General features: G+C 40.8%; 1 protein-coding gene across 4 annotated transcripts; it reads left to right on the top strand.

Annotated features, from left to right (window-relative positions):
* The first annotated feature begins 6,379 nt into the window (after positions 1 to 6,379).
* On the top strand, positions 6,380 to 111,444 carry HEATR5A (HEAT repeat containing 5A). 4 transcript variants are annotated; one of them, XM_089522077.1, is made up of 37 exons: positions 6,380 to 6,479; positions 20,696 to 20,923; positions 21,199 to 21,410; positions 23,316 to 23,424; positions 24,875 to 25,024; positions 28,169 to 28,340; positions 29,756 to 29,916; positions 32,809 to 33,064; positions 34,552 to 34,707; positions 38,348 to 38,598; positions 41,678 to 41,789; positions 44,904 to 45,056; positions 45,347 to 45,446; positions 47,642 to 47,751; positions 49,935 to 50,098; positions 50,190 to 50,365; positions 51,759 to 51,864; positions 57,482 to 57,672; positions 59,321 to 59,480; positions 60,790 to 60,979; positions 61,705 to 61,874; positions 63,665 to 63,691; positions 66,776 to 66,914; positions 70,250 to 70,429; positions 78,510 to 78,749; positions 79,841 to 80,022; positions 82,161 to 82,229; positions 82,863 to 83,042; positions 84,218 to 84,449; positions 85,350 to 85,598; positions 86,931 to 87,058; positions 87,809 to 87,956; positions 90,523 to 90,795; positions 100,552 to 100,776; positions 102,252 to 102,403; positions 106,361 to 106,574; positions 109,371 to 111,444. In XM_089522077.1, the coding sequence occupies exons 2-37, from the start codon at positions 20,798 to 20,800 to the stop codon at positions 109,673 to 109,675; spliced, it is 6,168 nt and encodes a 2,055-aa protein (XP_089378203.1). In that variant the 5' UTR covers positions 6,380 to 6,479; positions 20,696 to 20,797; the 3' UTR covers positions 109,676 to 111,444. The 4 variants fall into 4 exon arrangements, with proteins under 4 accessions (XP_089378203.1, XP_089378202.1, XP_089378204.1 ...); XM_089522076.1 differs by having other exon boundaries at positions 102,249 to 102,403; XM_089522078.1 differs by lacking the exon at positions 63,665 to 63,691 and having other exon boundaries at positions 102,249 to 102,403.
* The last annotated feature ends 347 nt before the right edge of the window (positions 111,445 to 111,791 follow it).

Below are 111,791 nucleotides of genomic sequence, written 5' to 3'. Positions count from 1 at the left end.
CGGCTTCTGAGAGGCCTCCATGGGGCTGCTGGGCTCAACCCGGCGTACTAGACGACCCCTGACTTTTGACCCAATTTTATTGGGTCAAAATGTCGTCTTGTACGCCAGAAAATACGGTACAAGAAACTATTTCATAGAGAGCCACTGTGGTGTACTGGTCTGAGTGTTGGATTAGGATTCTGGAAAACCAGTGTTCAAATCCCTGCTCTGGCATGGAAACCTACTGGGTGACCTCAGATAAGTTGCACACTCTCAGCCTCAAACAAAGCCAATGACAAATCCCCTATGAAGAAAGGAAACCCTGTGATAGCTTTACCTTAGGATCACCATAAGTTGGAAAGAATTTGAAGCCACACAACAACAACAAAATATTAAGTATGTCATAGTTCAGAGCATTACATTGTTAGCATGCTGTGATATGATTAAGAAATGGGAAGTATAGCATAATAAGGGTGAGGGGAAGTACAAACATTCCTGGCTTGAAAACTAAACACTGACTTCCACACAGACCTTGCTACTGATAAATGGGTTGTATTGAATCTTTGACATCTACTGGTTGAGACACTTACATTTTGTGCTGCAGCCTACATGAGGGTAGGCTACTATGGAAATGAATAATGAGATCAAGACACTCTGTCTTAGAAAATGATAAATAATTTCTGTTCTATCTTCTTGGGTTTTATGGCCTAAATCCAATGATGTGGTAGTATTGCAGGGCTTTTGTTCTGTGTGCTGTTTGCAAATGGTCTCTAAATAGAGTAGGTTTTGAGAGTGTACTGAAGGAGGGGGGGATACAGGGTCGCAGGAAAAGACACATCCCTTCCCATCCTTTTGTTGATGGAAATAGTTCCATAAGCAGAATGACACAGTTGGATCCTATCATTTTTTTTTCTTATCATTTCAAACATCTGGATGCACCTGAGTAGAAAGTCACACCTCCTGGATTCTAATATATATCTAGGTGACTCGAGGATGGACTTAGATAGCTGAAGAATTTGTCCATTCCTCTTACTAGGGATGTTCTCTTGGAAACAAAATATGAAAACAAATAAATTCACTATAATTAGTTTAACTGGTATATTTATTCAGCTCTGTGTGACTGCTCAGAACTTAACAGTCCTTTGAGCCAGCATGGAGTTGTGGTTTGAATGTTGGACTGTGACCCTGGAGGCCAGGGTTTGATTCCCAGCTTGGCCATGAAAGTATGAAACCCACGGGATGACTTTGGGGAAGTCACACTCTCTTGGCCTCAGAGGAAGGTAATGGCAAATCTCTGAAGAAACACAAGAACAACAAAATTCATATCCATTTTATCAGTACTTCAATATTGGTCACCCTCTTGAATGAGCACATACTAAAAATGAGCATGTAAGGAGCTTAGGGTGTTAATATATGTTGCTTTCAAAAGGAGATTGTAACACATTTTGGATTATGGATGAAGAGTGGGAGTGATACTGTGGAAACCATAATAATTAGAAAGTTGTCCTCATCTGCACTGTACTTAGCTTTTCTCTATTTCTGACTATTTATTTTAAAGCTGTCAGAGATTGAGAGGTTATATTTTAACTGGGATATAGTGGAGGTAAAATTATTTCAAATTGGTCACAACCGCTGTTAGAGCCAGGATGCAACTTGTTTTGTTACTTAATTTTAAATATTAAATGCAATTTCACACTTCACTTTCAAATTGCAGGCAAAGTCTTTTTAAGGAGCCCTGGTGGTGCAGTGGTTAAATGCCTGTACTGGGGCCACTCACTCATAAACCCTAAGGTTGCGAGTTCAGTACCAGAGAAAGGGCTCAAGCTCGACTCAGGCTTGCATTCTTCCGAGGTCTCTAAAATGAGTACCCAGATTGTTGGGGGCAATTAGCTTATCTTACACTTTGTAAACAGCTTAGGGAGTGCTTAAGTGCACTGATAAGCGGTATAGAAATGTACTTGCTATTGCTGTTTTTATGCCCAATCCCTTTTTATCTTTGTCCAGTTAGCTGGAAGTTTTTTATCCATATCAGGAGGATGGTGAACACAGACTTATTGCCCTGTGGCTACAGTAAGCAGTGCAATAAAATTTGAGCTGAGATGCTACTTCAGCTAATTCTATTGTTGCTCTCTGTACTTGCCTACAACAGGCAAGTGTTTATGGAATTTCTTACTAAGCATTTGTGAATAGCAAATCGGGAAGAAAAGAGGAAAGCCTTCTTCACCAGCTACCCCCGCATGTCAAAAAACATAGATCTGTAAGTCTGGCAACCAAAATGGAAATGATAAACCAGAGGCTGGTGAAAGAAATCATAATCCCAGGATGCATTTTGGAAGAAGCTTTCAAGAGGTCTCTAAAATGTTCCAAATTATTTTGCTTATCTTTGCCATCTTATCTGATCTGGTTGTTTGATTTCAGATCTGCATATTGTTAGCGCTGAATAAAAAGTTTCCCGAAACATGTCAAACAATTTTCTTTTGTTTTGTAGAAATGTATTTAGATTCTTTTCATGTTATTTCTATCACCGGTACCAAAGCTTCTGCTGATGAAGTAATGCCCATCTACTTGGTTAACTGAGATAACAGTAATTTAATTCACTTACGTATAGCTATAGATGCATCATCCAGATACTGTATTATGATTATTATGCCATAATAGCCCTCACTTCCAGCCTCTTGTGATAAGGTAGAATCTCTTATATGTATCACTTCTGATGAATTAGTTCATAGTCTATACTCTAATATAATATTGTCTTCACACTCAGAATTTCCTAATAGTGATCTCAAAACGATAAAATTATCAAGGTCAAAAACGTAATTAAATATGCAAAGGTATAACACTATTAGATATTGAAAACCATAAAACAATCAATAAAAATTAATTGAGCAGTAAAACATTTCCAAATCTGTCCTGCCTCTGTTTTTATGCTTAGTGACATATGCTGGGAAATAGTCATGGACAAAAGGAATTTGATCATTAGTGATGGTATCCTTTTGAATGAGTTCACCAGGACAGGCCTTGGGGCCACAGTGTTACAATGCCTTCAAACCTTTAGGAACGGTGCAACAATAATATGCTGCTGGGAGACTCCTGTTCTGCCATGTTAGTATTGAGCTTTGTATGTGCCTCAGGGTCTCAATTTGTTCTTATTGCCTGCCCACATTAGGTGTGGGCAGGCAATATTTCAAAGGAAGGAACTGGCAAAACCACCTCTGAGTATTCCTTGCCAAAGAAAACTGTATGAAATCATGGGGTTGCCATAATTCAACAGAAGACTTGAAGGCACTTACATAATTGAAGCAGAGCAGGGACAGTTCCAGCGAAAAACCACAGTCAGAAAGTCATTGCAATTTTGAGGTTTCAAAGGGATTTGGGAATGTTTAGATTTAGCCTCTCTCAGGAGATTTGCAGTTGGCCCTTTTCAAGCATGTTTTCACTTGATTTTAAGATGGCGGAAGTGGAATTTGGTGAAGTACGTAAAGAGAGGAACTGCATTCTGTCCCTTGACCTTACTGCCCCCCCACACACACACACACATCTGACCTACATGAAGCCACTGGAAGATGTCATCCAGAGATCTGGGCTCAAATGATATGAATCTGAAGGTACCATGTGGCTCTGGGCATACACTGAACACATGTCCAGAGGCACTTCTATGATGGATATAGACAAACAAGCTGTAGGCTTCTAAAGTGAACATACTGGGTGTGCTGAATCCTTCAGATCTAGATGGAGCATGAGGCTGGAGTTAGATGATGCTATGGTTTGTTTGTTATTCCTGGACTTGGCACTATCAGTGGAAGCATTGGGACTTTTGGATATGAGGGGGCTCTTTTATCAACTTTGGTTAATTCTGAAGCTGCATCCCTTTCTGAAGAAATTGCAATCATTCATAACTCATTACACAGACTATATTGCTGCAGGTGAGTTTGTGTGTCAAGTCACCTGTTGACTTAATGACAACACCATGAATACCATAGGATTGTCTTTGGCAAGGAAAACTCAAAAGGTGGTTTTACCAGTTTCTAGCTTTATCTATATGGGACTCCCTTTAAAGATGGTTCTGTTACTGCAGGATGCAGCAGTCTTTACTTGTAGGAGGCAAGTCATCAGAGCCTGTAACGCTAATTCTGTGCCATATACACTGATCCTATACACACTGAAGATTTTCACACAGTATCATTATATCGTTTCTTTATCATCCCAAAGTGTAGTGGAATCGTCTTAACAGATAGACGATTCCAAAAGATTTTCACATAGGCGGTTAGTGTTCTTAAATCGTTCCTAAATCATTCTTAAATCATTGCTGTGTCCAGTGTGTGAATGTAACTGTTTTGAAATTGTTTTGTAATCATTTATTGCTGAATTCTGATATATCAACAATTTAAGAACACTAACAGCTTCATGTGAAAATCTTTTGGAATCGTCTAGCTGTTAAGACGATTCCACTACACTTTGGGACGATAAAGAAACGATATAACGATGCCATGTGAAAATCTTAACTGTTTCTGAACCAAGTTTCAAGTTATTTGAAAGACAACTTGTTCCTGTATGAATATTTCTGGGCACCAAAATCAGCCATCAGTTCATCTGCTGGCAAGTAAGAATTATTCTGTTTGCAAGTGTGAAAGTCAGGGCCTTTTGTATGGCAATACTATCTTCTTTCTGCCACTTCTTTCTGCCCCTGTTTTTGCAGAACTGTAAAACTACAGGTTGGGTACAGGTCAAAGGATAACAATAAACTCTCCCATATATATATATGGGGAGAGTTTATTCTTTTCCTTTATATATGGTTTCTGATGTGCATGCTTTATCAGTTAATTTGGTACAACACCCAGATTTCAGTTCTTACTGTAGGAATAATTGCTGTACACTAAAAAGCATATTGCATTTCTTCACTGATGGGAGAAAACTGCTTCCCAATCATCTTTGATCATTCGTTGATCCTTCTGAGTAATATCTTAAAAGTGAAAGAAGTCCGTGATTCAGGTAGTTTTCTTTTGGAGGGCTATGGAGTTCAATTATTTATTTGTTTTGTTAAAAAAACCATAACACTTGGGAACCAACTCAGAACAATGAAATTACTGTCTACAACATTTGGAGGAACATATTAGCTCAGAATGGATGTATTTATGTTCTTCATGAAAGCTCTGGCCCTCATTTCTTGCGCTAATCTGCCCAAAATTTTAGTCTATTCCTATTGGACAGTTTTAGATTTGGATGTTTAATATCTTTTTATGGGTTGATCACTGTTTTTATGATTTGGGGGAGGGTTGGGGTTTTGGGGGTTTTAAATTGTAATTTTTAATTGTGTGATGTTTTAATTACACTGTTTCAATCATTTGTGAAAAAACATAATACAAGTAAATATTATTATTATTATTATTATTGTATTACTCTTCAGCTCTTACTGTCAGGAAGTTTATCCTAATATTGGGCTGGAATCTTTTTCCTGTAGTTTGCATCCATGTTCTACTCTCCGGAGCAGCAGAAAACAAGCTTGCTCCATCCAAAATGTGGCACCCCTTCAAATACTTAAACAGGGCTATCATATCACCTCTTAACCTTCTCTTCTCCAGACTGAAAATATCCAGCTCCCTAAGTCTTTCCTCATAAAGCTTGGTTTCCAGACCCTTCAGCATTTTGGTCACCCTCCTCTGGACATGCTCCAGTTTATCAACATCCTTTTTGAACTCTGGTGCCCAGAACTGGACACTGTATTCCAGTATATATACATATATGTGTGTGTGATCAAAGATATATCTCTATATGTGTGTGTGTCCCTGTGTGTGTATATATGAACAGATATGCACAACCTAAATGTATTTACATATGCATAGTGAAGATTTTGGTTAAAATGTGCTGTTTTTATAGAAAAAAATATAAAAGGAATATATATATATATTTTTAAAAATCAAAAACATTTATTAAAAATATTAAAATTTCAAAATATTGACATTTTAATTTTTTAAAAAAAATATGGGGAATTAAAAAAAATTCTCCTCCCATTGAGCTTCACCCCACTCCCACCAACTCTTTAACAATAATAAAAATAATAATAATAAAAGCATTTTTAAAAAGGGAAGCAGATATTGTAGCATAAGCCACAGCCCAAAAAAAGCAGATGTTTCAGGAGGAGGTTGGCCAATAAAGGGTGCAGCAGACATAGTGGGAAGTAAACAACAACAAACAACAAATATTTTATTGTTAAGGCGTCCTAGTAGCCTCCGGAGCCATTCCAACCCTGAGGAGGAGGCTTTCCATGATGGAAAGAAGAGAAAGGGAGGGAGAAGGAGGGAGGGAGGGAAGGGGCCTTCATCATAGTCCAAGGCTCCTCCTTCCCTCTCTCTCAGCCAGGGCGAAGGGAGGGCGGGCATGGGCTTCCCTCAGCCAGGGAAGGAGGAGGGAGCCGTGGGCGAATACGAGGCTGCAGCCTTGGCCAGGCCCCACCCTGGGCACCCAGAGAGAGCCCCAGGGTCCCTTGCATGGAGGACGGACAGGTAAGCCTCCCAAGCAGCACAAAATGGAGGGCAGGGGCCCAATATAATAACGCTAAGAGGCACTCCAGGGAATGCAGCCAGTCTTCATCCTCCTCAGGCTCAAGATGGAGGGCTGGGATGGAGGAGAGAGAGGCACAGCCCCCCTCTCTCTCTAGTTTTATGGGGGGGGGGTTGTTTTGTGGCGGTGGGGCTGCTGCGTCCACACTGCAGGGATAATCCGTTTTGAAACCGCTTTAAGTGCCCTGGCTCAATGCTAAAGGATTCTGGGAACTGTACTTTTGTGAGACATTTAGCTTCCTCTGTCAGAGAGCTCTGGTGCCACAACAAACTAATTCCCAGGATTCCCTAGCACTGAGCCAGGGCAGTTAAAGCAGTCTCAAACTGGATTATTTCTGCAGTGTGTTTTGGTCCATAATCCTGGTTGGGTTGGGTGTGGAATAAGTGTGTGGCCAGACGTCACAACCGCAAAGGAGGACAAAGGCACTGCAAAATTTAGGATGTTACAGAATAAAAGATACAAAAAAAACCCAAAAAAAAAACCCATAGTAACTTAAATGTAAATTGGTGCTTCTTAGTTGTGCTCAAAATGGAGGACATTTTGGAATACCTCCTGGACAGAAGGCTGAAATGTAGGACATGTCCTGGGAAAAGACACTCATCTGGGGACACAACCTGTCAGAAAGTCTCTCTGAAGGTAGGAAGGGAACAGAAAGAGAGATTCCCAAGGATTTTCTCCTCCGTTGGATCTGCACTGCAGAAGTAATCTGGTTTGACACCACTTTCATCTGCCACGGCTCAGTGCTATGGAATTCTGGAGTTTGTAGCTTGCTGTGGCACTAGAGCTCTCTGACGGAGAGGGCAAAATGTCTCGCAAAACTATAGATCCCAGCTTTCCATAGCATTGAGCCATGGCAGTTAAAGTGGACTCAAACCAGATTATTTCTGCAGTGCGGATGCGGCCCAGCTAGTCGAAGAAGGTGTCTTTAACGGTTTCCTGTGGAGAAGGTGGCACTGGAGGTCATAGTGTGCTTTGCCCTGGGGATGTGTGAAACAGAAGCCAGTTCCTGCTTGCAGAAGTAAGCACAATTCAAGATCCCTTGAGGCTGATGAATTACTCCCTGTCAGACTCTGCCAGGGCGGGTGGGGATGGGCAAAAGCCTGTGTTTTCCCTGCTTTGAGTATGCAAAGGAATTTTGCAGCACCTTTGAGACTGTTATTGTTACTACTTTCACTTGTATAGTGCCATCCATGTACATGGTTCTTTGTAAACAGAATAAAACATTTATAAATATTTCAGTATAAAAAACTAAGAGCCTGAACAGACGGGTGAAAAAAACTCACTTCTGGGCATCATTGGCACATGGCGTTTAGATGCTGCACATCCCGATGACAGCCAGAAGCAAGCTTGAAGACATGGGTGGCTTCATAATGCTCCAGTGGTGCAGCATTTATACACCGCACACTGCCAAAGCTTCTTAAAGCCAGCTTCAAGCCTCGGTGGGATGGGAAAAGCCAGTGGATCTTATCTGCTCTTTTTTTGGCTGGCTTCAGGGTGGATTGGGGCCGTGGTGTCTCTTCTCTACAGCCCCAATCCGTCTTTGAAAGGGGCGACTTCAAGCTGTCCCTTCCTGCTTGTCCGTTTCGCCCCTAAAATGTAGTACTAAAATACAATGCAAAAAAAAAGCCGCACACACAAACACAAAATGCAGAACAAAATAACATAGGCCCTATACAGACAGGCAGGAAGGGGCAGCGAGACGGCGCCCCATTCTGCCCTGGATTGGTACTAGGGCAAACACATGCCATGGCACTGATCTGGCCTCCGTAGAGTACAAAAAAGAGCCAGTTTTTCTGGCTCATTTTTGTGCCCACGAAGGGGCGTTATAGCCACTGCCGTGTGGCTTAATAATGCAGCGCTGTTTGGGTGCTGTACCGTAGAGACGTCATCGTGGTGTGCCCCATGTGTATGGGCGCACGCCAAGATAGCGCCCGGGCAGCACAGTGAGAGCTTTGAGCATGGGGGCGCTCAGCCCTCACCCCACCCACAGGACGGCGCTTTTCGGCAGTCTGTAAAATATAAACCATTAATCTGAAACACCAAAAGTTTTAGAAAATAAAAAAAGTTTTCAGCTGTGAAAAAGAATAAGTTTTGGTAGACTTGGTTCACTTCTTCTGATACATGGAGTGAAGTGTTGCCTGTGCACCTGAGGAAGTGGACATTGGTCTGAAACACACCGCAGAAATAATCCAGTTTGAGACCACTTTAACTGCTCTGGTTCAATGCAAGGGAATCCTGGGAACTGTAGTTTTATGAGATATTTAACCTTCTCTGTTAGTGAGCTCTGGTGCCACAATATACTACAATTCCCAGGATTCCCTAGCACTGAACCAGAGCAGTTAAAGTGGTCTCAAACTGGATTATTTCTGCAGTGTATTTTCACTCTAAGCCTACAAAGGTTATGCTACAACTTGTTTTGCTTAGCTTCCATGATCAGACAGATATAGTCCCTTTAGGATATTTATGCCCTTAGTTGAAAATTTCAGAAAATCCCACCTTTTAAACACCCAGCTAGTACAAATTAGGTGCTCAAAGCCAGTAATCTCACACTAATTTGAGGTTACATCTTAGATTTAGTTAGCTATATAGCTGATTGGCTTAGAACCCATTTCCATCACACATACTATCATATTAGAATAGAAAAAACAATACAGGAATCATATAAAATAATAAAATTCCAAAGCAAAGCTGTAAATAACAAATTTAAACCTACAGTCAGCCCTCGATTATCCATGGATTCAAGCATCCACAGTTTGAAAATATTTTTTTATATGAATTCCAAAAAGCAAACTTCGTTTTTGCTATTTTGTATAAGGGACACCATTTACTATGCCATTGAATTTGATGAGACTTGAGCAACCACGGATTTTGTTCCCCACAGGGTGGGGGTGGGGGTCCTAAAACCAAACCCTAGCAAATACCAAGGGCCCACTGTAGTAGATTAAATTCAAGGGAGGTGCCAGGTGAGTTTCCCTGCAAGGAATGTTCAAAAGATGAACCCCTCTAGACATTGTAGTAGCAGGTTATTATAAGTTACTGAACACAAACGAAAAGTGTGGCAAAATAAGGACTGGAAAAACTCACAGAAGTCTTTTAATCCTGCTGATGGTAATAGACAGTACTATTTTTCAGTAGAAATAAAAGGTGTTTCATAGTATGAGACCTTAATGTAGCAGTGGTAGAATAAAGAATTTAAGGAGGATTAGAGTGAGACATGGCTGAGTCACAATCCATTAAGAGGTTCCAGTATCAGGGATTCTTACCACATGGTGCTTGTCATCCTGTTAGTGATGTATGCAAGTATAGATTGCATTATGTATGCTGAGTGAATTTTTTTATGAAGATGCACTACATTTATATATAGCTGACAGTGCCATTAGCAGAACAGTGCATGTGGGACCATTGCACATGAAATAGTACATTAAAGAACATAGAATGACTTGTATATGTGCAATGCCTTTGCTCATTGTAGTTGCATAGTGGACTCCTGGCATGAGCACTGACCATTGATCCACATATATTGCACCATGTTGGTATTCACTATAGACATAATGTAATTGAACCAATAGATATTTACACTGTACCAAAATGATGTAGGATCTCTGCTTGCATGTGTTAATTAGCCACTGAGTGCTAGAATGTGTTTGTTATTAACAATTCTTTGAATAGTCAGTGTAACTGTCAGTACGTTCTGATTGTAATTACTCTCTAACCACACTGTCTATAACAACTCTCCCACCATGCATATTGTGTATATACAGGCTGAGTCTCCAAAATATTCAAAAAACCAAAACATTTTTCATGAGTGGCTCAGATAGTGACACCTTTGCTTTCTGATGGTTCACTATACACAAACACACACAAAATTATTTAAAACATGGTATAAAATTACCTCCAGGCTATGTGTATAACCTTTATATTAAACTTTAATGAATTTTATGTTTAGAATTGGGTCCCATCTCCAAGGTACCTCACTACAGGTGTGTACCTTCAAGTAGTTTCTGACTTATGGTGACCCTAAATGAACCTGTCATGGGGTTTTCTTGGCAAGATTTATTCAGAGGAGGTTTGCCATTGCATTCCCCTGAGGCTGAGAGCATGTGACTTGTCCAAGACCATGCAGTGGGTTTCATGGCTAAGCTGGGAAGCGAACACTGGTCTCCAGAATCACAGTCCAACACTCAAACAATTATGCCACTGATATGCATATGTGGGCATTCCAAAATCAAAAGTATTTTGGATGAGGGAGACTGAACCTATATTTGTTTTTAAAAGTGGAGGTAACCATGAGAAAAATTCCAAAGTCTGTGCTTGGGTAATGCCTTTATTAGGGCAGCAAAAAGACCACAAAAATGTGTGCAAGCTTTTCAGCTCTCCAGGCAGGATGTTGCAAAAAACAGATGGGGGAAGGAGAGTGAAGAAAACCTGACACTTTTTTGGAGTCATGCAGTCTGCATTTAAGGGAGTTAGGGTCTGCAGTCATTTGAACTGGGTGCTTTGAAATTCTGGCTAACAATCCATGTATCTCATGGAGTGAGCTAAAGTCAATGAAAGTTCCTATTAGAATAAAATAGTCTCTCCTTAAGGTTCCCATAAAGTTCTTGGTTTATGCTGTGAAAAATTAATGTGGCAACCCATTTGGAAAGTTTAAAGTGGCTTCATGTAGCTCATGAAGGCAGAGTGGAAGGAGAAAATTAAAAGGAAGATGTTGTGAGTTTGATCCTGCAGGGCTCCAGGGTACACTCAGCCTTCCATTCTTTTGTAGGTTTGGTAACATGAGTACCCAGCTTAGTGGGGGCAATTGGCGTACACATTGTAAATGGCTTAGGGCAGGGGTCGGCAACCCCCGGCCCGTGGGCTGGATGCAGCCCGCGGAGGCGGCAGGACCGGCCCCAGCCCGGTCCTGCCACTGCCGCATCCTTCTCCACCTCCTCCCGGGCCGCGCGACCATGCTGCCCTCCTCCTCCTCCACCGCACGGAGGAGGAAGAGGAGGGACCCGTGGCCTGGGGCAGAGGAGGCAAAGGGGGAAGCCCTGCACCGCCTCCCCGCGCGGCCCCGCGCTGCCCACCTCCTTCTCCTCTGCCTCTTCTGCCTCGCCCCCAGGCCGAGCAGCGCATGGAGGAGGGGGGAGAAGAAGAAGGAAGAGGAGGAGGGGGAGGAGAAGAAGGAAGAGGAGGGGAGAGGAGAAGGAAGAGGAGGGGGGGAGGAGAAGAGGGAAGAGGAGAAAGAAGAGGAGGAGGGGGAGGAGAAGAAGGAAGAGGAGGAGGGGGGAGGAGAAGAAGGAAGAGAAGGAAGAGGAGGAGGGGGAGGAGAAGAAGGAAGAGGAGGAGGAGAGGGAGGAGGAGGAGAAGAAGGAAGAGGAGTAGGGGGAGGAGAAGAAGGAGGAAGAGGAGGGGGAGCAGAAGGAGGAGGTGGTGAGTGGCCAGAGGCCTCAGGGTTTTTTTTAAATTTTATTTTGCATGCTTTAATTGCTAACAAGTCTCCCTTGCTTTGACAATGATAGTGTGGTGGTAGTGGTGGTGGTGATGATGATGATGATGATATGAGTCAACTTGAGAGGCATGCAGGCACTGTTTCTTAAGCCGAGAGAGTGTCACCTTCCAAAGTGTGTTTTGGGTGCTTTTAATGCTAACAAGTCTCTCTTGTTTTGACAGTGATAGTGTGATGATGATGAGAGTCAGCTTGAGAGGCATGCAAGCACTGTTTCTGAAGCCAAGAGAGTGTGACTTTCCAAAGTGCCTTTTCTGTGTGTTTTTGGTTCTTTAATGGTGATATTGATATCAGAAAGCCTCTGAGGCAAGGCCAGTGTAAATTGCTCTGATTTTTACAAACTCACACGCAGTGAAGAAAAACCAAAGTCCCTTGACCAAGTACACACTTCTGAGAAGTACACTTGGTGCAAGAACTGTGAAACCAGCTTGACATGTTCAATATGCATAGCCATGTGAACCCATGTTCAGTGTGAAACCCAAAGAGTTTGGTTATGCAATAAGCCTCTGAAATATGCAAGAGGGCATCTTAAGTAAAGCCATGTTCAATGCCCAAATGTGCTATTTGGAATGGGGGGATGGGGGGTTGGCCAGAAAGGGAAGTACATTTCTGCCATCTGTCTAAGAATAATGCCCAAATGTCTTCCATTTTGATAATGCCTAAGAAAGACGCATTTATATTAACATTTTTTAAAAATCATCCAATTTTTTGCATGTCCTCCATTTTTAAAAAATGTGTCCTACATTTGAAAATGTTGACCTATATTATTTAACTATTTAATTATTTATTGTTTGGCTTCCCCCCCCCCCCCCGTTGTCTGGGGGACACCAACTCGGCCCCCAGCTCAAAAAGGTTGCCTACCCCTGGCTTAGGGAGTGCTAATTCACTGATAAGTGGTATAGAAATGCACTTGCTATTGCGAATGGATGAGGATAAGGTTTTCATCAATAGGCTAAGACACACCCTCAAGTAATGATAATAACATAAGGAGAGGATCTGGGCTATGGTTAGGATATGCCATCCAGACTTATTCTGTTTGTAATGATGTCATGCACATGTAGAAATTCTCTATGCAGTGATTGTATACATTTTATACATTTTTACATTATACATTTTATGCAGCTTTCAGCTTAGGTGGAAGCCACTTGGGGAGAACAATGATGGTGTGCATGCGTGCTGTGCTGACACATGCACACACCCCATTATTTCCTATGGGGCTCGAGCATAGGCAGATTTTCCCTTATGCGGGGGGATCCGGAACAGATCCCTCACATAAGGAAACGGCCCACTGTATATTTATCTCAGATAATTACATTCTAAAGACAAATGTTCAATTTCGGATCCTTTCTTTAATGTGAACAGGAAAATGACACCATTATTATTTGTATAATTTAAATGGTAACTTGGACAATATCCAATCTTTTATTGGGACAGAGCAAGTAGTGATACCCATTTATCTACTTGCACTTTTACATGCTTTCAAACTGCTAGGTTGGCAGAAGCTGGAACTAGTGATGGGAGCTCACTCCGTCATGCGGCACTTGGGTCTTGACCTGCCAATCTTACAGTCATTAGAGTCAGCATCTTAACCACTGAGCCACCATGTCCCCTTAATATGGGGACCTTATCTTTTATTTATTTTTTTCAGTTCTTTTTGCAGCATAACTGGAGAGGTGGTTAAAAAAAAAGCTCTTATCATTTAGAACAGGAGAATCTGTTAGTTACATACACCTCTAGAATACCTCTTTCTGTCTTCCATTGCTTTAAGTATATGGGATTCCATAACTATTTTTATGTTCTTGCTTATGTCATTAAAGATTACATACAGGGGCTTCATGTTGATAAACTGATGTGAAAACATGTTGATGATGGTGTTACTCTCACCTTGTTTTGTAGCAGTTTTGGTTCAGGGTCAGTGCTCTTAAGGATGAAAATATCCAGCAATATGACTTCCCTCCCATAGATGAGCGGTTCTCAAACTGTGAGTTGCAACCCCTTTGGGGGGTCAAACGACCCCTTCACAGGGGTCGCCTAAAACTCAGGGTTGGTGCCATAACCTATGATATTCTAGTGCAGTGGTTCTCAACCTGTGGGTTGCGGCATTAGGAAGGTTGAGAACCACTGCCCATAGACTGAGGAGGAAGAAAATAGAGCTGGAAGAAACTCAGATCAAATGTAATAGTGGACCACTCCATTGCCCTTCAGTTTGCTAAGTAAAAACAGCCTCATTAAATCTTTATAAGAGCATGCTTCTAAACTGATTATAGTGCTAAAAAGTAGGATTGTCAGGATGAAAGAAATGTAATGGTACAATTTTGTAGAAAACTAGATTATTTGAATGAACTAGACTCAAATAGTATGGAAGTTAAACATCATTTGTGGTTGAGTTTCTCTTGTTTGACTCACTTAGGACTGTATATATTACTGTAGAAAAAATTTTTACTCCTCTGCCACTAGCTGTTTTCCTTTTAAGATTAAAAATTAACATTACTTTGTATGTATGATATGTTTATTGCAGCTGTATTGAAGGTGGAAAGTCCATTAGATCATTCATATGAGCAGAACAGGAAACTTCACCACACCCAACAATGATTTCTTTTCTGCACGGATATGAACTGTGTGGTCCTCCAGATGTTGTTGGATTGTAAATCCCAACAGCCCCCTAGCCAGTGTAGTCAATAATGAAGAATGCAGGGAATTATAGTCCAACAACATCTGGAGTCCTGCACAGTTCCTACCCCTTCTTTAGCATCTTTGTGTCCTGGCTAGAATATAACAAAATTAGCTGCTGACAAAGTCTGAGATATGTCTGCTCTGAAGTAAGCTCAAATTTAGTTCTGTAGGACTAAGAGGTGAATGTGTATGGGGTGGTAATTTAGGAATAAATGACATAGACAAGACACAATGAATTGTATGCATAAAAAATTGGGCGTGCGTATTGGGTGTTATGGAAACAAATTTTTGTTATGTATGCTTAAGTTATATAATGACATTTTCACAGAGGAAAGTTGTATATACACACGCGCGCACACACACACATACACTGCTAGGAGAAGATTAAGGACAACATATGTTCACAGTTATCTCTATGTATGAATCTGATCTGTTCTTGAGATTATCCAGGGAAGGCTTTCTCTTATTTCTGTCACTGCCACAGGCACATCTGGTGAAAATAAAAGTGTTGCCCCACACAGGAGAACTATTCCCAAAATGCCTTCAGGTTTACAATCTAAATAAGTCGCACAAGGGAAAGTCAGTGAGGAGGGGATTAAATTCAGCAGATACTGTCAGTTCTCTTCCTCCGAGACCAGGGCTGTTGCAGTTAGGATGGAGAGAGAGCCTTTCTTCTGCTTCTGAGCTTAGGTATGATGGAGCTGTGCCTGCCTCTTCTTCTCTGTACGTTTTCACTAAGATGGATTAATTTATCACTCAGCGTCTATTGTTGCTATGGTGTCATTTCAGACCTTCAGGTCATTTCTGACTTATGGCCACCCTAAGACAACTCTGTCATGGGATTTTCTTGGCACATTTCTTTGTGGGGGGATTGCCATTACCATCCTCTGAGGCTGAGAGAGTGATGTGCCCAAGGCCACCCAGCATGTTCAGTGATAATTCAAACTCTGGTCTCCAGAGTCATAGCCATAGTCCAATGCTAAAACCTCTACACCACGCTGGTTCTCTCTATATAGCTTGAAATATTTTTTGGGGGGAAGGGAAATACTATTTTAAATGTTATTTGTTTTAAGTATGTACCATATGTTCTGGGTACGTATCATAAAGACTTCTGGAATCCCCTTTTCAGCATGGCTGCTAGTCATGTTGGCTTTTTTAGTTCCTTTTGTTGTAGACTAAAATAGGAACTTTTCTAAGTTCTAATAGAGAGCACCTCCAAATGACATTATCAGCCATAGGACATGCCCATGACTATATAGCTCATTACACTAGTTTACTTTGCCACATCATCCCTGAACTATAGTTTTAGATGTGGAATAAAAGTATAAGATTAGTTCAGGTTTAGCCATTGATTTCCATGGGTCTACTGTAAACGTGGGCCCAACTTGTAATTTTTCATGCCATAAAGAGTTTGACAGTTTTTGTGATGCCTCAAGTTAATCTTTGAAAAATCTAATTGCATCTCCCTGCAAGTAAGCTTACTACCGTATATACTGGTGTATAGGTCAACCCTGTGTATAAGTCGAGGATTTTAATGGATTTTAATATGACCCATGGATAAGTTGACGGTAAAACTGAAGGGCATGTGACCAAGGATATAGATGATGTCCTGCTCGCTCTCCTTGCCTCTTCCCAGCCCAGCTGCCCCCTCCAGAAGCAACTGGGCTGGGAAGAGGCCTGAGGAGTGAACGCTCCCTCATCCCGCCGTCTTATTATTGTATTGACATGTATAAGTCAATCCAGGTTTTTGGGGTCAGTTTTGTAGTATACATTTTTCAACTTACAGACGAATATATGCAGTAATCATAATACAATTTACTTCTGGTAAATGGGTCTAGAGGAATATAAGTCTGAGTTTTAGAGAATCTTAATGGAGGAGTTTATTCCTCTGTCTAGAAATCCAGAAGCATAATGGTCTAAAATAATGAGAACTACTCTGTATCAGTCATATTTATTTTTTTACTTTAGCACCTTCTTTCCTACCAGTGATTCATACTATAAAATATAAAGAAGTAATCATTTGTGATCTGTGAGACAGTGTTTCCCCCCCTTTTTTTTCTTCTTGTTTTGCTCATACATGTATAACCAGAAGTAATCTTTATGAGGAAATAAACTTCCAGAAGAAAATAAACACAGTGGTTATCTCTATTAGTAGAAGAAAGTATATAGAAAAAAACACCTTTTGGCTTTTGTATTCTGTATTCTTCTTTTTAAGGTGGGCAAAGAATAATAGTGGTGCTGCACACAATTGACTCATCACATAAAGAAATGATTCATACTTACTGTAAAACGTATAGTCATTGTAAGGCATGGTTGTGTTGGCAGTTCTGGAGTGAAAGATAGTTCTGGAGTGAAAGATAGATTTAAGGATACAATGTGAAACACCATAGACAATAATATTTAATTTTAAGCAGCCATGTGAAGGTCTTCATTTTCACAGACAGTGTCTTGTAGCTGTGCTATAATTGTCTTACACTACCTGGCTTGATTCCATTATCTGATCTGTAGAGGTTAATACACTCCCTCAGCTTGAGCAGAGTGGCCTAGCTTTTGGTTTTGGGGCTTTGTAATCACTGTGGGTAGGTGTGAAAAGCTTTCTTTGACCACTTGTTTATTGATATTTATAATGAACGGAGTGGTCATGGAATAAAACATTCTGATACAATGTGTTCATAGTTAAAAGAGCAATAAATTGTTATTCTGTTGAAATACTGATGTGACCATTATTTAATGTCTTTTTGCAAAGCTAATATAAATTTAGTAGACATACAACCTGTATAGACTTTTCTTTATTGTTTTCTGTATGATGGTTGGTAGCCATTTCAGGATTCCTACCAAAAGAAAAGGCTGAATGGAAATGAAGATACTTTGTTATGAAAAGGTATTTTGCAGTCTTTGGGCCCATATGCCCCAAATTTGTAAGTTGATTTTCTGTGTTTAGAGACTGTGATCGAAGGTACAGTGGAGCAGGTCTAAGGCTGCATGAACAAAAGCCTGATTTGAAAGTTTTGGGTTTTTTTTTTAATCTCTTTTCCACTTCAGTCTGGAGCTCTTTGCATTTCTCAAAAAGTGTTTCTTAAGATCTGGATTGTCACGCCTTGGGCTTTAATGGGAACAGAGAATTACTGAAAATAGGGCAGAGCCAACCAATAATTGCAATTTTCAGGTGTGGTTTATTGACTTTTTCCATATTTGTAATAGTTTGGTATGTCTTCACAGTAGACTGTAAGAAAAATGTATTATGGGTGTTAAAAAGTAATAGCAATTTTCAGCAGATTATGGTTTGCTTTGTTATCTCTGTGCTGCCTGAAAATACACTCAACACGTTTTGTGTTCTGTTCAATAAATAGACATGCATATGCTACAATGAATACAAATCAAAATACCCAAAATAATTCCTGCTGCTCATAGTAGTGAAATATATTTCCACAGTTTTTCTGTGGGTTTTTGGGCTATGTGGACATGTTTTAGAAGAATGTATTCCCGATGTTTCATGTGCATTTGCGGCTGGCATCTTCAGACATGCCAGAGATTTCCACAGTTGTTCCTAGTTGTATATGAGAGTAACAATGGTGAAAAACCCACAACATTAGAGGTTTGCTCCATCTTCCAATGTAATATGTACCATCAGGTGTTAGTGCCCTCTGTACCTTCATAGCTGGGTTGTGGAGGTAACAAACTCCTACCTTGGCATTGGTGCACAACAGACCAGGAGAAATGTCTCTCTTCATTCCCTGGTTGCAGCATGGGAGGAGAAGGAGACAAAGGGAGTGGTGAGAAGGAGCAAACAGAAAGCAGGGAATTCCAAAACGAAGAAGAGATCAGCAGCAGAAGAGGAGGAGAGCTGGGCAGAGATGCAGTGGAAGGAATGTCCCAAATCCAGAGTGTTAGCTGCCAAAGCCTCATACCTGGAGTGACCAGGGAAGGAGCAGAGAGAGCAAGCATGTGACAGGAAGACTCAGAAAAGCTCATCTGGGCCTTGAAGGTGGGATCATCTGAACGGGCAGGCCGGGTTTTTCCAATGGTCACAGGCAGTCCAGAAGTGCAAGTCAGCCCTTATGGTGAGGGATGAGAGTAAGGGGCTAGAGGAGAGGACAAGTCTGTGAGAGAAACATGAATAGGAGAGTCAGGTGTACTATAGGCTTGACGAAGGACTACAGAACCTGAGTGGTAACAAGGACATACAGAAATCTTGTGATGTACAAGGTTAAAGAGCCACTTGGGAGGAATGGCAAGAGGTCGGGATGAGACTTTCTTGAATACTCACTTGGTTGAAGCAAATGGAGGAGAATCCTATACTGCTGCAGTTACTAGACTTGTCCAGTAATACTTACCTGGTAAAGCGAACTGTATCTGAATTAAAGTTAAGTGTCTGAAATATAGCCCTAGGCAGGGCTTCTAATACAGGGCCTCTGTGAGCATAGCAACTGTGTGTATCTTCAATTATGGACTTACAGTCAGCAAAGTGTTGCCTTGTAAACGGAAATGGGTGCAGGTGCAGCAGTCCCACCAGGGAAGGCACTGTCCTGTCACAATCCTACATTGTGTAAACAGAACATTATCTATGAAAGAGAATAAAGAAACACAGATCTGACATTAGAAATGGCAATGTCCAGAAGCCAATGGCAAAATGTTTCATTCTTTTGGACACACAGGAGATTACTACACTACACTCTTATAGTGCTGCTATTCCACTTTTACTGCTCTGGCTGCCTCCTGTGGCATTCTGGGGTTTGTAGTTCAATGAGACCTAAGAGCTCTCTGACTGAGCACTAAATGCCCCTCCCTAAACTACAAATCACAGAATGCCACAGGAAGCAGCCTGAGCAGTAAAAGTGGAATAGCAGCACTGTAAGAGTGTTGTGCAGTACTGTAATCCCCACAGCCACTGACTTCCAGGTAACTATCCTGGGGGAAAAGGGAAAGTTAAACAGCTGCATTAAGATGTATTCACATACTGTATTCCAGTCTATTAGCATATATGAAAAGAGGTAATCGTTTCTTGGCAAATAATATGAATGTGCTGATTCTCGTCACATTTATATAACAAAAGAGTCCTCAAAAACGTTAAACTTTTGGTTAAATGGAATATTGCTTTGGCAACTCAAGACTGACGGGCCAGATGATTGTCAGACTGTATTGTACAGTCTGTCAATTTGAGAAGGTTAAAGGCCTGTGCCACAGTTTCAAACTTTTTGCATCTAGCATGCTCTGCTTCCATCCCCACAACTATGTATCTGTCCTTAAATATCTATGGCTTGAATATTGGACACTCTCAGCACATCTGAAGAATTGAATTGAAATCCACACTCTGGTACAATAAAATAAATAAATGAGCTAGTCCTAAAGGTATCCCTCCCTCCCTCCCTATATTGAAAAGTAAAATTATTATCAGTAAGGAGTCTATCTGATAATATAACTGCAGAAATGCAGTATAGCTTATACCAATACAACTTACACAATAATTTTGTGTTTCACACAGTGAAAAAGTTTGTTCTGACAGTTTGCACAATACTTTTAGCATCATGCTTGATATCTTAAAACGTGTGCATGTACTTCTGATAGTTGTTGTGCTGTAGTCCAGTGTTACTCAACTTGGCAGGCTGTGGACTGGTGCTGGTTCACAAGCCATCAGCTACCATTCCCTGGAGAGTTCCCGAGAAAAAAACAGTTGTAAGCAATAGGCACAAATATGGTACTGGTCTCTGGCACATAGGTGGGATGAGGAGATGCCTCAGTCCTCCACATCAGATAGCTTAAGAAGCACTGCTTTAGGGTTCATTGTTTCACTGGTGCAGTTATCCTTTGTTCTGTTTTCTGGTACTGGTGCAGTGCCACATAGTGTGATGTTCTAGCATAGAAACATTGCTACATTGCATCATGACCCTTTCTTTATTTTTGAAATAGTTTGTAAAATCAAGCATTAATTTTTTTAATGTTTGGTTTCCCCCTCCCCCACCACTCCTTAAACATTTTAAAATTTTATTTATCTAGGTGTTGTATTTCATTCACCAAGTGAATATTGCCACTACTTAGCTACTGCCAGTGGACCTTCATGAGTGGCTTCCAGATAGCACGAGAGAGACACTTTAGAGAATGGAGTTGGCTCACAGTTTATTACTCAATGAAGAAGCCTATAACCAGTTGGGTGAATTTCAGAAAGCAGAGTTTGCTTTTGAGTGGCTGAGGTTTTTGGAAAAACTTTTACCAGCAACCAGTCGAGTAAGTATTATATAACTGCCATTTTAAGAAAACTGTCTTTGTTTAATATTTTTGTCTCTGAATTCAGCTACAGTCATAAATAGCTGGTGTGAGCTGGGCGCACAGAAATAGGAGAAGCTTTGGCTACCAGTAAGGGTGGGACATGAACCCTGCTGAACAAGACTCAAATTTGAAGGGCTTTAGATCCAGCTAAAACTGGGCCGCTTACTCAGACTTCACCAGTTTGAAGTTTCCCCATCACTAATTTTAAGCACTTTGTTCTTTCATATTTCCAGGCTGATATAAAGGAAAAACAAATCAAACTTGTTGAACAGCTGATATCTTTATTAACCAGTTCACCAGGGCCTCCTACCAGACAGCTCATTGCCAAGAATCTTGCTGTACTCTATAGTTCTGGAGACATCTTTTCTGTTCACCAGACGATTGACAAATGCAATGAACTTATTCGCAGTAAGGATGATTCACCAAGTTATCTGCCTACAAAACTGTAAGTCTAAAGGTATAATGATGTCATATTAGAAGTGTGTTTCTTCATTATAAACAAAGGAATGCATGGTAACTCTAAGTAAAAAGTTATGAATTGGTTGTAGCATGGTTTAGTGTGTTCAGGACTGATTCCAGGTCGTTGTTGATCAAAGCAAGAAAGCTAGACTGACCCCTCCCCTGTTTTGCTATGCATTCACAATTTGTTACACTAACTTCACAGAGATGCTAGATTCATCTTGTCTTTTTCTTGCAGTCTTGAATCAAAAACAGGTACAGTCAGCTCACCAGCAGCAATAGAAAGCAAGAACTGCATACATAGCTAAGATTTTGAGTTGAGTGGAGATGTAATCCTATGCTTCCAGAGTAAAAATTATAGTTACAAATCCAAGAGTGTGTGTAAGTGGTTGACTGCTAATCATAGTTTGCCAGAATTCCAAGGGGGTGAGCAAGGAGGCTAGAGAAGGGACAGTTGTTGTTCTTATCTTTCAGAGAGACTAAATAGACTCTTGAAGGAAGGAGCGCTTTTTTCCCTTCTTTGCTAGACCCAGCATACCATTTTTGCAGGATAATAGTTTTTCAGGGCTTCTTTACAACACTGACATGATCACATCCTTATTATCAATGCTATAGTGATGCACTCACAAGATATTAATGTCCCTTGAGAGTTTGGGAGGTGAGTACACCTGGTGGTTCAGTGGTACCCTGGTGGTGCAGTGGTTAAATGCCTGTATTGCAGCCACTCACTCAATACCATAAGGTTGCCAGTTCAATACCAGCAAAAGGGTTCAAGCTTGACTCAGGCTTGCATCCTTCCAAGGTTGCTAAAATGAGTACCCAGATTGTTGAGGGCAGTTAGCTTACAGTTGTAAACCACTTAGACACTGTTACTTCAGTATGAAGCGGTATATAAATGAAGCTATTTTTTGTTTTTGCACATGCATGGTCATGGAATTTTATTAAATCACAAGAAGAAGGCCAAATAATGAAGATTCCTTCAGATCTCAGCTGACCAGTGCAGAGTTCAAGTTCAGCAAGATAATTAAGGCATACTGAGATGACTAATAAAGATTTGGCCCTGTAAATGTGGGCCTTGGTGGACCACATATAGGCTCCATACAGACAGGCCAAAATAAAGCTGCTTCGGGTCACTTTGGAGGTATGCTGTTTAAATGATGCATGCCTCCTAAGAGTCTGGAAGCTGCGCCAAAGCTGCACTCTAGACCTTAGGATTGGATCATGGCTTTGGCGCAGCTTCCGGACTCTTAGGAGGCATGCATCATTTAAACAGCATACCTCCAAAGTGACCTGAAGCAGCTTTATTTTGGCCTGTCTGTATGGGGCCATAGATTCCTCCTTTTCTTCTCTGCTTTCTTCGGTGTAGTTGGGCTTGTTTAAAGTGAGGATGAGCACAGAATGTAGTGCAGTGAGCAGCAGTCTTGCAATTGCTATTTCCCCTCAATACATCTGGGTCACAGATGGTGATAGGCTTCCATTAGGGTATGGTCTTTAAAAGATTTCAGGTGTGTCTACCACTGATTCCAGGGCTTGTCTAGAGCCTATTCATCCACCATAATTGACAGGAAAAGTTCCTGCCAGTCGGTTCATTATCTTTTTGTGATGCAAAACTGTTCCAGAACAGACCACTAGGGCTGTCATACTAATGTGACTTTTTTCTTACATTTTGCAGAATGATAAGCCAGTCTTTTAAGTTTTTAATGTGTTGATCATGAAATTGTATGCTAGCTTACTTTCTAAATAATTTAATATGTAACTGCTATTTGTAATTTAAAATTTTAGCTTTATTTGGTAAATGGCTGGCATTAAAAATTCTGAAGAGCATTAATTAATTTTATTTTGACTTCATTTTTTTTCTCCTCATTCTTCCCCCCCCCCCCCCCCTTTTCAGTGCTGCAGTGGTTTGCTTGGGCTATTTGTACAAAAAGTTGGGAAGAATTTTGGGTAACAGCTTTCTGGATACTGTAGGGAATATTCTTAAAGCAATGAAGAATGCGGAGGTAAGGAAGTGTGAATAGAACGCAGAATTAGCAGAATGCTAGAATAACCCAAAACACCTATAAACCTTTTTTCCTCTTTCATTGAACTTAATTAATAAATGTATTTTATCATCCCTATTGAAAGACTTCATCAGCTACTACCCTCTAATCATCAGAAAGCAACCATTCCATCAAGCATCCACAAAGGGAAGTGAGAGCAGGGTCATTTCACCACTTCAGTTGAAAAACTGTCTCACATCAGGTCTCCTTTCTTCTAGAACTGCTTCCAGTTGGTTATTTTAAGAATTATACTTTAATTTTGAGAATTATAATTAATTTTTATTTCTTCTTACTTTTTTCGTTCTTCATTCCCTTTTTCTTTTTCCTTTTTTGTTGTGTCTTTTTAGGCTATAGGGCAGTTTTGTTTTTGTTTTTTTAAAAGTGATTGTACATAAGCCACTGTGGAAGCTTTTATTTACTGAAACGTGCAGCAAAAATGCTTTAAATGAACAACTTAAATTTTTGGTTTGCATTGCTCTTTTCAAAAGTCACAATCATTGCTTCTTAATCTATAACATAGGCCTGTCTGTGTTTTTTATTCTTTGTACTCTTTTAGCTGACAAAGTGAATTCAAATAACTTTTGATTTTTTGAATGGTGCAGGGCTAAAATGCCAATTTTTCTTCCACATCATGCTATCATTATTATTATGCTTTATTTATATAGCGCTGTAGATTTGCACAGCACTGTACATACAAACCATAAATTAGATAAGAGTAAACCTGCCCATGGCGTACAATCTAAGAAATAATAGCATAAAATAATACATAACAATACAGGAAAGGGTTTAATACAGGTGACAAATTAAAAACGTCAAATAGCAAATAATAGCCATGCAATACCTGGGAATGCTTCTCTGAACAGGATGGTCTTCAAGTCAGTTTTAAAACTATTATTATTAATATTATTATTATTAAACTTTATAAAGTGTTGTAAATTTGCACAATGCTGTACATAATGAATATGTAGAAATTTTTAAAAATTAAAAACCTGCCTAAGGCATACAGTCTAAGAAAACAAAATAATAACATTAAAACATATCTTAAAATACAACAAACAGAAACACCTAATAATAATCATTCAATCAAGTTGTGAGATAGAACGCTTCCCTAAACAAAAACATCTTAACTTCCACCTTAAAATTGGTTAAAGAGATGGTAGTCCAGAGATGTAAGGGAAGGAGATTCCAAGAATTGGGAGCAGCACAGGAAAAAGGATGAATCCAGGCAGGGTAAATTAAGTGAGAAACTTGGACAAGATTTTTAAACCTGGCTTATGCTACATGATTGTAGTGATGCTACAAATGTTCTCCCAGCTTGCTGGATAAGAAATGCACAAAAATGTTTTTTAAAAAAGAATAAACAAAAAAACCATTAAGCTGAAAAATAAAATGACTTTTTTCTTTTGTTCAGTCTCAAGGGCGATATGAAATCATGTTAAGTTTGCAAAATATATTGAAGGGGCTGGGAGCAGCTGCTATTCCATGTCACAGAGATGTCTACAAAGCTGCCCGTTCGTGCTTAATGGATAGGTCAATGGCAGTTCGCTGTGCTGCTGCAAAGGTAAATACTGTATTCATTGTTTTTAGTACGGTAATTGAGGGTCATAGAAATTATTTTTGTTACATTGAACAATATCTTTGCTAAATACTACTTTCATATAATTCTATATATTGTTGCTCAGAAGTTTTTACATAGGACCATAGAAAGCATACATTGGTCTATCTAGCCTATTATTATTATTATTATTATCATCATCATCATCATCATCATCTTTCTCTAGTAGTAGCTGACCAGCAGAATTATGAGAATTCTGAAAGAATTTTTGTAGAATTCTTTCCTATTCATATCTATGAGTTACCCAGGTCTAATCCACACACTGCAGTTTGACACTACTTTAACTGCCATGAGTCAATGTTATAGAATCCTGGGAACTGAGATATTTAGTCTTCCCTGTCAGAGAAGTCTGATGCCTCATCAAACTACAAATCCCAGGATTCTATAACTGATCCATGAAAGTTGTAGTGGTGTCAGACTGCTTTATTTCTGCAGTTTGTCAGCATACTTAGTTTCTGAACTCAAACAAAATTTGATTATTCAGTGTTGTATGTTGTGTTATATTTTCCACCATGGGTACAAATGCATGTTATCTTCTGACAGTTTGGTGTGCGACCAGTATTGTCATGTGCACACTCCACCCCCAATGCAGCTTGACAGCAGCCCTTTTAGGCCATCTGTTTGAGGCCATGGTTCTGGGAATTACTTCCTTAATAAAAAAAATTACTACTTGTTAGAAATAATATGGAAAGAAGAAGAATACACTACAAAAAAGAAGTGTGGTTGAGCATGTTTTAGTGAACCTTTTTTTTTCAAAACTAACAATATTTGTGTCCTGCAAATTTAATTTGCAGTCCTGATGTGGTAACAAAGGCTCGGTACAGATCGCCCTTTTGCGCCCTGCTGGCGCCGATTTTAGGGTTAGGGACCATGTGGCAACCGCACGGTCCCTAACCCTAGCATGGCGTGGCGACGCTGTAATGGCAGTGTCCCATCCATGTGTGGTGCCGCCATTGTGATGTCACACCCGCGCCATGTCCAAAGGGTGCGGCGCGGGTGTGACGTCTCCACCCCGCCCCAGGCTGCTTATGACGGCCTGGCGACGGCGCGAAAAACAACTCCAAAACAGAGCTCCTTTTCGGCACACGCATCGTTGGCACGGCAACCAAACAGTCACTTCAACGATGCAGAGGGGAAGGGGGCCGCCCCTTTCTCCTCTGTAGCACCGGCCCCGCAGGGGTACCCTGGGCATCTAAGGTGCGAGGGCACCCCTTTTCCAGGCCTGGAAAAATGCTGGATCGGGGCCGCAGGGGCTACCAGTGAGGTTGCCCTGGCCCCAATCTGACACGAACAGGGATGGCTACTGGCTGCCCCTTTGGGGCGGTCTGTACCACGCTAAAGTTCCATTGACTGTACTAAACTACCTGTGTTAATAATTGTATCAAATTTCTTTTCCATACTGAGTCAGCAAGTGATTTGAAAGTAAATATCTATTTACATATTCAGATTTTTCTTCTACTGCTGGAATTTGTGCCACTTGGAAGACTCCTTCCCATATGTTACAAATTACAAATAGGTATAACAGACTTTGAGAAGAATGTACATTACACAGGAGAATACAGGCTTATGCAAATATGTTCTTTATTTCCATACCATATTGAAGGAACTAGAGAAGAAATCTCATCATTTTATTTTTATTCAAGTTCTGGCATAGCTCAGTTAATAAAACCTTTGGCAACGAAACTCCTTTGTACAGATGCTTTTAATGCCCCATTCCCATTTTCATTCTCTATTTAGTTGGATATTTTTAACAGCATGTAGATTAGGAGGATAATGAAAGAGGCCTAAAAAACACAACTTTTTGATCTCAGGTCGCAGCAGCATGTCTGCAGGAAACAATGGAATAAACAATGCTTCATCTGTGAAAGAGTGTGAGTCTCTTCTAGCTGATTTTGCTGTAGCCATGTGTAATAGGCAAGGCAAACAGCTGCTTCCCAGACTCCCTTACTGAAATTTATGTACAGCAAAACAGGAGGAAAGGGGAGAGCAGATAAGCCTGCCTCACCAGCATAGATCTGTAAATTTAGCCATCAAAATAAAAATCATAAGAAAAGTGGAGGTTGGTGAAAGAAAAACGTATACCTCAATGCATTTGGGAAGAAGCCTTCAAGTGGTCTCAAGGTTACCTGAGCTGCTTTTTTCATTTCATATGTGCATATTGTTAGGTTTTTTTAAAAAGGTTCACCAGAACATGTTCAACCACACTTCTTTTTTGTAGTGTATTCTCCTTCTTCTTTCCATATTATTTCTACCAAGTAGCAATTTTTTTTGTTATTGAAGTATTTCCCAGAACCATGGCCTCAAACAGCTGGCCTAAAAGGACTGCTGTCAGGCTGCATTAGGGGTGGAGTGTGCACATGATGCACACCCCAAATACGGCCAGAAGCTGCCCCGGGTGAGGCTCTTTTCTAAAGAGCTGCCCAAAAGTGGCCCGAAAAGGAGGGGGGAAATCCGCTCATTCTCAGCAGACTGGTTCAGGACCATGGGGGCAGGCTGAATCAGGATCGGGTGCATGTGGCTGCTGCAGCCCTGATGCAGACGGGCCCCACATAGTCCCAGGGCGGCCCTTTTGGGCCCTCTGTTTTGCCCCATGTCTACTTCATTAACCTTGTAGACCTGTAATTACTTAAGGGTTGCTTTTTTGGTGCATAACAATACTTGCAGTATTTTTATATAATATGGTACACATATAGTAACACGTATAGTATAATCCTATACAATTCTACTCAGAAATAAGTCTTGTTCAGCACAGTGGGGAATATTGAAAGGTAAATGTTTATGTGATTGCAGTATGTGATATTATACTATATCCAGAGTTAACATTACCAGGCTTGTGCACAATAATTTTCCCTTCCTCTCTGCCCTTCTGCAGCCAGCTCTGTACTCCTCTCAGATCTTCTCATTTGTTTCCGAATCCTCCAGAGCAGCCTGGGGAGACCAGGCATACAGGCAATTGGATACCATTTAGTACACTCCATCAGTTTTAGGCACAGTATTTCAAGTGGCAGCATTTGCCTCTCAGGATTGAAATTCTTTCTTCTGTCTCCTTTTTCTGCCTTTCCCACGCATTTTTATTTTATCTTTTTATAGTGTCTTCTTGAACTTCAGAGTGAAGCAACTTTTATGTGGAGTACAGATCTGGATAGTGTTGTAACTCTGTGCTTCAAGTCTTTGGAGGGATCTAGTTATGATGTTCGAATGACTGTTTCTAAGCTTCTTGGTTGTGTGTTGGTTAGTGCTGTAACATCTAAACAGGGTACAGGTAAGCTTTATTAGTAATTTTGACCAACAAGTGTGTGTGTGTGGGGGGGGGGAGTAATAGGTAGCAATGGGTAATGAGTGTCCTTCAAAACAGATACATGTAAATGCATGTATGGTTTTAGTCAGAACTTGGAAAAGTTCCCTTTTTTGGACTACAGCTGCCAGAATCCTCAGCCCATATATGGGGGAGGTTTGGGGCAATGTAGTTTTTAAAAAAATTTCCAAGATCTGGTTATAACAAATGATGTAGATTTTTCCTACATTATTTCAGCCAGTTTGAAAGGAAACACCATATATTAACTAGATCTTTGTGTTCAGTGTACCTTTATTCTGGGGCACATTTTTAAAAATGTTTTCTATAATGTAGAGAGACATTGAGAGAAAAGATGAAGAAAAAGTTTGGTAGTATTGTCAACCAAACTGGAAAATAAGGCAAGGAGCAATGCAAAAAGGGAAGGGGAAATGGCAGAAGCAACAAGAGAGGAGGGTTTCTGGTGTGGTATTTCAGCTTTATAATCTCTGCTGCCCAGACAAAAGGACCCAGTCAATTTCCCATTGTCTCACCTATGATACCTAAATAGGAACTAACCATACTAAAGCATCTAGATGAAAATTATTCAGAATTATTAATGATGTTGATGTTCTGGGCAATTTGTGGCTCTCCAGCTATTTTTGGTTTGCAACTCCCATCAACCCATCTGGTATAGCCAAGTGGTGAGGGATGGTGTATCTTAGAATCCAACAATATCTGCATAGGTAAAAGTTGTCCTCTGCTGTTCTGCATCTCAGCTCTTCTTGAGTAGACCTGGATATTAATAGTGTTTGGAATTCACTTGGTCCAGTACCTAACTTCAATTATACACTGTAATAAAAATGTAATTTGACTGTTTTAAGAATTAGGCTATTTATAAATTAAGCTATGTAACCTAGCATGAAAAGTGCTAACTCAGACTTACTCATTCAGCGAGTTAAAACTAAACATTTCTGTGATTGTCTGCACTGGTAGTGTTGTTGCAATAATTGTATAAGGCTTGTATAATGCCATTTCTCATGTTAGCATATATATTACACCAACAGTCTCACCTTGTCAGAGCCTCTGCTTGGTAATATTTAAACAGTTGGGCCTGTTAGTGTATAAAGCAAACCTTTTCTCTTAAAAATCATCTTTGCTATAAACTGTATAAATTTGGTGTGGATTAAAAACAGTCTACATTGGTACTCATTTTAGTAATTCTGTAACTGATCTTATGTAAAATCTGAATTTATTTCTGGGAGATATACAAATCAACACAGGCTTCAGACCAATACTTGGATATGGACAGGCTTCTTAACATTTTATTGTGATAAAAAGAGAGGGGAGCAAGTCTTACTAATGTGTGTTTTAAAGTCTTATTTATATATTTATGGCCAAAATAGCATCTGCCAGACAAAATATTCGCAAAATCTCATTTGAAGAAGCTTTGGAACTACTGGGGACAGGTTTCCTTCGTGGAAGTTCAGGATTTCTACGAGCCAGTGGTGATATCCTGAAGGGAACAAGTTCAGTCAGCAAGGATGTTAGAGTTGGAGTCACTCAGGTTGGGCTTATATTTCAGAACTTAAACATACCTTTGCATGCTTTTATTTCATTTTTTTCCTAGAAATAATTTATTTCATAGCACTGTCTAGTAACTGAAATCTTATATTAGTTAATTGATTTTACAGCTTAATAATTTTAAATATATTGGAGTAGACTGATTATTACTTGTATCTAATATTTCTAAGTACTTTACTTGGAAATTAAAGATACCTTGTTTATTTCTTGTTCAAAATTCTAAATAGGAAAATATTTTTAAAACCTTTATTCACAGCCAGGGTAGACAAAGTGTGGTCCACAGCCTGCATATGGCCCGTGGGATAGCTCAGAAACCCTGAAATGTGTCACTGTGACTTCAAAGCTCCAAAATTTAACTAACAAACAAAAAATAAGGTTCATTCTCAGGTGATTTTTCACTCCAAAGCCAGCCCTGAACCCCTGCAACCTGCCTACAAATGTGGTCATTTGCTTTCCTAAGCCCCCAGCTCCCCCCACCAGTGCCCAAACAAAAATTGGCCAAAATGACTGCTTTAAGTGACATCACATCACTTCCAGTGCATGAAAACATGCCGGTGCTGCGTAGACAATATCCCCGCTGAGTCCCTCCACCCCGATTTATAGTTTTCTGTCATCATGTGGTAAGCAACCTTTTCTTTTACTATTTGAAGCTCATATAAATTTATTATAATCAATACATTCAAGCTGCTATGCTCTTCAGCAGCAGTGAATGTCCCTCCCAGTATCACAAAGGAAGCTCAAATGGCTAGTATTCCTCAAAACAATTAAAGTCAGAAAGAAATCACCCTGATTAACCATGAATTTAAGCACTTGTGAGACTCAAAGCAAAATGTTTGCATCTTCTCCCTGATCAGTAATTTGTCAGGGCAAGTGCATAACTGGTCATTCAGTTGCCACAATATTACAAAAAGAGTAAAATAACTAATTTCAGAGATGTTTTCATGTTCAGTAAAATAGCAGCACAGCCTGATTTGTTGTAGTGTCAATAGAGCTTTGCCACAATAAATGTAGCAATTTGCTTTGGGGACATAGTGTTGCTTCTTTAGCACTTGAATGCGGAAAAATATAAGACTTTACTACCTGCTACTGCAGGTATAGGGAACTTCTAGTTTTCCAAATATTGTTGGAAAGTGCCCACCAGCTCTTATTAACATAGCCAGTGGTGAGAGGTATTGGAAGTTGTAGTTCAACAACACCTGGAACTCGCACATTCCCCAGTTCTGTGCTGATGTTTCATATCATGCCCCTTGAAGATATTTTGCTACCTCAAGTAAAATCTAAACCATGTTATACCACACACGTTTCCATGTCTTGGTGCATGATTGTGACACCATTCTTGCTTGGAACAGTTTCCCCCTTATTAGTAGTGGATGATGGCTTCCCTAACAGTGGGGTGCCTCCAAGTTTCAGTCTGAATTTTAAAGAAGCAAGCAAAGGGGCAGAACCATATTTCCTAAATAGTTTCATTATTTTGTATACCTCCTGTAAAGTTTGGATTAGAATCAGAGCAGTTTCACCACCAATAAATGGAAGTTGCCATGGCTCCTGAAGCAGGTCACATTACTGTGTGGCAAAATCAGCCCTGCCATCAGAAGTACCACATTTAAAAAATTAGAAAGGTGTAATTTCTAGTTCTGGGCATCAAATAGATTTGTCTAAACAGCATCACACATAGTGGTTTAGAACTTATATTAAGGATACTGAGGAAAATGTATCAGGGCTGGTATTTTTTGGTAAAACAAACAAAACAAAAACCTAGCTGTTCCTGTTTAAAAGCAGGAGAAAGCTTCTCTTGTTTTTCCTCATAAAATGCATTCAACCAAATTACAAAAGGAAGACAAAAACTCATCTCAGACCATGCCTTTTCCCTGGAGAATGGATTCTTGTAATAGCCTTTCTATTCTAAGTTAGCAGTATTGTATTGTGCTTTCTGGAAAAAGAAAGCCACTGAAATAATTTGCTTTTATGCTCAGTCAGACACAATACTGTCTTATTAGGTTTATTCTTTCTTTTCTACCTTCAAGTAAAATCATGTTGAAACTTATTTTGTATTATTATTTTTATGAGAGATGGCTGCCAAATATCACTATCAATAACTAGGATAGTCCTTGCTTGACATACTTACTTCCCATTGTGTCTGCTTATCTATATGCATGCAGTATTTATGAAGTGAACCTATTCATTACTTTATGAGTAGGAATTGATGCACAGCAAGGTAAATGACCTTCAGAGTGTATTTTTGCAACAGCTCTGTATTCTGTCTTTCTGTTGTAATTCGTCTAATTATTTTTTTTAAATGTACTAAGGAGAACTATTTTAATTCTTACAAACATTGTGTAATTAAAACTTGTAGGGAGCGAATGAGAATCCCCAGCTTTTCACAGGGTTATAGATTGTTGTAGCTTAATAGTTTTAAACATTTATTCGTAATCCAGAAGTGTGCTTTGTGTACAGAATGTTAAATAGCTGGAAGCTTTTGTTCAGTAATGCCAAACTGAACATTATACATAATAAGTAATGGCTGTTTTATGAAATAAAACAGAAAGAAACCAAATGAACTTACAATTAAGCTAGCCTCGGTGCTATTTCTGTTTTAATTGAAAGCAGGGCTCCCTCCTCCCACCAGCATAACATCTAGATTTGGCTAATGAGGTATATTGTTTGAATGACTGAAAACTAAAATGTTTTGACCTCACTTCACATTGAGAGGCTGTAAACATACTGCTTTTTAAGATGTTAACACAATTGGTTGGGTGGTTTTGCAATATATTAAGAAATGAGTGCCTGCATGTTGAAACTGAGATGTTTATAAGAACATACAATATCTTTGAGATGATTTTGCTGTAAAATATTTCTTTAATCAAATGTCTTTCAGGCTTATGTGGTATTTATCTCCACATTAGGAGGGCAGTGGCTTGAAAGGAATTTCTCTGCCTTGCTCTCCCATGTTCTAGACCTTGTCTCTCAGTCTCAGCCTAAAGCTACTCAGACTCAGTTGGATGCTATCTGCTGTCGCCGTTGTATTTCATTTATCCTCCGAGCTACAGTGGGAGGCCTTCTTGGGGAAAAAGCTCAAATTGCAACTGCCAAGGAGATTTGTCAAGCCATCTGGAAGCTGAAGAAAGTTGTGGGTATGGGACTAACAAGATTATTTGCCATCCTTCCTCCCCCTCCTTTTCAGAAGTACTTTATATCATTTCCTAATCTTCCTAGGAAGGCTATGTAATGATTTTTCTAACCCTGATGGTAATATTATCCCTGCAAAAATTCAGATTCCTTTAGCAATCTTTTTTGTTGTTCTAAAGGAGGGCAACTAAAATGGTGAAGGGTCTGGAAACCATGCCCTGTGAGGAACGACTTAGGGAGTTGGGGATGTTTAGCCTGGAGAAGAGAAGGTTAAGAGGAGATATGATAGCCCTGTTTAAATATTTGAAGGGATGTCATATTGAGGAGGGAGCCAGCTTGTTTTCTGCTGTTCCAGAGAACAGGACCTGGAACAATGGATGCAAGCTACAGGAAAAGAGATTCCACTTCAACATTAGGAGGAACTTCCTGACTGTAAGGGCTGTTTGACAGTGGAACACACTTCCTCGGAGTGTAGCGGAGTCTCCTTCCTTAGAGGTCTTTAAAGAGAGGCTGGATGGCCATCTGTCAGGGATGCTTTGATTGAGAGTTCCTGTATGACAGGCGGTTGGACTGGATGGCCCTTGTGATCTCTTCCAACTCTACAATTCTGTGATTCTGTGCATTTTTTAAAAAAACAAGTCATAATTTCAGCACAAAAATGGTCCTTATGTTTTCCACCATTATGTAGGTTTTGATACCTGTAGGATCTAAATCTATTTGCTAGCCTCAGCTAGAGTATACCCCCGAATCAATTGCTAAATAGTAAGTCTGTATTTAAGTAAATTCCATTGATTTAGTAGATCTACTCTGACTGAGACTAGCAGCTGGATTCAGACCAAAGTTTAGAGACTGGCTGCTTTGGGCCATAGCTTACCTTCCTCTGCCTTAAAGGTCTACTAAATGAAGTTCAAGGTTATATATACATAGCAGCTCCATCTGCCTGCATCACCCAGGCATTGTAAGAGGGTCAAAAAGTTTGCTGGAAGTATTTTCGATAAAACTATATAGACTGACCCTATAAAGTTAGTCTTAACCGTCTTCTCAAGCACAACTGCTTCAGTATAGTTTCCTTTTTTGTTTTGTTTTGTTTGTTTGTTTGTTTGCTCTAGAATAGAAATGAGATACGGGAGGTTGATACAAAATAATGGAGTTTCAAAGACACAACAGTGTTTAAAATATTGCTGAATGTGTGTATAGGGATAAAGAGGAAGCTGTACACTCATAGACAGCTGAGAAAGAATTAATTTAGCCATAGCCTGGATCCAATTTGAGAACGAGGTATCTGAAAGCTATTAATTGTCTATAACAAATATGCAAAGAATATGTTTTTAAAAATCTATTATTTCTCCTTCAATTACTTTAAATTTTAAATGGTTACTGTTTTGATGAGAACTTATTTTAACTCTAAAACTGTACTGAATATGGTACATGCTAGTCACCCCATTCCCCTGTCCAGAATTATTTGACACAGAAATTTCTGTTATATTGTTAGATGCTGCAACAAGTGACTGTAATGTGGAAACTCGTATTGGTTCAACAGATGTAGTAGCAAGCCAGAATATGCTTATATGTGCCCTAGAAGAGCTTGGAAACCTCATATATGGCTTAGGCACTACTGCTGCACCAGTGTTGCAAGATTCTAGTACAGGTAATTGTTCTCTCTGGTTTAGTAAATGTGTCTTTCAGTTCTTGAGCCTTTGGATGTGGGGGGGACAAAATGGAAATAAATAAAAAGGCAGTTAAATACTTTGGCTTATTTCAGTATATTGCAGAATTACAACAAGAGACAAAATTCCAATATTTAGCCTAACCCTCTAGGCATCAGTTTGTGACCTGAATTTTTTTAAAAAAATTAATTAACATGTATAATGGTTAAATTTTCATTATTTATAATTATCCTATTATATAAGTTAGCATTTGGTAAAATATGTTTAGATTAAGTACTTTAGGAACATTTTGGGGGGGAAATAAGAGAACTGATTAAAAACCAAGAAATGTTAGCATTGGAAGTCAAGCTTAGAAGAACATAAAATAAAGCTTTAAACATACCAGATTGGTATCTGAAATTATACGATATGGTCTCAATAGATAAACTTACAATCTCGCTAAGAAACGGCAAAGAAGATAAATGGGAGAATGACTGGGTTTAGGTTCTGAAATATTTAGAAGGAAAGAATAAGAAAATTACTCATTGAACAAGGAGTAAGACACTGGAAAATGATTATTGAATGGATAGGAGGATATAAGAGGTATAAATAAGCTTGTGGTTATTTGCTATCAAATTTATGATATATGGTTCAGATGAAGTAATAGTCAACAATGTTCTATGGTATAAGAAAAATATACCGTATGTATAGAAATGTTTACACTGGAAATAATAATAGAATGCAATCTCAGAGTGTGATGTAAAAGGGAAAAATGAGAATTTCTTCCTTTTTTCTATTAAGGGAACTAAGTTTGATTTATTGGAAGGATAATGCGGTAATACAAGTAAAAGGATGATGGTAGAAATTATTATTAATGTTGACAATATTTTTTCTTTTTTTAAAAAAATAGAAAGTACAGTAAACACAGAGATATACAGTTTAAAGGATGGGAAGTGTTTTTTAGTATTAGGGATTTATGTTGTTTAGCCATCTGGGGTAACCTGATGCTGATTGTAGGTTGTGAAATTTTCTGTTTTGTTTGTTTTATGTATTTTAATCAATAAAATTATATATATATATGAAGAAGAAGAACATATAAGAATAGTACAAGAAAATGACATTTTTAACTGTAAAGATAATTAAGATCTGTATAACATTGTAATGAAACCATTGTTTGTGACTTCTGAATTTTGTGGTCCTAAACAATTTTTATGGCTCCCAAAATGGAAATTGATCTTAATGCCCTTCTGGGTTGTTTGGTTGAGATGGGACTTGGGGGCATTGCTTTTTAGTCGTTCCACTATTTCCAGACTTAACATTCCCAGAGCGGGGTAATGGGGTAATGAATAGCCTTTTGGCTATTAGCCGATGAGATTCCATATGATTCAGGACTGTCCCATGTGCTTTTTAATACCTACATGAAGCTGCTGGGAGAGATCATCAGGAGTTTTGGGGTTGTGTGACATCAGTATGCTGATGATACCCTGCTCTTTCTCTCTTTTACAACTGATGCAAAGGGGTCTATGGAAGTCTTGAATCATTGGCTGTAGAAAAGGACTGAATATTTATGAATAAACTAAGGTTCATTCCAGACAAGACTGAAATACTGTTGATTGGTAGAAAACCCAACTGGTGGTGCAATTACAGCCTGTTCTGGATGGTGTTGCATTCCCTCTAAAAGATCAAGTTCATAGATTGTGGGTGCGCTTGGACCCAATGCTGCATTTGGAAACCGAGGTTGCTGCAGTAGCTAGGAGTGTCTTTGCCCAGTTTCGGCTATCGAAGACAAATCTGGCCACAGTGATTCATGCCTTAGTTCTCGTCCAGTTAGACTAGTATAATGTGCTCTACATGGGCCTGTCCTAGAAAAGTGTTTGGAAGTTGCATCTAGTGCAAAATGCAGCAGCCAAACTGGGTCAGGGGTGCTCAATTCAGGGTACTGGTTTAAACAGCTTGGGGCCAGGATATCTGAAAGAATGCCTCCTCCTTTATTAGCTTGCCAGAATTTTGGGATCCTCAGAAGAGGCCTTGTTATATGTCCCTGCTAGGTCAGTATATTCACCTAATAAGGCTTTATCTGTAGCCACATCCTGACTGTGGAAATCTCTACCCAGAGAAGTTAGGCTGGCTCCATATCTTCTGAGCTTCCAGTGATCAGCCAAAACTATCCTGTTCTGCATGGCCTTTAAAAATGTTTGAAATCGTTCTGTTTTAACTGTCTTAACATTATATTTTAGGATTGTTTTAATACCATTTCAAAAAGTTTTTAGAGTATTGTAATGTGTTAAAAATGTTTTACTTTTGTATTGTTTGAATTGCTTTTATTTGTTCATTACCTCGAGAGCCTTTGTGGGTGGGAGGTAATATACAATTCCTTAAACAAAATAAAAATTAATAGTACACATTGGGTATCCCTTACCCAAAATGCTTGGAACCAGAAATGTTTCAAAGTTAGGATTTTTCCAAATTCTGAAATATTTGGGATTTTTGGAATATAATTAGCATAGTTTATACTGTATTTGCAATGATGGAGAGAGACATGAAGTTGGAGAGAGATGTGGCTGGAGAGAGGCGGTAGGATCTGTGAAATGGCTGAAGGCACAGATCCACAACAAGCACTACACTTGGATTTCTGCCATTCACAGGTCCTTGCATCTCTCTCCAGTCATGTCCCTCTCTAGCCTTGCATGTCTTGGGTCTCTCTTCAGTCTCACAAATACAGTATATATTACTCTACTTGTTTTCCCAGATCCAAATTCAAAATATTCCAAAATCAAAGCCTTGAAGTGTCATGTCAGTGCTTTAAAACTTTTGGATTTTCAGATAAGGGATACTCAACATGTACAAAAAAATTAAAAATTAAAAAAAAATTTTTTAAAGGCAGTTAAAATACAATAATAATTATTAAAAATACCAATGGGGAAAAACACACTTCAGTTAAAGACTACAGATTCATTTGAAAGTAAGCATAAGAAGTTTCAGGAAAAGATAAGGAAAAAATGACAGTGAAATAGTAGCAGAAAAAGGAAAGGAGAAGATTGTGAGATGGGCCATTGCTTTAATGACTGACTTAAGGGAGACTAATGATGGCCCCATACAGACTGCCAAAATAAAGCTGCTTTGGGTCACTTTGAAGGTATGCCATTTAAATGATGCAGGCATCCCAAGAGTCCGGAAGCTGCATCAAAGCTGTGCTCCAGTCCTTTGGACTGGATCGTGCCTTTGGCGTGGCTTCCGGACTCTTATGACACATGCAACATTTAAACAGCATACCTCCAAAGTGACTTGAAGCAGCTTTATTTTGACCTGTCTGTATGGGGCCGATGTTACAGTGGTCAATGCAGGAATTAGGACCGGTCTTTAATATGGTCTATAGAAAGAAAGTTACAAATTTTCTACTTGCAAATGCAGGAATTTGGCAGACTAAGCATGTACTAAAAAAAAGTAAATGAAAAGTTTTCAAAGATTTTGAGCTTCAGGGGGAAAAACTTAGATTAAAATGAACAGTATCAAGACAAAATATTGTTGGAACATATTATCTGGTATATCTGTTGTAGCTTCATTAATATTTCTATTCTTCAGTATGTTCAGAAGTCATTTCTGAAAGTATGCTAATTTTGCTAAAATTTTGTGACTTTCCAGGAGTTTTGGATGCAGTCATATCTGTTATCCTTCATCCTAGCATTTCTGTTCAGCTAGCTGCAGCATGGTGTCTACGCTGCATTGCTGTAGCATTACCTTGCTTTCTCTCTCCACTTCTGGATCGCTGTGTTGAGAGACTCACAGCACTCAAATCCTCCCCTGAAGCAGTGACTGGCTACAGCTTTGCTATTGCCGCTTTGTTGGGAGTTGTCAGACAGTGTCCTCTAGGAATTCCACATTGCAAAGGGAAGGTAATGATTAAAACTGCATTGTAGTGTCAAAACTGTATTTATCAGTTGCATCTTCAGTATTTTATCCTGAGAAGCATTTTGTCATGGGAAGTGTGTATTCATTTTATGTATACATTATTGTGTCACTCAGTTTTTTATGCCATATAAAATCTAGAGGGAACAGCTGACATTTGTGCCTTATGAAGATGGCAGACTGCAAAACTTTGTAATGCTATAAATTTCTAAGTGGTTCAGTTTAACAGATTAATTCATATGTTCTGTGAAATGCAACTACTATTTTTAAACTGAATATATTATATTTAAGTTACTTCATTTCTTCATTACATATATCCATCATAATTTGTGCTGATACATTCATTTTTATATAGCTCTGAGGTGTGCCCTTCATATATAATTGAAAGCACAATCATATGCATGTTTATGGAAAGTCTTAAAGTCTTTTGTCTTCAGTGGAGCTCACTCTTGGATAAATGTATAAAACACACCAATGTAATGTTGGAAAACTATAATTATCATTGTTTAACATGCACATAGTATCAGCAAAAGACTGAATGTACTGTTTCATAAATCAGTATACAGGTAGAAAAAAAGGATAAAGAAATCATTATGCTTTGATAGTGGAGACTGAATTAAGAGTTTAAGAAAACCCTTGTCTCAAACAGTGTTTTGATGTTTCCAAAACAGACAGTGTTTGACTGAACTTTTAAGAGCTGGGGAAACTATTTTTAGAGGTTCCAAGTTTCCCTACTCTCATCCTGGCTTGCTGTTGGTGTAAATTGGCAGTTTACCATAGCTCACTCCTTTCCCACAAGTATCACAGCTTTGTCAACAACAGAGAAAAATCTGGGTCTGTGTTCCTGGATAATGGAAGAGAGAACCATTTAGCTTTGCCAATAAAATTCTGGGTCTGTGTTCCTGGATAATGGAAGAGAGAACCATTTAGCTTTGCTACTCAAGTCAGCTGGCATTTTCTTTTAAAATGGCTAATTAGAAGAGCATACGCAGATCAATTTCATGTCTGTGTTTGAAACATGAAGCCTTCAGGCCAAGAATGTGTATGTTTGTACTACAGTTTTTCACTGATGCTTCCTTGAATCTGGAATGGGTAATTTGCATTCCAGCCACCTTTGTTGGATGGCATCTGCTTCTCATTCTCATTCTCTGTAATTGAACTCTGGCTAGATCTCCACTAGATCTGTGAAATGTTTACCTACCTAGTGCTTGCAGCATATGGTGGGATACCCTAAACAAAAAGGATTCGTAGAAGAAGGAGAGGAAAACATGATAGAAATGTATAAAATTATGAATAGGCAGTGGGTGAGAAGAAAAAGGTTTTCTCCTTCATAATACTGTAACTTAGGGTCATCTACTGAAGCTGATTCTGCATAGATAAAAATAAGTGCTTAAACTATTTTAAACTAAACTAAATCACTTAAAATTGACTACCACAAGATATATGAACAGCTTTAAAGGGGAATTGGATAAATTCATGGAACATAAATACGTCACAACAGAATTCAGAAGCATTATGCTGTGAAACATGAATATGAGGATTCTAGTTCATGATCTTTCCATAGGCCAACTGTTGCCCACTCCACTGTACTAATCCAGCATGTCTAATTCTTACGTTGCTGTGCTACTCAAGTCAGCTGGCATATCTTTTCAACATAAACCTCTCCCAAACAAAATACCAGGCATCCTGTTTAAGGATCTCCTTCAGCTACTGAGGTGCAAGCAACCATGTAAAAACAATCCTTTTGGCCATTAAAATGTTGTATATTATTATTATCTTGAGTTGTCGTGGATGTCAAAGATAGATCTTCTCAGTGGTTAACTATTAGTTCCCATCATACAACCATTCTGGATCTATCCGACGGAACTTTACTCATACATAAAAACACACATACATATATGCTGTTGTTAGATCATGCTATAATGTAATTTTTTTTGGTCAGCTCACACAATAAAAATAAAAACAAATCACAATAATAGGTTTCAATAAAAATAAAAGTGCACCAAATTAAACACAATCAACTAATGAACAGTGAGAAACAATAGGAGTATATGTCTACTAACTCCAGACAGGTACTGTATATACTCATGTATAAGTCTAAAAATTTAGGTTAAAAAATTGACCCCAAAAACCTGAGCTGACTTATCCAAGGGTCAATGTAAGTACTGTATTTTAATTCACACAATCTGGCCTGGAAGCATCACCCAGGCAGTGTAAGAGGGTCAAAAAGTTTGCTGGTCGATTTATAGTCGGGTATATATGGTACTTCACAATAACTGAGAAAGCGGAATATAGGCCTGTTACAGACAGCCAAAATAAAGCTGCTTCGAGTCACAGTGGAGGTATGGTGTTTCAATGATGCATGCGTCCTAAGAATACAGAAGCCACACCAAAGCCATGCTCCAGTCGTTAGGGCTGGAGCGTGGCTTTGGTGCGACTTCTGGACTCTTAGGACGCATGCATCATTGATACACCATACCTCCACTGTGACTCGAAGCAGCTTTATTTTGGCTGTCTGTAACAGGCCATAGTCTACAAAAACTTGAAGTTTATGCCATAGTATACTATTTTATTTTCTCAATTCTGTGATACAAGGCATTTTACAAAAGTTAGAAGCAATACAGATAAAAGTTTACATCACGAGAACGTACAAAATGTTGCAAAGGAGTCCCACAGATAGAGCCAGCCCAGCAGCTGGATGTGGTACTTGGAGGTTACAACTGCACAGAAGTTCCTGATGAGTGTCCTCTCGCTGTAGAATTTTCTGAAGTCTGTTTTATGGCCTCAAAACTTTCAAGAGACTTCCTTGATATTCTGGAATATCTACTCTTAAATGTTACTTAATGGATTCAGACACCCCTTTATGCCCTCCCTTTGAAAGGTAATGCAGCCTCCCAGACACCTGCCTTTTTAGGGTCAATTGAGAAATTTCTATTATGTTCATTGAAGCTAATACATATGTAGAAGCTCAATAGATATGTATAAACAATATATGTGTTTCCATCCAGAAAGCATTGAATTTTGTGTTTTCCATTTGAATACACTGATTGTTTTATTTTACTGTAGGTCATCATGATGGTAGCTGAGGATTTATTACGTTCTGCTTCTCAAAATAGTCGCATTTCAGTACAACGAATGCAGTCTGGATGGCTTTTGATAGCTGCCCTCATGACATTAGGTGAAATCATCTTGTCTTTATGTCTTTTCAAGTGAGATGTTAAGTCATTGTCTGTAGCTCTTTGTTTTTGTTACTGTGTCAGTATTTGAGTATGAAGTTCTGATTTGCATTTTACCAAAAGGAAATCCTATTTTTAATGTAACAGTCATCTTTGTAAGCACTCCCATACAGCTGGCCAAGAATACAGTTAAATTGGTTAAAGCTGATGCCACTGTCCTAGAGGCATTGTAAAAGTAAAAGGATGTCCATTCCAAAAGTGTTACAAGTATTCATATCTGCCTTCTGTGGTATTAAGCGTCTTATATGCCTCTAGTTTTTCTATAGTTCCATAGGCAAGCTTAGCAACCAGGCATTTCTAGAGCAGTAACTGAAGATGGAATCTTTAATAATTTTGGAAGGAAACTGAGATTTGGCCCTTATTTTTCTTCTTGTCAAAGAGCTGAATATTAGGATTTCAGGTTTCCCCTTTTCAGCATTTGGGCTCCATGCACAGTGGCAGCTTATGCTCCAGTTGCTACATGTGTGCTTTTCCCCCAAATGCCAGTTTTTAATTAAAATGTTTTCAGTTTTACCTAAAAACTATAGAATTTTCATTTATTCATTTATTACATAGAGAACTGTGTGGTAGCAAGAGGACACACATCAGGGCACAATGTATTGTTAATGGTTGTTTTTAAATTGTTTTAAGTTGATTTTAAATTTAAAACTCATAAGCAAACCCAAAAGTTTCCAAAAGTAAAAGAAATACAAGCATACCTCAATTAATAAAGCATCTTATAGTGAAGCTCCTTTTTTACAAAGGTCTTTCATACCCTTTCCAGACTCCCCTTTTTCTCCTTTTCCTCTGTCTAGCGTCTGTAGTATAGGGGGGATAATGAAGAAAGGTTGGAACAACACAGGCTTTCTGTCTCAGGTTGCAGCAGTATGTCTGCAGTAAGCAATACAATAAGCAATGCTTGAACTACAAAAGAGTGGGATTCTAGTCTAGCTTATTTTTCAGTAGTCATGCATTTAATAAACAACAAGACAGTAAAGCTTGAACTGGGAAAGTATGCAAGTATATTCTAGCGAATCCTCCTGTAGGCAAGGTAAACAGTAATTGCTTCCAGAATCCCTTATTGAGAATCTGTGAACAGCAAAACAAAGGCAAAAAAGGAGACCAGATAGGCCTGCCTCACTAGTCTTGTCCTCCCCACCAGCATGTGAAAAAGCATACATTTATAAGTTGGCCACTAAGTTGAAAATCATAAGAAAATGGAGGCTAGTGAAAGAAAAAGCCATTCCTGGTCTTTTGTTTCATTCATTCAGATAGTTTCTAGAAGATTCAAAATGTGTTTGTTTACATTCATGATGCTTACCTTACGTGATTGTTTTATTTCACATGTTTATATTGTTTAGTTTTTGTAAAAAAAGGTTTCCTGAAACATATTGAATGGTTCTTCTTTTTTGTGGTATAGAAACTTATGCTTATTATTTCTGCCTATGCTACCAAATTTTCTGTTAAAAAATTAATGCCCAGAACCACATACACTTTGTTAACTGAGGTATACCTCTAGTATAAATGGGTGGAAATGTGGAATGCAAATTATTTCGACTTACTTTCTAATCCTCTACAGACTGGTTTACATGCTAATCTGTTGTTTCAGTGTACAGTGGGCCTGCTGTATCTGTGGGCTCCGGATATGGAGATTCAACTAGCTGCAGACTCAAAATTTTCAGAGGGGAGGAATACAAAAATACAGAAGCTCTTATTAATTGAGTGCCCTTACAAATGGAGGGAGAGTAAAGGAACCCAAATTGCTGTTGACTAATGATTCTTGCACTCGCCTCCACCATCTGTTCAAGAATTTTCAGGACAGAAACAAAGGCTCCAGCAAGCCCTCTGGGTACACTTGTTGATTCCTTCACCTCTGGGGAGTCCACCAGCTCCCATTTTCTTCTTGTGAATGACCAAAGAGCACAGCCACTGCTTCAAAAGTGGAAACCAGCAGCTGGCAGGCTCCCTGGCAGTAATAGAGCCCCAAAAATGTGTGCCTGGTGGTTGGGAGTTGCCACCAGCTGTGCTGCTGCCTTGGATCTGTGGAGGTGAGCAGGAGAGTCACTGGGCAAGGGTAATTTGGGTTCCTTTTCCTCTATAATATGTGCCTGGCAGACAGGGCTTACTGCCTCCCTTCCTGCAGTTTTTGGTGTCCATACGAGGTCCTGGATCCAAACCCCGATAGATACAGTGGGCCCCCTATATACTTCATGCTTCTTCAGAGTTGCTCAGGGTGAGTGATGTGCAAGCACAGAGTTGAAACCGCAATTGCTTGCTAAAATATGAGAAATACAACACAGACAAGCAGCAATAGAAGACAGATATAGTGCACTCTAATGGAGTGGCTCATGTTATATCATCACAGTCATTTCTGAACAAATGAAGAGCTGTGTTGAACCAAGAGAAAAGACCTATTGAATGTAGCATTCTGTTTCCCACAGTGCTCAGTGATGGGAAGCCACTGAGGGGAATGTAGTAGAAACCTTCAATCCTAATTTTGCTATTATATTTTTCTTCCACCATTGAAAAATAACAACATAATTGCAAATTTGAAGACATTCCTTGGAGAGTTTTTTGTGGGTTTTTCGGGCTATGTGGCCATGTTCTAGAAGAGTTTCTTCCTGACGTTTCGCCAGCCCCTGTGACTGGCATCTTCATCTCTGAAGATGGTGGCAAAACGTCTGGAAGAAACTCTTCTAGAACATGGCCACATAGCCTGAAAAACTCACAAAAATCTATGGATGCCAGCCGTGAAAGCCTTCGATTTCACATTCCTTGGAGAGTTGTCCCTTTGGCATGTTTCAGGAAGATATTTGCATGGCATTTCCAGATTATTATTTTTTTACTACCCTTGGCTTTCTACTGCTCTACTAAAAAAATACAGGTAGTGCCTGCTAGATTTAAAGGAATTTGGAGGTCTATATGTAACCAAGCTGCTTATTATCAGTAGTTTCATGCACATTGGGGTATCGCAGCTGCTAATAAATGTCTTTGAGACTTGCCTAATTGTTACTTGATTTAAAAATATTGTTTGATAGAATTTATACAGGAAAATGTCCAAATCTTATAAATTATAGGTCCTGCAGTTGTCCAGCACCATCTTCCAAGGATGCTACTGTTATGGAAATGTGCATTTCCATTATCTCCTAAAGATTTAGAAACTGAGAAGAGCCGAGGTGATTCATTTACATGGCAAGTAACATTGGAAAGCCGTGCAGGTGCTCTCTGTGGTAGGTGGCATTTATTATAGCTATTCATGCTTCTTTTTAAATTGTCAAAATAAGTAGTGCCATCCTTTCAATGATTCCTGAGTTCAGTCCCATGCCAGCATTCTCTGAAGATGCCAGCCATAGATGCTGGTGTAACGTCAAGAGTAAACTCTTCCAGAACATGGCCACATAGCCCAAAAACCCCACAAAAAACTATGAATTCTGGCCATGAAAGCCTTTGATTTCGCAAGTCTATAACTGTTACAAAAAGAAAAATTCAGTTTGTAATAATCAATTTATCTTGTTCTCAGCTGTCAAAAGCTTTATTCTCCATTGTGGGGGACTCCTTACAGATGAAGTTATTGAAAGATTGCTTCTTCCCATCCCATGTGCTATTGATGTACTGACACAGTGAGTATTAAAAAATGTATGTGGTTTGCTGAAGTAGAACTCTGTTAATTCTACAGACTAACACGGCTGTATCTTTGAATTTTACTTTTGTTAATCCTGAACTTCTAAATTAAAAATTAAACCTCAAGCTGTGCTTTCAGCATGAATTCAAACATGGAACACTTCTCTGTGCTAGAAATCAGATCTGCTGTGTTTTTGGTAGTTCCAGGTAACATGTAAATATACATACAAATATAAATGATTACTTTGATATTCTTAAGGCTGTTATCCAAACAGTGAAAGCAGTATACAGTCCTCCCTTCCCTTGTGCAGGGGATCCGTTCCGAACCCCCCTCGTAAAGGAAAAAATGTGGATGCTCAAGCTCTATTCAAATGAATGGGGCTTGTGCCTGCAGAGGTGCGGCAGCGGCACACGGGGCACATGCCGCAGGAGCGCACACCATTGTTTTCTTCCGGTGTGCTCCTCCTTCACTTCCATTACAGCTTCCAGTGTATGCTGGAATCCACGTAAAACACGCCCGCATATAACGCAGGCGCACTGTATTTAATACAGAAATTATATAGCATAGTACTAATTTCTGAGAGTGGCAAGGCGGGCTTTGGGTGGCCAGGGCAGCAAAGTTCCATTGTCCGTAATGGTGGCGTGGCCCCCTGCAGATACTGAGGGCTTACTGCAGTTAAAAGATGATGTTGGATAGCATTGGTTTAGGACAAAGTGTGAAACTTCAATAGAATGTTATAATTACGCGTTACAGACCACCTGTTTGGGGCGGCCTGTAACCGGCACTTTCCCTGCCGGATCGGGGCCTCAGCTGCCAGAACGGCAGCCTCTGAGGCCCTGATCCGCCGCTTTCCAGGCCGTGGGGAAGTGGCAAACGGCTGCTTCCCCGCGGCCTGGAAAGAGGTGTCCTTGGGGCTTCAAGCCCCAAGGACACCCCAACGGCGGCGGGGACTCTCAGAAAGGGGCTGCTCGGCCCCTTTCTGATTTGCGTCGCTGGTGCAGCCTTCACACGGCTGCGTCAGCGACGCAAACCAGGAAGGAGCTCCATTTCAGAGCTCCTTCCTGCTCCATCGAAAGGGTGCACACTAAGCGCCCTGGCGCGGCGCAGCGACATCACGCCCGCGCCGCCCCATTTGGAGGCGGCGCGTTCGTGATGTCGTCATGGCAGCCCCCATGTGGAAGGGGCGCCGCCAATTTGTACGGACTCAGACCCTAGTACGGACTGAGTCCGTAGCTTAAGGCCCGTCTGTAACGGGCCAATGTAACCTCAACTTTATTTATTATTATTATTAACTTTTATTTATAAAGCGCTGTAAATTTACACAGCGCTGTACATACAATCTTTTTAATTAGACGGTTCCCTGCCCTCAGGCTTACAATCTAAAAAGACATGACATAAAAGGAGAAGGGAAAGGTAGTGGGGCTAGTAGGCTAATACATATAAAGTACATAGCAATACAGGAAATGGTTCGATAAAACAGGCACCAAAAGAACATCAAATAGCAAGCGACAATTATGCAGTGCCTGGGAACGCTTCTCTGAACAGGATGGTCTTCAACTCTGTTTTGAAGCTGGTTAAAGAAGTGATGGCCCTTGCTCGCGGGGGAAGAAGGTTCTAAGAAGAGTGGTTCTGTCCTTTGTTCTTTGCAGACAGCCATGCCCTACTCCAGGCTATTAGAAACCAAATTCAAGCTGGACATTTCATTCCCCCTATTGCCTTTTCATTTTTCCTTTTCCGACAGGTACTCAACATTATAGATTGTAAGCTTGAGGGAAGAGAACTAGGGTTTTTTGGTTGTTTTTTTTATTATTTCCAAAGCACCATGTGTAATGAATGAATGAGAAACCTGAAGAAAATGCATGATAGAATGCCGATTTGACACACGAAGCATACGTAAATGAATTTTTCCCAGTAGATAAGGCCCCCACATCCTGTAGTTTGGGTTATGCTCCTCCCACTCACTCCAGTAGGCAAGAAGTAACAAAGAGAGACCTTCTGGTGACCCCACGTGGGTGGAGCTAACCCTAGAAGGCCAGTTTTGTCCTGCCTATCACTCCAGTAGGATGTGTTTGCTGTTGTAGCTTTCCAGATAGCGAATTTCAGATAATGCCCAAAATAAGCTATGGGTGTTTTTTGTTGGATAGTTTTTCTTCTAACTTCAGGATTATTTTTTTGTTTTGTTTTGCTTTAAAGGCTTTCTTCTCTAAATAAAGTCTATGGAAATCCTTTAAAGCCATCATCGGTGACTTATAGGAAAAGACTTTATGAATTGCTTACTTTGTTGCCTCCCAATACATGTGAAGGTATGTATTTCCTCAAGCAAAATAGTTCTCAATATATTTTAAAAGGTGTTTCTCTTTCCCTTTCCATTTTATTGAGAAATGGCCAAATGGGTTTTATTTTGATACCAATGAATTCTTGATTATGGATCCACTCAAAGTTGGTGCATAGGCCAAAATTTAAATGCTAGCCCTGCAAAGATCTATTGAATCGATGGGAATTTGATAAAGTCACAGTTAGGTAAGTTCCATTGATTCCATGGATATATTATATTTGGGAATGACAACTGGATTTAAGATGTCCTATCCAAGGCAGAATATTATTGGAGAGAGCTACTTCTAAGGAGGTTACAAGAACAAATAAACCATTTATATCTGAGATGAGCAACTGGTGTAGTATGGGACTCATTTTTTCTGTTCTTTGGACTCTTAGGGGGCTACACGGGCTGCCAAAAATGCCAAGAAACAAAAACAAAGATGGACAGAAGTCTACTTCTGGTTTTGAAAAATATGTTGTTGTGTTTAAAGAAATGTTAAAACAGGGCTTCTAGAAGCAAGCTTCTAAGAAAAGCAATTCACCACCTCTCTTTTGGACTGAAGGATTGAGGGCCTCAGAAACCTATTTAGTGGCCCACATATGGTGCTTTTTGCCTACCATTTGTGTAATGATTTTAATAGATTGGAAAAGGTTGTTCACAGAAAGCACATGTTGCTGTTATTGTTACTTTCTTGTTACTTTTTTGTTATCATCACCATCATTATGATCCTTATTTATACCCTGCCTTTTCTCCAAAACTGAGACTCACTTAAAAATAACAGAAAGGAATTTAAAAACAGGACATTTTGAAATACTGCAGCATTTTTAATAGACTTTATGTGGGAGCCATTAAAGTTTTATAAACGCAAAATGCCTAGCATTGAAAAAGAGATGTTGCTTATCTGACCTGGGCCTGAAACAGACGGGTCAAAAGTGTCAGTTCCAGGCCATGTTGTGGGCATGGGGTTTACGTGCCACACACCCCAAATGCTGTCGGAAGCTGCGCTGTGCCAGCGTCTTTGCAGAAAAATTATTCCAAAAAAGGAGCAATAAAACACTACTTCTTTTGTTAGCTTGGTTCAGATCCACAGTGGCAGCCTGGATTGGGGCCGAGTGTGTGCAGTTGCTGCAGCCCTGGTGCAGTTGGCACCGGCGTGGCTATAGACCACACTTTCTGGACCATTTGTTTGGCCCCTTGATGACTTCTATGGCTTAATTCAGAGAAAAGTTTAGAGATGGTACTCTTTTAGACTACAGTTAACTAAATCCTATAGTGAACACAGTATAGGTTCTGATCATGCTAATAAAAAAAGTGGCTTTTCTAAGCTCTAATTCAGATGTGACACCCAACTATGATTTTCATTGGCCCCATACAGACAGGCCAAAATAAAGCTGCTTCAGGTCACTTTGGAGGTATGCTATTTAAATTATGCATGCATCCTAAGAGTCCAGAAGCCACACCAAAGCCACAATCCAGTCCTAAGGAATGGAGCGCAGCTTTGGCACAGCTTCCAGCCTCTTAGGACACATGCATAATTTAAACAGCATACCTCCAAAGTGACCCGAAGCAGCTTTATTTTGGCCTGTCCGTATGGGGCCATTGATTATAGTTAGTAACTTTCCATTAACCCATGATCTAAGCAGGAAGTTTCTGCAGTTGTAGGATGAGGTAGTCCCCCTACTTGAACTACAGGCCACCAGTGTTGGAGCCCAAACCATCTTTTGAGCTTCTGAATATGCAGTATAGCTAAGCTCACCTGCCTTAATTTCCCACATATTTATCACTCCTGGTCTCTTAAGTGCAGTGGTTGTAGAAGCAAAGCAATTGTTATGACAATAAGTGTTTGCATAGAAAAAGCTTGCCTAATAATAATATTTTGGAAAGGTGGTATATAAATAAAATTATTATTTTGGAAAGGCAGTATATAAATAAATTTTATTGTTATTGTTATTATTTATTAATAATGGGCTTTAAAAATTCCTATTTGGAGGCTTAGAATATTTAATAGAATTTTCCTGACATTCTTCATTTATTTAACTTATATCAGCTTATAATCTTGCCAACAAGCATAGAAATCCCATCCCTTATCCTTAAATGCCTTCCTAGTTATATTTTTTTGGAAACAAGCTGTATATAAAAGTAGTTTTCTTCTACCTCCATAATTTACAGGAAACTTTTCTGCAGTTCTCAAAGAACTAGTGCTTGATTTGACACAATCCGATAACCAGATGGCAGCCTCTGCTGCTTATCTTCCATCTCTCTCTCACCAGAATGAATTTGCCTTACTTGGTCCTGCATTTCAGGAGACAGATCACAGATTTATTGAAGAGCAGGTATTTTCTTATATTTTAACTGTTATGTATAGATTAAGAGAAAAAAGACCATTGTCCTTTGATAACAACTGCATTTCCTTTATCTTTACAGCTGCTTTTAGTTAACAGTATAGCTGGTGGAAGCTTAGAGTATGATCCATATTCCATTTATGAGAGAGCTGCAGACAGTGACTCAGTGCCTAAGCCTTTACCTTCAACGGTATCCATTATTACTGCAGCATCCCGTCTCTTTGGAGTAATATTTGCCCATGTCACAGAGTCCCAAAGGTAAAATAATAATAATAATAATTCTCCACAGTTATTTCAACTTTCAATGTCAGGTTAGTTAAACTGATGTGGGGAAATTATCTAAGAATCAATATGAATTGTCCAATACATAAGTTGCTGAAACATAATAAAAATTTTATGTAATCTAATTAGTATATGAAATGCTGTAGAAGGTGGCTGGAGTGATAGTTGCACTTTTGGATGATATTCTATGTATCTACGTTATTATTGTTCTTTTCATCAGATAAATATGTTAATATATTGATTTATTGTTAAATGGCAATAATTTCACTTGTTTGAAAAACATGATAGGCCTGCATGCATAGTATAAAAAGAATGCCTGAATTGTGTAAAATATAGAAGTGAACATCTGATGCATGTAAATTTGCATTTATGAATCAAGAAACATGTGCCATACACACACTTACCTGATAAAAATATATAGAGATCAATTCTACTTCCTTAAAACTGTGGGGACTTATTCCTTCTAAGCTTATTTTTCCTTGTTACAGTCTCATGTGCACCCTTATCTTGCACATATAGGAAAGTATCTGTAAAAAGTTTATGGTGGAGCTACACATTCAGTTTCATGTTGAGGCAGTCTGACCAGGATCTGAATCTCTGCCACAGCAAGCCACATGGCAACCCTGAGCAAATCACACACTCAGCTTTGGAGGAAGGCAAACCTCCTCTGAAGGACTCTCTCTAAGAAAACCCTTGCCAAGTTGGAAATGACTTGAAGGCACACAACAGCAATAGATATGGACGTCTTTTGTTTGGACCAGCTATATGATAACTACTTTGGGGTGTAACTGGTGACAAGCAGGCAGGAACAGAATACACTTGGGGTGTAACTGGTGACAAGCAAGCAGGAACAGAATATACTGGAAAGAGGAAAAGCAGTTGAAGGATGTTGTGTGATGACATCACATGAACATTCATTCCACCATTATGGGAGCAGCAACAACCTCCACAATGATTTTCCTACCTTTTTCTCAGGCCTCCATAACGTACCGTATATGCTGTAAAATATAGGATACAGAAATGAACACATATAACCAGCTGGTGTTTTAAGTTCAAAGTGTAATAAAATAAAATGGAGCACTGCAGTACTTACTTTTAAAAATAGAATTTAATAAAATATTAGCACAGAAAAAGGGAGAGAAAGAAATGAATACTAAAGTAGGTCAATTAGTGGTTGAAGATAGGAAGAATCCAGAGTGTTCCAAATGCTCTTCCAACTGGAGAAGAAAAGGAACATAGATAAACATTTGGAGGAGGGAGTGCCCTATGACTAATAGTTTCCTCCTAAATATTCTTATATCTGATGACTTTTGCAGAGTAAGAGACAGAATAACATTATCATATTCCTCTTCCCATTCTTGTACTTAAGGCTGCAGATATTGGAACAGTTATCAACATCCATAAAACAAACCAAAGGATCCCGGCAACAGATAGTGCAACACAATGTTATGTCAGCACTTTCTAATGTTCTGAAGGCAAGTATTTCTTCCTTTTTTGTTGCTTCTTTGCCCACCACACAACCAAGAGGAGGAGTTTAGCTTTTAGATACCAGGCATCCTGTGTCACCTGAATGGAAAAATGTGGTTAATGCTCTCACTGATTTCACCAAGCCAGCGGTAAAAATCACAGAAGTGCTACGAAATCAACTGTAGAGTTTTTAAATTAAGAACTTTTATGAAATTTGTACTATAAGCATAAACATTTAGAAAACACGCCAATCAGTTTCATGTGGAGCCAGTCTGACCAGGATCTGAATCTCTGCCACAGCAAGCCACATGGCAACCCTGAGCAACTGGGAACAGAACATCTGGCAACCATATGCAAGGATCTTGTAACACCTTTGAGACTGAGTAAAGGGAGTTATAGCTTGTAGAAAGAAATTGTAATATTTATTTCACTCAGTCTCAAAGGTGCTACAAGATCCTTTTGCATACTGAGAGTCCAGACTAACATGATTATGTCTCTGAGTGTACAAGAAATAAGTCATACAAAAGAGAAAGAAAAAAGAGGAGTAAGTAGGAAAGGAAATAAAACATAGTGAGCATTAATGCAGTTTATTGCATCATAATGCAATTTATGGTTAAATTAATAATAATAATAATAAATTTTATTTATATACCGCTTTTCCACAGATCAAAGCGGTGTACAGACTTGTACACAAGGGGCAACATAATTGTGTATGTGTGTGTGCATACACTCACAATCACACACTTGCATGCCTCCATAATACTGATGCAGTATTACTTTTCTCTTCACTGGTAGGAACAGGGGAGATGGGGTGTTCTAGCAATAGCAAATACATTTCTATACCACTTACCAATATACTAAGCAGTTTATAACTGTACAATAATTGCCCCCAACACGCTTGTGAGTCGCCTTGGAGAAAGGCAGCATAGAAATCAAATAAATAAATAAATCATAAAAGCTGGGTACTCATTTTCGTGACCTCAAAAGGATGCCAGGCTGAATCGACACGGAGCCCCTGGCCAGTATTGAACTCACAACCTTGTGGTTAGTGAGTGAGAGGCTGCAATACAGGCATTTAACCACTGCGCCACATGTAAATCTGTGTTCTGTCTGACCTGTATCACCTATTCAGGTATATTTGAAGAAGCAATTTTTCCCTACAGCCATAAGATCTTTATATAGGCATGTGGGTTATGTGGACATGTGATCTCTGTAACTACTCCAGTCAACAACCTGGCTGCAGCACTTTGGACCTGCTGAAGTTTCTGAACACTTTCCAATCACAGACCCATCTAGAATGTGTTATCTATAATCCAAATGAGGCATGCGTCACCATAGCCAAATCTGATGTCTCAATGAACAAGCACAGCTGGCTCATCTGTTTTATCTGTATAAATCCACCCTGGCCACTGCCACTGAAACCTAGGCATTCAGGCGTAGCTTGTAGTCCAGGAGGGCATCCAAGTTGCAAATCTGAGGTTTCGGAGCGGGGGGGTTGTAACCCTGTACAACACAGGCTAAATTCCTGTTCCCTAGTTTGTCTTTTGACTGATCAGGAACACTTCTGTCTTTGTTGTATTAATTTTCACTTTGTTTGCCCTTATCTATTATTGACAGCAAACACTGGTTTAACACAGAGACAGCTTCTTTGGAATTGGATGGAAAGCAGAGAGCTGGCGTCATCAGCATACTGGTGACATCCCAACTACAAAACTTGCAGATGACCTTTCCAAGAGGTTTCATGTAAATGTTAAATACAAGTATCATGGGAGGCAAAACTGAGTCCTCAAGGACTCTGCAGACCAGTGGCCATGGGACTGAACAGGACTCTCCCAGCAGCACCTTCTGAGTTTGCCCCTCCAAGAAGGGTTGTGATTACTGCAGAAGAGCCCCCAAATCCCATCCCAGAGAGGTGGCTTAAAAGGATGTCATGGTGAATAGTATTGAAAGCCACTGAAAGGTCTAGTAGAACCAACAAGGATAGATTTCCCAGCAGAGAGGGTCCTGTCCTCCTGTAATCTGGGTTTAGCTCCTCCTATTTGCTCCTGTAGGCAGGGACAATAAACAAAAGACCGGCCCCTATATAGGAAGGAGCTAGCCCCCCTGAGCCTCAGTCTTGTTCCTGCCTATGCTCCTAGCAGGATGTGTCTCTTCGAGCCAGCAAGGTTTTTCCTTCTCCGAAAGCAGTTTGTGAGTTTTCTTGGCCTTCCCTTCTCCTCTCTCCTGCCTTTCCCCCCTTCTTGGTGGTGGCTATGGCAGAGGACCCCAAGAGCACTGGCTAAGGGTCATCCTTAGCTCAGGCTTCCCTAGCTCAGGGTCTGCCAGCTCAACAGAGGGAGCTGGCTTCAGAGGGAGACTCATTGGGATGTGTTTGCTGTTGTTCTGCAGCTTTTTCACTACTGCCACTCCAGTCCTTTTATTCTCTTCATTTCTCTGGCTGCCTTGGGAGCATGAAGAAGGACTTAATATGGCAAGGGCTCCCAGGATTGGAGAAAGGTCTTGGCTTTGCCAATGACTCTCCCTCTCCTCCAAAGCTACCCCCTGTCATGGTGGGAGCACAGAAGATTTCTGCAAACAGCATTGCAGCGCATGGGAGCCGTGGGAACAGATGGTGAGGGGTTTCCCCTCCATGTCTCTGTTTCTCCACATCACCTCTGCCCAGCCTGTTTAAGGCCAGGGATCAGTGAGGAAACTGGCCAGAAGTCATGGAAACTTCCCTCCTCAGCATCTCTGCCCAGCCAGAGTTCAGAGGACAGGCCAGCCAAAGCCATGGCAAAGGATTTCTCTGCACCACCTCTGCCCAGCCTAGTTAAGGCCAGGGATCAGTGAGGAAACTGGCCGGAAGTTATGGAAATTTCCCTTCTCAACATCCCTGCTCAGCCCATTGGGGCCAGAGTTCAGAGGACAGGCCAACCAAAAGCCATGGCAAGGGATTTCTCTGCATCACCTCTGTGGCCTTGGCCACTAGCGCCTCCCTGTCAGATATTTGCAGGGTGGCCAAATGGAAGTTGCCTTCGACCTTCATAAGATATTACAAACTGGACGTGTCTCAGTCCGCTGAGGCGTCATTTGGAAGGAGGGTCCTCCAACAGATTGTGTCGGGGGCCACAGTCTCCTAGCAGCAACTCCCTCCCAGTTCGAGAGGGCTTTTGTAAATCCCAGATTACAGGAGGACAGGACCCTCTCTGCTGGGAAAAGGAACGCTGGGTACTTACCATGACACGTTCATTTCCTGCAGAGAAGGGTCCTGGCATCCTGCCCACCCGGGTGCTGCCTGCAGCCTCCGACCCTGCCTGCCTGTTGGTGGACCTGCCTTGTTCTTCTTCTTGTTGCTGGATTGGTTTTTCTGAGTTGTTTGTTCTTGGACTAGTTTTTTCTAAGGTGTTCTAGTTAACCCTTAGCTGCTGTTACAAAAGTTCAGTTCCTTGATTACCTTACTAGTCGCTTGGCTTGTTATTGACTGAGGCTCAGGGGGGCTAGCTCCTCCCTATATAGGGGCCGGTCTTTTGTTTATTGTCCCTACCTACAGGAGCAAATAGGAGGAGCTAAACCCAGATTACAGGATGCCAGGACCCTTCTCTGCAGTAAATGAACGTGTCACGGTAAGTACCCAACGTTCCTTTTTCAGTGTCCAGTTCCCTGTGTATGTCATGCACCAAGGCAACCAAACTTGTCTCCATTCCATAGCCTAAGGCAGAGTGAAATAATGTGTTTCATCCAGGAACCCTTGGACCTGGGAGGCCACCACCTGCTCCAGAATATTGGAGAGTGGCTGGTAGTTATCCAATTAATGGAGGGTTTGTGTGTGTGTGTGTGTGTGTGTTTGTTTGTTTGTTTTAGTCAAACCCTCACCACAGCTTTTTAAAGACAATCTGGAACACTATTCTCCTTACCCACTGAGCTGGATGGTTTTATGAGCCCAAAAGGGCAAGAGTCAAGTGCATATGTGCACATGTGGTGATCCTCACATGTCAAGGATCCTGTCCACATCTTCAGGCTGCATAAACTGAATTGTATCTACTAACATGAGGCAAATAGGAGTCAAAATCTAACTGGTGATCTTTGACTTCACCACAGCTATTGTATTGTTTTTAAGTATGTTTTATGTTTTAAATTTTACATTGTTTAATTGTATTTTAAGGGGAGTGGGTGGGTTGAGGGTTTGAACTGTATATTTTAATCTTATAAACCGCCTCGATTGCATTTTGTAGAGAGGCGGGATACAAATAAATTTTATTATTATTATTATTATTAAGATTATATTCATTGGATCTGCATCAACCACAGCATACAAGTTGGAGCAATCTGAGTGATTTTATCTTCAACGTATCATGAAATTCTTCACAGTGGACTGCTGAGTGGCCTACCTGCAGTTTCTGTGGGACAATGTGTAAAAAAACCCTGACCATTTGATACAACTTTGCTAGATGATGATGATGATGATGATGATGATGATGATGATGATGATGATGATGGATTTTATTTGTATTTCCTGCCTCTCCCTGAGGATCGAGGCGGGATGATAGCAAACAGGCACTATGATGACAGAGAAGAATTATTTCTTTGCTGCCACCTCCTCCCTACCCTCCGTCCAATGGAATAGGCTTTCCAATGAGCTCTAGCCTCTGCTTGTATCTCAATTTTACCATCTTAATTGGCCCTGCACCCCTGCAGAGATTCCGAGTCCCAATGAGTCTGAACTCCACCAGGTAGTAATCTGTCCATGCCAAGGGAACTACAGTGCGCCCGCGCCATACGCGGCCTTGAGCATACGCGCTCAAGCCGTGGGGCGGAAGGGGCGGCGTGTCCCATTCAATTGAATGGGCGCTTGCGCCCCGCGCGCGCCCGCGCCACCGCACACAAGCCCCATTGTTTCCAATGGGGCTCGAGCATAGGAGGAATTCGCCTTACGCGGAGGGATCTGGAACGGATCCCCCGCGTAAGGCGAGGACGGACTGTATAGAAAGTTTTACACCCAAATCACCACAATCTCACCCAGCACAGAAAACCAAGTTAACGTGTCCTGTTGCAGGGGTGGCACCAGATATTACTCCATAGTTGTCATGGAGGACATAAAGTCCTGAGTTACTCCCTAAAGAGTGGTTGTATCATAGATATTGAAGTTATTAGAAGTTGACACCACTGCTGAGACAAACTGAGTCAGTCAGCTTATCTTTGACTTAAAGACGTACAAAAAGAAGAACAAAAACCTAATATCTACATTTTCTTAGTGAATTATGACCCACGCATAACAAACAGCCCTTTCTATTGTTCTCTAAGTACCCATACAAATATCCACTTTGTCCCAGTGTCATGTGACCTAGTAACACCTAATGAATCTGTAAATGTTATATATGTATATGTGTGTGCTTGTGTGTGTATGTATAGTGTGTGTGTGTGTGTGTGTGTGTGTGTATAATTTTTATATTGTCAACACTATATTAGAATTGTAAGTATGTTTATCTTGAATATTTGTTTTTATAATGTAATTTCAAAATGGCCTATTGGCTAAAATAAAGGTATGGAGATTTTCTTAGTGAATAGCAAGATTTATAGTTACAGCTAAGTTGCAGGTGTGCCAAAAAAATATCATGGATATTTAAAAATTACTGTTTTTGGTTCTAGCACTTGGCCAGTTGCAAAGGAAACTTAGGTTCTGAAGAAATCCGAAGCTGTACCCTGACATTAGTGATGAGTGCCTTGGAGAGTAGTAACCCACTTCTGAGATGTTCTGCTGCAGAATCTCTAGCCAGACTTGCACAGGTAGTTGCTGACAGTACCTTCACTGCTGGATTGGCACAAATTAGCTTTGACAAGTAAGCTACTTCTCATAGTATGTTTTTTATCATGTGATAGTGTTCAAGTTCAGAATATTGCTTTTACTTCTTAGTAGTTTGTGTTTATTTTGGAAGGAATCCAGTATCTTAGTATCTTAGTATCTTTCTTACAGTTATATATTTGGGAAGTTTTATATTAGGGAAATTGAACTAACAAATGAAAATAGATAATCTAATCCAAGAATAGGAGACCTCAGGTCCTTGGGTTGAATCTAACCCTAGTGGGATCTAAATTGAATCCTCGGGTTCTGCTTTTAGCTATGATCTGCTCTTCATTAAAGAGTTATGTGGAGATTTCCCAGATTTTGCATGGGTATTTCCTCCATTATAAAATAAATATTTCTTCTAGAGTTTAGATACTGGCAGTTGCCTTAATCTAGTCTCAACTAGAGTAGATCAATTGAGTCAGTGAGATTAACATAAGTGTTGGTGTGCCATTCAGCAACTGATTCATTGGGTGCTTCTTCTATGTGTCACATTCCTCCAAATATTTACCTTCTGCGTTTGGGAGATGACCACCTCAGAGACATTCCCTGCTCTATGTTCTTCATCCAGGAAAGTCTGCTCCACTCTGTCCAAGAAAACTACATGCTCCCTAATATGTTGATGAATAGATATATGGACCTCAAGTTCTTGGATCTTCTCTTCCAACAGGACACAAACATATCACAGCTGTTGTAGGTGACTGCAGCAGCTTACTCACCATCCATATTCATTAGTCTTAAGTGGGCATGGAAACAGAACTCCAGGCCTTCTCCACTAAATGCCCATGCAAAATACCTGTTGGCTGTACCTGTTAGCCAAGCTCGAAGGACTGGGGTTGCAGCTAGGTAGAGAGCTAGTGGCTACTAGCTTCTCCCCCAACTAATTCTCTAATTCACGTCTTCTCAACAGATGCTTTGCTCCCTGAGACCCATGTGCTACATGCAAAAGAACAGTGGGACACTAATGAGCCCTCAAGGAAGCCTTTTCCCAGGTCACTCACACAAACACCCTTGTCCCAACAGGCACATGTTCACCACAACACAATAGAACTTTAACTTTAGCACCCAAGCAGGCTTCCTCCTAGCTCACACATACAAACAGACGACCCAACAGGCACAACAGCCTTGACCCAACAAACAGATTTGACCCAACATGCACAACAGCCTTAACCCAACAGATTATCCAGGGCATAAGCTCACTTTATGCTGTTTCTTCCAGCATGCACATGCAAAATACTGTTGGTGGGGCCTGTTAACCAAGGTCCAGTGAGAGAGCTAGTGGCTCCCTCTATAGAGAGAGCTAGTGGTTGCTACCTTCTCCTATTTTTTTTTTAAACAAACAAACCATGTGTCTGAGGATTCTACACAGAGTTCTGCATCAGTGGTATAAATAAATATAGTCTGGCTGCAAAACAAAAAGAAAAAGTATTGTTTGTTATCAAAGTTTATAAGGTGAGCATTGCCATGGTATATGCAAAAACTGCAGTCAAATTATTTCTGCTGCCATTCCTTGTTGAGAATGGTGCTAGAAATGTTATGTGACCACTGCAGATTGCTTCTTAAAGGTCTGAGTTGGAGTGTACCTCTTTGGATCTCCATAGTTGTCTTGTAAACTTTAGACTATATTTCCTTACAATTTTTAGGCTAAAATCTGCTAGAGATGTTATATCAAGGACAGGACATTCTTTGGCTCTTGGATCACTCTATAAATATCTGGGAGGAATCAGCTCTTCTCAGCACTTAAATGCATGTGTTGGAATACTTTATACATTGTCTCAGGACAGCACTTCACCTGAAGTACAGGTACGTATTGGATTTTATTTTATTTTATTCTGTGAGTGGCTTGGAGGGCCTTTGAGTAAAAAGGAGCTTATAAACATAAACCAATTGCATTTCTCCTAGTTATTGCACCCTCCACTCCCCTCTTCCCAAATAGGAAAAGATGGTAAAGCTATTTGTACAGAATTTCCAAACCTAGGCAAGTAAGGACAGTGTAGCTTAGATCCATGTGCCCTTATCCTCCTCCACTCCCCCTTTGCTCTTAAGATGCATCTGCACTGCATAAATAATGCAAGTTGACAACACTTTAATTGTCATGTTCTGTAGAATTCTGGGATTTTTAGTTTGTTGTAGCACCAGAACACTGATAGAGAATGGTAAATGGCTCGCAAAACTACAAATCCCAGAAATCCATAGCATTGAGCCATGGCAGTTAAGTGGTGTCAAACTGCATTATTTCTGCAGTGCAGATAGAGCTTTAGAGAAGTATAAACTATGTTCATTCTGAAATAATTGAGCTGGGTGGGTTCCCACATACTCCCTTCTGCTTTCTTGTCTACCTCCATTATTCTGGCCTCATTTCCAACCATGGGTAGAGTAGCTTCTTTTCTTATTATAGAAAGAAACAAGAAAGCTTAGGTAACTTGGGTCCTAACAGACCGCCCAAAAGGGGCGGTCTGCCGGCGCTGCTGTTTGCTCTGTGAGGGAGCCGCAGCAGCCAAACCGCGCGACTCCCTAACGGAGCAAAAAAGGAGCGTGCAAATCGTGCTCCTTCCAGGAACCCGGAAGAGACGCCGCATGTGCCAAAGCACACACTCGCGACGTCTCTTCTGGGTTTGGACGTGCGGATGCAGAGCGTCCACTACGTCAAGATGGCGGCGCCCATCTGTATAGGGCGCCGCTATCTTGACGTATCAGTTACGCGAGAGGGGCAAGGCACATCCGGAAGCGCCACCCCTCGCGCGTAATCGCGGCGCGAGGACGGCTCTCTGTTTATTTAAAACACTTTAATACTGCTTATACTGCTTTTGAGGGGGTTGTCCCCATATTTTATACTATGTGTGTGTCCATTTGTGTATATGTATGTGTGCTATTGCTTTCTCTGTTTTTCAGTTCTGCCAGGAAGAGTAGTAACATTGCTTCAAAGCATTAATCTTATAGTTACATAGTTTTCAAACATTTTATTTTTAAAAAAATTGTTGTTTTATTCACCGTCTCACAAAAGTACACCTCTGTTACATAGAAATTTTATTTTTGGTTACGGTTTGTAAATTATTTCATGTGTGTGTGTGTGTGTGTGTGTGACACAACACTACATTTTGGTATTTTACAGACCTGGGCACTGCATTCACTGTCACTGATCATTGATTCTGCTGGTCCTCTGTATCACGTGCATGTGGAACCTACCCTCTCTCTTGTTCTCATGTTGTTGTTGACTGTACCTCCTGCTTATGCTGAAGTCCATCAAAGCCTTGGTCGCTGCTTAAATGCACTTATTGCTACTTTGGGTCCTGAGTTGCAAGGTATGCATATATTTGCAACATGGTGAGAGATGGGTGTATACAGAATATTGTAAGAATTAACTGAGAAGTGCTCAAATTGCTCCATTTTATACCTAGAGTCTTATCCAGATGATGGTGGTGATTAATTGTTAACAATATTTACACTGTTCCCTGTCTTTTCCTAGAACTGGGACTTGTATTTGCAGCCTTCAAATTGAATTTGAAAGAGAGAAAGATAATAATGTGCATACTCCCTTTTCTCAGTAATTCAAAGATATTGCTTTCTCCTCCCCCCACCCCCCAAGTAAAAATGCCTAGTAGCCTAGAGCTCTCAGCCACTTATCCTCCAGGTAGATGCAGGTATCCCTTTCCCCAACCACATAGATAAACTATTTAACTGAAGTAATCATCCTCTGTGTTCAAGGCAAAGATGTGCCACTGAAGTCCAGCTTGTCTTCTGTGTGGCCAAGTACATTCCAACTATTCGGGGGAAAGAATATGTTGACGGCAGTTCAAATGAGAAGTGAACATAGGAGCTCTTCAACTAAGTGTAGAAAACCATTCCACATAATAGAAAAGGTGATGCAGGGTTTCCTGTGCATACTGTACTATTGAAAAAAGCAGTTTTTTGTTAAAGCAGAACCCTCATTGAATGGCATATGATAAACATTCGTTATTGTAATTTGATGTTAAAAGAAAATGACAGACGTAAATCTTTCTTTCTCCATTCCTTTTTGTTTGTTTAGACAGCAGTGCTATAGCTACAGCCTTACGGGCTTCTTGTCTCCTGAGCTGTACAGTGATGCAAGATAATCCTGACTGCCTTGTCCAAGCTCAAGCCATCTCTTGCCTTCAGCAGCTTCATATGTTTGCTCCACGTCATGTAAACCTGTCTAGCCTTGTCAGGTGCCTATGTGTAAGTATGTATTTCTATGCACTAGGGTTGTTTCCTAGTTCAGTAGACCAGGATGGTCTTTCAGATTGGATGGGAGGGATGAGTTCACAAATTGTCCCAGATGGGAAGGAAAGCTCTTTAATATACAACACATCAGAGTGATTTCTTCTGTTTCCCCACTCTCTTTCCTTGTCTGGCTTGGAAACTCAGTGTCTTTATAGCAAGATGACTGTATGTATGTAGAGTGGAGATACTCCGCTGACAACGGTAAAAGAGCAAGCTGTAAGGAAGTATTCAACCAGCAGCTGCTACTGTTGCCTATGGTCATGTATGGTTATATAACTAACTAGTAATACATTACTTTCGTCCTGCCCTGGAGAAGGAAAGAAGGGGAATAGGATACTTTGTCATGCTATGTCTTAAGGTTAAAAAAGCCTTCTTTGGCCCTTAAAATATTTTGGGTTTTTCTCTCTCCTTCCAAAACAAAACCAATAGTTAACAACTAGCCCTCCTCCAGTTCAGCTCCTGCAAATGAGGTTGTGTTAGGCAATATGTTTTGCAATAATCTGATGGGTACATAGAGAAATTGTAAACAAGTAAGCTGAAAGGCATGAAGTATGTCTAGGACATTTCTATGGAAAGCTCAAATATATGTAAAGTAAGAATAGTGAGCAATTTACAGTAGTAGAAATGGTCAATAATACAATCTTCCTAGCTTTTGAAATGTAACCGTTAATTAAAGTTTACTAGTTGCATGCTTGAGTCTCCCTTTGAAAGGTTTTTTTTCTTGGAGATATGATGCATTTTAAATCACTAAGAAAATATTTTGGGAGACTGAACTATTCTTTCGCTGTGAAGTCAAAGGCTTTCATGGCAGGCATCCATAGTTTTTTGTGGGTTTTTCGGGCTATGTAGCCATGTTCTATTCTTTCGCTGGTTTCTGAAAACTGCCATTTTGATGCCTGGTTTGTGTCACCTTGTTTGGTGAAGAGTCTGACCTGTTTGTCCTATATAGTTGGAGAAAGGCACAGCTGGCAAATGATGACATGTATTTATTAAGTTATAAATACAATACTGCCTGAGCAAATGACTGACTTCTTTGTAGGTCCAATAATATCACTTGACTGTGTTCAAACAGATGAAACATTATGTTTCTAAAACATTGGAATTTTAGAATATTAGTAATCTAAGAAAGAAATACTTTCTGGATATTCTTTTGGTGTTATCTTTGAGATCTGGCTCACAGAGTTTTATATCACACCCCGTAAGGATTAAGCTGTCTTCTTTGCTCTGACAATAAATGCTGGATAGTGAAAAGTTGTAGCAGCCTGAGGTAAATAATGTAGATCTGTATTCTAAATTTACAGGAATATTTTCTTTAAGTATTCCTAGTTGTTGTGGCCCGAGGGATATAATGTAGATCTGTATTCTAAACGTATAGGAATATTTTCTTTAATTATTCCTAATTATTGTGGTCAGGATCCAGTATCAGGCACTACCCATACAGCAAGACTTAAAAGAGCAAGGACTTCAGCATAAACTTAAGACACAGCTTTCACGTGCTCCTGTATTGTTGATTCATCAGCGGATTTGAGCAGCTAGTACTATAGGCATGTGTCTTAAAGGACCTGAAATATTAAGTGATGCAAAGTTATAAGCAAGTGTTTTTCTTGCAGCATGTTTTAAATACAACCACACAGTGATTTTTTGTTTTGTTTTGTTTTGTTTTTTGTATTCTTGTGGTCAGGATCACTGTAGGCTCTGATGCCTGGGCTTTTGTCATGACTGGATTATCATTTGTTTTTGTGCAGGAGATCTTGTTGGAAAATTCTGTGTTGGTAGGTTTCTGTACATTGTTCAGATTTCAACAATTTTTGGTATGTGTGTGTGGTTTGTTTTTATTTCTCTTTTTAATGTATTTAACCATTAATGTCAATTACATACTTTTAGCATGGTGAGTGAAGTTTTATTTCAGCCTAACCAAATTCTTTCTTAACATTCTTATTCAGACTTCTTGTACAAATTTTATTTTTGCATCAGTTTAACTTAAACAATTAAAGAACAAAAAGGAAACCACTTTTTAGGGTGTGTATAGTTTATATGTATTGCTTGCATTTCCTGTGTTTTTGTCATTTTAAAATATAAGAGAATGAAAGAGATCAGAAATGTGCCTTTTGCTTTGTCTTGCAGTTAAGTTTGCGTGTTTTGGCTTTTTCACATGAAAACATGAAACTGGCAGGTTTTTTTTTTAAAGCATGCCTAAATCTCAAGATATAGTGTAAGATTAGCTTGAATAAATTGTGCATAATGTATTTACTTGGGTATTTTAATTTTTAATTTCTAGCATCTTAAAATGCTTTGGTTTCTCAACATGTTCAGGGCATATTGTTTAGATGCATTCTGTAAGTAAGTGTGCATGCGGCAACAAATTATTTTATTTTATTTAACTGTGATTCCATAGTATTTTTTGTGACCATTTTACTATCTTTTGTAACTCTTTCTCTCTAATTACTTCTCACTGACAAATGGTACATTACTTACCAACATGGCTGCTTTGCACCATGAACTCAGTTTCCTTGCTTTTTTCAGATTTCTAACATGTGTCCCTTGATAGGTACAAAGAAAAAAGTAAGCAATGAAGGACTCAGTAGCTGTCTGAAGTATAACAGATAATTTTAGTTTGTTCCTCTATTGTAATGTTTAAAAATTAAGCTTGAATGTTGGTATTTTTGTTAAATACTAGCCGAATATACTGTAACATTAACAAGGAGAAACACTTTGTAGTTTTAGTGAATTTCAATATACCAAATTATTTATGTTGCTTTTCATTTGTAAATTAAGATGACAAGATTCTCAAAATTGTGTTAAAACAGCAATATTTTGGAAGCCAATGTAAAATGCAGGCAGAGTTTTTTTCTTTGCTGTACTGATGTTTGTCATGTACTGTTTTCTTTCCTAGAGAGCCCTGAAGCATCCAAATTGCTAGTACATTAATTTAGTGTACTTTTATATCTTCATATCAGGATGGGAAAGACCTCTGTCTGAAACGCAGAAAACTATTATAAGTCAATGTAGATTGTACTGACATAGATGAATTAATGTTATAACTTAGTATCTAGCAACTTCTTATATAGATTATTTATTTATTTATTTATTTATTTATATTCCGCTTAAACTCAGGGAATCCAAGTGATTACAGCAGTAAAAATCATACAGTTAAAAAGAGATGCATTAAAATTCCAAGATCCCCAATCCTCCCCCTAAACATAAAAACATGATCAAACTCTAAAAAAGGATTAAACCAAAGAAAGTTAAAAGCATTAATATACATACACTAAAATGAGATCAAAAATTCCAAGTGGAGTCTGGGGTAGGGTATAAATGAGGATGGAGGATAAGGGAGAGGCAGGGAGGCAGGGTCAGTAGGGGTATTCTAGTCTGGAAAGGCTTACTGGAAGAGATCCGTCTTAATGGCCTTCTTAAAGGTTTCCAAGGTGGTAATATGTCAGATCTCATCCGGCATGTCATTCCAGAGTCTAGGAGTGGCTGATGAAAAAGATATCTGGGTTACTGCTGAAAGTCTAGTCCTCTAAGGTTGCAGCAGATTCTTCCCAGATGAACGAAGAGTAAGGAGTGGATTATATGGGAGAAGGCACTCCAGCAAGAAGTCAGGACCCAAGCCATATAGGGCTTTAAAGGTTAAAACTAACACCTTGTATCTTGCCCAGAAACTGATAGGCAGCCAGTGAAGAGATTTTAAAACTGGTGTAATATGAGCAATTCTGGATGTACCAGTAACCAACCTGGCTGCCATATTCTGTACCAGTTGAAGTTTCCAAATTTGACATAAGGGTTGCCCCATGTAGAGCACATTACAAAAGTTGAGCCGAGAGGTTACCAGCACATGTACTACTGTTTCAAGGTCTCCCTGCTCCAGAAAGGGGCGCAGCTGGCGTAGCAGATGAAGCTGATAACAAGTGCTCCTGACTGTTGCATCCACCTGAGCTGTCAGATGAAGAGACAAGTCCAGGAGCACCCCCAGACTGCAGATACAGTTTCCTTTCTCCCGATTTCTGTACTTTGATCTTCTTAATGTTCTGTTTAAGATTTTCATGGGTTTGTGACAGGAATGGCATGTCTTTAGAACTGCACTAATACATACATAATCTAGGGTTGAATCCAGTTCCTTTCCCCCCACAACCCACTTTGACCCTGAAAATCTGGTCTGTGGGATTCTCTTACACAGTGTGAACTGTGATAGTAAGTGCAACAGAGAAGATAAATCACCAAATATTGCTGCTTTACCTGCTTTCTCTGGCAGGGAGCCTGCCAACAAGACCTCTTCCACCTAATAGTCCTTAAAAGTCCTTAGCCACTTACAAGGATTTAAATTACTTAAAATGAACTTAATTGAAATCTTTCTATATATGCATTGTCTTAAATTACTTGTATACTTGCTTTCCTCTATATGTGGTCAAGGTAGATTATAATAGAAAAATTAAACAGTGACTGGAATCTTTGTTTTAGGCAGTGGTTGCGGGGGGGGGGGGGGAGTTAATACAGTAGGCACAGTGGCTGTGAAGAAGAAAGATGCTGGAGAAATAGACTGAAAGATTATATCTGCCTTTCTTTGCCGCCAATATGTAATCCTGGAAAAAGTGAAGCCACTAATTTGGTTTACCTACCAACAGGAATCTGGACAATAAATAAACATCTAGTCAACCAAACAGCATTTCATTCTTGTGCAATATATACAGTATATTACACTTTTTAAAATATATCTTTTTCTTCTACCCTTCATATCTGACTTCTAAGTTTTGCCTCAGAATTGTGAATGCTTGGGGAGTTTCAGGCTTCTGCCTTTCAGTTACTCTCTTACAGAAAGTTTCTTCCAGTTCAAGTCCTTTGTCTGTACATTTCAGGTGAATCTCTCTAGTTCGTATTTGTTATTGAGGCGAGCAGTACTAGCTTGTTTGCATCAGCTTGTTCAACGGGAGGCAGCTGAAGTATCTGAGCATGCTGTGGCCCTTGCTAAAGATAGCAGAGAGGACTTTACTCCAGGTAATATTGAGCATATCTTTACTGGTTTTGAAAGTCTGTTATGTTTTGGGGCTTTGTATAAACTTTATATTTCACAATGATACAGGATTCTATGATCCTTTATTGTGCAATTGCTCTTAGAAGGCTGTCCTAGAAGGTATTGTGTATTGCAAAATCTGGTATAGGAATGATTGAGGCCTTGCCTGAACTAACATATATGGAACTGTTCTAAAACTGTAGCGTTTTAGGATGCTCCTGGATAGAGGGCTTTTAACACTACCAGGCAAAATAGATTGTACAGCCATTTTCTTCCTTGACAGATTTTATTTTTGTGAAAAAACTTTTTCACAAAAAAATGGGGGAAGCTGTTCAAAAACACAGGTCTGAATATGGTGTTATCTGGACCACCTGTAAATTCCAGAAGCATGGCATGATGGTTCTGCAATGAAAGTCTCATCCGGAATCATCCTGAATGGTCGCCTCTTGCTACAGTACATGTTAAAAACGGGGGTTACTGTTTTGGATTACAATCTCCATAATATCCCAGTCAGCATGGGCAGTGTAAAAAACCTGCTGATTCAATAGTTAGCATGCAGGAAAAAAGTATATCAATTCCTCCTGTAACATCTAGTGCCACTACACACACTGTATTAATCCAGTCTTCTTCTTCATTTGCTTATTTTTAATATGCAGGTTTTACAATTTTTCAGTGTGCTTGTTTTCACTCTTGTTTTCATGTAACATGTTAATAATTGATGCATCATATTTTGGTACGCAGATATATATTTTTGGCTTCAGATTGTAACCCAAGATACAGCTGTGATGAAGTTGAAAGAGCATTTGCCTATAGCTCCTTTTTTTCTGAACAAATGAACCCCAGGAATGGTTCAGTAACACTCACGTGGGTGTGGGGAAAGAGGGAGTAATAGATACTTAAAGAAAATGTGATTAAGTTGGTTCACAGAGTTGGTAATATCAGAGAAAAAGACAATCATATTCACAAGATGGCCGGAGGAGCAATCCACTACAGCTAGGATTTGCTTGTGCCAACTCGGTCAGCAGGAGTTCTAAAAAAATTTCAGTTATTTTTCAGTTGACCTCCTGCCTCCTCAGCCAGTTTCTTTTAATCCTGCCTACTGATCAGTCACGTTTTTGCCTCCTCAAAAAAACACCTTTAAATTAGATTAGTAAGGTAAACAAATGGAAGTTAGTAAGGAAAAAAAGAAAGACAAAATATCTGGAAAAAAGGACAAATCTTTAACTAAAAAGCCGGACAAGATGAACAAAGACCAAGGAAACATTTTGAAAGGCTCCCAGATGGCCACCATACAGCGTGTCTCTGAGGACACTGGAAAGGATGAATTAATGAAGGACTTCATGACTACCAGTTAGAGTGAGTCTGAGGACGTAACTCTACTGGTCCACCAGAAAACGACTGCGGAAAAACAATTAAAAAAAACAAGCGGATGCTAATTATAAAGAGAGAGACTACAAATACTTCCAAGGTAAATGGGAAAATTGCCGCTTTGAGGGAGAAACACAGAGCAGTGGCTACGAAGTTTCAAACAGTCACTTGAGGCTACCATCTTGAAGAGCAGAGTTGCAACAGTAAGGAATGCCGCTCCCCGCACATGCATAATGGTGATGAGCTCTGAAATAGCTCTTCTGAAACAAACAGCCGCAAGAGAGAAGACGGTTGAAGTGCAGGCAACCGTGCAAACACCTGGAAGGGAGGCACGCGTCAGTTCTACAAATGCCAGCTCTGGAAATGCGTCCTCTAATGGCCAAACAGAAAATAATGTTGGATCTGAGACAGCCACGCAACACTCCAGAAGGGAGGCACACACAAGATCTGATAATAATGGATCTAGCTCTACATCAGAACACGGTGACAGTTCTGAGGAGGAGACTTGTGACAAACTATCAAGATTATTAAAAGACTTCAGTGTAACAAATAAATACCAATTCATGACACTAATGGAAAAAAATGTATGACAACATGCCCACTTTATCCAGACAAGATGTAGAAATAGAAAAGGATGGGGAATCTCAGGAGTTCTCTTTAACTACTACAGTTAGGCAATTAATTAATCAGGAACTACAATCCATGCTACAGGGACAGCAAGGGCAAAGACAGGTGTCCAAACAAGTTCATGTTGAACATAAGAAACAAAAAGATAAAAGTGATCTAAAGAATGAATTATGGTATGCTTTCCAAAACATCAGGCGAACAAAAGAAAAAGAGGACAACGCTGAAACCAAATTGAATAGGAAAAGGAGGCTAGATGATGAGGAATCAATTCCACATAAGTGTATAGAATCATAGAATCGTAGAGTTGGAAGAGACCACAAGGGCCATCCAGTCCAACCCCCTGCCATGCAGGAAATCTAAATCAAAGCATCTCTGACAGATGGCCATCCAGCCTGTTTAAAGACCTCTATGGAAGGAGACTCCACTACACTCCAAGGGAGTGTGTTCCACTGTCGAACAGCCCTTACTGTCAGGAAGTTCCTCCTAATGTTGAGGTGGAATCTTTTCTTGGAGCTTGCACCCATTGCTCCGGGTCCTGTTCTCTGTAGCAGCAGAAAACAAGCTTGCTCCCTCCTTAATATGACATCTCTTCAAATATTTAAACATGGCTGTCACATCACCTCTTAACCTTATAAAGAAGACCAAATATGAGCATCGTGAGGAGATAGATTTAGACCGAATGTTACAACAGGATGAAATGATAGATAACTTAGAGGACAAAATAACAGATTCGTCTGATCAGGATGATGATGATGATGATGATGATGACGACGACTTAGATTCAGGAAAATTAACTGATCCTACAACTTTTAAACATCTTCTAAAATGGGTTATAAGAACTTTAGGATTAGATTTGGAGTCACATGAAAAGAATAATGATAGTAAACAAAAATTTACATATGTCATAAAAAGAAAAAAAACCCACAGAGTAATGATATGACACTTCCAAAATTATTTATAATGAAACTAGCTGAGGAGGCAGGTGTTCAACTGAAAGTAACTGAAAAAGAATTTAAAACTCCTGCTGACTGAGTTGGCACAAGCAAATTCCAGCTGTAGTGGATTGGTCCTCTGTCTCTGAATGAACATTCACTGTAATTTTCTTACAGAGGTCTGAAATCAGTCAGTAATGCAGTAACTCTAAATGCTAAGTTTTTAAAGGATATAAAGTTATATTTGTTTTCTTCAACCATTTCCGTGCTTTCTAAAATATTAGGGGGGGATCGAAGTTACAGCTAGGGCATTAATACAGTTTTTGGGGGGCAATATTATGTATGAGTAAAAATATTAAGATCATACCCTATGGATGTATTATTTTTCATAGGTATTAACATCAGAGAAGTAGGACTTGAAGGGGCATTGTTAAGCCTGTTGGACAAAGAACTGGATCCAAAACTGTGCCGAGACATCAGAGAGACTCTGACCCATATGCTTACGTCGATGGCTGTTGAAAAACTTTCTTTCTGGTTGAAGCTCTGCAAAGATGTTTTAGCTGCCTCTGCTGGTATGTGCTCTTATCTTCTTCCTAGAAACAAGACTTGATGAAAACATATTCTCACCAGAGAGAAGCCTCCTCTGATCAAAATATCAGGTGGTCTATTAACCTGGTTTGCAAATAATAAATTATTTCAGAGTTAGATGATTAAAGAAAGAGAGATGAAAGCCCTATACAGTTTGAGACCAAAGTACAGTACAGTGGACCCTTGTTATACGCTGGGGTTTGGTTCTAAGATCTGTGTATGCTGAAGTCCCATTAAATATAATGACACAGCTAAATGGTGTCCCTTATAAAAAATGAAAAATCAAGGTTTGATATTTGAAATTTATACTTTTTTTGAACATTTTCAAACCATGGATGCTTAAATCCATATATAGAAAATCAGTGTATAAGAAGGGCTGACTGTGCTTGAAGGGGAATACCACTCTCTACAACAGCTTGGCTGTCTAAAACAAGGGAACTGGGCCTTCTTGATGGTGATACCCAACTTGTAGAATTCCTTTCCTAGGATGGCTGTTATAAGTGCCTAACTGCATTATTTTTGAACAAGAGAAGACATAATTTTAACTGTTCCCTGAAGGGTAGCAATAAACATTTAAAATGTAAATACAGTTTTTTGTCTCGGTCTCTGTGAATCACACAGATGGGTTTTCCTGTTTATAGACATTTGGAACCTTCTAGAATCACTAGTGAAGACTTTTTGGCGGTAACCTCCATCAGCAAATATGGCTTCCCAAGCTGCCTTTCAAATGATGTGAGAAATGTGGAGCTAAAAGCAACTCCTCTTGCTAGCTCTGCCTTGGCGAGGGGCACAGTATATAGGCCTGCACCCCATAGGCTCGGAAGAATAGTCTCTCTTGTCTTCAGTCTATTCTGTACGAAAAGACCTTAAAGCTGCATGTACCACCAACGGCTACTGTCTTGGAGCCCCCATCATCTCCGCCTTCAAAGAGGCAATCGGCAACAAAGTCGAATCATTGTGAGGAAGCGGCTTGTCTGGCTCCTCGAGATCAAACCATGAGCCTATTTTAGCTAAGTGGCAACACTTGAGGCTGTTGAATCCGAGGATGCCCCCACAAAAAAGCAGAAATCCTTGATGACTGGAGCCAGTGCTGCTCCCAGGTCAACCAAAAAGGCCAGTGATAAGGTGGAGACAAAGAAGAAACACAAGCATTCTTCTTCCCACTCTTCCACTAAGAGGGTCACCACGTCAGAGATGCGAACATCTAAGAAGCCTGCCTCACCTGCACCATCTCTCCAAGTGCTTGAGACTCAATTTGGTTTGGGTTTTTTGTGGGGTTTTTGGGCTATGTGGCCATGTTCTAGAAGTATTTCTTCCTGATGTTTCGCCAGCTTCTGTGGCTGGCATCTTCAGAGAATGTTTGCCTGGGAAAAGTGGGTATATATATACTGTGTGAGCCTGGGAATGCAGGAGTGATTTGCATGTGTCTTGTTCTGTGCTGATGGCAAGCCTCAAACTGGGAGGCTAATGCAAAAGGATTAGTGTCTGCTAATTGGTGATCATTATCTGCTGGGAAAGCCCCTGACTCTGAGTGGTTTCCCATTCTGGTTCAGTTTCAGAAGGTGAGTTGATAGACTCCCCTGTGAGACAGCTCCACTAGTCTCCCTCTCCACAATTTCACTCTCCACTCCTGTCTACCGGAGCGCCTGTGTTTGAGGGAGTAATCAACTCTCTGTCTTTCCAGTCTATCATCCAGACTATCAATACGAGTCTGACTCCCAACTCAGAACTGACCATTGTTACAGATTCGATCCTCAATCCCATGTTGACACCGACCAGAACCAGCATTGCCTTCAGCAGGCTGAAGACTAAGCTCGCTACTCTCTGGTCCCTCTTGCCCAGGCAGGTGATCTTGTTTTTGACAGAGAGACAGGCTATTACTATGTATCTGTAGAGCCTGATTTCCACCTCTGGTGTTGTGTTTCTGAAGTCCCTAAAGGCCCTCAGGGTTCTCCCACAAGTTGATTATTTTGCAGTTGGCTCCATCTTCCAAGCCACGTCCATCTGCACCTCGGACTTCCTATGCGAAGCAGGAGGCTCCACCTATTCCATTGTCCCATGTATCCCTGGATGACAGACCTGTACCTGCTCTTTCTCACTCACCATGCTCAGCCTCTCTGGAATACAACTCTTCTTCAAACTGAATCCATGTGCGGTCTCCTTCTAATGCTCTCGCGAGCCACAAGTCAGCTAATGACATTCGCTCCTTCTCAGAGCAAGTCATCAGAATGGCCAATGTAACTTGACATGGTGTATCATGAATTGGAACCACCGGATTCTATATATGAACACATCCAGTTGAAGGTCCTTACTCCAGCATCCATTGAACTTCTTGCAACCATGTCCCACATCGCCAAGTGTTCTTGGGCCACTCCAGCCACCATGCTGTCCACCTTGAGGAAGATTGATAAACTTTACTGGATTACACCCTCTGACTCTACTTGGCTTTTTGAGCACCTGAGACCAAGCTCGGTCATGGTGGAAGCCTCCCAGCTTAAAACAACCCCCAGGATGTCAGACACCAGCCGAGAAGGAAGGTCGGAAGGTTGACTGCATGGGCAGGCAGCTGTATTATGCAGCAGCTCTGGGTCTTCATGTGCCTAACTACTCGGAATGCATGGAGGCTTATCAGCAACACCTCTGGGAAAGAGTTCTTCTCTTTTCAATAAGTTTCCGGACGAGGACCTACATTTAGCTCAGGCTCTGCAAGCCAAAGCCCACCCTCTTGGGACCCAAGAGATTAACTCACCTGTCATTCTGTGGACAGTGCTGCAAAGTTGTTGTCAGGCTTGGTGGCCCTTCGACGCCACGCCTGTCTTCGAGCCTCTGGCCTTTCCCATCATCTTCACCACGTTTCACCCCACATCGACGTTGCTGTTGGCAGCGTCTGTCCTATGGCCAAGCATGGTCTTACAGTCTGTCGGGACCGAGGAAGCAAAGGTTTCCTTCCTAATCTTCTTCCTCCTCTGGCAGATGCAACACCACTCAACCTCAGTACCGCTAATCCTTCAAAAGAAAGGATGAGAAAAGTAAAAAGCACCTGTGACTTTCCCCTTGTGTGCACGTCCTTCCTCTACCCCTCTTTGGTCATAGACTTGCCCACTATGTCAACAATTGGGCTTCCATAACATCAGATTTGTGGGTGCTTAACATCATTGCCAACAGCTATGCTCTAAAGTTTGAAACACTACCTCCACGGGGATTTTACGAGTTACACCCCCTTGAAATACCCTATTCGATGAAGTGCACATGCTTCTTTCCCAGGGGTGCTACCGAACCTGTACCCATCTCTCGGATTCGACACTGTTTCTTTTCAAGATACTTTATTGTCTCCAAATGGGACACCTACCTATTGCCTCCACCTTTTGCCTACACCTACACCATCTAAATTCCCACATCTCTTACGGACAGTTCCATATGGTAACTCTTTCTTTGATCCTTCTCCTCTTGCAGAAAAGAGACTGGTTTGCCATCCTCGACCTCTAGGATGCCTACTTCCATAATGCCTACTGTATATTCCGGAGTATTAGACGACTGGGTGTATAAGACAACCCCCAACTTTACAACTTAAAATAGAGTGTTTGGGATATACTCGCCGTATAAGACTACCCCTCTCTTCCACGATAAGTCAGAAAGGAGCTGAAGGCACACAACAACAACAGCAGCAGCAGCGACAGAGGAGAAAGAGGGGGGAGGAGAAAAAAGGAGAAGGAGAAAGAAGAAAAGAAGGGGAAGAAGAGGCAGACTCCACTACACTCTGCGGAAGGAGTGTGTTCCACATTTGAAATAACAGCATACACAACATTATTTCACCCGCCTCGACAACTCCTCCCGCCCTTCCTCTTGGTGCATCTACACTTTAGAATTAATGCAGTTTGACACCACTTTAAGAGCTGCTGCTCCATCCTATTGGAATCCTAGGATTTGTAGTTTTATAAGGTCTTTTGCCTTCTCTGCCCAAAGAATGCGGGGGGGGGGGGGGGGCGCTGCGCTGCTCCAAACTACAAATCCCAGGGATTCTCTATGGATGGAGCCGTGGCAGTTCAAGTAGCTCCTATTGGAATCAAAGCCCAGGAAGCTTTGTGCCAAATCAAAACGTGTTAGGCTGCAACTGCACTGCAGAAATAATCCAGTTTGACACCCCTTTAACTGCCCTGGCTCAGTGCTATGGAATCCTGGGAATTCTAGTTTTCTGAGACATTTAACCTTCTCTCTCAGCAAACTTTGGTGTGACAACAAACTACAATTCCCATGATTTCATAGCACTGGGCCATGGCAGTTAAAACGGTATGAAACTGGATTGTCTCTGGAGTGAAGATGCAGCCTGAGTTGGATCCAAGACACACTGCAGAAATAATCCAGTTTGAGACTGCTTTAACTGCCCTGGCTCAGTGCTAGGGAACCCTGGGAAGTGTAGTTTTGTGAGACATTGAGCCATCTCTATCAGAAAGAGCTCTGGTGCCACAACAAACTACAATTCCCAGGATTCCCTAGCAATGAGCCAGGAGAGTTAAAGTGATCACAAACTGGATTATTTCTGCAGTGTGTTTTGGACCTTGGTTATTAAAAATGCTCAAGGTCCAATCCATACTGCAGAAATAATCCAGTTTGAGACCGCTTTAGCTGCCCTGGCTCAGTGCTAGGGAACCCTGGGAATTGTAGTTTTGTGAGAAAGAGCTCTGGTGCCACAATGAACTACAATTCCCATGCATCTGAAGAAGTACGCTTAAGTCTAGGAAAGCTGCCAACTTTTCTTTCAGTGAGTCTCAAAGGTGCTACAAGATCTATCTCTCTATCATCATCACCATTATTGTTATCATTATTAAATCCAAATGCACCTGCAGAATTGGCAACACTGATATACTGTAGACTCATTCTCTGGGGCTGGGATCTGGAAGTGTGGAGGCAATTATTATTATTATTCCCTTGAAATTCCCTTGAAAAACCAGGGAATCCTGGGAATTGTAGTTTGTGAGGGTGGGGGGCGACCACTGTCCTCAATCTGATTGGCTGTTAGTGTGACTCCATCCAAACAGGATTGGTTGCTCTGTAGCCAGCCTCGCTCTCAGAGTCAGGGCCCCTGGGAAAAGGAGGACAGGAGAGGGAGGGGAGGGAGGGAGCAAGGAAGGAAGAGAAGAAAAGGAAGAAAAAAGGAAGGAAGGAGGGGAAAGAAAGGGAGGGAAGGAAGGAAGGAAGGAAAGCAAAGGAGGGAAGGAACGGAGGAGGACACTTCTTTGCCTTTGGGAGAAGGCTTTCCTGCCAAGGGCTCTGTTCTCTTTAGGACCCAGCGGCTATCCGGCGTACAAGATGGCCCCCGAGTTTGGGGAAGATTTTCCTGGGCTAAAAAGTCATCTTGTATGCTGGAAAATACGGTACTTCCATATAGCAATCATGGAGTGCCAATGGAGATTCCTGGCATTTGCAGTGGGACAGCACTTCTATCAATTTTTGAGTCTTGCCTTTCCACTTGTCCACAACTCCCAGGGTCTTCACAAAGTGTATGGCCGTGGTGGCCACCTATCTTCACCAGCAAGGTATATCCTTCTTCCCATACCTGGACAATTGGCTTTTTACAGCATCTTCCAGGCAAGAATTCTGGTTCAGGACATCGAATTCATGCTGTCTCTACTCGAATCCCTCGGCATCATAGTCAACAAATCCAAGTCCAGCTCAAGAGATCAGGTTAATCTGAGCAATGCTGGATTCAAGATAGGCCTTGGTGTACCTTTCCCAGGACAGGTTCAAGTCTCTAGTTCAAGCAGTACAGGGTTGCGCTCGACACAGAAGAATCCTCACCCACGTGGTGCAAATCACTCTAGGTCATGTAGCCTCAACCACTTCCATCACTCCTTGGTCCCAGCTTCGGTTCCAATGGTTCCAATCATAGTTCCTGTCTGTCTTTGACCCTCTCCTTTCAAAAGACTCATGACTCCAGGGCCTGTGATGAGGACTTTGGACTGGTGGCTGGACCCCTCCAATGTGTGCACAGGGATACCTTTCCTTCCTCCACACCCACAACTCACCCTCACAACCAATACCTCGATGGAGGATTGGAGAGCTCACTTAGAGGGTCTCACAGTAAAGGAAAAATGGTCCTCCAAGAAAAAACTTCTTCACATCAACACCCTTGAGATGCTGGCAGTGGAAAAGGCTTAGAAGTCCTTTGAATCTCTTCTCTGAAGCCAGTGACAATACCACCGTCATGTACTTCCTCAACAAACAAGGCGGCACAAGATCTCAGGCGTTATTAAGCCTCACCCTTCAGATCTCGGAATGGTGCATGACAAGAGACAGAAGGAGACTCCAGTGTGTTCCGCTGTTGAGCAGCTCTCACTGTCAGGAAGTTGCTCCTAAGGTTGAGTTGAAATCTCTTTTCCTGTAGCTTCCATCCATGTTTCGGGTCCTATTCTCTGGAGCAGCAGAAAACAAGCTTGCTCCCTCCTCAGCATGACACCCCTTCAATTACTTAAACAGGGCTAAATTTCTAGACTTTTTAACCAACAGATATCTTTCCCTCTTGGATTCAAACTACACAAAATTTGGACTTTTTAATGTCTTTGGCAGAAACTGGCCTTTCCATCCCTTCTCTAAAGTGTTATTTGGCAGCCCTCTGCGGTCACTATCATTTGATGGTCACCTATCTTTCTTTCAGGACCCTCTGATTAAAAAAATCCTCAAAGATTTTTGAGCTGCATCCTCCTGCTTTCAGTATCAATGACAGCTTGGAATCTTGAACTGATCCTTGCACAGCTTTCCAAATAGCCTTTTGAACTATTGGCTACAGCTGATCTCAGGCTTGTCACCTGGAAGACTGCATGCCTTGTTGCCATCATGTCCGCTTGCCATGCTGGTGAACTTTGTGCGGTCTGTGTGGACCAACCTTATCTTCGTTTCCATAAAGACAAAGTTGTTCTATGTTCAATCATTACCTTCCTACCCAAGGTGGTGTCTTCATTCTGTTTGAGCCAGGACATTGCTTTACCATTGATACTGAGTCTTTTTCCATTCTCTCGATGTCTGGAGAGTACTTACATTCTGTGTCAACCAGACATCGGATTCAAGATGATCTAAGAGACTGTCTGTTACTTGGATTTGAAATTTGGACATCCAATCACCCCTCAGCGCTTCTCGAAATAGATGACTGCTATTATCCATTTAGCCTATGAACTCTCAGGGAAGACTCTGGCTCAAATTTGAGCACACTCTGCCAGGGCAGTAGCAACATTTGCCTTTCTCTAAGGAATGCCCCTAGAGTACTTCTGCAAAGCTACAATCTGGTCCCAGGCCCAGCCCTTGACTTTCATATTTCACTACAGGCTAAATACCAGAACTAGAAATGATGCAGCTTTTTGGAGGGCAGTGTTGCTTTCTGGGTTGCACTAAGGTTTGTTTATTGCATGCTTTTCTGTTTGTTGTTTAATAAAACACATTTTGGTTTGCTACACTGGGTGCTTTATGTCACAACACTCCTCCTATGACTGCAGCTTGCTCGTCTAACCCATTTGTGTGATTCACAGAGACAGTGACAAAGAAGGATAGGTTGCTTACCTGTAACTCTAGTTCTTCAAGTGGTCATCTGTGCATTCACACAAACCCGTCCATCCTCCCCTCAGGTTGTGTCCTGCACATGTTTCCTCAGAATGCTGCTATGTTGCATCCAAATTTGAACTAAGGGAAAGAGCAAGAACACTAGGGGTATATATAGGGTGGGCAGAGCTACTGCCACAAAGTCTTCCTTAGCAGTTCTAGAAGGTTCCAAATGTCTCTGCACAGACACAGGAAAACTCTTTTGTGTGAATTCACAGATGACCACTCAAATAACTAGTTACAGGTAAGCAACCTATCCTTCTCTGTTTCTCCCTCTAAAGTTTTCTAATTCACCATTCCTCTTTTCCATTTCCTTTGCTCATTCCTCCTTGCTACCTTCCTGTTATTTGCTTACCCAACTTCTGTTCTGTTATGTGCCCTGAGTCTTTGATGGTTAAGGCTCCAGTACCCTAGGCCCCTTCTGTTAACTAAGTTCCATTGTTAAACAGTTTCCCTGCCTATTGTATCTTAATGCAGACTTCACAATAGTGGCTCCTGTAGACACCACCCAAGAGGAAGAGGATGCTCAAACAGATGATGAATTGGCCTTGGCTTTGGAAAATGATGAAAGATTGCACCCTTTCCTCCATCCTCGATGGGCTACTAGAGTTTTCGCTGCAGAATGCGTTTGTAAAATTATCAGTCAGTGTGAGAATGCTGACAGTGCTCACTTTGACATAGCTCTGGCTCAGGAAATGAAGCAAAGGGATTCAAGAGGTATGTGTTCATGTCAGCACACAAACATCAGTGTGACAATTTTCAGGAGTCCAAAATACAACTAAGTTTAATGTTGATAAGTAGTAGCTTAGTGGAATACAGCAGTATCTCCTCACAATGCTGTAGCAGATGTTTATTGAGAGAAAGACTATATGTTGAAGAATAGATTATTGCTAACTTGATGTCTGTGTATATACAGATGTAATACAAACAAGGCAATATTTATTATGGCATACATGTTTCTGAACTAGAGTGTGGTATCAGACGTATTAAGAGTTTTCCTCTTGGGGAGCTGTATTGCTCTGTGTACATATACACAAGGAGGGAGGGAAGAAAGAAAAAAGGCAAGCACTTTCAGAAAGAGTAAAAATAAAAATACAGTCTGACTTTTAGTCCCATTATAAATTTGCAGTTAACACACCACATTTGGGATGGTTAAATGATCACCTCCTGTGAATCACTGTAGATTTCTTGTATACATTAAATTGTCACAGATTATTCTCTTTGCATTTCATGATTATTTTAATCTATTTTTCCTTTCTTTACACACACACACACACACACACACGCATTCTAGACATATAGAGCAATAATTGTATATAGCTTGAGTGTACTGCCCTGAATCACTTGCCAGAATAAAGGTGGGATAAAAATGCAATAAAATAAATACATGCATACATATAACTGCCAACTGAGAATGATGATTCATGCTTCTGTTGAAGTGAACTATAACCCTTAGAGTTAAATCTGTTAATCTTTGAAGTGCTTCAAATTCTTGTTTTAGATGCTACAGAATAACATAACTACCTCTTTAGAAGTTAAAAAAATTTAAATACATTTTTCCAATTGTTGCAAGCCTAGACACAAGCTTGACACAAAATTTTAACAATGTGCAGTTGTAATTGGTGACTTCCTCTACAGCTGATTTATTATCTAAAGTGATGCTGGTGTATTTAAATTACAATTTTGATGTAATTAAAGACAAGGGATGAAGGAAAAGGCACAAGTGGTTTAGGGATCCACACTGAAAAAAAATCAAATATATTTTTCTTATTAGTAAAGTGCTGTTTTTCTTTTTTAATCATACTCAGATGATTTCTTAGTACTGCATTTAGCTGACTTGATCCGCATGGCTTTTATGGCTGCCACTGATCACAGTGACTATCTTCGTCTTTCTGGCCTTCAGATGTTATTAATTCTCATTCGAAAGTTTGCTGCTGTACCAGAGCCAGAGTTCCCAGGCCATGTAATTCTGGAGCAATATCAAGCAAATGTAAGTAGGCTTATGTTCAAGAAATTTTTGAAAAAATAAAATTAATAATCTTGATGATAATAATTAGATAACAACACATGAGTGATATCTTATCCACAGATACTGAATAGCATTTGTAAATGTGACTAGGGTCTGAGCTGGAGTTGTGGTAAATAAGGGGTTTCTTTTATGAATATGTGGTCAAGTTGCCCTAAAATAAAGGCTATATTGGAGAGGAGGATACTGTTGTTCCAAATAACTTTATAAGTACAGTATATTACGAAGTCAGGTGAATAGAGTAAAAATCAAGGGGAAGAGCCAGAGTGAAGGTTGAAAATTTCTGGTAACAACAAAAAATTGAACTGAAAATAAATGATATTTGTTGTTATTAACTGACCTCAAGCCGACTTCGACATATGGCAACCTGTGAGATATTACATATTAAATACCAGCTTAAACATAAAAGGTCTTTGTGTTCCAGATGAAGGAGAGCAGGGAGGAGATCACTGTTGCCTCCCTCAGAAGGGAATTCCAGAGGGTTGGAGTACCCACTGATTGGTGTTTGCGCTCTCTCTCTCTCGCCTGGAAAACAAAGGGGCAAAAGAAGTGGCTTCCGGCCGCTTTGGGGCTGTGGTCACTCTGATGCTATACTCCGGTCCGAAGTATTGGAACAAAAAGAAGCCATTTTAATCCGGCTCCTGTGGCACTCAGCTTGGGACCACAAGCAGTGGCCCATTTGGGAGTTGGCTGTGTGGTTGCTGTGGTCCCAGCCCAATTGCGGCTAGAGTGGCTAGAAGCTACTTATTCCTGGCTGTCTGCTTCACGCCAGTCTCTCTCTCTCTCTCTCTCTCTCTCTCAAAATCAGAAATGTTAGCACTCACTTTGTTTAAATGTCATCTGATTTTTGCGAGTTCTCATTTCCAAAATGGGGGGGGGGGGGAGGCGAGAGCAAAACTGCTGCTTTTTATAGCACACTAGCCATTGTGTGCAGAGAGAATTGCATTTTTTTAAATGGTTTTATTGGGGTCAGGGTAACAGGATGAAAATTGGCCTGCACCATTTCTGCAAATGTCCAGCCCTGCTTTATTGTATTCAACATGGATCCAATACAAGTATAAACAAACACCACGGTAATTTAGCTTGTAAAATGCTTTATTCTGAAATAATTATTCTGAAATAAAATTATTTCTTTAAATAGCTTATAAATTGCTTTAAGTTTTGACCCCAGCTTTTTTGTTATATTGACTTGGATTTTTAGTGTTAATTTTGAATACTTAAATTTCATTATTATTTTTATTTGGTCTGAGACTTTCTTGAGAATATTTTTATGGAAATGTGGGGGACAAGGTCTGAAAATAAATTAACATAATTTTTGCATCTGATTTGTTTTATTGTGAAATGTTTAATATGAATTATCCAATACTTTACATACTTTGTTATAAAAAAGTAAGCTATCTTTTGTGTATAGTAAGTTATTGTATACCTGCAGCTCACCATGTGATCACAGTCAGCATATGGAGTGATGTTAAACTGCTATCTGTGTTAGGGATAATCTTGCAAGTTTTCAGTTCCTACAATGAAATCAATTTGCATGCACATCACCATTTATTGCTCAAGTGCATTATACTCAAATACTGTACACGTTATACTCAAATACAGTACACATTAGTAAAAATATTAGATGCGTCAGTTTCCTTAAATGAAGTATTCTGTCCTAAATGTAATTTAGTCCAAAAAAGAGTCGGAGTAGAAGCAGAAGCAGATGGAGTAGGGTAGAGTAGATTAGAGAGAGACAGCATTGTGGTTCGAGCCTTGCACTCTGGAAACCAGGGTTCAAATCCCAGCTCAGCCATGTAAACCTGCTGACCTTGGGCAAGTCACAGTTTCTCAGCCTCACAGGATGGCAATGGCAAACCTCCTCTGAACAAAACTTGTCAAGAAAAGCTCATGATAGGTTCACTTTAGGGTTACCATAATTTGGAAACTACTGGACGGTGCACAACAACAAAGAGTAGAATTACTGAATCAGTGGCTCTTGCATAAATGTTGATTTACCAGATTCCCCCTGATTCAGCCATATTCCCACTGATTCTAAGGACTAACAATTGGATTTAGGTCTCTGATAAAATTATTTTAACCTTTTTTCATTTTTTAATCAGGTTGGTGCAGCACTTAGGCCAGCCTTTACCCCAGACACACCACCTGATGTAACAGCAAAAGCATGCCAGGTAAGTTTAAAACAAAACAGAACAAACCCCCCTCAACCCATTAATTTAAATTCCATAAAATATTGGCAAGTAATAGAGTGAATCCCTGAGGCGTTTGTCTAGGGATTTTGTGACTGGTATAACTAGTGCTCCTGTGGAATCCCTGGTCACTGTATAAGAATGCAAAAATGACCTGGTTGTTTTTAATCTCATCACTTCCAAGTGTCTTCTTGAGCTGGCCATATGTTTCCGGGCTCCTTAGTAGGGACCTGATTGTACGTGCATTGAAGCAGACTGCGAGATGTCTAGAATGTGAATTGAAAAAATTTCACAATGCATCCAACTGAAAAATTCATTATTGAGGAAAAGCTCATTATTGAGCCTACTTTCTGACAGTAATCGTGCTGATTTGTCCTCAGCAAATACAGACATGTGCATAACTAATGCGGATTTTCTGGATCAGTTTCAATCATAATTTACCCCTAGTTTTGGCATTGAAACTGTCTTGGATATCTGTGCCAGTAAGGAGGGATAGTGGGATAGTGTGCCTTGGATTGCACAGGGTTAGATTTAATCTCTCCCCTGTCTTCCTCTCTCTTGGGAAAGTCCTCTATAGCATTTTAAAAATAACCATACAATTCACTATCATGCTAGGTTTGCAGTGCTTGGATGGCAAGTGGTGTAGTAAATGACCTTAATGACCTTCAAAGAGTTCATCAGTTGCTCGTGACATCCTTGACTAAAGTACAAGCTGGAAAAGAAGCACAGAGTCAACTGTACAATGAAGCCACAACAACTATGGAGATACTGGCTGTTCTAAAAGCTTGGGCAGAGGTACTTCAAAAACAATTGCACATATATTTTGGAACTGTAATTGTGGGTTAAAATCCAAAAGTACTAGTGTCTAAAAAGTGGAACTACACTTGTCCCTCCACATTCACTGGGGTTAGGGGCACAGGATCCCCATGAATGTGGAAAAACTGAAAATAACAAAAACATATTTTTACCTAAGATAACACCTCTAGGAATCTCTAGGTCCTCCAGTGCAACTCTGTGGTCAACATCTGCCATACATTGACCATTGAATTACACTGGAGGAGCTACAAATGCCTAGTGGAGTGTTCTCTCTAGCAATCTCTAGGTCCTTCAGTGCAACTTTTGGTTAAAGTTGACCATAGAGTTGTGCTGGAGGACCTAGATATTCCTAGAGAGAACATATTAATAAAATCAGTGAATAATCAAATCTGCAAAAGTCAAAGCATGGAGATGTTGAGGGATGAGTGTATATCCTTTGAGTTGTGGGCTTTGGAAAAAAATGTGCACATATGTTCTGTTCAACCTGCTTAATAATAATAATAATAAAAACAACAACAACCTGTGGTTCAGAATGATAACAGAAAAAAATCCTTTTTATCTTAAAGCTAGAGAGGTTTTTCAAGACTAAGAATCATGACAGGGTGGCTTTTAAATGGGGTATGTGTTTTAGATTATGATTTTTAACATTTGTATGTATATAATCTTAATTTTATACTGTTTTAACGAGGTGGTTCTAATTGTTTTTAAAGTAGTTTTTAAAGTGTTTTTATCTTGTGACCCACTTTGGATCTCTTTTAGAGAGAAAGGTGGCATAAAAATGAAATAAATGATTTCTCAAATAGTAGTATACTATTTGTTTAGTCAATACATCAGTCCAGAAATACAGTTATCCAGCATTTAATGCAATTGTTCAGTGAAACTTTGCTGTTTAAAACCATTAATCTGATTTATTATTTGTATTGCAATAGTGTATATTAGGTTGAATACTCCATGTCATAAACTGTGGATATCCTATGAGCATGAGAGATGAGATCATTCTGATAAATGAAACTCGGGAGAATGTGGGTGGTGATGTAATGCTGTTAATGGTTTCAGAGTGATGTCATTTATTACTGGTACTTTCTTAGTTTCATCCAAACTTGTTGGATAAACTATGATCAGGACTCTCCATTCAATTTTATTCTTGTAAACAGGTTTATATAGTTGCAGTAGAAAAACATAAAAAACAAAGCAACATCAGTAGGCCACCTTTTGCCACAAACGCCAGAGAGGAGAGTTACAGGGATCAAATATCTTCAGTGGATGAACTTCTGCAGCTAGTTCAAGCAGACCTGGGGAGTCTGAGCAAACTCTGGCTTGCTGCACTTCAGGATTTTGCTCTCTTAACGTTACCTTCAGAATACTCGTGTCAACTTCCTGCTGAAGGTAGGAGGCAAGTGGAGTAATAAAGTTTCTCTTGAAAGTGTTTAGCAAGTGCATGGTTATTCAGATGCCACATATCTGGGGTCTGATTTCCCAAACTAAAATGTGCTAGCTATATGATTCCAATAACAACATTTAATCTAATGATAAGTCAACACTTATGCAGATATCATTGCTTAGTACATCTACTCTAGTCACATCTATTTGAAAATGATAAACTGCCAATGAATACCAGGTACTGTAGGCTATATTTCAGAGGAAGGAACTGGCAAAAACCATCTTGTGCCCTAAGAAAGCCTATAAAATGCATGGGGTCACCATATATCGACAGACAACCTGAAGGCAGATACACACAACATGCTTTACACAGAGCTGTCTTTGCAGACTGTTTGAAAATGTCAGCTGATCCAAAAAGCTGCAGCAGATTTTTAACTTGTGTTGGTTGCACACAACTCCCTTGTTATAACTGCTCCAATGGGTAAATATCTGTACTATTTTCAAACATGCTGTATTGTTTTCAAACTGTTTTTAATGTATGTTTTACATTTTTAATGTTATTCATAGTATAACTATTATTAAATTATCATTGTTTATATATGTTCATCCATATTATAACTGGTTTAATTTGTAAGGATTCATCATGAGTCCAATTCTGGGGGGAAAGCAGACTATAAATAAAGTAAATAATTACTATCAAGTAGATTTAAGGTCTATGAGATTGCAGTGTGAAGTTGAAGAAATTTATGGAAATTGTTTCTTAGATTATATGAGTAGTAACACTTGCAAAGAATAGCTTGCCAGGTCCTCCCTGTATGTTTGTTTATAGTAATGAACTGCAATTAAAACAATAACTATATTTAGAATTATTTGGATAATGCTGAATTTTTATTGCTTTTTTGTAAGGTGGTGCTTTCTATACTGTGGAAACAATTGAAAATTCAAGACCACATTATCAAAACTCCTGGGCTCTGATTCTTCATGCTACAGCATTGTGGCTTACCAACACAGGTTTCCTTATAGGTGATTCAGATGAAGGTCTAACTAATCTCTCTCGACCTGTCACTCCAACTACTATGTGTCAAGACTCAACTTCTAGGGGTGCCATAAAATCACCTGAAGATGTGAATACGGACAGATTTCATCTTATCTTGGGTTAGTGAGTGTGAAGGGTTTTTTTAATGTTGTTTTGCAACACAATTTTTGCCTGGTGTCATTGCATATATTCATATGGACTGTTAATATATAAGTTAGCGGGGTTAATACACTACCTTTGATAAAAATTTATCAGTTCGGATAAAAGAAAATTATTATAAGTTGATTTGGAAATGGTACCTGACTCCAGTGAGATTACATAATATTAATAAGAATAATTCAAAAAATTGTTGGAGAGGCTGTCAAGAAGTAGGGTCATATATGCATATGTGATGGCAATGTAAACATGTACAAAATTTCTGGGAAAAAGTGCTACTAGAAATAGAAAATGTTATGAATATAAAAATAGATAGAAGACGGAATATAGTTTTGTTATCGTTATATGATTCAGAGAAATGGAAAAAAGAAAAAAAAGATTTGGTAACAAGTTTGCTTACAGCAGCGAGATTAATAATAGCAAGGTGTTGGAAAACGAAAATGGATGTAGAAGTGGAGGATTGGTACAAAGAGGTATGGAAATTAGCTATTAACGATAAATTGACGTGTAAACTGAAAGTAAAAAAAGGACTATGGAAAAGAAATGACTTTGAGGGGATTTGGAAAGAATTTGTTGAGAAAGTATTGAGAAAAGAAGATGGAAGATGACCTCCAGAAGATGAACTGAAATTTTGGATGGAATATAAGGATGGAAATGGCTCCGGGAAAGGGTGGGGCACTGAGGGGTATATAAAATAATTTGTTAAAATGTAATAGAATGTAGGGATATATTTGTTTATGGAAATATTATAAAAAATTAAATAAAAAAGATAAAATTGCATAGAATTACTGCAGAATATCATTATGCTGTACTGAATTATCACAGCCAACAACACTTAAACCACATTGGAATCAGGTCTGAAACCTAATCTTGAGGACCTTTCACACCATCCATTCTGTGAGATACAGATTGGGTTTGTTATTAGGTGATGTCTTAGAATTCTCTGGGTGAGAATTCTGAACACTCTCTCCCCCCTAAATTGCAGGTCCCAGGATCCCATTGGATGTTGCCATGGTAGCTGAAGTCGAATCATACTGCTGTAATTGTGTATTGTGGAAGGGACTCTACACTCTGGAGCATTGATTTGGATTTCCTGCATAGCAGGGGGTTGGACTGAATGGCCCTTGTGGTCTCTTCCAACTATGATTCTGTGTGGGCTTCTACTGTCACTTGAATGGCATATGAAATTATAGTTGGATTTTGCCAGCTGTATAGTATTGCTTAGGTATACTTCTAGTTCTGTAAAAATTAATTATAATTAATTATTTTAATGGTAATTCTTCCCTCTTCTTTAGGAATTAGTGTTGAATTCCTCTGTTCTCCTCGGTCAGATGCAGCAATGGAAAACATTACTGCTTGTCTACATGCCCTACAGGCAATACTTGATGTTCCTTGGCCAAGGTCTAAAATTGGTAGTGATCAGGTAACAATCTAATCTGGAAAACCTGAGTTCAAAAAATTTAGTTTTATGATGGTTATTTGTGACTGACATTTCTAAGAAACAACTTCTTCTGTTATGTTCCATCATGGTAGCCTTATGTTATGCTCGCAATGTAATGTTTAAGTTTCCTTTATTCTTCGGGTTAATAAAAAAGATAAAAACAGTTTAAATTGAAGCAAAACCAATTTATGCAGGAACAGGCAGTGCCAATAAAATGTGACATTACTTTCTAGGCCATGCACTGGTTGCCATGCAATATTTTTATCAAACTAGTAAGGCTGCATAAGTAGTAAGGGGTGAGGAGTGGGTACATGGTGTGCTAGATTATTTTTAATATATTCATGTTTTCCTGTACCTGTTTTTCTCTCTCTCTCAGATAGATTATACATGTGTTTGTTGTTATTGGTGTTTTCCCTTCTTTTCTTCTTCTTCTCTTATTCTGGTTTATGAACCATCAATAAAATTTATTCCACAAGAAATATATAAAATTGTAAGACTGTTTTGTAAATAGTACATATATTTTACTATTTTACTACTATGTAGCCCATATGTGTGTATAATGCAGTTGGTCTTGGACCATAGAAAACTGGGCTAACCACTAGTCACAAAGCAAAATAAGTAACATTGGGAAAGTTTCACACCCTTACCCTGTTACCTAAAGTGTTATCCTAAGGATGAAATTTGAAATGTTAAAATTAATGAAAAAGTCGTGTCCTATTTTCCTTCATATAGGAGCTGAGTGTCGAACTGCTGAATGTTTTGCATCGCCTTATACTGACCAGAGAGTCCCCTGACATTCAGCTTGCTGCTCTAGGGGTTGTTCATCAGATTCTTTTTGCAGCACAAGAACATGTCAAGGAAAAACGGAGAAGTGCAGAAGGTAATAATGACATAGATTTGGCCAAATTTCTAATGGCTATGGTTTTACTGTCTTAATTTTTTTTGAAATTTTTTTTGAAAGATTTGTAAAACATAATGTAAGTATTTAAACAATGTAAACCAAGAAATACAAATATATAACAGTAGAAGAATCAGGATATTATTTTTCCATAGGTCTAAGTTATAAATGAGTTTCAAGTATATCATATATAATCTCATCCAATTATCATTTGGGTTTAAAATAGTCCTCCACCAAAACTTTTATGAACTTACATTAAAACATCCAACCATAAATTTAAATCTGAAGATGGTTGTTGTATTTGATGTTTCTTTGTATTGATAAATGGAAACCATTTGTCTAGAAACGTGTCTTGATAGTTATGTCCTTCGTAAATTTCCATATTATCTGATAGCTTCTCAAGGAGCCATAAATCCTAACTCCTTTTCCACCAGTTTTCAAGAGAAAGTGTGTCCATTTTCCAATGGAGGAAACAGCAGTGGGAGTCAGTACAAGAACGTTCCTTGGTAGTGCTTCAAACTATTCCCCATTTTTTTTCTTAGTGAACCTAACATACATAGACTTAAATTGCTAGTTCCGCCTACAGTGACTCAATGGGATTTACACAAGTGTTGAGTTAACCATTTAGCAGTTGATTCAGTGTGTCTACTCTAGTTGAAATAGCGGTTTGATTTAAGCCAGCATGTATTTGCTACAATTAACACAGAAGCTAGAATCTATAGCATTAAATGGTATGTACAAGAAACTGTAATGCAAAATCACCTTGTGCAAGTAGAAGAATAGTGACAACACTGATAGGAGAAGGTGGTGGCTGCTCCAAGCTGATTATATCGCTGTAAACCTGAGGGCTTCTTGGAGTCAAAACACTATTGGAAAGGTAGCATGGAAAATTACCTTTGCCACAGCACCTATGATATGGCAGTTATCACTCCCATAGGGCTGGGGTACAAGAAATAACTACTTGGGAGTCAGCCTCTGAAGGGTGACAGCCATCTCTTTTTGCTGTTGACACTGATGTAGTTCTGTCATAACTTTTGCCATCATCATTGTCTCATCCTCCTTTGTCACTGCAACCAGATGCCATTCTTCCATTGCCTCATGATTGCAATTAACTGTGCTGATAAGGTTTTCTGCCCCACTGAAATTGAAAAAGAACTTGGCCAGATCATTTTTTTTTTCAAAATACATTCTTCCTCTACAAACTAAAACAAGATGCATCTTTCCATTTAACAAAGTTGGGGATTATAATTTTGTAAAGGATCTCAGAATGCCTCAAGAAAGGATTCTCAGCATCTTCACAAAATTAGAATTTTTAGCATGCAGGATAGATGAGAGGAAGTACTTTTTCCACACGTTGCATAATTAAACTGTAGAATTCATTACCATAGGAAGTGGTGATGTCCATCAATGTAAATACTTTAACATGGAATTGGACACATCCATGGAGGATAAAGCTATCATGATGGATATATATTACTCCTGGGATCAGAGTCAAAATGCCTCCTAATTCTTGTTGTTAGGATATAGCAGTGGAGGAGGACTGTTATCTTCGTGTCTTGCTTGTGGTCTTGCTGGGGGCTTCTGTTCAGCCACTGTAGGAAACAGAATGCTAGACTAGGTAGGCATTATGTCTGATGGAAAAAAGGCTATTCTTCTTTCTCAGGTAGTAGCACAATAGTAACACTGTGTCTGAGACTACCCTGTGCTTGTAAGGTTTAGCTGCTGAAATGGAGCTAAATTGTGAATTATGGCATAGATTAATGTGGGATTCAGTGTTTAAAATGTCTGTTGAGATGGCTGGAGAAAAACAAGCATGTACAATTGAAATGAGCCTTTTCCCCCCAGTTTACCCCCTGCCTCCATTTCTTTTCCCTCCCTCCCTCTTATTTTTTTTTAATTATAAACCCTTTGGGCATGGGATCTGTCAAACTTGCCCTTTGGAACACATCATTGAAATAAATGACGCTACATAAATGAGCAAGATTTCCTTAATGCATACCTCTTCCACAAGCCTGTTGTTGTCCAGGCTGTTAACAAGCCTTTGCATTTTTATCCATGTGGCTTGCTCATAGAATCTCCCACAGCAGATTTTGTTCTTCATGGGTACAAATGAATATGTGCGAAATACATATATGAACATATTTTGTGAGTGCATAGAAGATCAAAGTGTATAAATAAGTTCAATTGCCTATGAATGTGCCTCTGATCATGTTATCGCTGCTTTTAGGACAGATAGTGCAGATTTCTAGTTTTGCTCTAGTAGAACAAGCACAATGTATACAATTCCAGGTTCTGGATAAAAGACTTTTCACTCCCCAGTAGCATTCTTCTTCTGTCCATCTGCCCTCATGAAGAAAGGGCATCTTCAGACAAAAGCCTATTTCTGTACCTAGACCGCTCTTTCTGGATTAGTGTAATCGTTTTATCATTCTTCCATACACAAACTAAAATAAAACAGTGCAACCAGTTACTGCTTAGAAATTTTCCATGAGTACATTTTTCAAACCAAAGGCACTTGCTGTATATCTTTGTCCTTTTTTCATTTTAGTTGATGATGGTGCTGAAGAAAAGGAAACATTACCAGAGTTTGGAGAAGGAAAAGACACAGGAGGGCTGATACCTGGAAAGTCCTTAGTTTTTGCAACACTAGAGATGTGTATGTGCATTCTTGTAAGACAGCTACCTCAACTTAACCCAAAGATAACAGGTAGTTCTGGAATTACAGCCGGAAAACCTCAAATATTATCAGAAAATGGAAGCAGGCTGGTGTCAGCAGCATTAGGAATCCTCTCTGGCGTGCCAGCAGTCTGCTCACCAGAAGGTAAGATGAAATATCAAAATATGTTTTAACTGAAAGGGAATTAAGGAAATGCTCTAGGGAGGGGAGTGTCTTATGCCATTATGTATACACTGAGACAATATATTCACAATTTCTGTTATCAGTATTGTTTTTAGAAGATTAAAAATAGATTGTTGAACCATCACATTTGCAAATAATACCAAATTAGGAGGAGTAGCTAATACCCAGAAGACAGAATCAAAATTCAAAATGGCCTTTAGATTATAAACAGTATAATAAATCAGAGCACAAACATGGTTCTAATGTCACACTACTGATGTAAATAGGCCACCAACATGGGCCATACAAGTCAGATAAAAGCATGTTGTCAGAACTGTCTATTGCTTTAAATAGGGATTTCACTTTTTTCTTTCCTTTCTCTGTCCTATATCTGCTTTCTTTCCTATGTGCTTACTATATTGTAAGCATTTGGCCCAAACAATGTTACCCAAATATTTCTGTTTAGCATCAAGACACCATGGGTGCTTAATAAGCATTTTTATTAAATATATTTGCATCTGAGAAATACAGTGCTACCTCGGGTTACGAATTTAATTCGTTCCGCGGCGCCGTTCGTAACCCGATACATTTCGCAACCTGAAAAAGCCGCTGGAAAGCCGCTAGCTGCGGTTTGAATTTCGCGCCGAAACGCGCCGAAAAGATTTTCGTAACCCGAAAAATCATTCGTAACCCGGAACAGTTTTTTTAAATCTAACTTTTTCGTACCCCGGAAATTTCGTAACGCGGTGAATTCGTATCCCGGGGTACCACTGTAGCTACTTCTTCTTCGTGGTCTCTGCGAATCACACAAATGGGTTTATTCTGCGCCTGCGCAGCAATCCTCGGAAACTTCTAGAATCTCCAGGCAGAAAGTAATGTATCTTTCTGCAACTTTTTGGCGGTAGCCCCGCCCACCCATATATAAGGCCCCTGGTGGCCCGCTCCTCTTCAGTTCCTTCATTCCGCCGCGCTAAGCAGCTCGAGGAACTTCGCTTGCATCTTGTTGCTCTTTCACAATTGAATCTCTGGCATTTGACCTTCGGACTTTCACTTGACCATTCTTCGGACTTTCCCTATCGGCTTGTCTTCTACGTGATCTTTCGGCTTGACCTCGGACCGGTAACGGACTTGATTACCATGGCCTCTTTCAAGCAGTGCACTAAGTGCGGGGTGAAAATCCCTAAGGCCGATGGCCATGAAAAATGTGTCCTTTGTTTGGGGGAGTCCCATATTCCTGGCAACTGCCCCCACTGTAAAGCTATGTCGGCCCAGGCCCTAAAGAACAGGGACCGGACACTTAAGGCTGCGCTCTACGAGAAGGTTTTGAGCCAGCCCAGTGGTTCTCGGGACGCGGACGCTCCCAGGGCCTCCAAGAAGAGAGGAGACAAACGCTCCGACCACGAGAGGAAACGGGCCCGCTCTTCATCTCCGCCAGCCAAGAGCCGTCGCAAGGGCCCTCCAAGTACGGTCTCAGTGCCTCCGCCTGAGTCGAGGCCAGCACCGTCTACATCCCCAGTGGCCGAACCGGCGAAGACCCCGACTCCTGTACCGGCGTCTTCCCGGATTATACCCCTGGAACCCAGGGTCCTCCTTGTGAGCCATCTCTCCGCACCGGCGGATGCCCTGCAGATCGTGGACTTGGGTTCGGAGTCTGAAGGGGAGCTCCACGACTCCGATGCTCCCCTATCCCCACAGAGGGCTAGACCCCGTTCTCCCTCTCCTGTGGTGAGACCATGTCCCGCCAGACGGGACACAGAGCGCCCCCGCTCCCCCCCGAGGAAGGATCGGGCCACACTAGGGGCGGAGGCGGATGCCGCCTTAGATCCGGACCGTCCAGACTCAATGGAACGGGACCAGGACCTGTTTGATGCCTTCCCAGATCTCGTCTTCGATCACCGTACCAGACAGTATCTTATCCCGGTAGATCCGTCCCGCCTACGGCGCAACATCCGGGACTGCTCACGGGACCGTCGCCACACTGATGCCTCCCACGGGCTGGATGACTTGACCACCACCGACTTGTCGCCCAGGAAGCGTAGCAGATCTCCATCAAGATCCAGATCGAGATCCCCACGCTCTGCGTCACCTTCCGACGATGATGAGGCTCCATTCGTCCCGGAGGGACCTGCTGTTCCGTCCCCCACAGACGACGTCAGGTCCTTTGCCGACAGGGTAATCCGGATGGCGGATGCCCTGAAGTTAGAAGTCGCCCACCCCGAGGACGATGCCCTCGACCTGGTGGAGAGAAGGATCCACGGTTCCGCCCCAGCTCCACCAGCCTTGGCATATCTCCCATCGCTAGAGAAAATTGCCAAACGCTCCTGGGACGCACCGGCTTCCATCCCGTCGACATCCCGTAGGATTGAAAACCTCTATCGGGTCACTCCTTCGGCACCTTCTTGGCTCTCCAACCACCCTAAGCTTAATTCAGCTATCGTGGAAGGAGCCCAGTCCGCCTTCGTCCCTAAGTCCTCGTCTTCTCCAGTCGACAAGGACAGCAAGAAACTGGATGGCCTAGCTAAGAAGTTTTATGCTTCAGCGGCCCTGGATTTGAAGGTGGCTAACTACGCGGCCTGCATGGGGGCCTACGTGCAATACCTCGTAGAGAAGATGGACCCCACCATCGCTGACCTGCCGGATGACAGGAGGCGGATGATGTCTGCACTCAGGAATGAAATCCACCTGATAGGCGGACAGCAGATCATCTCCGCGAGGCACTCGACGGACTGTGCATCAAAGGTCCTCTCTGGTTCCATAGCCCTCAGGCGATACGCGTGGCTCCGGTCTTCGGACCTCACTCCACAAGCAAAGGCGGCCATAGAAGACATGCCCTTTGACAACTCGGGCTTGTTTCACCGGGACACGGATGAGAAACTCAGCTTCCGTTATAGGATGAAGACTGCCGCCAGAAAACACGGTATGTCATCCTCCGCTTCCAAGTCCCCCAGACAGAGGTACACTAGTCAGCGCCCCTGGCATCCAGGCGGCCACTACCGCTTCCAACCACAGGACCGTCCCTACCATCAGGACACTCGGCCTCAAGGCCAATCCTCCCGGTCACCTGCTCCTCCAACCGACGGGCGTCCATCTTCCCAGCCCAGATACCAACAGGGCTATAGAAAGAAGGACGGCAGGGGCAAGAAGAGATTCTGATGGGTTCCGGCGCACCTCGTCATCTCCAACAGGCTGAGCCCCTTTTTTGACACCTGGGCCGCCATTACCAGTGACTCTTGGGCACTTAACATCGTCCGTAGGGGCTATGCCCTAGAGTTTTCCCAGCTCCCACCAACTGGAGCTTTTGTTTCCACTGCCCCCTCGGACACCCTTCTTGACGAAGTGCGCATTCTTTTGGACAAAGGCGCTATTGAACCCGTCTCTCCCTCTGACTTCAAGCGCTGTTTTTTCTCTAGATACTTCACTGTACCGAAGAGAGACTCTGGCCTCAGACCCATAATGGATCTACGGGCCCTTAACAAATTTATTATTTACAAAAGGTTCAGGATGGTAACCCTTGCTTCTATTTTACCACTCCTGCAGGAAGGCTACTGGTTCGTGACTTTGGACTTGAAGGATGCCTATTTCCACATTGCGATCCTGGAGGACCACCGGAGGTTCCTCACCTTCGCCGTCGGCCAGAACGCCTACCGGTACCGGGTCCTTCCCTTCGGTCTTTCCACAGCTCCCAGGGTCTTCACCAAGTGCATGGCACCCGTGGTGGCGTACCTGCGTCAAAGAGGGATCACAGTCTTCCCATATTTGGACGACTGGCTCTTCACAGCGCCCTCCAAGGACATCTTACTCGGGCAACTCGAATTCACCCTATCCCTGCTGCAAGCACTGGGATTACAGGTCAACTTCGACAAGTCCAACTTGATTCCTTCCAATCGAATAGACTTTATAGGAACAACATTGGACTCTGTACAGAGGAAGGCATTCCTTCCAGAGACAAGGTTTCAGACCCTCTGTACATCTCTGCGGCCCTGCCTCCGCCAAAGACGCCTCCAGGCCCGTGCCGTACAAGTCGCCATGGGACACCTAGCCTCTACCACTTTCGTCACACCGTGGGCCAGACTGCGCCTCAGACCCATTCAATCTTGGTTTCTCTCCGTCTTCGATCCCGTCCGAGACACGGCTACCAAGTTGCTCACCATCCCGAGGACTGTACAGAGGTCTCTACGATGGTGGCTCCAATCCGACAACGTCTGTGTGGGGATGCCATTTCTACCTCCTCAGCCAGATCTCTCCCTGACTACGGACGCCTCCCTGCAGGGATGGGGCGCCCACACACTGGACCTTACAATAAAGGACAAATGGTCACCGGCGGAAGCTACTCTCCACATCAACGTCCTGGAAATGCTTGCCGTGGAGAAAGCACTCAGAGCCTTTCAGTCGGTCCTCGCGGACAAGGTGGTACTTCTTCTCACCGACAACACCACCGTCATGTACTACCTCAACAAACAAGGTGGTACAAAGTCGAGGACTCTGCTGTCAGTCACCATCCGCATTTGGGAATGGTGTATAGAACACAAGATTCTGCTGCAATGCATCCATCTGCCCGGCGACCAGAACGACCTTGCAGATCATCTCAGCAGGTCACCTTCCACTTGCCACGAGTGGAGACTGCATCCAGAGGTGGTGTCCCGACTCTTCAATCGCTGGGGAACCCCCCTCCTCGACCTGTTTGCCTCCCGGCTGAACGCCCACACTGCGAGATTTTGCTCACGGTACAGAGAGCTGAGATCGGAAGGGGACGCCTTCCAGCTCAAGTGGACTCAGGGCCTCCTGTATGCCTTCCCTCCGTTTCCTCTGATCACACGGGTCCTCTCGAAGATGTTGGCAGACCACACGGACGCAATCCTGATAACCCCGTGGTGGCCCAGACAGCCTTGGTTTGCCCCGCTCCTTCAACGGGCGCAAGATCATCTCCACTTGGAGCACCGGCCCGACCTGCTATCTCTCCACGGCGGACAAGTCCACCATCCCGAGATGCAATCTCTCCCATTGGTAGCATGGAGGATACGATCCTGACGACACTTCCATCCGGTGTACAGGATATCATTAAGGCAGCACAGAGACCATCCACACAGAGGTCCTATGCCTACAAATGGGATAGGTTCCTAACCTTTCTACAAGCAAAGGACATTCCACCATCCCGTGTCTCCATCCCGATAGTCCTGGAATTCCTTATGGCTTTAACAGGCGCAGGTCTCTCCTTGAGCTCTATCAAGTGCTACCTGTCAGCCATTTCATCTCACTACCTATTTCAGGACAAACCTTCTCTGTTTGGGGATCCTCTCATAAAGAGGTTCCTTAAGGGATTCAACAATTTGCATCCACCGATTCTAGACCCTACACCGCAGTGGTGTCTAGACACCGTCCTGGCACATTTGGTATCCAAGCCCTTTGAGCCCTTAGCTACCACAGACCTGAGACTCCTGACTTGGAAGACGGCCTTTCTGGTAACCATCACGTCAGCCCGCCGAGCTGGTGAACTGTGTGCCCTAAGGATGGACCAACCCTTCCTTCGTTTCCATAAGGACAAGGTGGTGCTACGTACAGACATCACTTTCTTGCCTAAGGTGGTGTCTGCCTTTCACATCAACCAGGACATTGTTTTGCCGACTCTGGCTCCCAATCCGACCACAGACTCTGAGCGCCAACTCCATGCCCTGGATGTCCGCAGGGCGCTGGCATTCTATTTGAACAGGACTGCCGCTTCCAGGCGTTCAGAGAGACTTTTTGTGTGTTACTCCGAAGCTAAGAAGGGGCTGCCGGTGTCACCGCAGCGGTTTTCCAAGTGGGTGGCCAACACCATCCACCTGTGCTACGAACTGGCAGGGAAGCCTCTACCAGGTCGGATTAGAGCCCATGCAACTAGGGCGGTAGCCGCATCCTCAGCTTTTTTGACCGGGATCCCCCTTGAGGATGTGTGTAAGGCAGCTGTCTGGTCCCAGCCATTGACATTCATTAGACATTATAGGCTGGACGCAAGGGCCAGGCATGATGCAGCCTTTGGGAGGGCAGTGTTACTTTCTGCCATGCATTAGACCTGTTGCACTGTTAATAAATAACACAGTTGTTTGGTTTACATACTTTATTGGTTATGCGATTTATTGGTTATTGACACTCCCTCCTCCACTGACTACAGCTCGCTAGTCTAAACCCATTTGTGTGATTCGCAGAGACCACGAAGAAGAAGAACAGGTTGCTCACCTGTAACTGTGTTTCTTCGAGTGGTCATCTGCGAATTCACACAAACCCGCCCATCCATCCCCTCAGTGTCTGCTCATTTGACAACGCTTGTTGCCGCGCTGATTAGCGGCTCATTCGGAACTGAAGAGGAGCGGGCCACCAGGGGCCTTATATATGGGTGGGCGGGGCTACCGCCAAAAAGTTGCAGAAAGATACATTACTTTCTGCCTGGAGATTCTAGAAGTTTCCGAGGATTGCTGCGCAGGCACAGAATAAACCCATTTGTGTGAATTCGCAGATGACCACTCGAAGAAACACAGTTACAGGTGAGCAACCTGTTCTTCCCTTACTTACCATCTAGTAAATAACCCATTCTTCCGCTCAACTCTGAAGAAACAATTATAAAGCAGTCTTATAGAAATGCGTGTTCCTTTCATATCCACTTCAACAGATTTTTTTAATGGAGCTCAAGTATTATTTCACCATTATTTTCCATGTCTTGCCTTCAAGACATCTGTTAACTTGAGGCAACCACTTGAATTTCCTAGGATTATTTTCATATGTGTTTAATGAAAACTACAGTTTTAACCCATGATGGACTATGTTTCTTTCTAAGAGTCACATCCAGATAGATGCAGTGCCATAGAATTGCCCTTTTCTTCTTCCTAGGATATCAGGGCTGAATCAAAGACACAGAAGCTGACTAGCACACACTTATCTCTTATTAAATCTTTGGTAGTTTGGCAAGTAACACCCTGTGTTAAAACCTACCTATTTCTCCATCTATCTATTTGATTTACTTCTTGCCTTTCTCCCCAAATGGCAGGAATTAAATTTCATACTGTCTTTTAGTAGTATATTATTTAATGTGTATTACATAGGAAATCTCTTGAATTCCTGATGGGGACCACTATGCATACCTAAGCCCTAGCCTTTTTGTGTAGCAGGTACCACTGTGAGGTAACCCCTTGCCAAAGACATGCGTAGAATGGAGACAGAAATGTAATAGTGCTCCTTCTAAGACTCTTAAGAGTTGAGCCTTAAACAAGACTAGCTGATAATAGTGCAATGACTAGGGATGGCTTCTCCCTTCTGGATGCCTGCCTTGGGCCGGTAATGGGCTGGATGAGGTAAAACAAACTCAAATTGAATCCAGGGAAAACAGAGGTACTAGCGATAGTTTCCCAAAATCCAGAGATGGAGATTTGTCAACCTGTCCTGGACGGGATCACACTTCCCCTAAAGGATGAAGTACGCAGTTTGGGGGTACTTCTGGATCCATTTCTACAGTTATCATCTGAAGTAGATGCGATGGCCAGAAGTGCCTGGTATCAACTTTGGCTGATATGCCAACTGCGTCCCTACCTGGACCGAAAGGATCTTGAAGCAGTAGTACTTGCACTGGTAATCTCTCATCTTGGTTTCTGTAACGTGCTGTACATAGGGCTACCTCTGTACCAAGTTTGGAAGCTTCAATTGGTGCAAAATGCAGCAGCCAGTTCCCCACACTCTCAGAACATCTGGGAAGAATCTATTGGATTATCCAAATACCAGACTGATATCAATTCCCACAAAGCATTTACTGTCATGGCCCCTAAACTGTGGAATAGCCTACTGGAAGAGATCCAGCTTATCACTACCTTAGAAGCCTAAGCGATTAAGATGGATCTCTTCTGGTGGGCTTATCTCCCAGATCTCCTGTAAATAAACATAAAGGGACATCCCACTCAGAGTATGTTAAATGGATTAAATGATGATATGCTGATTTTAATGTGATGTCATGATTTTATGCTGTATTTTATTTGAAATTGTATTTTTTATTATATAAAAGAAGATTTATTATAAACATATTCATATATACCAGGGGTTGGCAACCCCCGGCCCGCGGACCAGATCCGGCCCAGCAAGGCCTTTGGACCGGTCCTGCCGCCGATTGCCGCCCCCACTTCCGCGCCACTCTGGGCGCCATTTTTCTTCAAAAATGGCGGCCGAAATCTTGCTTGACCTTTCCCATCACGGGGCAAGTCGTGCGAGACTTCGCTGCCATTTTTGAAGAAAAAAATGGCGGCGGGCCTGTAGGAGGCCTGCTGCGGTCGCTGGAGCCCTCCAGCGGGGCTCCAGGGGCAGCACTGGGCCTGTAGGAGATCGGCGGTGGCCTCCTCTCTCCTTCTCGGCCTCTGTGGAGGCCGAAGCTTCTGCAGAGGCCAAGAAGGAGCCTGCTGAGGCGGCCTGTTGCTCCAGGGCTCTGTTGCAGCCCATGCAGCCCCAGGCCTCCTTCCGGAGAGAGAGGCTTGGGGCTGCAAGGGCTGTGGAGGAGCCCAGGAGGCAGCCTGCCCGAGCCCTTCCCTTCAGCCAAAAGAGCCCATTGGAGCCCTTTCGGCCGAAAGGGCCCCTTGGAGCCCGTTCGGCCAAAGGAAGGGACTGAGGAGGAGAGGGCGGGCACACGCCTCCTCCTCCATGCGGGGCTTCGGCAGACCTGAGGTGTCCTTCGGAGGACACCTCAGGCCTGGCAAAGCTCCGAGGAAAGAAGCAGGGGCTGCTGGCCTCGTCCTCCTCCTCCTCCCCACAGGGCTTCGGCAGACCTGAGGTGTCCTTTGGAGGACACCTCAGGCCTGGCAAAGCCCCAAGGAAAGGAGCAGGGGCCGCCAGCCTCGTCCTCCTCCTCCCCACGGGGCTTCGGCAGACCTGAGGTGTTCTTCGGAGGACACCTCAGGCCTGGCAAAGCCACAAGGAAAGGAGCAGGGGCCGCACGCCTGTTGCTCCTGCCCCTCACGGGCCCTTACTGGTCCCCAGCTGTCTCTGAGAGGCAGCTGGGGGCCAAGGAAGGGCAGGAGGAGCAGGCGTGCGCCTGTCACCCCCTCTCCCAATCCCCCCCTACTTCTAGCTGTCTCTCAGACAGCTAGAGGTCGGGAAAGGGAGCAGAGAAAGCCCCGCCCCCCGGAGAGTAGAAGCTCTGCCCCTGGAGGGTGGAAGCTCCACCCCCGACATGCGCCCCCCCAGTTTTTTGGCTTCGGCCCCCCAGTTGTCTGAGGGACAGCAAACCGGCCCCTGAGTCAAAAAGGTTGCCTACCCCTGATGTACACTTATTTACATGATTAGAATTCAAAGAGGGAAAGATTACAAAAAATATAACGACTCTATATTCTAATAGCTCAAACTTCCCCCATACAATTCTAAGTGCAGTCCTTTACCCCCAATCCCCCCCCCCCCCCCCCACTGTATCAGCTTTCAGGTTTCTTTCACAGCCATCTATTTTTTTACTCTGATTTCTCTTCAGATCGTATAAATCTTTTGCCCTCATGAAATTGTATTTTTATTGTTATAATTGTAAGCCCGCCTCGATCCGTAGGGAGACAAATAAACTCTATTATTATTATTATTATTATTATTATTATTACCCTTGCTGAACAAACAATAACAGAATAGAGCTGGCCTCTCCCTAGTTTTATGGTTGCAATATTATTGTTTTCCTGTTTCTCTGAGATATTGTTACTTAACATTTAATGAACATAAAACATAGCTTCACACATTTGTCATCTTTTTCAGGAAGCATTGCTGTTCTTCCTACTATCTTATATCTGATTATTGGAGTCCTGAGAGAAACTGCTGTAAAATTACCAACTGGCCAGTTACCTTTAACTGTTGCTGCATCATTACAAGCTCTTAAAGGAGTGCTATCTTCTCCCATGGCCCGGGCAGAGAAGAGCCGAAATGCTTGGAATGAATTGCTCCGTAGTGCTTTGGTCACTATCCTTAATTTTTGGAATCAAGGTATGTCAGACTGAAGGTGGTGTTTGCATATAGATCAGTATAATTGTGGAAAGGATTTACCAGCAATTGAATATGATCTATACAATATGAAGTGAGTGCTGCCTTATATGTAATACTCAGGCTAATAATACAGTACTTTTCAGTGTTTGGTCCTCTAGATGTTTTGGATTTCAACTCCCAGAATACCTGATTGAATCCTATGCTGGCTGGTGCTTTGTAAATATTAAGTCCAAAATATCTGGAGGATGAAACATTGAAGACCATGGAACACTAAAACACTGAACAATGAAACATTGCAGTAATACACTGTCTCAGTAGAAAAAAACAAATAGTCACTGGCACCTAGATAACAGGCATCCAAGAGGTGAATTGATAAAAGAGGGCAAGGGTGCAGGTTGCTTCTGTATTCATTTGTGCTGAAATTTATAAGATTTAATCTCATCTTAGTGTCATGGACTCTATTTTGCTCCTTTCCTAGCTCAGCTGGCTTTCTTCACCCTTCAATACTCTCAGTGAAATTCAGCTTACACAAAATATTTATTCCTTGTTTACTACTCCTTCTTGTCTTTACTTTCTCAACATCTGTCCAAACTCTTTTTCTTGTTAAAAACTTTTTTATTGTCACGGATAAAACCTGTAACTTTCACCACACTTGGCTGTATCCACTGCCATGGAGCTGTGATCTCACTATGTTCATGGCTGGGAAAAAGTACCTCGCGACAGGGTACAGTAAATAAAGGCAGTCTTCAAAGTCGGGTTTTATGTAACCATTCCAGTGTTTCTGCCCACCCTCAATACACTAATGCTTAGAAGAACAGTGAATCCAGGTACTGTATATACTCATTTGTAAGTCTAGAAATTTTAGTCAAAAACTTTACCCCAAAAACCTGAGTCGATTTATCCACAGGTCAATATAAGTACTTTAATTCTTATTTTAAAAAGGAGCTATCCTCTAGTGAAAGGCAAAAACGTAATCTGTATTGGAAGCACTGACACCCCCCCCCCCCCCCCCAATCCATCCAGCTTTTAGAGTGAGCATAAACAGTTATGACTGCTGGAATTTTGTAAGGTCTTTGGCATCATTTTCCTTTGCTTCTTTATTACATGCTCCTAGGTTTTACCCTTGACTTACCCATGGGTCATATCAAAATCCATATGTTTGACTCCAAACCTGCCCTTGACTTATACAGGGGCTCAGCCTATAGTCAAGTATATACAGTAAGCAACCTGTCTCTGTCACTGAGGAAAAAATACTGTTCTTTAGCAGAAAAAAATAGAAGCAAATACGTAGACCTGTAGTTTAAAATTTACTATGTTGTTATTTTTTAACATTAATGACCCAAACTTACAGAATTTACTATGTCCCCTCACCACCTATCTTTTGATAGTTTATTTGATGCTATACAAATAAGTAAAGAAACCTACATTATCTTACATCTGCCATATCTGCATTAGATTATTTTTATCATTAGTAGATGGTGCTCACCAAGAATTAGATGAAAGTAGCCTGTTGGCTGCCATCACAGTATTTATTTTGTCTACAAGTCCAGAAGTTACTGCCATGGAGTGCCTTCAGATGAGTTGCACTGAAAAGTTTAAATCAGCATTGGAATCTAAAGACCCTGTTGTAAGTACTGTAGACTGCTTAACTTTATTTAGAAATTTACTATTGCTTGCTGTATGCTTTTCCACTCAGGAAAAGTAGCAATGAGAAGAAAGAGCTGTTCCATTAGGATAAACGTGTCTCCGCTAGGAAACATGCCTTTTGTTTTCCTACTCTTTTAAACTATATGTACTTTTCTGATGTTGTGATCATTTTCTACCTGGAAATTTTCAATTAAAGGACAGTATAGAAGTATGTAAAATAAATACTGAATTCAGAATTGTTAGGCTCGCTTAAAACTCTTAAACAGGTGGTAGCAATGAAAATACATTTGTGTGATTTTATTTATAGTATCATTATGAACATTCTGCACAGATACCAATTTTATGCAGTTCATTGTTTTGTCACATTTGTTTATAACTTGTAAACATGGTACACATTCTTGCACTTGATAAGTAGACAAGATTGTCACTTTGGATTTCTTTGTGCATTACAAATTGCCTTTTCTGCATTTTTTGCCACAAGAAAACATTTAGAATACATTGATCTGTTGAGAAACTGTCCTACATCATTCTCTCTCCCAATGGCATCACTAGCGAGGGTATCATCTGGTGCCAAGGATATCACCTGGGAAGGGTGCACGTTCACCCCACCTGCTGCTCCACTGCTGGGCTTCCTTCCAAGGGAGGCAGCCTGGCAGGTCATGCATTTGCCCCTCCTGCACTAAAGTGGGAGGAGGGCCCAACTGGGGTCACCCCCCCCCCCGGTGGTGCCACTGGTTTTTCCCTGTTGCTTTTTTTAGTGAAAGTTACAACTTGAAACAGTCACTTTATAATTAATTAAGTCTGTATAATGATACGACACAAACTTGTTAGTCTTAGTAATTTAATCAAGAAATCTAAAATCATCTGGCCAAGACAACTTTGGAGCTTGTGATGTCCATAAACATATTCTCAATAGCAAAACAAACCTCAGTATATCTACTGAGATATTGTATAATATCCTTTTGGTTACAGCCAGAGCAAATAATAAAAGAGCACAGGGCAAACATTCTTCAAAGAGAGGAGGAAAAAACCCTTCCATTTACAGCAATATGATATACGTGGCTTTCAGCATATGCTGAAAGATGCTTGGGAAGAAACAGCACCACGCGCCGGAAAGACTAATGGCATGTGCGCCACCATAAGCAAGAGCCCCATTACTTTTAATGAGGCTTGAGCATACGTGGAATTTCCCTTACGTGGGGGGGGGGGGGGAACGAATCCCCTGTGTAAGGGAAAGGACCGCTGTAATTATAGTTAGAACTATACCTCAAAATACCTCTTCGTTCGCGAAGTAAAGCCAGAGAGAGAGATACCTCAAAAGAAAGGAATTTCAGACTACAGAGTAACCTTTCCTTGCTGGTTGATTAACACAGGCACATTGATGTACACAACCTGTACCTTAACCTCCAATTCAGATAAACACTACTGCATAATTCCATCATCCATCCCAATCTCTTCATAGCGCATCACTAGTGTTGTAGTTGAACATAGTCAACATTTTCAAAGAACAAATTTCTAGCACAATCCTGTCATAGTTAATACATATTTATTAGTCCAATCCATTTCCTTTTGGGGGGGAAAGTATCACTGTGTTTAATGGGCATTGTTCTAGACATACCTTCGCTGTGTTCCACTGTTCTCATCAGCATTTTTTATGGGAATGCAAGCCCTAGGTTTATGGATAGGCATTCCCATACTCTGGAACTCCCTTCCTTAGGGATGCTAGACAAGCTCCCTCCTTCCTGTCTTTTCCTTGGCATTTGAAGACCTTTTTTATTCGGAAAAAAATTAGTAGGAAAGTTTTTTTTTCTTAGTACAGTCCGCCCTTTTCATAAGCGGGGGATCTGTTCTGGACCCCCCCCCCCCCTGTGTAAGAGAAAAAACACGGATGCTCAAGCCCCATTCAAATGAATGGGGCTCGTGCCTATGGTGGTGGCGTACAGGGTGCACACCACGGGTGCGTGCCCCATTCATGCAAATGGGACATGCCGCCCCTTGCATCTTATATGCTCAAAGCCGCATATAGCGTACCCATGTATAACGCGGGCGCACTGTATAAGATAGGAAAGGTCTTTTCTTCGTATCCCATACTATTTTTCTCTCTTTGCTTTTTAATGACTATGATTTAAATGACTTTAATTCTATAAAAAGTTTAATTGCATACTTAAAATAATATATGTTTCATCTATAAGTGTTTTGATTTGTACTCATACTTCTTATTTTGTAACTTATCTTGCATCCTAGCTTTAGAGAAAAATAGGCAGGGTACAAATGAATCAGTATAATACAATACATATGTAGAGGACTCCACTTGTAAAACTAATGCAAATTGCAGATAAAATTGTATGTTTAGATGTAAAGTTTCCCTTCTCTTATCCTTTCTCATTCATACTTTCTCTCAAAAAGAAGTTGCAGTGACACATTTAATGAGTCCGATTAAATCTGTGCTGAATGCTTTGCTTCCCCACTCATAAACACTGTACTCTGTAAATAGTAATACTTCTTCTAGTTCTGAAACAATGAGGGGGGTTTTTGGCACTGACAGCTCTTGCACACAAGGCTTTTATAGTGGGATAGAGGTAAGTTAGCAGTAGTAAACTTGGGTGACCTTGCTGCTTTTCTGTTTTCTTTCTGGTGTAATCCTATTACCTATTTTTGTCAGGCCAAGTCATAGTATTGTTTGGGGGGGGGGGGGGATTCTTGGTGAAAAAAAATCCCTTTCACAACTATCTCAATTTGGATCAGGTTGGTGTGTTTGGAGCATGTTCTCATTTTAATTCCACCATGAGAGGTCAAAAAAGAGCAGAGAACTTAGGTCCAAAACACACTGCAGAAATAATCCAGTTTGAGACTGCTTTTACTGCCCTGGATTAGTGCTAGGGAATCCTGGCAATTGTAATTTATTGTGGAACCAGAGCTCTCTGACAGAAACAGTTAAATGTCTCTCAAAACTGCAGTTCCCAGAACTCCCTTGCATTGAGCCAGGGCAACTAAAGCAGTCTCAAACTGGATTATTTCTGCAGTGTGTTTTGCACCTTAATGAACAAACCCTTCCTAAGATTTACCACAGTGTCTACCAATACTTCAGGTAATTAAAAAAAGTCCCATTGCACTCTACCATAATTACAGCACAAGGAGCTCATTCTGAACCAGTTAACCCCTACACTTTACTTCCTCCGTTTTTTCTGCCTTGCTCTTCTTTTTTATATTTCCTTATTGATTGATTGTTTTTTTCTCGCTTTGCGTGTTTGTCACCTCCATTGAAACAAGCACAGCTCCCCCTCCCACTACAGGAGCATGGGAAAACTTGTTAGGTGTTTACTCATGAGCATTATATAGTACTGGTGGGCTGCTCAGTACTTATATAGTATTGCTAGGCTGCTCAGATGTTTCCGAGGGAAACATTTTCCAGACTCTGAATGGTTCCACTAAAGTTAGCCCCCTTGGATCCTATTCCAGGAAGAAGGCAGGTTATAAATCCAGTAAATAAATACATAAATACATACAGGGGGTAGGCTTGAAAAGCCATAGTTGCTACTTTGTATTGCCATTTGGATAAGAATGCACAAATAGAGGTTTCAATTTAAAAAAGTAGCAGAAACAAGAGGTAATGCTTCACTGAAAAATAAAAGGTACTCAAAAAGAACACAGCACCCACATTCTTTTTCATAAAGGATGTAGCATGGAAACCTATAACCAATGGTAACTGTGTGGCTAAAGCCATCGTGTAAACACTATTATCTGACAGCAGTGCCTGCTTTCATTTCTTCATTTCACTTCTCTTTTTCCCTACTCTTGGATCCAAGAGTAGATCCTTGTTAGAGATGCTGTTCGCTTCTGATAATTGTAGTAGGATATAGGATAGTCATGCAAATGCAAGTCAGAATCTCAATTGAACTTTTTTGTTTTTCTAACCTAGAACTTTCCTCCTTTTTAGGTACAACTTAAATGTTATCAGCTGCTACTGACTGTTTTTCAGTATCCAAACCGAGCTATCTCATATCCTTACATTCATTCATTAGTATCATCAATTGTGAGCAAACTTCAGGAAACAGAGAAAGCTAAACCTGAGAATTCTGCTGAGCTTCAAGTTATACAAGAAGGAATAAAGGTGGTGGCTGCTGTTATAGCCCTTGCTGAGGAGAAACATCGTAAGTGCCCGTTGTAGAGCTAAACACATTTAACAATTTGAATTCACTGTGGATTAAAATATGAGTGTTAGTGCAACATCCTTCATTTAATGCTTGTAATTTTATTTTAAATTAATTATTAAGTAATGGGGGACAATTTTTGCTTCTCAGTGGAATGCAGTGTAAGCAGGGACGTAGCCAGGATTTTGGGAAGGGGGGGTCCAGACTAAGTGCCACCATTTTGAGAGACTAAGAGCCCCCCCCCCCGGACACAGAAAGAGGGTCGAGCGTTTACCTGAGGAAAGGGAAAGGAGGGGAGGGGGCTGCTCCATTTCAGCCCCATTGCCAAGGGCCCCTCAAGTTCATTCGGGGAAAGGAGAAGCAGGAGAGTTGTCTTTTGCGGGGAAGGAAAATAAAGCAAGCCGGGGCTGCAGGGCAGTTTTTGAGTTAGTGGAGAAGTTTGCCCTTGGAGTGAAGGGAAGGGGGTGAAAAGAGAAAAAAGGACTTCCTCCCTGGCTTCCTCCTCTCAGGGACTCCTGCTGCCCTCACACCTTCCCCAATCTGGCTGAGTGTTGCCAACAAGCCTTGGAGATATTCCCCAGAATGTGCATACAGGCACTTTATTAGTTTTATAAGGTTAAAACTTGTTCAATATTAACAGCATATTTTTATAAGTTAGGCCTAAAACTTGACAAAATAATAACAATATAAAGGCACATAACATGATAAATTGAAAGCAATATGAAAATTTATTTAAATATTAGTCATATTTACAAGGAAGAAACCTAAAAACAGGGTATCTTTACAAACTTGTCTCGGTGCCTCCGTGGTTTGTTATGGTTTATATTGATTTGAGGTGTATAAGTCTAAACGCACACACAACAAGGTCAAAAAGTCTTAGGGCTTGCAAAATAACAGCAAGTCATATGCTCTCAGCCTCTAAGGATGGCAAAGGCTAAACCCCATTTGTTTTACAAAAATGACCCTGTCATTACATGGCAGGTTCGGGCTGGATTAGATTACCTTTGAGGGTCCCTTCCAGCTCTAAATGAATGGAGGCAGATTAGATTTAACCTCCTCTGCAACCATGGAGTCCCTTGGGCAAGAAGTCACACTCTCTCAGCCTCCTCAGGGGAAGGCAGTGGCAAACCTCCCTCTGAAGTAATCTTGCCAAGAAAACCCCATGATAGGGTCGCCATAATTTAAAAAATGACTTGAAGGCACAGAACACACACCCACACAGCAGCAGCAATAATAATAATAACCACACAGTTAACATGACTGATAGTATCAAGAGCCATAATAATAATAAATAACCCAAAGCTGCTTTGGGTCCCAATTTGAGGAGAAAGGTGGGATACAAAAATCACCACCACCAATTATTGTTGTTGTTGTTGTATTTCTCCCTGGGTTGGAGCCCTCTTACTAGGAAAACCTGCCCCCTCCCAGCCTTCAAGTGACTCTCTTTCCCCCAGTCCTGCCTTGCAAAAGGGGTGTGTGTGCTCTTTTCCCACCCCCACCCCCACCCCAAAAACCTGCAAAATGTTGGCAACCTGTTTGGTCTTCTCTGGGCCTTCACCCTGCATCCATCCTTCCCCCATCATGATCCCTGGCTTTGGAGGCACCAGGAGCCCAGGGAGGAACGAGAAAGACTCCCTCCTGACCCTCCCTCCCTCAAAAAAGGCACCAATTCTGGGGAGGGAGGGCCCCCTTTATCTCCTCCAGAGGGAGGGAAAGTGTGGACTGCACAGGAAGGGTGGGTGGGTATGGGGTAGAAGGAAAGAGTCCCTTCCTCCCTCCCCTACCTTCCTCCCTCCCTCCCTTCCTTCCTGTCTATCATTGTTCCTTCCTTTTTTCCTTCCTTCCTTCTTTCCTTCCCTTCTTCTTCTTCTTCCTCCTTTTCCTCCTCCTCCTCCTCTCCTTCTGCAGGAACGGAGATTTTTGTCTGCCAAAAGTGCAGAGGAAGAGGAGGAGCAGAAAGAGGGGGAAAAGAAAGGGAAAGAAGTCGCAGGGAGGGAGGCCCCGCTCCGGGAGGAGGAGGAGGGAGGAGTGTGAAGGGGGGAAGGACCCCCTGGACCCCCCCCCCCCTTGGCTACGTCCTTGGTGTAAGATGGGGGAAATCATATCCAGTACTGGAACATACAAGATCGGTAAAAGGACATATCATCTGCAAGTCCTCTTATACACTTACAGTATACTCTTGTGTACATTTTACCCTGTTCCCACATGGATAATCAGAAATAATTTCATTCTTACCATCTTCTGAGGATACTCCTCAGGTGCAGTTCCTCCCTGATCCATTTAAAATTTCTCTATCAGCTGATTGATACAAACATCAGCAGTATGGTACCAATTCTGCTGAAGTGGAATGTGTCCCTTCCATACTGCCATAACTTGTCTCAACATATTCCTCAGTACCTAATAAATTCAAATTCTTCTTTTCTGACTATACCAACTCACACACACATTGAGGTCCCTCCGCTCTGGTGCCACAATCAACCACAATTTCCTGAATTCCATAGAATTGCCCCATGGCAGTTAAAGTGGTATCAGACTGGATTATTTCTGCAGTGCAGAGGCAGCCCTACATTCTGACCATTTGTTAGCCCCTTCATAATGCTGAAATATAAGGCTTTTGTATTAATCCATACCAAGACTGGCCCTGGAAAGTACAACTGTAAAATAATGCCCTGAAAGAGCCTAATCCTCTGCATAATCATCCTATTCCGTATTTAGGATTGCAGTCTTAAGTGCAGCTGTTTGTGAAGTTAATATTGAGGAACTTTTATTTATTTATTTTTAAAAAATCTTTCACAGGAGCTCATCTAGTGGCTTGCTTTCTACCAATCCTAATTTCTTTTCTCCTGGATGAAAATGCCCTGGGATCAGCTACAAGTTCAGCAAGGAGTCTACATGAGTTTGCTTTGCAATATCTGATGCAGATTGGTCCACAATATTCCTCAGTCTTTAAAAAACTAATGACTTCATCTCCACCAATGAAAGCAAGACTTGAATCAGCTGTGAAGGGCAATCAGGAAAGTATCAAGGACAAGACCTCCCCTAGGCATTCAAAGAATCCTGGGAAAAGCGCAAGCATTCAGCTGAAGACCAACTTTTTGTGAAATTGTTTGTTTTAAATTTTAAGCACTTTGATAACACTTCAGAGAGTCTTCCCCTTTTTCATTATGAAGTATGATGTGAATTTTCAGTTGAGTTCTGCTATACTTTTGGAAGTTAGTGCAGTAATCCAGTTTCAGAAAAGTGACCTACCTATCAGATTATCAGTCATTAGCAAGGACTGCATGCATAACCATGGCTGCTAGTTGTGGAATGAGAACAAATATGCTGTATCAATTTACAGATAAAGTTCCCAGTTCACAAGAGGTTTCCTCTTGCTCTGTCAGGGCATATACTTTATAAAATATATGTTTTTAAAAAACAGCCTTACATTCTCTTCACATGTTTTTAAACACTACAACATTCTGTGGAAAATATATTCCAAATTTTATAAGTTATGTTGAAAGCTTGATATACTTACATTAATATAATCTCATATTTATTTGCACAGATATTAGCACAAATAAATGGAAGGGAAATAATGTTTGTGATTCATCAGTGCACATATACCACAAGTATCTATATTTCAGTATTTTGTTTTGCTTTCATGTAACAGCTCCTACTGTGGAATAGTCAAATATTTTTAAAGAGCCATTTGGACATTGTAAAATTACCTTGCAAAGTAAACACAGAGCTGCTTCAACAAAAATCCTTATACTCATTTTTGGTTCCCACAGTGTGGTCAGTATGGATCTGAGAACACAAACGGTTAATGGCACACATTGTAGCTCAGTGCAGTGACAAATGAGATACAATACTAGTTCAGACTGTGCCACTAGAACTTTAGAGTGCTACATAAAGTGTGAGTATAATCATGGACACATACAAAACACATACCTTTAGTTTTGACTACCAAACTACAGCAGTTGTTAAAAATTGTGAGGATAGTATCACAGTATTATTGAACTGAAATTTTAATCTATAAATTCCTTTCAGTTCTTTAACATGTTCTAACTGTTAATTTAGCAAATATACATACTTATGTAAAACATAACCAATGCTCAAAGGTATGTAAAATTACTGAATATCATAAACCCATATTGAAGGTATTATTAATGTTTTTACATTCTTATTAATTCTTAAGCTTTTAGTAGCTTTTTAATGAGACTCTGTCTTACGGTTACTTGGACAATTTTATTTACAAATTAAAGCACATATTTGTAACTGAGGCCTTATTCTACCACAAAGTTCTACATAGTCAATAAATCTTAAACATATCAGGGCAAGCATACATACTTTGCTCAGAATACGAGAACTGTTTGGATCCACGGTGCCTTTGTATTAGGCACATCGTTATTTATTGCATTCATTTTATAATATATATACATGGGCAGATTGATGCATCAATAATAAGTAATCTTACTAAGGTGAACCATAATAAAGTGGGCTTCAGTTGTGTTCAGCTGCACCTGAATCATCAGAAAAAAACAATAAAATTGTACATTAACAATGGATCATATTTTACTATAGAAGTGTAGCTATTGATTGCTTCAGTTATTACTTTAAGAATTACATTGGAAACTATTGTTTCTGTTGTTTTTTTTAATGTCAGTATTACTTGAAGTAAAACAAATGCTAGGACAATTATGGTATTTCCATCTAATAATTAGTGGGGGGATATCATATAGAATTGATACTCAGGAAGAGGGTACTGTATTTTATTATACATTTTGTACATAAAATTGTAAATTGTACAGAATTAACCATTTGAGTAAAATTCTAACAAGTCGTTTTTTTAATCTACATAAAGCTAATTTTCTTCACTTCAATCTGTGTGCTTGCTATTTTATTAATAAAACTTGAATTTTATTTTTTTAAAGCTGTAACTCCTGCCTTAAATACCTTTTATTTCACAAGTCAGTCTTAAGTATTACTGTATATACTCATGTATAAGTCTAGAAATTTTAGTCAAAAAATTGACCCCAAAAACCTGAGTCGACTTATCCATGGGTCAGTGTAAGTACCATACTCTAATTCTTACCAAAAAGAAAAAAGGAACCAGACTATGGTGAAAGGCAAGAGTTTAATTTGTCCTGGAAGCACTGACTCTCCTCTATTCCCTTTTCAATCCAGCCTTTAGTGTGAGCACAAACAATGATGTCTGCTTGAATTTTATAAGTT

The sequence above is a fragment of the Sceloporus occidentalis genome, unplaced genomic scaffold (assembly GCF_023333645.1).
Source record: "Sceloporus occidentalis isolate IW3139 unplaced genomic scaffold, rSceOcc1.0.p SCAF_4, whole genome shotgun sequence".
Taxonomy (NCBI): domain Eukaryota; kingdom Metazoa; phylum Chordata; class Lepidosauria; order Squamata; family Phrynosomatidae; genus Sceloporus; species Sceloporus occidentalis.
Note: the sequence above shows the minus strand (reverse complement) of the source record. Positions and strands in the feature narration are given on the sequence as shown.

What these genes read in the sequence shown, in the direction of transcription:
- HEATR5A (XM_089522076.1), top strand. Translation starts at nt 20,798, where the DNA reads ATGGAGTTGGCTCACAGTTTATTACTCAATGAAGAAGCCTATAACCAG. An exon ending in GCCTTGTCAGGTGCCTATGT is followed by an intron (nt 61,875 to 63,664) that starts GTAAGTATGTAT and finishes GTTTTTGTGCAG; the next exon opens with GAGATCTTGTTGGAAAATTC. An exon ending in CAGATTTCATCTTATCTTGG is followed by an intron (nt 85,599 to 86,930) that starts GTTAGTGAGTGT and finishes CCTCTTCTTTAG; the next exon opens with GAATTAGTGTTGAATTCCTC.